Consider the following 144,179-nt stretch of genomic DNA (forward strand, 5'->3'; position numbering starts at 1 on the left):
CAGCGCCTGCCTGGGCCGCACTCCATCACGGCTCTGCCTCCCACCGGCGCATACCTGTCCGCCCGCTGCTTTGGGCTATCTCGTGCACGCCTTTGCCTTTGTCCGCCACAGCCGCTGGGTGTGCCGGCACACACAAACTCACACTTAAACTTCCTACTCCCATGAAGGGACTACCTAATAACGAGTTATTCCCACTATAAGGGAAAAACAGAAAAACATTTCCCACGAAGGGATCCTAAATATTGAATTATTCCCACTCTGAGGGAAAAAATAAAAAACATTTGAGCCAAAATTAAGCAAACAGATAGCAAAACTTTAAGCTCTGGGCTTGCCTGCTGTTCAGCCAGCAGCAATGAGGCCTACCTGCCGATTCTTTGTAATTCAGATGCTGCCGCTCTGCACTGGCAGAGAGAGCTCAGAGTTTCAGCTATCCTGAAAACTCTACAACTGGAAAAAGTCTTTACATTCTCCATTACCACTGGGAAGAGGCTTCTCTCTTTCCTTCATCCTTCCTCTACAAGGCCCCAATCTTTAGGCCTAGTTTCAAAAAATTTTCCCCTTTTTACCGGGAAATTCTTTCTTCTTGATTAAAATTTTTTCTCCCTTTTTTAACAGGAAACTTCCTTTCCTTCCCTCTTCTCTATTGGGAAGATTTCCTTTTTCATTTAAAATCTTTAGCTGTCTTGCCCTTACTTAACTTTGGTGCCTTCCTGCTTCAACAGTCCAATTAACTGACTGTGAGCTAATTGCACCCATTTCAATCCACTCTTACCTGTAAAATGCCGGCCGGCCTTCCAAGAGTGTCCGTCAGCTGGTCCTTCTTTCTCAGATCTCGGTGGGAACCTCCATTTGTAGCGGTAACGCCCGCATTACCGATAACCGTTCACCATGTCCGAGCAAAGGGCTGCGGATTAAAAAATAGAGACAAGAGACAGCGGGTCATTCGTACGATTGGATGTCGAATGCTGTTTATTGAAAGAGGGAAGAAACCTTAAATACATACAGGCTTACAGCACAAATGGAGGAACCCCCGGAGGGCAGAAGTTCGCTACCAGTGGTCTACATTCCAGACCCAATGTTCTACATTCTAGCATCTAAGTAGTTAACGCCCAAAATGCAGGATACACAACAAGGAACTTCCCTTAAGCATTCAGAAGGGTGGATACCGGCAGGGAATCTGAATAGGGAGGACACAAGGAACTTCCCTTAAGCATTCAGAAGGGTGGATACCGGCAGGGAATCTGAATAGGGAGGACACAAGGAACTTCCCTTAAGCATTCAGAAGGGTGGATACCGGCAGGGAATCTGAATAGGGAGGACATCTAATCAAGGTCAAGCAAGCAAGGCCGCAGCCACTCCCAGTCGGGGGCCAGGGCCCATGGCGCCCACACTCTTCCTTCTTAGCACTCCAGCTGCTCAAGCATTCACTGTACAGCAGCCATGCCTCTATAAGTCACAAGCACTGGATTACTAGGAAGCTGTGTCCAATTTTTGTGGTTTTTTTCTTTCAAGATTTCTTAGGCCCTATTTGGAAATAAGTGCCTGGAGGTTGGACTGGGCACCATATGTAAGGAGTCTTTTTCTGTCCCACCAGCCAGCTCCCAAATAATGACACAGAGACTTCTTATTATGAAAGCTCGGCCTTAGCTTAGGCTTGTCCCACTATCTCTTATAACTTAAATTAACCTGCTTCTATTAATCTATGTTTTGCCCTGTGGCTTTTTACCTTTCTTTCATTCTGTATGTCTGATTCTCACCCCATGTCTCATTGGCATCTCCTCTCTTCTTCCCCAAGTCCTCTCTGTCAGGAAGTCCTGCCTATATCTCCTGTCTAGCTATTGACCATTCGGCTTTTTATTACACCAATCACAGTAATATATTTTCACACAGTGTACAAATACAACAGAAGCAAGGTCCCAGGGGTGGGACAGCGTGCTTAGACTGTCCATCTACTAACCACCTGACCCTCAAGTGTCCTTACTTCTAAAACATCAAAGAGGCAAACACTCAAAGCACAGTGAGTAAATGAAGAACTGATTGGAGAATCACTGGGAGATCTTTCCTAATCTAGTACATTTCTATTATATGTAAAGCAAAATTAATGTTTAGGGTCTGAAAAAGAAGACTGAAAGTTATAGAAAGTAAGATCCACGATACAAAAACATTTGGCTGGTAATAGTTCTGTTCTCTTCTTATGGCCTTTACTCCACCCACATAGGTCAAGACAAAAAGTCACCTCCCTGCAAAGAATGTCTTCTCTGACTCTAAGTTACAAAAGCCTAGTCCCATGGATGATCAAGTTTGACCCCATTTACCAGAGCTACTTTTGAGCACTCACTAGACTCTAGAGATGCTCACCCAAGGAAGAAGACATATTTACCATTTATCAGAGTTCATCTGGGGCACCTACTAGATTCTAGAGACTCCAGTCCAGGGAAGAAGACACATGTGTGTATTCCTAGCCTCACCTGGATCCCTACACATCCTGCCTCTGCCCTTCATTAGCATTAGAAGCATGTGTTCAGCTAAACCCTGCTGCAAGCAATCTGTTTTCAATAAATTCTGGGGCAACTTTACAGCCTCCTGTTCTAGTCCCTTCCAAGTTTAGATATATACGGCTGGTAAAGAAGTAATTCACCTCCTTCCCCTGAACATTTCTTGACACTTTTGGACTGTCCATCTCTCAGGGGTTTACTCAGTAGATTCTCTTCTGCATATGGCAGGTGGGAGCTGGGGTCCTATTGTAAGACCAAGAAGGACTTACAAGGTCCTGCCAGGACTAGACTTTAGTCTGTCCTTTAAAGCTAAAGATAGAGTCCCAACAGCCTTCCCATCTAGCAACCTGATCAGTGCCATCCAAAAGTAGAAACATAAAAGAAGGCAGAAGTGGAGGAACGGAACAAAGTGGGGAGGGGCAGGAAATGCCCCCAGAGTCAATCAATCATCCTGGGAGAATATTTGCACATAGTGTCAAGAAGTGGAGTGGCCTAAGCAGGGCACTGTAGGTCCTTACCTTTCACAACAAACCAGTCACTGCTGAACTCTGCCAAGGGTGCCAGAGGGAAGGTACCAGAGAACACAGCGGAAACTTCCAGGTCAGCTTCTACACAGGAGCCAGGCACAGGGCTTGGTCTCCTGACAGCAGTTCTCTCCTTCATTCCCAGTGTGAGAGTGGAATCAGGATCCTCCCCAAATATTCCCAGCATTCCTATCAAGTAGAAGGTCTGATGTTGTCTTATTGCCACAGTAAAGGATTGGGGCAAGAAGAAGTGCGAGTTATGGAGAAGGTCCATTCTGGGAATGTTGCTATTCTTCTGTCGGCTTAAATCCTGTCTTCCAAGGACTGTAAGAAAACCCAGCCCACACACTGGATGCTTAGTAAGTACTTGCTGATGGAAGGAAAGCAGAAAGCCCCGGTCTTGGGTCATGTTTTACCCCTTATGTTGCAGCAGCTTGTGAACCATGTGGACTTCGCGTCTGTAACAACAGAACCACTTTTCAAAGGCGACCACTGCCCATCTGCTCCTTACAGCCTTTGTGTCTTAGATGAAAAGGCCTCAAAATATTCTTTGCAGGAACTGCAGCTAATAAACCCTTAAGACGTGCTACAATTGTCAGCCTGCTGAGGAATCGAATGTTCAAAGTGTCTAGCTTTTTAAATGGTTTATGTTTTGTTTCTGGATAGCATACCAAGTGATGAATTCCATTGTGGCATTTTTCAGACACATATCACTGCACCTTGTTTTCAGTTGCCTCCTTCTGCTCTCCACAGCCCCCACCCAGCACCCTTGCTGGTCACCTTCCTCCTATCAGATAACCCCTCATGCTTTTTATGATACGTACACCCCATTATTCTCTTGTCTCCCACCTTTAGATCTCTCCTTCCCTTCTCCCACTCCCCTTTCTACTTTTATACCCTCTCACAACACACACATGTGCACATGCATTTTTTTAAAAAATGTTTATTTGCCATATTTTATGTGTGTGTGCCTGAGTGTATGTATACGCACCACATGTATGCATAGGCCCATGGAGGTCAGAATAACAGGGCATCAGATCCCATGGGACTGGTGTTACAGATGACTGTGAGTCTCCATAAGGATGCTGAGAACCAAATCCAGATCCTCTACAAAAGGAGGCAATGCTCTTATCTGCTGAGCCATCTCTCCAGCATGTAAATTTTACTCTGGATTCTGTATATGGGAGAAAATATGTGATGTCTTTTTTAGTCTAGCTTATTCAGCTTAGCACAAGGCTCTCCAGTTCCATCTACTTTTCTACCAGTGTTACACTCCATTAGTCTTTACAGATGAATGAACCTCCACTGTATGTATGCACTACATTTTCTTTTTCCATTTGCCTGTTGATGGGCATCTAGGCTGGTTCCATATCTTAGCTACTGTGAACAGGGAAGCAATAAAACCTCATCCTCAAGTGTCTCTGTGGTATGCTGCCTTAGAGTCCTTCATGCACACACACAGGTGTGGTGTAGCTGGGCACTATGGTAATGCACAAGTGTGGTGATATATTGTGTATCAAATAAAGCTTGCCTGAAGATCAAAGGACAGAGCCAGCCACTAGATTAGACACAGAGGCCAGGCAGTGGTGGCACACACCTTTAATCCTAGCACTCGGGGGGCAGAGATCCATTTGGATCTCTATGAATTCAAAGCCACCCTGGACTACATGAGATTGACTCAGTCTAGGAGAGAAACAGAGCCAGACAGTGGTGGCACACACCTTTAATCCCAGCACTTGAGTTCTCATGCCTTTGCTTGGGAAGTCACATGTCTTTAATCCCAGCACTAAGAAGGAAGTGATATGGTGGGCAGAGAAAGGTACATAAGGAGTGAGTAAGACAGGAACTAAGGCTTTTCCACAGAAGCGTCCCTTTCAGCTGAGGCTCTTTCAGGCTGAAGAGCCGGTGAGGTCAGAGGTGGTGGCTGTGGCTTGCTCTGCTTCTTTGATCTTTCAGTTTTCACCCCGATATCAGGCTCTGGGTTTTATTATAACACCTGGTGAACAACACATAAGGAATCTCCATACTGGTTGATATTGTGCCTGGTCTAATCTGCATTCCCTCCGGCAGTGTACAAGCATTCCTTTCTCTCCACATACTCACCAGCATTTGCTATTGTTTGTTTTCTTTCTTTTTTGGTGGCTCCTTTTCTGTTTGATGTAGAATCTCATGCTATGGGATAATGTTTGTGTACACTGGTTTAACAAAATGCTGTTTGGCCAGTACCCGGGCAGGAAGTATAGGCGGGATAAGCAAAGAAGAAGAATTTTGGGAAGAGGAAGGCTGAGTGAAGAGACACCAGCCTGCCGTCCAGGGAGCAGCATGTAGTGACACACAGGTAAAGCCACAGAACACATGGCAACATATAGATTAACAGAAATGGGCTGAATTTAAGTGTAAGAGCTAGTCAGTGGTAGGCCTGAGCTAATGGCTGAGCAGTTTTAATTAATAAAAGCCTCTGTGTGTTTACTTGGATTAGAGCAGCTGCAGACCAGGTGGGACACAGGAAAACTTCAGCTACAATCTCATGTATCCCTAATTTGCCTTTTACTATTAGCTGAAGATGACCTTGAACTTAGGATCCTCATCACCTTTTTAGTGTTTGGATTACAGATGAACCTATGCTCAGTTAATGTGGTGCTGGGGGTGGAACTCAGGGCTACATGCACACTAGGCAAGTACTCTATTAACTGAGCTACACTCCCAGCCCTTTGTCCCACAGTGTATCACCTAGGCTGGCCTAGAAATCATTTTGTATTCTAGCCCTGCCTTAGAATCATGGTAACACCCCTACTTTAACATCCCCAGTGCTAGGATTATAAGTGAACATCTGTTTTATTCATGAAAGCCGTTCTGACCAGAGAAGATGGGATTGCAATGTAGTTTTAATGTTCATTTCCTTGTTAGCTAAAGATGTTGAGCAGTTTCAAGTAGTTATTGACTGTTGGTATTTCTTCCTTTGAGAGCGGTCCGTATTGTCCATCAGCCTGTGTTGGGATGCATTTTGGAGTCTTATAGATTCTAGAGATTAGCCCCCTGCTGGCTTTGTAGCCGGCAGAGATTTTCTTCTGTCCTGCGGAGAGTCTCCTGGCTCTGTTGGCTGTTCCTTTGCTGCACAGCAGCTTTTTAATTTCCTGCAGTCCTATGTGTCAGTTATTGGAACGGTGTCCTGTCCTGCCGGAGTCCTTCGGAAAGTCCTCACCTATGCCTAGTGTTCCCCTCTAGTGGAGAACCCATCTACGTAGAAGAAAGCCACAGGGGTAGCTCAATGGTACAGTGCTTCCCAGAATGAACCAGTTTTAAGCATGCCCAGGACCCACATGATAGGTGAAGAGAACTGTCTTCTGAACCCCCTGACTCCCCTGCCTCCACCTCCACCTTCACACTCACAGAGTGACAAGCATACACACATCCATGTACTAATGAAAAAAAAGTAAAAAAATATATTTTAAAAAACAACCCCCAAATTTGACATAGTGGGTCAGAGTCCCTCCTCCTCCATTTACCCCATCTAAACCTCAGTTTCCCGATCTGCCAAATGAAGTCAAGTATTGGAAATGAGGTGTTGGGGAAAGGAAGTGAGCTGATGAACCCAGGCATTCAAAGCCAGTGGCAGTTCTCAGTGGGTGAGCCTCAGAAAAGCCTAGCTCCATCTGAAGATGCATTTACGGCGGTAAAAATAGTCCCTGTTCACGAGAGCTTGCTGTGCATCTGCCACTTTGCATATAATTATCTCATTTAATGTCACCCTCATCATAATTCTGAGGGGTGGGAGCTGCCATCTCTGTTTTAATCATGAAGGAAATGGCGTTGAAAGGTAGTGGCACGCTTGCCCAGGGCCTCAGAGCCCAGCCAGGATTCTAACAAGACCTGGAAATGCCAGAGCCCCCAGAGGTCACGGGGAGATGGGCTCTGGGTGTGGCCGGGAAGCTCCAGTCGTGAGGATTCAAGCCTGGGGCATCCTCTTTCTAAGAAGTGAACAGGAAGCTGCCTGAGTGTGAGAAGGGAAGATGGCGCCTTTTCACTTATTTACTGTGCGTGTTTGAAGGGTTTTAAGCTACTGGGTGGAAGATGGATTAAAGTGGTCCCAATCTTGGGGCCAGGCAGCCAGGCCAGTTATAGACCAGCTGTGGGATGCTACATGGCCAAGGATGAAGCATGGCTCATGTGCTTGGTCCTGGAAGAGGCAGGCAACTGGAAGTTAGGTCTGCACCTCTGGTTTAGGTTTCAGAAGCTAAAGCTGAGAAATGGTTTGCCCAGTCACACAGCCCCAAACGACTGACGTCGGGTCTTGAACCCTAGCTCTGTGTTTCTGAAGCATGTGACTTCTCCAAGAAAAGCGTAAAGTACCAGGGGCTGGACCTTCCACTGAAGTTGTCGACTGTTAGCTTGTCACTGCAAGAAGCTGCTGCAGAAGGGACGATTCTGCACCCTCTGCCTCTCTTTTCTATTCTGGGCATGGGCTGTGCAATTAGCATATACCTGAATGCATTTCCCACTTTTTTTTTTCTGGTATTTCAGGACAGGGTTTCTCTGTGTATCCCTGGTTGTCCTGGAAGAAGCTCTGTAGACCAGGTTGGCCTCAGATTCACCTTCCTCTGCCTCCCGAGTGCCAGGAGTAACGTGTGCCACCACGCCTGGCTTAGTGTTTTTCACTTTTAGCAGGAGGTGCTACAGGACCAGAAGGGCTAGCCACCTTCCCCCTTCTCCAGGTGCTGCCCAGGCTGCCCTCTGCTTGAAGGCCGCCTTCTCTTTGCTCTCCAGGACATCGCAGGCTAAGAGCTCCCTGGTCTCTTCCCAGTGCGTGCTGCTTCTGACTGTGAGCCACTAAGTTCTGAGGCGATTTGTTCCTCAGTGGCAGCTAGCTAGAGCCTGGGATCTGTCAGACTAACCAGCCTTCATTTCCTGGGACAATGTGTGTCACCATCTGTGTCAACGAAACAGATGGAGAGATGGACAGGCCACTACAATGTTTATCATCTGCCAGAAGTTTATATCAGGAGTGTCCCCTCAAGCTGCATGCTACCTACCGCTCTGGTCAGCTGTCACAGTACTTCCAGGAGACCCGGAGATGCTCATGATCCTGGACTCGAGTCTTGTGTGTCGCCATGACTGCCCCTCACTGTGGGGAGCTGATTAAATCGTTCCTGGCCTTGAGAACTAACTGTGCCAAGCTGCCTCCAGGTTTCAAGACAGAAAGGAAAAAATAGCTCAGTCCTTGTCCCCCAGGAGCATTTGAACTCAAACATGTTCATAAATAACAGCCTGTCCCAGCAGGGGGTCGCCATTCAAGCCAGAGCACGGGGCAGATTCCCAGCCTACACCTGTGAGTTGGGAGGCAGCAGGAGGATCTTTGTGGTGACCCCCCCCCCAGAGCCCCAGTGAGGGGCCAGGCGGGGCAACGGGCGGCAGGCAGATGTAGGCAGACTGCCTTATGACTGGCCTCGCTGAGGTTTTCCCCAGCTCCCGCCTCCTTTCTGAGATCCCGCGTGACCCGAGGTTAATTAGCTCCCCTGTAGCCCTCACTCCATTCCAGACCATTCTTCACTCACCCCGTCCCTCATCAGGCACCAAGCAGCCAGCTCCACGCCATGCCATCCACCACACCCTACCGTGACAGTAGATTTCTCAGAGCAGTTCACACCATGTGAACCACCTTATTTTCACATCTTTTATTTATTTCCCAATGGGAATGCAAGCTGCATGAGAGCCTGGAATAGAGCTGTACACAAAACCAGACTCAGAGCACCAGTGGTACTTGTGGAATGGACACGACATTAATACAGACGGGTTGTGTTTGTGGGAGGCACAAAAGCAGACCTAGAGCTTGGGCCTCCGCATCTGTACTGGGAATTTCCCAGCCTCTCATTCCCTTCTCCCCATGATCCTGCAATGTGGCTGCCAATGCCCCATGGGACAGATGAGGAAGTGGAGGTCCAGGGAGCCCAGGGAATGGCTGGCCCATGCCTCTCAGCTGCCAGGAAAGACCAGTCAACTCAAAGTCCCTGCTGCTCTCTGCAAGGGGCCCTGGGACACAGGAAACAAGGGGAACCAGAATTGCAAGCCTCCGGAGTCCTGAAAAAAGTCCCCAGCCTGTTTGAATATTCAGAATAATCAGGTCTCTGCCCATACCATGCCAAAAGTCTCTGCCCCTGATAGATGGAGACAAGTTCTGGGAAAGGGTCCAACCCTGGGCCTGAAAGACCCCGGGCAGCAGTGGGAAGGGACAGGGAGACTCACTTGGCTTTTAGGAAGGTCCCCAAGAGCTGCATTAGCAAGCGACAGGATCAAGGGCTTGGGTTGGGGTGGGAGTTTGCCACCTGAAAGTGATGGGGAAGATTTGTCCAAGGGCAGACTCGGCCTTCCTTCTGGCCATACAGGATCCTCAGAGTACCTCTCTTAACTGGCACCCTCCTGCTGCCAGAGGATGCCACAAGGAGACCCATTGCCTGCTAACATGGGTCCTGGCACAATAATTTCCTGGGGACCAGAGGCCTTTGAAAGCTTCACCCTTTGCCAGAGCAACCTGTGCTCACCACCTCCCCTGCTAGCTTAGAGTCCTGACAGCATCTTCCCCGTGACCGCCAGAGCAGAAAGAGGCAGAAGGTGTCAGTGGCCATCACTGGACTGAGTCCTACCACAGCCCTGGGTGTGGGGAACAAAGGGTCACCACCCCTTGGGTGGCCTGTGGGTCTGACTCTGAGTTTTTCTGGACTTGGTCCTCAGCTATTCTATCCTGCTGCACTCTCTCCATCAGAGGAAAAGCTATGGGGACCACGGAGCCAGCAGGGCACATGGCGGCTCCTGCTGCCAGGAGAAAAGGTGTTTTGCTTTGAGATGGGATTTCATTGTGTTAAACAGGCTGGCTCGAACTCCTGAACTAAAGCCTGCTCCAGCCTCACAACTACCCAGCACACCAAAATGGAAAAAAGTTCTTTTGAATAGTAGCTGCCCATCATTTCAGTAGAGGGCCACAGAGGGGCACAGCAGTGACTGTCACCACAGTGTATCAGGGGGCAAAAGAATCCCAGGGGGCAACCTTGTCCTTTACTGCCTCAGTATTACCAGATATCCACTCTCTGCTGATGCTGCCTTCTGGGCTCACAGAAAAATGGTTCTAGTCATCATATGGTGGCTGTCACCAGCACATGGTCCATGTCATTGGGAACAAGAGAGAAGGAGTCTTTCTGCTGGGGACCTAACTGGAAAAGTCAACACAGCTATGTTCTAATAATTCAGGGTCCTGAAGGAACCAAATGTGAACAAAGAAACCCAGGGAATGATGGGGAGCACCGGTGGTGGGGAGCACTAGTGGTGGGGAGCACCGGTGGTGGGGAGCACTAGTGGTGGGGAGCACCCGTGGTGGGGAGCACTAGTGGTGGAAAGCACTGGTTGTGGGGAGCACCCGTGGTGGGGAGCACTAGTGGTGGAAAGCACTGGTTGTGGGGAGCACCAGCAGTGGGGAGCACCCATGGTAGAGAGCACTAGCAGTGGGGAGACTGATGGTGAAGAGAACTAATGTTTGAGCAACACAAGCTGGAACCAGAGCTGATCCTGCCCCAGAGAGTTAAACTGAGCAGGGAGAACAGAAGATCTGGCATTTAGGACCAGCAGAGGCCAGCTCAGGCTTGTGAGTACCCATGGCCTCACTCGAGTCCCCCAGGATCTGACCCAGACATTCAGCCGCCGTTTTCCTATTGCTGGACCCTCCTGTCCCCATGTCCACTCTCAAATTCTCCCGTATGCAGTACCAGAGCCTTTCAACTCTGCTCCTTTTATGGGTCGTCCAGATATCCCCTGAGATGTTCACTGGCACAGGCTCTGACCCACTGTTCCAGGAAGGTGGGGCCAAGTCACAACCTCTTGATTCCTTGCTCGTGGAAATTTTTTTAAAAAAATGTACTCATTTGGTTTTTCTCCCCTTTGGTTTTGAAAACTGCTGGCATTTACCCTCCCTGTAAGGATGGGTCAACATCCTGTATGCCTAACTGATTCATGTTTTCAGAAGGGGAAACTGAGTCTCCCAAGGGTGTCTCAGACAGACAGATAGGCAGGTGCACGCACTCGTACACACACACACACACACACACACACACACACACACACACACCACTGGGTGGGGAGGATCAACTCAAAGATACAATCTGGCTGTCACATCTCTTAATCCCATCAAAGTGAGGGCCAATCAAGGTCAAAGGTTGCTGTGAATTGGCCTTCAGTGACTGGGATGAAGGACCCACTGTCTACCCAAGAGTCACTGGGCTCTGACTGTGTGGCAGACATCATTTTTATTTCCTGGGGAATTTGGCAAAGAAAGACAAAGACTTGGAGTTTAAATTCCAATGAAAAGGGCTGAACAGCAAACAGGTAAACAAAAGAACCAACAAGAACACAAAGGCAATCTGCCAGATTGTGGGAAAGACTATGAGAACAGAGGGACTGCTCATTAGAGAGGACAGTCAGGGGCTGGGCTGCGTAAGAAGAGCCCCGCTATATAAAGGGGTCTTCAGGCCAAGGAGGAGCAGCAGCAGCACCCGAGACAGGGACAAGCAAAGAGAAGAGCGGAGAGGCTGCAGCAGGGAGAAGAAGCCAAATGTTGTGAAACAAAGTTAGAGAGGCAGTGGGGGTGGGGTGGGGTGGGCAGGGGAGAGGCGGGAGGTGGGGGGGGGGCCAGGGGAGAGGCAGGAGGCGCAGCTCTTAAACAACTTTGTCCACAGGAAAGAGATAAGAAGTGGGAACACGTCACACAGGACCTGGATGGTTCTCCCCCTCCGAGAACAGGAGAGGGCTGTAACGCCTGAAGCCCTGGCTCCATGCAGTCCACTTCTGGGGCTGTCCCTGCCACTTTCCTACTGTAATGCCTGGTCTTCCTCCTTCACCTTACACCCAGCTCACTTCTGTTTTTCCTCTAGATATGAATACCAGCTTGCCCCGAGTGGCTCAAAGACCCTGAGGTCAGAAAGGAAATGAAACCTTGATACTAAGCACCTGGGGAGAAAGCAATGGGAAGGTGTTATCACCCACATAAATCTTCACAGGCTCCCAGGCAGCCCAAGTACGGCTGCTTCTGTTATGGCCACAAGGGGTCGCTGTTGAACACCAGTCTTGCACAACCCTGTGGACATCTGGCTACTGTGTCAGGCATCCTGACTAGTCAGACCCCTAGCCCCACCCTATCACTGGGGCCTCGGTATTCCCAGCTAGTCACCAGCTGCTCATCAGGGGGCACACTTCTATATCCATCTCTTCTTTCTCAAGGTACCACTAAAAAGAGTGGCTGATTCCATGAGACTTTTAGCTACATGGATGCAACTCACCCCTGAATTTGGACTCTTTTTCTTACTGATAGATCCTTCTTGATGGTCAGTACCAATCCCAGCCCATGAGCATACTAATGAAACTAAGTTCAAACACCAAAAGGCATGAATCCGGAGTTCTAAAACCCCAATTCCTAGAAATCTCTATTATATTTAGGTTTTATATCAAAATACACATCAGAAATGCTTACTTTTATGTGAAATTTTCAGGGCTCAAAAATACCTGTCAATTAAGAGAAAACAGTACTACTAAATCATTTAATTGATGTCGTATATAATCATACTCATATATGTATGTGTGCATATATGTACTTGTTCGTGTATATCTTTCCCAAAATTTGAAATAAAATTCCATTCTCTATTAATGACAAGAAAGAAAAAGTGAGTCTCATCAGCAGGCAGGCCATGGTGTTCCCATCTGTGCACAGACACAGCTCGATGTGTGCAGCATATGAACTGAGCCCAGCATCACTGCATCTGGGTTTCGAACGGCTGCTTTTTTAGGGATCACGCTGATGCCCTCCACTGAACTTCCCAGCTCTTTGATAACACCCACTGCAGAGCCTGTTTCTTAGTCCCACCTTAGGATCCACCAAGGCTTTTAAGAAACTCCCCCAATTCATCCTCCCTTACTGGCCCATCCTGTGGTCTGCAGCAAATGACATGAGCCTCCGGTCTACTCCAGAGTGTCCTTCTGATCTTCTAATGGTGGTTCTCAACAGTAGCTGGTCACGAGCATCTTCCCAGGTGACCATCGGAGGTATCAGGCTCTCCTCAGTGGTTGCCTAGCAATGCATTGTTTGGATGACAGCATCTCCCTTATCCCCCCACACACACACCCAGCCTTTTTTCCCAGTATTTCCAGTCATACATTCCTTTAGTACAATATCTCAACATCATTCTGTTTTACTTTACTATGTTTATTGGAACTATTGTTTTATTTTAACTACCTTTATTTTGGTCTTCTCCAGTGATCATCATTCGGGGTTCCGTCCTCCTCAACACACACACACACACACACACACACACACACACACACACACACACACACACAAAGGCTATCCTGGGCTGCCTTTAATGAATGGTGAACCAAACCAGATGAGGACCAGAAAGAAACTCTTCAGGAACACAAGAGTAAAACTGTAGACTGGATCTTTTTTCTGGTGCTTGGAAAAGTCAATAACAGGGCTGGGACAGGAGGTCATGGGAGTGAGCAAGGCGAAGCTGGCAGGCTGCCAGCAAGCCAGGAATCAGGGATTATGAAGAGCTCCCATAAAGTGGAGGCCAGCAACGCTGGAGGTCAGCAATCCACCTGGCCGAGCACTAACTCAACCCTGGGGCCAAACACTCCCTCCACACATGCCAGCAGTTCCAAGATGGAGTAAGCTGGGCTCAGGAAGGGAGGGAGGAGAGACCTGTCCAGCTCAATTGTGCCACAATCCAGAAGCCACAGAAGCTCTCTGTCCCAGGGACCCTGCTGGGAAACAGAACTCCAGGCCACCATCCAGACCTTAGTGTGGACTAGTCCCTCTGGATTAAGCTGTTCCTCAAACTGGAAGATGTTTTGGCCATTTGGACCCGGGCCACTGTGGAACCAGCCAGGGGGAGACTGTGCTTTTGCCCTGGCCAGTCCTGAGTCAGAATCGGAGTTCAGGGCAAGAGTTTTAAGACACCAGTATTAGACTCTAAATTAACCTGTAAACCCCATCTGCCCAAGGACCAGGTAACCTCCTGGGATTCTGGGAGTTGTAGTTCTTGAAAATAACAAGGCCTCATGGCAAAGTATGGTGGCCTGTGGGTTTTGTCCATAGAAGCCCTGACAACACAGATGGTAGTAGACCTGACCAAATTTCATCTTGGTCAGTATTTAACATTTTAATAAAAAGTTTCCTTTAATTTGACCAAAATGGTAGTACTGGTTTTTCTCTGGGTCATATAAGAGTTAACAACAACCAGGTTCCAAGGTTCAGATTCTGAAAAAGTTGTTGCAAAAAATTTAATCAGAAGAATCAGCTTGGCATGAATTTGGAAGCCTATTATTTTTCTTACACTTAAGAAAGGAACCACCCTCCAAATTCCTGGGAAACAGGATCCAGTGAACTTGGATATAAATGAAAATAGATTCACTGAGGACTTTTGATACAGGAAGCAGGAGAGCCTAGAGCAGTGGGTCTCAACCTGTGGGTCACGACCCCTTTGGGGTCAAATGGCCCTTTCACTGGGGTTGCCTAAGGGAAAACACAGATATTTACATTAAGATTCATAACAGTGGCAAAATGCAGATATGAAGTTGTTACATGGAGATGGGGGTGGGGTGGGGGGGCAGATGCAGCAGCCGGCTGGCGTGTGACCCACTCGATGCAGGCATGGCGATGGGGCTGCAGTTTACACTCACAACCCAGACCCTGCATCCACACAGAAATGGTTTATTATAATAGAGAGATGAGGGAAAGAGAGAGGGGGGGTTGAGGGGTGCACACCTCATGGGAGTGGAGGGGGGCAGAGTTTTTCCTTAAGAAGAGGCTTCTACTTCAGGATGCTGTCAGCCCCAAGGGGTGGAAGGGGTGGCATCAGAATATTAACAGAAGTAGCAATGAAAATAATTTATGGTGGGGGGTCACCACAACCCGAGGAGCTGTATTAAAGGGTCGGGTCACAGCATCGGGAGGGTTGAGAACAGCTGCTCTGGAGTGTTCTCAGCAGCCTCCCCACCACCACGCCCGTCCCCTCTTGCCTCCACTGCCTTTCTATGGCCATTTACGGCTTGTGTTCTGGGGGTTGAGCTGGTTGGCTCCAGGGTACCAGTGTTCAAAGTCGTTGCTCATTATTGTTCTGATCTGCAACATCCAGGACACAGTAAGCATTGCATATGCAACAGAGGTATAACAGGAGGGATTTAATGTCTAAACTCTCAAGTCAGCAAGGTTATACGAATTGTGTCACCCTAAAGACACTGAAGTCAACGCTAGTACTTAAGTCATTTGGGAAGAAGCTTGCCTTAGTCCATTTCATGTTTCTGTAAGCAAAATACCCGAGCCTGAGTAATCTGTAAAGAGAAGCTGATTTGAACGTTGTACTGGCATCCCTAGCCAAGGCTCCTCTCACTTCATCATAACATGGCAAATAAGGAGAGGGAACAGACATGTGCAGAAGAGGTCAAGCGCGTGCTAACTGGCACTCGGGGAGAGCTCACTCCGCACTGACCACTTCTGAGGGCCATGCCCGGTGACCTGACCACCTTCCATGGAGGCCTCACCACCCCTCAGCATGTGACCTTTGAAGAGATGCATTCAAACTGTGTCTAAACCATAGCAGGGTCTTGGCAGACGGTGAAGATGAGATCATCTGGAAGAGGCCTGATCATAGAAAGTCCTGATAAGCAGGAAATAGTGGGCTCACAAAGACGTGGCTGGAGGGAAGACATTAGATACAGGAAAAGAACACCAGCCATGGGCCAAGGAACACAGGTAGCATCTGAGAGAGGGGCACAGAACAGAGGGTCTGATTCCCAGGTACCTCCATCTCAGACTTCCAGTGGATTTCTGTCGTGTTAACCATGATTTGTGTGCTATTTTGTTACATGGGAAAATGATACATATAGAATACACAGAAATTCCAAGTTATAAGTTCAGCCATTTAAAGGGCACTTGCCCATTAACTCACTCTCCTAAGCTAATATTTACGAAGGCATGCCATGTGCAGGCCCTATCTGAGGCTGCAGTCAGACAGGCTCCTGCCTCGGGATTCCTGTCCCTGGAATGTTTGTGGACTTCCTTTCTGACATGCAAAAACAGTCCTCTGACATTCCCCAATTCACTCCCCTTCCCTCAAAAAATGTGCCCTTGGTTTCAGCACTCACCTTCAAAGAAGTAACCAGCACTCTGGCTCCTCCTCCCTCTAGCCAAAGTTAAGATCCTGGAAGCTGAAATCACCTCTAACCACAGCTGGACTCCCACCCAACTCCTACAATATGAATGAGTTCTCTGCCGGGAGACGCAGGCTTAAGTGTGATCAGAAACATCTCCAGTGGCTTCTAATGTCCACCCCACCCCACCCCCATTACCCCCACCCCACCCCTGGAGGTAGTCCTGGCCTGGAGGTTTATATCTCCAGCTAATACAGAAACAGTAGTTTACAGTGTATCAAGAACAGTTCAAATTACACCTCTGAGCCACTTAAGGGTAGGGATGTGCCCTGCAACACACATCATGATGCTATTTTGTGTTATACTCCCAAAGCCTCAGTGGTCAGTTATTCCACAGCCTGTAGAGGTCATCAATAAAAATAAGCATAGGGCAAGCAAAACACAGCAGAATGCTTGACAGCAAATTAATCAGTAGAGGTGTGTGCTCAGTGATAATAAATTATAGCCCAGTAAATAAATGTTCAGATCACTAACACAGTTGTACTAGTAGGATTTTTAGTCAATTGAATACAAAGCCAGAGTCAAATAGGAAGAAGGAATTTCAATTGAGAAAAATGTCTCCGTCAGACTTGCCTGTATGCAAGTCTGTGGTGCATTTTCTTAATTAAAGATTGAATGAGAGGGCCCAGCTCACAGTGGGCAGCGCCTCCCCTAGGCAGGTGGCCAGAGGGCTATAAGGAAGCAAGCTGAGCAAGCCAAGGGGAGCAAGGCAGTAAACAATACCCTCCCGTGGCCTCTGCTTCAATTCCTGCCTTCAGGTTCCTGCCTGAGTTCCTGCCCTGACTTCCCTTGTGATACAAAAGAGTAAGATAAAATAAACTCTTTCCTCCCCAACTTGTTTTTGGACATAGTCTTTATCAGAGCAATAGAAAAGCCATTTAAGACAACAGTGGTAAACCAGGCATGGTGGCCCATGCTTTAACCCCAGCACTCGGGAGGCAGAGGCAGGCGGACCTCTGAGCTCAAGGCCAGCCTGGCCTACAGAGCAAGTTTCAAGACAGCCAGGGCTACACAGAGAAACCCTGTCTCGGGGGGGGGGGGGGGACAACCGTGGTGAATTCTCACGATCAATATCATGTCCTGCCTGTGACCTTAAAGTTATGCTTCTGTACCCTTGGCGGCACAGAGGACTGTTGGCATCAGCAGCACACAAACATGGAGTACAGGACGCTCTAAGACCTTATGAAGGCTGCAGTGCCCCTGGGCATACGACTTTTCCAGCCCCATTTTCTTCTAGGGCCATTGTGCCACATGGAATTGGAGCTGAAATGTCAAATCGGGGTGTGGTCAGATTTACCCTCAGGTTATGTAACATGTGCCCTTGTTCACAAGTAGGAACTATGAGATAACCATTTGAGGTCACACAAGGCAAAGTGATGGAGCTGAGGTTGACACTCATGGAGTCCATTGCTGGCTTCCCTCCCTCTAAGTCACAAGATCTAGGCAGGGACCCTGCTGTCACCAGTTAAGGTAGACTGCTTTCAATGCTCATAGTGGCCCCTTGTCCATTAGCTGACACAAGAGACCTGGCAGTTCCTTTGATGTGCTCTGGCTTGATCCTGTGCTTAGGTGCAATCCTGTCCTGCTAGGGGCCAGACTGACACCTTACAACATGCCAGCCTCAGCACATTTCACCGTGCAGAACTCCAGGTGGAGAGGAACAACCAGAAACACAGGAGCAGATGGTGTGCAGTACCTCTGCCCTGAAACTCTGTGAGAGGCAGTCTGGGGCCAGGTCTCAACAGCGCGGCACCCAAGACAATCAAGTATCTGACCTCTCTGGTGCCATAGGGATGCTACTGATGACATCATCTACCTCAGAGAGTTATGAGGAGGATCGAAAGTTAATGCAGGGTCCACACAACAGTCCTGGGTTCACGGTCAGGGCAATGTGCGCCATTACTCTTCTGGGCGCTGGGGTGTGGCTTCCCTGTGGTGACCAATGACCTCCAGACCCTCTCTGCACCCCAAGGCCCTCTATCCTGGAAGTCTCCTTTATCTCCTCCCTTCCCACTGTGCTCTGCCATGGGGAGCTCTGTCAAGACAGGGGAGCGGGAGGGTGGGTTGGTTCCACCTTGCCTTTTACACTGGAGTTACTGGAAAATAGCTGTCTCCTCTACAAAAAGGGGCAGCCGCTGTCCACCTCTCTCTGTCCGGAACTCGCTCTGTCCCCGCCCCTGTCAGTCCCAGAGACCAATGCTCAGCCGTGGCTAAGGCTACAGCATTGGCTCTCATAGCACCCCCAATCCCAACCGTCCTTTTGTGAAAAGCCCCCCACCTATACTCCTCCAGCCAGCTGATTGAAGTGTGTCAACTCTTTCCTGCAGGAACACTTTCTAATGGATGCCATGCCACTGGGCGGCTGGGTGCTGCCATGACAATACCCTCATGAGCAGCAGTGGGGGGGGGGGGAGTAAGAGCTCAAAACCAGCAACTGGCTCTGGTTCAGAAAGGTCACCCGGCCCTTCTGGCCTGAGGAAGCCCCCCTGTCATCAGGGAAAAACTAATGCTTCCAGAGAAGCCATCAGGGAGCAGGGGCAGGGCCGAAAGCCAAGATCTGGCCTCTTTCCACACTCCTTACGGCTGTTCTCAGCTCCCCGTGGAAGGTCCCCTGGAACCAGACCAGACATAACACTGAGGGAACAGTTTCCACCCTCACTGCCCCAAGAATGGTAGGCAGGGACATGGCTGCTCAGCAGGCTGTGGCCCCTGGGAGACCTGGCAATCTGGGACCCTGCTTGTACCAGAGAGAGAATAGGGTAGAGTCAGGGGTTTGGGAGGGGCGGGGATTCCCCTTCCAAATGTTCCTCACATTTGGGGACCTCTTCACTTCCACATCAGTACCTTTCTCTGCTTTCCTTCTAAAAACCCTTATTCCCTTTATCCATAATTCATCCCTTCCAAGATGCCCTGCTTTCTCACCCTGACTCCATCCAATCTTAGGCAGGACAGAATATATTATTCTTTCCCATATCTCCACCCTCAGTATCAACATCACCTTTAAGCAACGGTTGTTAACCTGGGGACACAGCAACAGGTGTACAGCAGACGCTACCGTCTCCTAACCACCAAAGAATGGCAGTGGAGGGTGGAGAGTCAGGGGTATCTTTGTAGTAGTGATGATAAAAGACCTAGCATGGTAGTGCACTGCTTACAGTTATAAAGTATTTATGTCTGTAATATCGGGAAATAACCCTAATGGAAAGCATTCCTGTCTGATTCTACCATACAGGCAGTCCCGGGCCGGGCGGGCAGTCCCGGAAAAGCATTACCTCTAACGTCACGGTTAGGAAGGCTGCACAGCACACAGACACCAGAGACAGAGACTCAGAGTGACAAGGCGATTTCTCAAGGTCACACCCAGATTAAGTGGATTCATGCCAGGGTCTGCTGGGTTCCAGAGCCAAGTGCTCCTAACTGCTGATACCAGAGAGAACCCGGCTGAGATCCTAAGAGTCTTGTCTTTGTGATGGAGATGAGGCTTGTTCCTAAAGAGCAAGAGAAACAGCAGACGCAGACTTAATGCAGCTTCCTCACAAAAGATGTACAGAGCAAATGATCGTATTCCTGGTGGCCAGTTCTCCTGAAATTGTCCCATTAATTTGTTGCAATGCCAATAAAGAACATTAGCACTTGGAAGAAGATCCTGACAAAGCGATTCAAATTAAGTTGGGTGAAAAAAAAATGTACAAAAGTAACCAGGAAAATGTCCAAGAAAGAAACACAGAAAGGGAGCTCACATTACCCATTCATTCTTTTGACGGCTTTTTAAGCTCCCTCTTCTGCAATGTACTACAGATGGGAAGGCTTAAATGGCTTAACTGGTGTGCTCCCAGGGCAGAGAGGACAGGGAAAAAGCTTCTCGGGGACAGCAGCAGCCCAAAGCATGGAGTGTTTGCACGTGTAACACCTTGCACTCCCCAGCACTCCAGACTCCAAACCCTGACAGCTCCCCTCTACAAAGTAGACATGAACCCACGAACATGATGTGGTCAGAAAGTGGAGGAGAAGGAGCCAAGTGTGTCCAGCTTCAGTGTCACCGCTGGTGACTACAAAGTGGTGGTAGACAACACAGAGACATGTAAGCTCCTCAGGTCAATGGAGAAAGCAGATGTCTTAGAGATGGTTAATTTGGTATTTCAATGTCACCGTAAAGGTAATAAGGGGAAATAAAAAGTTAAAGTTTTTTTAAGATTTTATTTATTTTATGTGCATATTTGTCTGCATGAATGTATGTGCTCCATGTGTGCAGTGCTTATAGAGGCCAGAAGAGGGCATCACATCTTCTGGAACTGGTGACTGAACCTGGGTCTTCCTCAAGAGTGGTGAATGCTACCAGCCACTGAGCCATCTCCAGTAAAAAGTTTTATAATTTCGATTGAGAACGACTTTTCTCAGCATATTCAGAGACTCAGTCATGATAAACAAAAAGTCCTTTCCTAACCAAGATTCTAAGGAGTATGAAAACGTGCTGTACTATTAAAACACTGCAGCAGTTCGGCACATGCTCATTACATGGATGCCACCATCATGGACACCGTTACTACCATCAGCTGAAGCGCTGTCCTCCTTGTCATCACTGTCTTCTTTCATCTCATCATCACGGCACGTAGGGAAAAGATTTTTAAAACCTTAGAAGATCCATATCAAAAGTTTAATTGTCAGTTATCTGAAAGAAGGGGCCGAGGGAAGAGATTGCATCATGACATTTGACTTTATACACACTGTTTTTGTGATAGATACGTTCTATATTAGAGTCCACACGGAAGTTCTGAGGATCCTTACTCTGAGTAAGAACAGTCAATAAGGAAAGGAAACAGAGCAGAAGAGCTGATAGGAAGAAGTGAGGTTTCCTGGGTCCCCGGAGTGTGGACAATGAATGGGGTGATTTCCAGATGCTGAGATAGACACAAGGAAAAGCAACTACTGGTTCAGGGAGTTGCTCCGTCTTCTCTGGAAAAGCAATGGTTTTTATTTTAATACTTAGGCTGGTTCAAATGGATTCCTGTGTTTGCATCCTAACACAGATAAGCAGCTGATAATGCAAAACAATGTATTCAACCTTACTGAAACACAGTTGCAGACTAAAACACAGAGACACCAGCTATCACCTACCACACTGAGAAAATATTGGTCAGATGATTAAACGCTCAGTATTAGTGTGTGGTGGGGAGTCCATATTCACAGTGCTGTTGAGCTCATACATCTGTTATACCTTTGATATAATGCTTGGTAGTGAATCAGTTTGCCTTAGAATAAGAAATTCAACTTTCAGGTATTTTCCCAAGAAAATCTTGAGCCCATTCCGGAAGGTACAGTTGCCAGGATGATGACATTTACACTGATGTGAAAACGATCAACAGCCTGGGTGTTCGTCTGCAAAAGAATGAACAAGTGGGACACCGTGACAGACACTGTGGCAGACGGTGGTCCCTTTGTTGCAGAATATTATTTTAAGATGGGTTACATTTGTTTATGCTGTGGAACATTTGTTTAATGATGCAAAGATGCATTGCATTCTTTTATGTTGCATTTGTTTAATTCTGTGAAGCTGTGTTGCTTGCCTGTCTAAAACACCTGATGGTCTAACAAAGAGCTCAACAGCTAATACTGAGGCAGGAAAGGATAGGCGGGCCTAGCAGGCAGAGAGAATAAATGGAAGGAGAAATCTGGGAGGAGAGATCAAAGATAGAGAAAAGAAGAGGTCAGACACTCAGCCAGACACGGAATAAGAAGGAAAGAAAAGAAATAGAGAAATAGAGAAAGGTAAAAGCCCAGAGGCAAAAGGTAGATGGGATAATTTAAGAAAGCTGGCTAGCAACAAGCCAAGCTAAGCCAGGCATTCCTAAGAAAGAATAAGCCTTCATGTGTGATTTATTTGGGAGCTGGGTGGTTAGCCCCACAAAGACCAAAGAGTAAAAGAATAAAGAGTTAAAAAAAAAAAAAAAGCAACAACACCCCATGGTGCCTAGTTCCTAGTGTTTAGACTTCCTGTCAAACCATTACTTTGAATGTGGGCAGGACCCATAACTTGCTTCTAACCAATAGGATGTCTCAACATAAGTGAATGTCACTTGTGTGATTTGACCACAAACAACTGTAACTTCTATCTTGCTAACAGATTCTCTGCTTTGCTGGCTTTGGTGAAGCAAGCTGCCATATTGAGAAAGGCTACATGGAAAAGATCTGAGGCCAGTTTCTTTGCCTGTCTGTGGTGATATTGTGTTCCCCAAAATCTTGTGCACCCTAATAAACTTATCTGGGGTCAGAGAACAGAACAGCCACTAGATACAGAGGCCAGAAAATGGTGGCACACACACACCTTTAATCCTAGCATTCCAGAGGCAGAGATCCGTCTGGATCTCTGTGAGTTCAAAGCCACACTGGAAACAGCCAGGCGTGGTAACAAGATCCTTTAATCCTAGGAAGTGATGGCAGGAAGCAGAAAGGTATTTAAGGTGTGAGGACAAGGAACTAGAGTCTGGTTAAGCTTTTAGGCTTTTAGCAGCAGTTCAGCTGAAACCCATTTAGATGAGGACCCAGAGGCTTCCAGTCTGAGGAAACAGGATCAGCTGAGGAGTTGCCAAGGTGAGGTGGCTATGGCTTGTTCTGCTTCTCTGATCTTCCAGCATTCACGCCAATACCTGGCCTTGAGTTTGTTTTTATTAATAAGAACTTTTAAGATTCGTGCTACACCCGTCTCAGCACAGTAATCCAAACCTAACTGAATTTTATCAACGGCTATGTAAGTAAGCCAGGAAGATCTGGCACTGTGAAGCTCTCAGAAGAGGATCCAATCCTGCCAGACACTTTCACTATAGCTGAATAAGAGGACCAGAAATGGAGACCCCCAACTAAGTCATGAGCAGATTCCTGACCCACAAAAATTGTGAGATAATAAAAGGCCACTTACTGTGGCAATTTGTTACACAGCAATAGTTAACTGATTAAAAAAAAAACATTCTATTACCTTAAAAAGCAGAGTTGTATCTATTTGTATAAAATACAGAAAACATCATTCTTACCTTAAAGCAGAATGTAGAATATATAATATGACTCCATTTTTATAAATAAACGACTAAAATGTTTAATGTATAAGATGAAATTCTGGAATTTGTTCAACAGTTCATAAGACCTCTGAAGAGTTCACGAGATTCATTTTGTAGTACCTATGTTTTAATTGTTTACAAGCTTATTGCCTTTAAAAAGTAAGTGCTCTACTTAAAAAGTAATACTATAGCTTTAAAAAATGAAACGTCAAAAGGTTTGGGGCGGGAAAGATGTCTCAGTGGTTAAAAAGGCTTCCTGGGCAGCCACGTGGACTAGTTCAGATCCCAGCACACATGTAAGAAGCCAGACATCCACGCACATCTCTGAGCCCAGCTCTGAGGAGAGCAGAGATAAGTGCATTGCTGGGCTCTCTGACTTCCAGTCTGAGAAGATAGGAGCCCCAGGTTCAGGGAGAGACCCTGCCTCAAAGGAGTATGAGTGACAGGAGAGAGCACTGACCCCCCTCTTCGGTCCCCCCAGCACAGGTACAGTGTGTACATCATGTGCACATGCTCACACTGACATATGTGCATTCACACAGACACACACTGGGAAAGTGAATAACTATGTTTTTTAATCTAAGAATTCAGGATCAGGAAATAAAGGCGTTTGTCACTAAGCCTATGACCTAGTTCAGTCCCTGGGACCCACATGGTAGAAGAAGAGAAATGATTTCTGAAAGTTGTCCTCTGACCTCCCCCTATGTGTACACACACACACACACACAGAGAGAGAGAGAGAGAGAGAGAGAGAGAGAGAGAGAGAGAGAGAGAGAGAGAGAGAGAGAACTTTTTAATCAAATAACTCAATAAAATATTCCAACCTTGCCAGGCGGTGGTGGCGCACGCCTTTAATCCCAGCACTCAGGAGGCAGAGCCAGGCGGATCTCTGTGAGTTCGAGGCCAGCCTGGGCTACCAAGTGAGTTCCAGGAAAGGCGCAAAGCTACACAGAGAAACCCTGTCTCGAAAAACCGAAAAAAAAAAAATTCCAACCTTTGTGTCAAAAGGAACAGTTCCATCCCTGGTTTTCTTCTTTCTATTCTTCTCACAGAGGCTGGCAAGGTGACTTGTCCCTTTGCGAGCCTTCCTTCAAGCTAGGCATAGCCTTGTGTTAGGCCTGGGCCCTGACACACAAGTGGAAGTATACTGAGAGAGACTGACTCCCTGCCTCCTCCTGTCTTCTTGACCGCTCAGAACATACATCGTGTGGGCAAGTTGCCCTGACAAAACCATGGGACATGTGCTTTAAAAGCAAATGTACACAGCTAGGGGAGCTCAGAGGAGGGCAGTGATCTGGCCTGCAACCCTGACCTTGACATTCAAGCAAGGCACTATTTAAGCCTGGTAGGAGATCAGGCAGAAGTTGGAACCGAAGAGAATCTTAACAGGAGAACCGAGTCACCATACTTCAGAATAGGCATTGGACTGAGGGTGGAGCCACACTTTCCACATAGTCATGTATTCTGGAGTTGGGATAGTTCACTTGTAAGTAATAGAAGCAGACTCACAATGCCTTAACCAGGAGTCATTTCATTAGCCCACATGCAAAATGTTGCAAAGTAGCTACTCCCAAGTGGTGCTGACTTTTCTTGGGAAGATAAAAAAAAATCCCAGATTGGGAAGCAGACCAATTAAAGAAATAAATAAAAAGAGTCAACGTTCAGGTCCAGGTTGGTGACCAGTGAGTTTACTGAGTTACTTACGGGAACGTGGCTGGTTAAGAAGCAGCTACTCCACCAGGAAGGTCCCGGCTTAGCTTACCTTGGTGTTGAACCACTGAAGAGTCCCGCTCTCCATCCCTCTATACACTAGACTTGCTCAGCTAAGGCTGAGGGGAATCGGAACTGCTGTGTCCTGGGGCAGTCTGTCCCCACTTCTGTGATGAAGGAAAGTTAACAGCAGCATTACCGACACATAGACCCACCCTACATTCTGCTTGCTTTATTGCTATGACCACTGACCAAGGTATCCTGCAGAGAACCACACAACCGCCTGATGGCAGAAGATTGTGTCGTCGCACAGGAGGAAAGACTCCAGTAGAACACCAGGGCTTGTTTTTGAGCCCTACAACATCTGGGTTCTGTGTCCATTTCTCCTCAGTTCTTAGGGTCTTTCCCTCTGAGTCAAACCCGGCTGCCTCCGTGGTGGTTTTGAAGATGATGGGACAGGCAGCCAAGGTGACAGAAGAAGGTATTCCTTCTGTCTGACTTTGCTATGCTGAGAAGGAGTTCCCCACCCTTTATCTCATTAACCAGAGTGGGTCACATGACAATTGATAGCTGCAGTGTAGGCTGGGGAAGCTATTACCAGATTTTTCAGGAATTAAGATGAATGGAGGACAAAGTAAGGAGGGTTGGAAGTCGGTGTGGTAGAGGCCTTTGCTCTCCACACCGACCTGGACCAGACACAAGCTCCAAGTGTCCTGGTGCTGGGCCTGGGACCCTTCTGTAGCAGGAATCTTAAAAGTTCTTATTAATAAAATCAAACCCGAGGCCAGTTATTGGGGTCAATGCTGGTAGATCAGAGAGACAGAACAAGCCACAGCTATCTCACCTTGCCAATTCCTCAGCTGGTCCTGTTTCCTCAGACTGGAAGCTTCTGTGTCCTCATCCTATGGCTCTCAGCTGAACTGCTGCTTAAAAGCCTGAATGCTTAACCAGCCAAATGCTGAACCAGCCAAATGCTTCTAGTTTCTGGTCCTCACGCCTTATATACCTTTCTGCTTTCTACCACCACTCTCTGGGATTAAAGGTGTGTCACCATGCTTGGCTGTTTCCAATGTAGCCTTGAACTCACAGGGATCCAGAGGGATTTCTATCTCTGGAATGCTAGGATTAAAGGTGTGTGTTATCACTGCCTAATTAGTGGCTTTTCTGTTTTCTGACCCCAGATAAGTTTATTAAGGTACACAATATTTTGGGGAACACAATACCACCACACCCTTCTCCTGACCTCATCCCAGAGTCTTTGCCTCACTGGATTTAATTAATAACCCAGTCAGGCTCCCAGAGGCTCAGCCCAGGATAATTGCCGCACGTGCTTTGCTGTATTCTGAGCTCAGGAGTCTGCAGGCCTGGGCAGACAGTGGGAGTCGCCCCTCCTCTGCCCTACACTAAACTGCCGTGCTCGGCTTAGGAGGTGGGGAATAGCTCCCTTCTGCTGTGAGTCTGTGTTCTCCAGAGAAATGGAGCCAAGAGGGGATGTAGGTGTGTGGGAGTGTCTCTGTAAGTGTGTCTCTGTGTGTGTCTATGTGTATGAATCTGTGTGTGTCTGTGTATCTGTGCAAATACATGTGTCTATGTGTGTATAGTAGGTAGAGACAGATTTCTCATCAATATCATTTTTTATTTGTATGTATGTGAGTATGTGCATGTGTGTGTCTCACTATGTGTGTCTATATGTGTGTGTGTCTGCGTTGTATGTCTCTGTGTGTGTATCTGTATTTGTATGTGTATATGTGTGTATAGTAGGTAGAGACAGAGATGTCTGATATCATCATCATCATTATCATTAAACATTTATTTATGTGTTTGTGTTTGTCTGTGTAGGTGTATGCCATGTGTACAGGGGTACCCACAGTGACCAGAAGAAGGCATCAGATCCCTGGGACTGGACTGGAATTACAGATAGTTGTGAGCAACCTGATGTGGTGTGCTGGGAATCAAACTCAAGTCCTCTGGAAGAGCAGCCAGTGCTCCTAACCACTGAGCCATCTCTTCAGCCTGCAGAGGTTGATTTGGGGAAATCAGTGCACAGAAGTCTGCAGGCTGACAACTCTGACACCCAGGGCCCTGGGCTGAGGCCCCAGGAAGGCTTACGCTGCAGTTTGACGCCATCTTTGGTTCGTAGAATTCCTCCTTCCTTAGAGATCAGCCCTTCTCAACTCACTCGGGGTTTCAACTGATTAGCTAGACACACCCACAATGGGAAGGCAACCTGCTTTCCTCAAATGATTTAATTCAGATCTCACCCCAAACCCTCGCAGAAACATCCAAAGGAATGTTCACACAAATACCTTGATCTGCGGCCCATCTGCACATTCTGCCAACTCCGTATTCTGAACCTGGGTTGGTCACGCCCTCCCCACGGCAGCCCTTGCTTCACATGGCTACGACATATTGCAGGTGCCTCCCTGGCAGCTGTCGGCAGTGCCACTTCCTGCCCTTGGTCTTGGGCTTCAAAGCCACTTTCCTCAGATAGTTTTGTCCTCGGGTTTGAATAGTTAAGAGACTAGAATTAACGTCATGTAGCGTCAAAGCCCAAGCAGAGACGCCATGAAAGTGAAAATTCTGGAGGACCAGGAACCAGAGGAACGTGTCTTCTGAAGGAGGGAAAGATGGCAGCTGGGAGATGCAGAAGTGAGGTTCAGAAGTTGCCCAAAGATCATGACTCTGTGGTTCCTGTGGTACCAGGCCCAGGCAATTTCTTCTCATCCCCTCACTTCTCACGCTCAGCCTGCATTCTTGAACCAGTTTGGAGCATTTTTGTTTCTTATGATCAGAAGATGCCTTAGTCTCTTCCTTCCCCCACTTGCCATCTCTCAGAGGTGTCTTCTCTTCGGCCACCAGGACAAAGCGCAAGCTCTTGGCATAATTTTCAAGCACTTTTTTGGTCTTAGACCAATGCACCTTCTCAGCCCCCTTTAGCAATCCCTCTGTCCCTGCATTCTACATCTGTGTTCTAGCCAAACTCTTCCCTCCCTTCCTCTCCCTCCCTCCCTCTCCCCTCCCTCTCTCTCCATCCCTTCCTCTCTCTCCTTCCCTCTCTCTCCTTCCCTCTCCCTGTAGTATATGTAGCATGTGTGCGCTCTCTCTCTCTCTCTCCCTCCCCCGCCTCTCTCTCACACACACACAAGCTTGCATGCTAGAGTTTGAACTCAGAGCTCTCTGCTCCACCATAGGGCTGTTAGAGACAAGGGACTTGGTTGCCAGTTCTCCCTGTGCCTGGCTTTGGGAAAGACCTCAAGGTAGACTAGGCAGGGGCATGGGCCAGAGATAGAGATTGCCACCATTACCAACAGGAAGTAGGATGAGACTCAGATCCCAGAATCCCTTCAGTGGGCCACTCCCAACTAGTCTAAGGACCTCTCACTAGGTCTTAGCTCTTAAAGGTCTCGCCACCTCCCACATCACACAATGGGGATCAAGTCTTAGAAGAAAAACAACACTGAAACCATAGCACTTGGAGCTATTTCTGGGACTAGCCCTCCCACCCAATCCATGAGCTGACCTGCTCTAAAAAGTCACCTCCTGGCTTCCCCTCCACTCTCTACCCTGACTTTTCACAGAACAGTCTGATTCGCCAAGAGAGACAGTGGGCTAGGACAGCCTCTGACCTAACAGTAGGGATTTGTCTGGATGCATCCCTAGTTACAGAAATGAGAAGTGGGGAGACCTTTGTAGCTTCCATTCTCTCATCTGCCGCCTGGAGGGAATGAGCATTCTTACCTTACAGGGCTCCGACGAGAATCAATCAAGATGATATGTGCAAAGAACCCAGCATAGTGTGCACACCCTTTACACACGACGCTCCTTCCAGTCTTGTGAGCCGGAACTGAGCACTGTGAAAATGTAGAGATGCTGGGAAATGGCCAGTCTGGACCCCACAGCAGCTTGCAGGCCTAGGAATTGACTCTACTCCTCCAGGACACCCAGAGCTGAGATCTCACCACATCTCAAGACTCTCAGGGCATAAGGACCAGCAAATCCTGCCCACTCCCAACCACACTCTTAGTCCTGCACAAACCCCAAGCTACCACAGAAAATAACCAGTGGCAAAACCCTGCTGGTTCTCAGTGGAATTTTCCACAGGCTACTCCATTAAGTGTTATCAACCATACTGTGTTATTCAATATTTTAATTGTTGTGTTTCTCTCTCTCTCTCTCTCTCTCTCTCTCTCTCTCTCTCTCTCAATTTCTAGCAGTCAGACTGAGCAGAGATTATGTATTCCAAAGAAAAAACCTTTTTTTCCCCTTTCTATTTTTGTCAACAGTGGTTTGGGTTTCCTTTGAATGAAAGGCTTCTTCCGGTGCCCTTTGCCGGAAGAAGATGGTGTTTACACACTCAGATCAAGGGGGACTTGGGGACAGCAGCCTCCACAGCCCCTGTAAAGTGGAAATGTGGTTCTTGTTAGCAAGGAGGCCTATACTGACAAGTTTGGCCACTTCCAAAGGTCTCCTCATACAGGATGGAGCTGAGGAGCTTCAGAACTGGAAGAAGACACAGTTGGGTGGCTAGTTGAAGATTGTAACCAGCTTCCCAGCGCAGGAAGTTTCACCATCCCACCACCTTCCAGTGACCATGCTCCCATGCAGGAGAACTCTACTCACCCAACTTATTAACCCCATTTCTGACCAGCACCCCTGTCCCGCACACGGTCAGCCATGCCAGTCTTCTTCCCATCCCCTCAACAAGGCCATGCTTCCTACCTCAAGGTACTTGCTGCTCTTCCCATGTAGATGCTGTTCTACCCTCTCTTACTGTGCTCAGCTAATTTCCAATGCTAAACACGCCAGGCATGGTAAACACAGTTGTCCCAGATATTCTCAATCCTGTTTCCTGTTTAAATTCCCTTTAGTGGAACTACCTGGTATGTCCGTCTGTGTGGTGTAGTAGACCCTTGTCTATCTCATGCAATGCTGTATCCTGGCACAGAATTAGTGCCCAGCAGGCACTAGTAGACATGTGTTGAGTAAATAAATGAATTGAATACTCCATTTACTTATTTATTTATTTTTGATACAGGGTTTCATGTCATTCAGGCTGGCCTTGAACTCTCTCTGGAGCCAAGGACAACCTTGGACTCCTGCTCTCCCGGCCTCCCAAGTGCTGGGATCACAGGTTTGTACACAACACCTGATTTTCTCTTCCCTTTCTTCTCTTAATCTGGACCTCACCCAAGTCTTTGCAGCAGACTATGGTGCCACTTTTACAGGCTCGAGAAGGGCCTCAGAGACAGGAACTGGACCCTCCGGCTGCCGGTCATTCCTTGCTGGTGACAAAGCACAGCGCTGCACACTTGCCCAAAACAAGGAACTGTTCGTTCCGTGGGTTGGTGTGGTTCTTATGACATTCTTGTGTGAGCTTGCTCTGCATTCACCTGACAGTTCTAGGCCAGCTGAGCACGGCTCTTCCCTACTCTGTCTCACACATCTGCACGGTGCCGTGGCTGGAGCACCTCTCTCCCTCACTCTGTCGTCCACATATCTGCACGGTGCCGTGGCTGGAGCACCGCTCTCCCTCACTCTGTCTCACACACATCTGCATGGTGCCATGGCTGGAACACCGCTCTCCCTCACTGTCTGGCACACATCTGCACGGTGCCATGGCTGGAGCACCTCTCTCCCTCACTCTGTCTCACACATCTGCACGGTGCCGTGGCTGGAGCACCACAGGGGTTGTGGAGGAAGAACTCAAGCTGCAAAGCTCCTTGATCCAGGTTCCTAGAGCAGGGCAGATGCTCCTCCACCCCCCATTGCACAGGAGCCTGGCCCAAACTCAGGGTCGTTTTGAAGCATTCATCCTTCCTAGCCACCAGGTGCCAGAGCCAGCCTGACTGCCTGTGACTCTGTAAGCACTGAAGGCACTATGCCCATCCAACAAGATCAGATGTCCTGGGTCTAAAGAACTGACTCAGTGGTTAAGAGCACCGGCTGTTCTTCCTGAAGACCTGAGTTTGAGTCCTACCACCCACATAGTGGCTCACAGCCATCTGTAACTCCGGTTCCAGGCTATCTAATACCCTCTTCTGGTCTCCATGGACATCAGGCACACACATGATATAAAGACATACATCCAGGCAGAACATTCATACATATAAAAATAAAAACTAACAACTTTAAAAAAAAAAAGAAGTCAGATGACCTCAGAAATGATAAGGGCTTTCCACAGGCTGAGCTCTTGTTAATAGTGCTTGTTCCCTGGGCACTCAGATAGGGAAGCAGCCTCTTTAGAACACTCCTCTAATGGCATCCTACAGAAGACAGAACGGAGACGGGGCGGGTTCTAGCCAAAGCCATTTCCACCAACACATTAGCGCCCATACAGTTACAGGCCGTCACGGTCTTGCTGAGAGGGGCTGGAAATGTGTGTGGACGGTGGCCTCACTCATCATGGGGAGGCGAGTCTGAAGATCACTGGGAACGAACGGGAGAAGCCTGGATTTGAACGTGGCTACAGAGGGAAGTGTGGGCAGGTTGGAAGCCCAGCAGTAGAGACACGTGATCCAACTTGCACTTTTTACAGATGAACTGGACAAGCCAACAAGAGAAGCATCCAGAACACCACTTTGGAGACAGATGGTTTGGCACAAGAGGACTTGGAAATATACCCCTAGTGAGCAGAAGATCTGCAAAACTTACCCTACTTCCCTTCCATTGCCCTGGCCAAGGCTTTCTCCTTTGCTGCCCAGGCCTCTCTGAGGTGAGGAGGACCCCTTAGGGTCACAGAGAAGGAAGTGGGCTTACAAACGGAGACACTTGCCCAATGCTTACCACGGGACCTCAGTGGAGGGATGCAGGCTGGCAGGATGGCTGTACTAGGCCCCGGGGCAGCAGCCTAGCAGAGGAGGGCAGGGGTCAGCTGAGCCGTCCCTGGATGTTTGGAGATCTAAGGTGTAAGGGAGTTTTCTGCAGAAGTTTTACAAAGGGAAGTAAGAGGTTCGGGTCTGCATGGATATCAGACACAGTCTACTGCCAGATGTCCACCTTAGGCTGCACTGGCTCCACATCTGGGAGATGGGACTTCCGGTCTGGACAGGCTTTATTTGCCCACCCCCAAAGCTCCACTCCCTCCCTACTCATTCCACCAGAACCCTGGGCTGACTGAGCTCTACCCATTTCAGTTCTCAGACCTCTGCCTTTCCAGGCCCCAGGATCCTCCAGGATTTTCTCCCGAAATTGCTTCTTCTCTCACACTTTGCAAGCTTGGAGTGCTCAGGTCCTGGGAACTCAGGTGAAGGATTAGTCTAATTTCTGCCTTAGAGTTCTCAAGCCAGAGTGGGCCATAGCTGGCTATTCCCTCTCACACCATCAGGGTGCACAGAGATGGGCTGGGTCCCAGACCAGGGAGCTGCCCAGGGTAACGGGCAGGAGGAAGCCACTGTGTGTGTGGGGGGGGGGGGGCGGGGGAACGACTGATAGGTGACCCTGTGAAAAGGACAGAGACAGGGGAGAAAGTGTCCAGAGACGGAAAGGGGGCAGAGAGAGAGAGAAGGGGAAGGAGGGAGAGAGAGGGGGAGAGGGAGAGAGAGGAAAAGAAGGAGGGAGGAGGGAGAGAGGAGGAAAAAGAGGGGAGAGGAGGGGGATGAATGTGGGAGAAAATGCTGAGGGAAGGAGCGGCTTTCAGAATAAGGAGGAGCGAGCTGGGGGCGGGGACGAGGAAGTGGGTGTTAGGCACACGCCACCAGCTCCATCCTGCCCTAGCCAGTGCAGGCGCGCGGACCTGAGCCAGGCGGTGCTGGCAGCGCACAGCAGCACCAGGTAAGGTAAGGTTTCCGCCGCCTCCCGGGAGACGTCTCTTCGGGATGGGGACGCGGGTGGGTGGTGCGATGACCAGGCTGTGGTGTGGCCGCTTTGGCGGCCTTCTCTAAAATTCTTGGGGTGCATTGTGACCCCGTGCCCAGTTCCACTTCAGGCTGCGCTGCAAACAGCACCTGACCTTGAGCTGACGCCTCTACCTCAGTTTTCTCCCGGTAACCCTCAAGGGTCATATCCACCACAAAGGGACATTAAGAGCTCCGTTTGCCGTCCTATCCTGCCGAGCAAAGGGTGTCGGGGCAGCCTCACACGCCCCCTACCCTCTAGGGTGGATTTGAAAGTCTGCTAGCACTTAAAGGCTTGCTTTGTCCCTCGGTCTGGGCGGGTTGCGCCCCTGATGTATGTGTGGGAGCTTGGAGAGACTTTCGGATCACCGAGCACCAGTGGAGAGTCTGGAGCCAACGGGAAGGAGGCTCTTTAGTTTCCCAAGAACAGGCCGCCTTACCTACATCCTCCTGGGTGCTGCCCTATAAAGGGTACCGAGGCGCCTCCCCTGCTCTAGACTGGGCGGGACTCCTCCATCCAGGACATCTGGTAGCTGTTGTCTGGTAGGGGAAGTGACCTCGACTCTGGCCTTGGCCTCCTGAGCAACACTTGTTCTGCTTACAGGGTGATGCTGCTGATACTATGCTGGCCCTGACTGTAAAATATGACCATGAAATGCATGGCACGGGGCCTGGCATCCAGCATGTGCCCGCCTGATCAGCTATGGTTCCCTGCTTGTTCCGTGTCTAGTGGGAAGAGTGGCTCCACACACACTTACTGGAGGTGACTGTGAGTGAGAGTCCCTCACCAAGCATTGCCTTTAGGGGTCAGGAAGGAAGAAAGGTCACTTCTCAGAGTCCCATAGGAAGCTGAAACCAGGCTGACTGGCCTGTGCAGCTGGCTCCTTTCCACGCTGTATCACCCTGTTCCAGTCAACCTCCTCCCCTTTAGTGTCAGCCCAGATGGCTCCCCTGGGTTCTGAAGCAGGCACAGTCCCTCTGTCCTGGACTAATTTGCACTAACTGAGTTAACTTAGATCTGTATTATCCAGCTGACATGAAATGAAGGATACATCAGAATTGGAGGGACAAGACAGCAGACAAAAATCTGGTGACAGATTCAATCTGGCAAACACTCCTTTTAGAGACACTATCTCCAGAAGATCCGGAGCCCCTCCCAGCTGTCATGTCCATGGGGAAAGCAAACCCAGCTGTGGTCCACCAACGCCCCAAGGAAGTAGAAGCAGGATTAAGCTGCAATTTGAAGGATTTAGCTCATCCTTTGCGGGAGGGGGAAATCTCTACTAATGGGGTAAGGGTCTGGGTAGGCCAAAAAGGTTACTTGCCGGAAATGTTTTAAAACAAGAGTACATCCACATGAAGTGATGGGGATGAGAACAAAGATTCTATCAATCCTCAAGATAATCATCAAAAATCAGAGTGTCTAAATGTCTGACAATAGGAGCTGACATGTTTTTACTAAAAACAGAGAGTTTTGAATGGATGAAAAGAGCCATTGCAGATACAGGTATGGCATGGCCCCAGATTTGGACAAAAGCTTAGGGGAAGGGGGCAAGGGGAATCAAAAAACAGTTACAATGTTTGCCGGGGTGGCAGGATTGGGGTGGGTTGTTCCTTGGGCTTTTCTGATTGTGTGCAAGGAGCACCCACTTCAGTAATCAGCACACAGACCTCTGTGGCTCCCCGGGCCTCTGTAGACGGTGTCCCTAAAGCAGAGTTTGCCAGATGGAGTTGCCGCCATCTCTTTGTTTCCTATCTTCTATCTGACCCCCCCATCCCCAGTTCTCATATACCCTCTGTCTCACTGTGAGTTAGATAATACAGATCTGAGAATGTCACCTCCCTGTTCAAAAATAGGTCCAAAGTCCTTAGACTGGCGTGCGTGGTTCTTCTGTGCTTCATACTTATGGGTGTGCACCTCCCCAGGGACCCCTGAAGATGGAGACTATGGAGCTACCTACCCTGCCTTTTCTCGCCAGTCTCTGCACAAAGCTAGTAGGAATGTTTCTTGTCAGTGACAGAAGAAACTGTAATTACTAATGCCAACAGCACTCGATACTCTGTGTGCTTTCCAATACCTAAGTAACCATCCCAGGGCCCTGTGAGAAGCGATGCCCTGGCCCACACAGGTTATAAAATGGCCCCTGAGTGACCACAAGTAATAAGCCCTGTGCTGGATTCCAGAGACCCAACATAAGTCACCTTCTCTACAGGGAATGCACAGACAGAATGGGAACAGTATCCTGGGGGCCTAGGCTGGGGAACTTGGGAAACTGGGGACCTCAGGGTGAGATACTCAAATGATTCTGCAAGAGTCACCAGCAAGGAGGGAAGTGCTTGACTGAGGACAGCTGTGCACTCCAGGGGACCTTTTCAGCAACTGCAAGTCTTTGACTATCACTATGTCAGGAGGGATGCTCTGGCATCTAGCTGTGGAGACCAGGGACACTGCTGAAGAATCCACAGTGTGCCCTCAGCCCTTTAGCAAAAAACGACCTGCCCCGAATGTGGATGGCGCTGGGCTTCACAATCCCCGGGGTGGAAGCCATCTCTCCTAAACAAGGATCAGCATGTGCAAGATGTCTGCAGATAGACACTAAGTGCCCCTTGAGTGCTGGCCTCTCCCATCCAGTGTCTGCCTGGCTCCCATGCTTCTACTCCATGCCTCCAAAAACCAGGGTGGTCTTTTTTTTTTTTTAACTCTAAAATTTTATACTATAAAATCTACCCATTTAAACAGTACAAGTCAAAGACTTAATATACCCACTGAGTTTCGAAAGCAAGTACTCTAAACCCTACCCATACCTATCATATAGATTACTAGTATTGGTATGTCCACAGTTACCAAATTTTAAAAACATCATCACTAAAATAAACCTGTACACCTCAGCAGCCACTATCCCCTCCACTCTTCACCCACTCCCCACCCAGACCCAGCCACTAATCTACTTTCTCTCTATATATAGACCTTTCTGTTCTGGACATCTCAGATAAATACTCTCACAACATGTGACCTTTTGTGACTGGCTTCTTCTGCCTTGTGAAATGTTCTCATGGTCCATCCTGTTGGAACGTGCATCAGTACTTCATGCCTTTTTAGAGCTGGCTAATATTCCATCGTATGAGTGCCACCTTCTATTTACCAGTTGATGGGAAGTTGGGTTGCTTCCACTTTAAGGCTGTTTTGAATAGTGTTGCTGTGAGCACTTGGGTACGGGCCTTTTGGAAAAATGCATACTTTCTGTGGGGTGTGTATGTGGGAGCAAAAGTGCGTTGATTTGAGTTTCCCTGAATCCGTTTGTGCCTGTCGTTCAGTATCGGTCCAAACATTCAGATAAACCTCACATCACTCTTTCTTAGACCACACTGCAGACTGCACAGATGTCTGTCCACCAGGCAGCCCGTGACCTTACCTGTGTCTCCCCTCTCTCTGCCAGCCTCAAAATAAGCTCACCCTCCAACCTGTTCATGTTTCTTCTTTCTGTGTTGCTCTTTGTCCATGTCCCTCTACCCATGTCGCTCCAGGGCTAGCCCCATAGAGGCCATCCCTGGCGCCTCACCCTCCAGGCTAGCCCAGACTCTCTAGCACATCTCAGACCTTCCTTTGATCATTTTTCCTACCTGATAAAATCTTGACGAACTGCTTCAGGTGTGAACACTCATTTCCTCCCTCTCCGTGATCCTGGGCAAGTAGATTTTCCTCTCTGGGTCTCACAGTGACTAATCTGAAAAAAAAAAAAAAAAAAAAAAAACCACAGGGGCCTGTCACTGCTGATCTCAGAGGGGTTTTCCAACTCAACCCTTATTTGACAGTGTAGTGAGGAAGGTGTGGGCCTGGCCACAAGGAGAGAAGGCCAGCTAGGCCCACGTTGGTCATGGATTGGAGCAAGCAGAATAGCACATTGCTACCACACTCATGGAAGCATTCTCCTGGAGCATATTTTGGGACCTGTGGCCTGGTTTCCAGGCTCAAAAAAAAAAGCGGCATGAGTGATCATATGTACTTCTGGCTCCAGAAAAAAATGAATGCCATGGTCACTGGCAACCCTAAAACTGCCCACTTCTGATAGAATGGCCTCCAAACATCCACCCCCCTCCGAGCATCAGAGCTAGCCATTCTTTCACTGAGGCATTCAGGAAACTCTCCAAGGTTGCCGTGTGTCCAACCCTGCACACTTCACAGAAGACAGAGACGGTGAGTGTGGCACCTGCCCAAGGATGCCTGTTTAGCAGGGAAGACGGTGACGGTGATGCCAGGGGACACTGCAGCCCTTCGGCCATGTGCAGCACTCACCCTTGGAGACTCAAACACCCACTCTTCAGAGGAAGTCATCTCCAAAGACTCCCAAAACTGCCTTGAGGTGATGGGAGTGCAAAGATTGCTGGGTATTCCAGGTGGAAACAGAGGAGGTCCAGGGGCACAGGGCTGCGAGCTTCTGGACATTCTCAGGGCAGTTAGAACAGCTAGGCTTCATTTGATGTCCACAGCGGGTGGAGTGGGAAGGGTCAGACAGAAGTCCACAGGGCTTAGACCCTTCACTGCCGAGTAGGCTGTGGGAGCCACGGGGGAGTCTAGGTTCCCACAGAAGTAATCAGGTTAGCATTTCCCAAAATGCCATTCCTCCAGGCAGCAAAGAGGAAGGTGGACTGGAGGAGGACACAGGCCTGGTACCCACTGAGGATGCCCTGGCCCTCGACCTTTACCTTGAGCAGCGATGAGGTCCAGACACCACAGCCAGAGAAGGGAATGGATTCAGAAGCTACTCAGGAGGTGAAATCACTATGGGGGGGGGGGCGGGGGGTAAAGGAAAGGAAGGAATGGGAATGGAGAGCAACAGCAGCAGCAGCAGCAGCGGGAACAGGCCAGGCTCCCGGGGTCTCTGCTGCTGCTGCGGAGGCCTAGACTGATGGGAATGGCATCTGAACACAACATTCCAGAGTTTTGGAGATGGAGCAGGAAGGAAGCCAGACAGGGTAGTTCAGACCCAGGCATCTGGACCACAGAGAAACAGGAAGGAGAATGCAGAGAACAAAGGATGAAAGCCTTCTGGGAACCTGACGAACAGACAGTGTGGTGGGAAGGTGCGGGGGAAACTGAGGCCTCATCACAGCCAAGAGCAGGAGGCTCAGCTGCAGAGCTACTATGGGTTGTTTCCAGAAGCAAAAATACTCATTACCCAGGAGAAAGCGCATGGCTGGAGTCAGGCATCTCTCGCCTCAGCTCCCACGCCCAGAGAGAAACATATGCTATCTTGCTACTCTAGTAGAGGAAAACGTCAGTCTCCCCCAAACTACTGCCAGTGAATCTGGTCCCAATCCAAAGCAAAACTCTCGAGCAATAATGACCTCTGAAAGGGCATTTAGAAAAGAGACATGTCAGCCAGGGAGCCTTCCAGACTCTGCAGGACACAGGAGGACGTGCAGAGATCACATGTCCAGGGGACTTTCACACAGCCCACAAGATGTTTGTTTGTTTGAATGAGCCAAATGTTTCATGTTTTACTAGCAGATATTAATTATGCATAACAATGGGTTTTATTATGACTTTTCCATGCATGTGCACACTGTATTTCAATTAGAGTCACACACCCATTCCCCCATCTCTGGTCCCTTTCCCACTCTCGCTAATCCCTTCCCTCTTTCTGACTAGGCCTTCTTCTGCTTTCACATTCGTGTATTGGTGTGCACACGCGCACACACACACACACACACACACACACGTGTCCCAGTGGTTTTCACTGGGGTTATTTATAGGAGTATGGGTAAGGGTTTGTTTACATGGGAAGCTTAGCAGTGGCTATACCACTGAAGAAACTGTTCTCTCCTACCGAGTGACATTAACTGTGTGTGGATTCTGGAGATGTGGAGCCCCGTGAGCCCTTCCCTGACAGACTGTCGATGGGCACAGTCTTGCATCTGTCTTGTATCGATATCTTGTATCACATCTGCTGTGAGTTCAAGAGGGCAATGACCATGCCTGGCTCAGTGCCCCACACCCCTCCCACTCTTCCCTCCCCCTTCCTTGGGTTCTTGCATCCTTTCGGCCCTTTCTTCCGAGAGGTACCCTGAGCCTTGGGGTGGTATAAACGTCTCCTTGATGGTTGGACATTTATCAGTTGTTTATCCTCAGTATTTTGATGTTATGAGTCCCTGCAGTCACTGTCAGTCACTGCAAAAAGAAACTTTTCTGACCAAAGCTGACAGCAGTACTTGTCATATGGGCATGAACACAGCCATGCAGAGGCATTTGGATGGGCACATCATGTCCATTTAGCAAGATAAAGCACTTGCTTCTTCATTGGGGCCTCTGCCTTCCCCAGCCACAGGGTTTATAGTAACAGAAGTGAATTGCCTCCAGCAGGGTAGGCATCTAATCTAATCAAGAGTCTGTTAGTTACCCTCATAACAGTCCTGCCTCAGCTGCACCAGCGAACACTCAGCTCGCCTGACTGGTTATGTTGTTGTACGAAGGGTCCACAGCTGAAAGGATGTTGATGACAACCCTCCCTCTGTGGCCTGCACAGTCCTTCCAACACTGAGGGCTCACACAGCGGGGAGGAAGTTTCCAGAGTAATTCCAGCTTGATTTCTCTGTGTCCTGCAGTCGAGATGTGTGAGCCAACATTTTAAAAGGAGAATTCACTGGAAATCAAGGCATCTTATTTTAAAGCCGAAAGATTTGAATTCACATCCAGCATTCTAGCTTCTTTTGAAAAATGTGATGAGGTGGCTCTGGGACCAGAGTGACCCACAGCTGTTTAGTGGCCACCCCGCTGGACATGGCGCTACCTGTTCCAGCACACACAGTGGATGTTAAGGTACACGGCCCACACACAGCCTCTGTGGACTCTACAAAAGGATTAGAATTGCTCCTGGGCAGGACTGATGAGGTTTCATCATAAAACTCAGAACATCATGTCATTTTTCTGTTGTTTGGTTTTGAGACAAGCTCACTAATCCAGCGTGGCCTCAAACTTGCAATTCTCCTGCCCAAGGCCTCCAGTCCCGGGATTATAGGTGTACAGTACCATCCCTAAAATGACAGCAACCAAAACCTAAGAGCGGTTTACTGCTTGGACTTCTCTTTAATATTTTCAGGATGTGGATGACCACAGAGGAGAAAACACTACAGATAAAAGGATTCACTGTATTTTATTTAAATTTTCATTATATTTTATATATAATTTATATTTTTATCCCAAAGGGGAACATGTATATGGTATCCTATATTACACGCATTTGTTTTTAGTTGCTAGCATTAACTCTCAATGGAGAAAGAAGGTAATAATTGGAATCAATAACCCCCCGCCAAAAAAAGTTATTACAATCTTATTTTTCTAAGCATTAGTATTTGGTGGTGTTCTCCTCTGCTTCACATTGATAGGATAGAAGTTCATAGAATCATTACCCATTATTTGAATCCTGATGAGTTTTTTAGAATCTAACTATAAGCATTTCCCCCTTATTATTTATAGTTTCCAATATGTGACAGTAGTAGGTATAGCATTTCTGATGCAGCATGATTGACTCAACTGCTCTTCAAGTTCTGAGCATCAAAAGTCACTTTCAACATCTGAACCATTGTCAAGTGCACAGAACATTCTAGGACTGCGTGGGCGTGTCCAGAAAGTCAGGCATCAAAGCCAGAAGCGTGCTTTCTGGCCCTCTGGGGTGGGAACTGGGGAGACCAGGAATGGGAGGGATAAGAGCTGCTAAGTGAGAAGACAAGATGAGGTCCCAGAGGAGAAGCAATAACAAAACATGCAGGCAGGAAGTTAGAGAAAGGCAGGCACTCATCTGGGCCAGCAGTTGGGCTTGTATGTCAGCAGCCCACAGCACTGGTGCACTGGTGTGAGCTCAGAGATAATGGGGCTTGAGATACAGTTGCCCCCCCACCCCCACCCCTCACAAGTCAGATGATGTGGTGGTTTGAATAAGAATGGCCCCCATAGGCTCATCTATTTGAATGCTTAGTCATCAGAGAATAGCACTTTTTGATAAGGATTAGGAGGTGTGGTCATGCTAGAGTAGGTGTGGCCTTGTTGGAGGAAGTGTGTCACTGCAGGCAGGTTTTGAGGTTTCTAAAGCCCAAGCCAGGCCCAGTAGTTCTCTCTTCCTGCTGCCTGCAGATCCAAATGTAGAATGTTCAGCTACTTCTCCAGCACCATGTCTGTCTACATACTGCCATGGTCTGGGCTGTGCTCCCCACCATGTTCCCACAGTGCTCCCCACCATGTTCCCACCGTGCTCCCTACCATGTTCCCACCGTGCTCTCCACCATGTTCCCACTGTGCTCCCCACTGTGCTCCCCACCGTGTTCCCACCGTGCTCCCCACCATGTTCCCACCGTGCTCCCCACCGTGTTCCCCACCGTGTTCCCCACCGTGTTCCCACCGTGCTCCCCACCATGTTCCCACCGTGTTCCCCACCGTGTTCCCACCGTGCTCCCCACTGTGTTCCCGCCGTGCTCCCCACCGTGTTCCCACAGTGCTCCCCACTGTGCTCCCCACCATCTTCCCACCGTGCTCCCCACTGTGTTCCCGCCGTGCTCCCCACCATGTTCCCACAGTGCTCCCCACCATGTTCCCACCGTGCTCCCCACCATGTTCCCACCGTGCTCCCCCACCGTGCTCCCCACCATGTTCCCACAGTGCTCCCCACCATGTTCCCACCATGTTCCCACCGTGCTCCCCACCATGTTCCCACCGTGCTCCCCACCGTGTTCCCACCATGTTCCCACAGTGCTCCCCACCATGTTCCCACCATGTTCCCACCATGTTCCCACCGTGCTCCCCACCATGTTCCCATAGTGCTCCCCACCGTGTTCCCACCGTGCTCCCCCACCGTGCTCCCCACCATGTTCCCACAGTGCTCCCCACCGTGTTCCCACCATGTTCCCACCGTGTTCCCACCATGTTCCCACCATGTTCCCACCGTGCTCCCCACCATGTTCCCACCGTGCTCCCCACCGTGTTCCCACCATGTTCCCACAGTGCTCCCCACCATGTTCCCACCATGTTCCCACCGTGCTCCCCACCATGTTCCCACAGTGCTCCCCACCATGTTCCCACCGTGCTCCCGCTGTGCTCCCCACCATGTTCCCACCATGCTCCCCACCATGTTCCCACCGTGCTCCCCACCATGCTCCCGCCGTGCTCCCCACCATGTTCCCACCATGCTCCCCACCATGTTCCCACCGTGCTCCCCACCATGTTCCCACCGTGCTCCCCACTGTGCTCCCCACCATGTTCCCACCGTGCTCCCCTACCATGTTCCCACAGTGCTCCCCACCATGATGATAATGAAGTAAACCTCTGAAACTGTAAGCAAGCCCCAGTTAAATCCTTTCTTATAAGAGCTGACGTAGTGATGATGTCTCCTCACAGCAATAGAACACTGACTAGGACAGATGATGTCGCACAGGGACAACTTCTATTCTTCTGGGTGACAGGTGTGAGGCAGGGAGAGCTGAGAGGCCAGAGAGAAGGTGCAGGTGCAGGGAAGTCTTGCTCTTAACCCTTAACCAAGAAACCTCCTAACACCTTCTGAGGTCAGGATGATCTCATCACTTTTCAGGAGGGGAAATGGAAGCAGAAACAAAGCCACTGCCCCCAAATTGCCCACACCTGGTCTACCCAGATCCCGCCCAAGAGGCCCAGAGAGCATGATTCTGTCCTAGACACCTGACTTCCTGGGCACTCCTAGCTCTGTGACTGGAGCCCCCAGCAACTGCCAGAAAGATATCATCTGCATCTGGGGCCTGAGGCTCACTGAGAATGAGATAGAGTGGGAAGAAGGTGTGGTCCAGCCCGTTAAAGCTGTGAGGCTACTGAAGCGGAGTACATATGCAGCGTGTCCGGGATGGGTTAGGAAGGAGACAACAAGGCCGTGGGCAGAGCTGTCTATAGGGGGATGGGGAAGCAGAGGAGACGAGCTTTCTCCAGTGAGGGAAACTGAGGCTGGACTGGCCCCTGGACTGTCTGAATAGCCTTCTCCAGGGAGGCTGCACCATGTCCGCCTTCTCATTGCACACACTTGAGAGACACACATGCAGGGAGGCACAGAGAGCTGTCACCCCTTCTCAGATGCCGCAGTGTTCACTTCATCAACGTCTGCCGTCCACGTGGCATCCAAGTCACGAGCCTCGTTTGCTCATGTGAGTATTTTAAAATAAAACAAATCAGGGGCCAGTGTAGAGAAGTTCAAAGAAGAGTTCTTGTCAAGTATTCCTGAGGGCTTAGGTTCCATCCCTGGCACCACTTTATCAGAATGATTGCCTACTAATGAATTCGGGCTTTATTTCTATTCCATGAGCACATGTTACCTTTCCATTGCTACAGCCAAAAGAATTATAGAAGGAACTTAATTTCTTGTTAGAATAACCAACCTACCTCCAAGTTTTCCAGACTGACTGACTCCCCTGCTTCAGGGCCACGACTGTGTTCAAACAAGACCCAAGCATCCCTAACAGAACCCTCTTAACATTTCCAAAAAGCATTAGCACTCCACCAGGGGAATCGGTCTCTTCTGCTCTTGGCCGGAGCCGCAGAACCCTGAAGATGTCATGATTATCTAATTAGGTGGAGACTTTCTAAGCAGCCTCATTTTCACAAACTAAGGGAGCTGTTACCTCAAAATAGCAAACTCCAGCCTCTCAGAGACCAGGCAGCTGACATCCCTGCCTGGTAGATCTGCTCCAAGTGACCACAGCGTGAGGACAGACCCAAAGCTGGCCAGTAGAGATGTGGCCCTGAAATGTTTTCCAGAGGCACCAGCCATCCTTCCTCTCTGACAACTGGAAATGCAGTTAGCACTTCTAACCCAGGGAATATCACAGAAGGGCCCAGCCTCCCGTGGACATGCTCAGGATGCTTCCCTCATCTTCCAGCTGGGCAGACATCATCCAGCACAAAGCCTATCTTAACAAGTGAGGCCCACTTCATGAGATTTCTTGAGGTCTGTTCTAAAAGTGTGTGGTTTTGGTCCTTGCAAAAAAATGTAAAAAAAAAAAAAAATACAAAGCCAAGCCACAGCAAGTCAGAAACTAACTCTAACTAGAAATCTAGATTTTCCAATACATCTCCTGATTATAAAAGTGGGCGTTTAAAAAATTATAATATTGTTTAAGTGCAATAATACTCTTGAGTAGACTAAAATCTGTGTAGCCACTCACTTACTTTTTACACACAAACATTAATAAACTGAGGGAAATCATGTCACTGAAGGGGCTGGGGGCAATAGCACTGTCTTTGGAGGTAATCAAGGAAAGGTAGTCTGTCTGTCCATATGGATTTCTGCACACTCAGTGATACTGGGCTATTTCCAGTCCTCCGTCTAGAATTAGATGATGCACAGATTCCATGAGCCTTGCCCTTACCTCTGGCATCCCTTCTTCTCCCTCACCCCATGACTTGTCTGAGACCACAGGGACTCTTTGAGAGTCTACACTGTTCACAAAGGAGGTCAGTTCCCAGTGTGCCACTGGCCAAAGACCTGCCACATGAGGGCTACAAAAGTCTTGTCCAGGCTTGCTTTGCCAAACCTTGTCCAGGCACAGGCCTGTCACAATGTTTCTGATCTCATCTGTGACTGAAAGTTGGTGTGACCGGGGGCCTCTGAGAACATGGAATCATTTTCAGAAGAACCACCAAGGGCTTATCAGGCTTATGAGCCCTGTGTGGGTTTGATCTCCCCAGTAGAGTGGAATCTTAAAAATCTCCCTTGGCCTGGTGTCTCGGAAACTTTCCCCATGTATTATGCATTCAGAGTTTGACTATACCTTGCCACCGGGATGGATTTCTTGCTCTGCAATGGTCTCCCCCTCCCACTTGACCTTACCCCTCTCCCTCACTGTTAATGCCACCATTAGGGGGCTGTCACTTAACGAACTGAGTACCAAAGTGACCCCTCCCAGCACGGGCTCCCCTTCCTCTCTGATCTCTCCCCTTCACAGCCATTCTCTACCACCCAACCCAAGCATGGGCCCATCCAGCCTGCCCTGGCCTGGTTCCCAGTCCACAGGCTGTTGTAGATGGATTTGTTTTAGTCGCGCTCTGCCTCTCTCCATCTGGTGACCTTGGCTGCCTTCACTCTCAGACAAGGTGGGACTTCAAATAAGCTTCTGTAAGAGAGAACCAGACAGTAACCATGAGGCATGCCATCTGTAGGGGAGCCTCAGTGTTCCTTACACAGCCCTGACTTCCAGATTCTTCCTCTCAGCAGTGTGCTGTGATATACTACTTACAGATGGAAACGCAGCCTCAGAGAGGTCAACAATTTCCCCAGCAACACAATGGAGACATTGCTAAGTCAATATCTGACACAGGTCAGGCCTTCCCACTGCATAGTGTTGGCTCTCTGGGGAGGGCGAGATAATTCCTCTGGTGCAGAGCCGGCAGCCCTGGGGGCTCACCCAAGATAGATTGGGGTCATCAGTGACATATGTACAACAAATGTCCAGATGTCCTGTAAACCTTCCTCGGAACATGGAGAGAACACCTGTCACGTCCTACCATCCCCACTCTCCACCGCCTTTCAAAGGTAGACCAGTTACCCTCTGGACTGGCCTCTGAGGCTTCAACAACATCTGAGGCTGTGCTTTGCATTTATTGTTAGGGTGACCTACGTGTGGGAGAGTGAGCCTATCCATGTAGATAATGATCGGAAAATTTCTTTTGCAAAAATTCAACCCATTCAAGGGGAAATGGCAGATTAAAAAATATAGACATGATATTTTGTAAATTTTGCAAGGATAATGATGGGGTGAGTGAGGCTTGGGAAATGGAGAGGAGACGGGTAAAATCTAAGGAGTTGAATTCCATGAGGGTGGGCTCTTGATAGCTATAACCAGCTGTATGGCCTCCATCAAGGTACCTGGTTTCTCTGTGTCACACTGCAAAGTGGGGGGACACTGGTATCCCTGTCCACAGTCCATGGTTCTCCTACAGGTTGAGGTAATGGGTGTGGAGAGGCTGGGGGAGGCTAAGATAACCAGCAGGGTGAATGTTCTTGGCAAGGGTTAGCTGTTTGCTTCTGATACCTCTAAAATGACCCAGCTGACTACACCACTAATCTGTACCCTGCTGGAAGGGCAAAACCTTCAAGGTATGAGCTTGGGGCAGAGAACAGAGCAGGAGAGACGTGGTCCCTGGGTCCACGGTGGTAGAGGCGATGGTGGTAATGGTTAGGGTGGTGGTGATGGCTGAGATGATGGAGGTGACGGCGGGGCTGAGAGTGATGCATCCGTGGGGCAGACCTGAAGGCTGTTTGGAAGAGAAATGTAGACCTGACAGACAGAGCTCTGTAGAGCTGCCTATAAAGGAGGGCTGGGAGCCTTTCACAGATCTACAAAAAACATTTACAAACCCACATTCACACACACAAAGTTCCAGATCAAAAACACAGGAGAGGAAACCACAAACTGCAAGTGACAGCTTATGACCAGACATCAGCCATCCAGGCACATCCACATGGTCCTTTGTGTGGGATGTAGCCATCCAGGCACATCCACGCGGTCCTTTCTGTGGGATGTAGCCATCCGGACACATCCACGTGGTCCTTTCTGTGGGATGTGCACGAAGTGTGGTGCCTCCTCCCCCTCCCTGGGAATATGGTTTTCAACAGGAAGTGTGTAAGGTCCTGACCATGTCACTAAATGACTTACTGGAAAAAGTTTTGTAAAAAAGCTCCCGTCAGTGGAAGTATGTAAGGAGACCAAGAATGCTGGCTCTTGCAGGTGTTGTAAAAGGGCCTTCCTGGATGCTAGGGAATGGCTGTGTTTGGATTCTACCCAGATCTCTCTTAGTTTGTTATTTGGAAGACACATAATTCCTTCCTTCCTTCCTTCCTTCTTTCCTTCCTTCCTTCTCTTGCATATAGAGTATGGAGAAACTCAAGTTGTGCTATGCCTGTCTACTCATTTTTCTGCCAAAAAAACTGAGGGTATGAAACTTGTTGGATACAACCCAGAAAATCAGAGTCACACCAGGACTTAGCCTGGGAATCCAAATTTGTACTAGGTTACCCTCCTCACCCCAGTCCCTGCCCTGAAGCTTTTGTCCCCAGGGTGGCAGGGATTTGGGCTTCTCTGCCAAAGCAGGGAGTCCTCAGCTTTACTTCCTTGAGAACCAAGGCAGAAGTGTGCCTGGGCTCCGTCTAGCCCCGTTGATACATTCTTTCATTGGGCCTTCCCCACACCTGCATGCCAACCTATGCTCATGGTACCTATGCTCATGGTATACTTTGACCAAGATGCTGCAATGCCTAGTTTATAAAATAGATATGAGCAGTAGCTACGGAGCTGCTGAGGAGATTAAACGAGACGGCGTGTGTAAAAGGAGCTAGAATGATGCCTAGCTCTTCCAAGTGCCCGATAATGGAGTATTACTGTGTGATGGTGGTCATTCAGATTATATTTGGCCACTCCAGCTAACAGTCCTTAATCTCCTATTGCCTGTCAGGAAGCAAGATAAAGGGGCTCTTAGATCTTACACTAGCCAGAGCTCACACTCCAACGGGGAGTGGCAAAAAGTAGGGGAATAAGCCAGGCAGGTATAGGCCGGAGGCTGAGGCAGGAGAATCAAGATTTCAAAGTCATTCTCCCCTACACAGTGAGTTCAAGGTCAACTTGGCTGTGAGATTGTGTCTCAAAAAAAAAAAAAATTAAGGAATGAAAAATGTGCTGTGCAAAAGGCTAGGTGGGGTGGTCGTGACAGGGGTGGAGGGTCGGGTGGCCCCTCTTCAGAACTGATGCTGTGCTGAGGTAAGGCATCTGCACCTGCAGAGTAATTCGGAGTTGGTGGCAGCGGTAGTGGCCGAGAGAGAAGAGGAGAAGGTTATGGATGTCGGAGGCAGGACACAAGGGCGGTGGTCGGGTGCTGGTGATGAAGGAAGGGTGGGGAACTAAGGGTACCATCAAAGCATTTCCCCGAGCAGTTCTCTGAACAGTGAGGTGTCTGAAGGCTGGGCAAGAGCAGAGTAGGACAAACGCTCGGGGACCCACTTAGCCATACACAGAGCAGACAAGACTATCGACAGAAACTAGACCAGTGGTCACCAGGGGCCCAGGAGGGGACCACCAAGGCTAGGGTCTCCTATCAGGAAGCCAGTCAAGGGGAAAGTTGTACAATATGATAAAGGTCCTGAAAGCTGCTGGGCTGGGCTCTGAAACAGTGACTTACACAAATTTCAGCCCAAGTGGGGAAAAAAAAAGCCAAGGAGAAATAGTAGCTTTCTCAGACAAACAAAAACTAAGGGACCTCGTCCCCAGGTATGGCTTGGCCACCTCCATGCACTACTGTCAGATGCCAAGCAGATGTCACTGAAAAGGAGACATGGCAGCTGAGCTGCCCACCGATGCACTTGGAAAGCCATGGAGGCTCAGACTCTGACCTAAACCTTGCTCAAAGCTCTGCCAGTAGCCTCTGCTGTGTGCCTTTAGACAAGTGACTTGCTCTCTCTGAGCCTCAGGCAGCACGAACATTCATCCCAGCGGTAGATGTGTTATCACCTGTATGTGTCTGGCCTGTGGTGGCCGACTGGCACATGGGAATGGTCACCATCTAGACTTCGAATCCAAATCACCTTCTCTTTCTATGATCCATCCATCATACTAGAGAGGCCTCTGTGACCCCAGCACCCTGCTCTGGGCTGATGGGAACCTGGCTGAGAGGCAGCAAGGCTCTCACCTACCTGGGCCAAGAGCAGAACTACAGGCCTTTGCCCCAGATTCCAGGTGACATTCAGATACGCTCACCTTTCAGCCGGTCTGGGGAGGGGGCACAATGTTTGGAGCGAGGTGGTGTGAGGACAAGCAAAAGCCAGCTCTGGTTTTAGGCTCTTGTGGCCAGAAGAAACAGAAGGGGAGAGAAAGCTCCCGTAAGGCGAGGCCTTCCCACTAAGCAACAGCCCCCTCCAGATGTCTTCCTGCAGCGAAGGCTATGACCAAATGTCCCACCCACTACTTATGAGGAAGCCGCTACCGATCTCACCACCAAAGACATGAAAGACTCATGTGGCCATGATTTTCAGGAAGGAGGAAGCCTGAGATGCAAACAGAGGCAGTCAGGCCAAGCGGCCTTTGTCTGCTGAAAAGCTAAATGCAGAGTAGCTAAGAATAGGGGCTGTGGAGGCAGACAGATCTGGGCTCAAATCCTGACTTTTCCTCTTCCCGGTTTTGAGACTCTGGGCAAGTGCCACAACTCCTGAGCTCTGATTTCTGCCTTTGTAAAGTGAGGAGAATAAAAATCTCTCCACCTGACAAAATTATGCAAAGATTAAATATAACAGTGCGTAGCCCCGGGCCAGTCATGAGGTAAACACTCTGGTCTAAAATAGTTCCCAGGGGACAAGCCTCACTGACTGCTCAGGGAGACCTGGCATTCTGTGTGTTATCTGCTCCCTGGATGACCTTGAACTTATTCAGTGAACTGTCAGAGGCACCATGTTGTCCTTAGAAGTCTAAACCTCTGAGCGCTCCATCCTCAGCTGCACTTTCCTCCTGACGATCAGCTGGGAAGACTGGCAGGAGCTGAATCTCGAAAGCAAGGCAGGCAGTGTTGTTTCTACTCGAACGAAAGAGGAACCTTTGGGGAGCCTGGCACAATCACACTCATGACCTCATGGCTGTGAACCTCATGGAGGGAATGATGGTGACCTCGGGGCTTAGGAGCTCGGAGGCGGTGGACTTCTTACAAAGTAGCCCTCTCCCTAACCTGGAGCCCTTTCCAACTCTGCCTCCCTTAATGCGACCTGGTCACCTACTTCCATTCTGACATGCCATCCCTTCTACCTGGCATGCCCCGCCCCGCCCCTTCCCTTTCCATCATGACAAATCATGTGTCTACTGGGTTTTGAGTAGACAACATGCAGGATGAGAAGCCTGGGAAGGTCCTCAAAAGAGGGTGGTGAAAGGGAATCTCCCACCCCTGGTGTGGCTACCCATCCCCTCCATGGAGGCATGGGTACCCTTCTCTGTGACCTGGAGGCTTCCCGCATTGGCCCAGTGGCTCTAAGCTAGTCTTATTGATTGGTGGCTCCTCCACAGTCTCTCTCTCTCTCTCTCTCTCTCTCTCTCTCTCTCTCTCTCTCTCTCTCTCTCTCTCTCTCTCGTGTGTGTGTGTGTGTGTGTGTGTGTGTGTGTGTGTGTGTGTGTGTGTGTGAGAGAGAGAGAGAGAGAGAGAGAGAGAGAGAGAGAGAGAGAGAGAGAGTTTGAGACAGGGTTTCTCCATGTAGCCCTGGCTTTCCTGGAACTCACTCTGTAGAACAGGCTGACCTTGAACCCACAGAGCTCCACCTGCCTCTGCCTCCTGAGTGCTGGGATCAAAGGCGTGCGCCACCACCGCACCCAGCTTCTTGTGTGCACTTTTATGTTCTTTCTAGACTCTGCTAGCACACGCGGTGTTGGGGAAACCCCAGAACCAACCTGCAGAAGCACAACCGCTGGGCCAGCAGTGGGAGGAGGGCTTCAATGTCCCTCTCACTGGTGATCCCAGCCACTAAGCCGCTCTAGCCAGAGGATAGCCTGCGCCATCAGTTCAGAGATAGCCTGGACAATGGAGGGAGAGTCCCGTCTCAAAATAGATGAGTAAATAATTAATAATTATGATGGTGATGATGATGGGTGCTTCTAGACCCAAGAAAATGCTGCCTTTCTCAAATTGTGTCTTCTACGTGCTTGCTTGAAAATCACACATTTATCTACATACTTACTCATACCTTCATACACACACTCTCATACACAGACACTCACACTAATTCACATACACCCTCAACACACACACATATACTTATACACGTGCACACTCTCACATATACAAAGTCTCACATACACATTCTCATTCTGACGCACACTTACACATACATACACTCTCACACACATACACATACTCTGACACGCACACTAACATACATGCTCACACACACTTTCACATATACACAAACACACTCGGAGCTGCCCCCACTCCGGGGCCAGTTCCTCTGAGTCTCCTTCGCTCTCTCAGCTTACTGCCCACCTCTGCCTGTGCCGAGTCCCTGGAGAACGGGGACCTGCCATGTCATTTCCATGTGTGTCCCCAGCCCTTGTCTCAGTCTTCTGCACATGAAGCTAAGCCCCAAGTTCCAGCCCCAAGAGGGCAGAGAGCACCCCTGAGAAGGTGGCATCATTTCAGCCACGACCCTCTAAGCCCCAAGTCATCTGCCAGTCGCCATATGAGGTGGCTGCTCTGAGGCCTGGGAGGCTCTGTTCTTCCAGATAAAATGAAAACCATGGTGTTTCAGTAGCCACCTGCCTGCTGAGTCCACTCCAGGCTGCTTCTGAGGAGTGAGTTTTGGGGTGCTCCTAACCCTCTCCACCCCAAGTACATGGAACACTGAAGTAAATGGGCTGCCCTCTGGAGATCCAGTGACATCAGTGTCTGACCACCTATGCTGATAGCTAGGGACATTCCTCAGTGCCTGTTCATCCAGACCCATCAGGGTCCCTAATGGGCAGCAGGAAATCAAGGCCCAGGAGTCCTGCTCCTGCCTTCCCAATTGTAGCATCCTCTGCTCACTGACCCTGTCCCCTGCTAGAAGTTTCCCATACATCCTGGACTAAAGAACACCATCTCCCACCTCAAGATCTTTGGGGGGTCTGCTCTCCATGTGAGATCTGCTTGCTCCCTGTTACCTAATTCCCATCTTCCGTGGCTCTCTCCACTTCCCCTGAAGGAGAACTTGGTACAACTGCAGTTAAATAAGCAAGTGTACCACAGCTTCTCTATTCCATCCCCAGCCCATGTCCTGGGCTCCGTGGACATGTCCCATGTCCCATGTGCTGTGTTTGTTGCCCTGTCCCAAGACCACAGCACAGGGGCTGCACCCGGGAGGCTCTCAGGAAATGTATGCAGCATGTGTGGCTGTCGGGCCCTAATCAAAATGCCATTTGGTGTGTGGGACTCAGAGGGCTTCAGTTCCTTTATGCTTATCATTTTCACAGCCACCAAGTGAAGAAGGAAGTACTGTCACTCTGGGACACCTTTGTCACTCTGCATGCCTCTGCTTCCCAGAGTGCTTTTCTAGAATGAGAGTCAGACCACTTACATCACAGGAAGGATGCCCAGTGAACCCCGTGTTCCTTCCCTCCTGAAAGTTGGTGCTGCAAACATGCACACTGAGGTCTGGCTGCCTGTGCACCAAGCCTGGCTCCCCACATGGTCATGGTGGTGAAAGCACATGTTTCACAGAAGGGAAACCTCACTTACCCCTGAAGACAAAGCGCTGAGCCAGCTTCATCCCATGGGACTGGTCCTGCCTGTCCCCAGCCCATCAGCTTTCCTCGTCATTGTCCCCGCTGGCATTTTTCCTGGGTTTGAAGCAGTGAGGTGGAAGTTGGGACATCAGGCCAACCTAGATTTGCCCCCCACCCTCCCAGTCTCCAGACGTAATGAAATGATGTTCCAGACATCACCTCAATTCAATTCCTGAGGAGACAGTTCAGACAGTGAATTACCCCAGACCACCCCAGGAAGAAAGTTCTCACAAGGTCCTGAAAACTCAGAACTCTGAACTCTGAACAGAGGGCATTAGTTAGAGGCAGATAAGTGACATGAGGTGTTTAGAGGATGGAAAAACTACCTCCAAGGACCAGGAGGTGACAGGAGGCCAGGGCTTGGAAGAAGACTAAGAACATATTGGACAAGAAAGGGCCCGGAGGGCATGCCAGGCAGTGGGAACAGCACATGCAGAGGCGTGGGGCCACAACGGCCCTGGCACTTTTCAGAAACAGGAAAAAGTGAATCCTGCCACGGCTGTGTTCGTCAGAATGCTGGGAGGCACAGCCAGCATTCAGCAGGCAAGAGCTGACATTGAAGGCAGGAGATGGATCAGACACAACCAAGGCTGGTCACGGGAGCCGACCAGAGCAGACCTCCTCACATGGAGCCCAGCAGGGCTGAGTGGGTGTGACAGCTACCCAAGAGATGCACTGAGGCCCCAGTCTATGGTGCTTCTGAGGGGGGGCCACCTGGGATGAGAGGCACACAATGAGTTTGTTAACGAGGTGGCAGTGGCTGAGGACACCTGTGCGTGTGTGGTGGGAGCGAGCTCTGCAAGGGTTAGTTCAGGAAGCCCCTTTTTCAAATGTGTTAAAGAAATTAGGAGGAGCTGTTGAAAGGAAATATGTAAAAACATAACTGAAATATTTGTGGGCAACCTGTGAGATGGTAAAGGAAATGGCCGAGTGAATAGCAAATCTTTCTCACATGTACAGATAGAGTCAAACTTCTTAAATCTGTATCAAAGACAAACAAGATGCCATGCATATTATTTTTTAACTTTACACAACTGCCTGGAAATAATATAAAATAAACACATTCTCACCTGTCCATTCAGACACAGTTAAGAGCCCAGTGAGCCCCAAAGATGAACATTAAGGTGGGAAACAACATGTAAACACTCCACTCTGTACACACTTCTCCCTTTATATGAGGATGGACGGGTGGACAGACGGACAGATGGATGGATGGATGGATGGATGCATGGATGGATGGATGGTGAGATTCATTTGGCAAGGCAAGTTAAAATCTAATCAAAGAATGAGCATTAAGGGGAAGCCCAAGGAGCTTGAACTGTGTCTGTTAGTCAGCTTCCCACACTCTGACAACATACTCAAGGTAAACAAGGAAATAAGGTTTATTGGGGCTCATCACTCCCGAGGTTTAAAGCCCTGGTCTCTTGACCCCATGGCGTAGGGCCTGTGGCAACATTGCACATCATGGCAGGGAGTACATGGCAGAGAGATCTGCCCACCTCATGGCAGCCAGGAAGCAAAAATGGAGACAGGAAGGGATCAAAGCCCCAATAATCCCATCAAGCCTTCATTAGCTTATCCTAATGACCTGACTTCCCACGTTCTAAAACTTCTACCACCTCTAATAACACCACAGGCTGGTGGCCAAGCCTTTGACATTTGGGCCTTTGGAGGCCACTTATCCAAACTGTAGCACTGAGTTTGAATCAAGGCCCTGCCAATTACCCGAAGAGTGACATCGCTTGGTTCTTTGTCCACACGCTCCTCAAAGGTAAATGGAGACAATCTCTCTCATTGCTAGGGCTGGTCTCAGGATTCGATGACGTTTTATCTGCTATGAGCAAATCGCACAGGTCAGGCCTGTTACACAGTGCAGGCTGACTGTAGCTCACTGACCTATCAGCCTCTTCATTGTGGCAGCTCATGTTGTCCCCATATTTTTGTCACTCACAAGACTGCCAACACAGATGCCATTGTCCATGCATCTGCAGTTACGTTGCCGTGTGTGTGTGTGTGTGTGTGTGTGTGTGTGTGTGTGTGTGTGTGTGTGTAGCTGTGTCCTGCCTCTATGCACACAGAGGGACAGGAGAACTGTGGAATGGTCCCCTCAAACCAAATGTCACAGCATTTACTTCCTGGGTGTGCGGGCTAAGCTGTATGGCAGCTCAGAGAGTTGATGCCTCCTGGATGCACTGGGATGCTGGCTTACTGCAGTTACAAGCACTTTGGCAGTTTGAAGGTTTGGGAGAGCGTCTTTTACATCAGCAGCAGGTGACAATGAGGATTCTATGGGCAAAGGACTCACTGGGAGTTGGCCCACAAGTAGAAGATATGGTCCTTTCCAGTGGGTCATTCCACTCACAGGACATAGGTGGGATGGAATTAACACCACACACTCCCCTGCCTTTAAAATGCTCACGGAAAACTCTAGGAAGCCTCACACTGACCAGGAAGACAGAAGTGAACCCTGGGAAAACTCACAAAGGAGGAATCGTAGCTGGTCACCTGTGCATCCCTGGCACCTGGAACATTCCAGCACACCCAAAGTCCCCAGAGAAGTGACTGTTGAAGAAAACAGGAGGAGAGGGAAGGAGGGAGAAAGGAAGGGAGAGGGAGGAAGGAGGGAGGGAAAGAGGGAGGGAGGGAAGGCGATTTCTAATTATATTGAGAGCTGATTCACTCGGATTTGAAGACTCTCCCAAACATTAACTTGAATACCAGCCCAATGCCAAAATGCCTACAGCCAGCTGTCAAGGAAATGCAAAGAAAATTATTATCAGAAATAGGGAGTCTCAAAAAAAAGTCTGTCCTTATTGCTCCCCCCCCCACAAAGTTAATTAAGTGTGGTGGTGAGACCCATGCTGTTTGGGCTCTTCATGTAATAAAAAGCTCCTCCAGAAATAATACCCAGAGGCTCAGCTCACGGGGCTGAGAGGTTGAGGCAGCTGGCGCAGCAGAGGTGCTGGGAACCCTGATCCCTGCTCCGGCACAGTCATCATAATCAGAGGGTGCATCTGTATTCAGATTGCAGAGCAACTCCAGGCAAGAGCACAGAAGAGGTAGAATTTACGTCCCTCAGCGATCTGCTTGCTTCTAAGAGGGTTCCGCTGTCATTTAGATTTCCACACTCTCCGTCCTCAGGAGAGCATGCTGGCTGCTCTCAGAAAAACCAGGAGGGGCTTGTGTAAAAGGGGCCAGCCATGAAACAAGGACTGACCTTGGTTCTCATCAACTGGAAACGTAGGCTGTCACCACCGGAAGGCACTTGTGAAGACTCACCTTGGAACAGGTCATGTTGTTGATCTAATTATGAAGTGCTAAACACTCAATCTTTGCATTTTCAGCTCCTGTGACTCCAGAAAGGGCAGCTAACAGTCCTCAATCTTATGCCATGGATGGAGGCAGGCACCAGCCATGGAGAAGGACATGACAGCCTATGTGTATGATCCCTGGCACATAAAACCAAAACCACCTCAAGACACAGCCACCAGTGCCTCAGTCTCCATGAGGAACCTAGAGGGTAGATACATACATACTACAGACCTGGAAGGAATGTGACTTGGAAGACCAGCTGAGGACTGGGGTTTGAGCCTTGAAGGCCCTGTCTTATGTTATTCTTATTTATGTCCTGCACTTCACAAGGAACAGCTCGATCTATCCTACAACAGCACTAGGCCAGTCACTAGACCCTCCCCAGCCCTCCTTTGGCCTGGTTGGGAACCTGAAGCCCAGTGGTGGAAGAGAAGTGGCCAAGGCCAAGGGTGAGTGTAGAAGCTACAGGGCCCCAGAATGGAGCCCAATGGCACCGTTCACTCCTGTTGCTTAGACTCTACTGTACTGAAAGTCACCATCAGTTTGATCCTCACCACCCTCATCCTCATCACCATTGCTGGCAATGTGGTCGTCTGCCTGGCTGTCAGCTTGAACCGTCAGCTCCGCAGTCTCACCAACTGCTTCATTGTGTCCTTGGCAGCTACTGACCTGCTTCTCGGCCTCCTGGTGCTGCCCTTCTCTGCCATTTACCAGCTCTCGTTCAAGTGGAGCTTTGGCCAGGTCTTCTGCAACATCTACACCAGCCTGGATGTGATGCTGTGCACAGCCTCCATCCTCAACCTCTTCATGATCAGCTTGGACCGCTACTGCGCTGTCACAGACCCACTGAGGTACCCTGTGCTGGTCACCCCAGTTCGCGTTGCCATTTCTTTGATCTTCATTTGGGTCATTTCCATCACCCTGTCCTTCCTGTCCATTCACCTGGGGTGGAACAGCAGAAACGAGACCAGAGGGGGCAACGACACCTTCAAGTGCAAAGTGCAGGTCAATGAGGTGTACGGGCTGGTGGATGGGCTGGTCACCTTCTACCTGCCTCTTCTCATCATGTGTGTCACCTACTACAGAATCTTTAAGATCGCCAGGGAGCAGGCCAAAAGGATCAATCACATCAGCTCCTGGAAGGCAGCCACCATCAGAGAGCACAAAGCCACGGTGACGCTGGCAGCGGTCATGGGGGCTTTCATCATCTGCTGGTTTCCCTACTTCACCACGTTCGTTTATCGTGGCCTGAGAGGGGATGATGCCATCAACGAGGTGGTTGAAGGCATCGTTCTGTGGCTAGGCTACGCCAATTCAGCCCTGAACCCTATCCTGTACGCTGCCTTCAACAGAGACTTCCGCGTGGCTTACCATCAGCTCTTCCGCTGCAAGCTGGGCAGCCACAACTCCCACATCACTTCCCTGAGGCTGAACAATTCTCTGCTGTCCAGGAGCCAAAGCCGAGAAGGCAGATGGCAGGAGGAGAAGCCCCTGAAGCTCCAAGTGTGGAGCGGGACAGAAATCACACACGCCCAAGGAACCCCAGACAGGTAACCATTCTCGTGGGTTGGAGGTGCCGGGAGACATCCCACTCTCTGTGTGGGTGGTGCCGAGACCATTCCATGAGCATTTCACAGAAATCATCTCTCATCTTCAAATGGCTCTCTTAGGTAGGACATTGACCTTCACTTTTTTTTTTTTTTTTTTTTTTTTTGATTTTCGAGACAGGGTTTCTCTGCGTAGCTTTGCGCCTTTCCTGGAGCTCACTTGGTAGCCCAGGCTGGCCTCGAACTCACAGAGATCCGCCTGGCTCTGCCTCCCGAGTGCTGGGATTAAAGGCGTGCGCCACCAACGCCCGGCCTGACCTTCACTTTTAAAAGGTCACATTAAAGGTAACAGAGATCTTATCCAGGAACACTGAGCTGGGACCCGGACAAAATGCTACTCACTCAAGAGTGCAGGTGCCCTTCTTTCTAACTAAATTGCCTTTCCACTCGGGTGGCCTAAGTATAAGGCCCAACTCTGCCACTGGGGAGTGGTGAGTGGTCAGTTATACCCTCAGAGGAGCACTCAAAAGCCACGTGCAAATCGGCTCTTTTTTAGGGGAGTGTTCGAGTTAGTAGGGGTGAAAACGGCAGAGGCCGGACGGTGGGGCCCCAGTGGAAACCAAAGTGGGGGCCTTGTGTATGGAGCTCGGGAAAGGCAGACACAGGGGCTGGGGCAGGCTTTGGAAAGAAGGGCATGGTTAGCAGATCCGGGCCTTGGACAGAAGGCTGCCACGGCCCCTTCGACGTGGGCCAGGAGAGTGAGTCTGTGGGTGTGTAAGAAGGAAGCTGCATTAACCCATGGGTGTGGGGAGAGAGGACAGCAAAATCTTGTAGGCTACTTAAGAAACAAAAAGCCTGCAGGACACTGGGTATGTGGAGTGCAAGTAACAGCGAGGACACAGACAAGATTCCCCCTTGGAGAGGTGTCCAAGCCGGGAAGAGAAACAGAATCAAAATGAGATTTCAATGAACTCACTGAGGACAAAGTCACTGCGGGTGTTGAGGGAGGCCATAGCACTGTCCTGGGACATACTGAGGATGCTCTCTGTGTGCAGAGCCCCATGGCACTGTCCCCTGGGATGCACTGAGGATGCTCACTGTGTGCAGAGCCCCATGGCACTGTCCTGGGATGCACTGAGGATGCTCACTGTGTGCAGAGCCCCATGGCACTGTCCTGGGATGCACTGAGGATGCTCACTGTGTGCAGAGCCCCATGGCACTGTCCTGGGATGCACTGAGGATGCTCACTGTGTGCAGAGCCCCATGGCACTGCCCTGGGATGCACTGAGGATGCTCACTGTGTGCAGAGCCCCATGGCACTGCCCTGGGATGCACTGAGGATGCTCTCTGTGTGCAGAGCCCCATGGCACTGTCCCCTGGGATGCACTGAGGATGCTCACTGTGTGCAGAGCCCCATGGCCCTGTCCCCTGGGATGCACTGAGGATGCTCACTGTGTGCAGAGCCCCATGGCCCTGTCCCCTGGGATGCACTGAGGATGCTCACTGTGTGCAGAGCCCCATGGCCCTGTCCCCTGGGATGCACTGAGGATGCTCTCTGTGTGCAGAGCCCCATGGCACTGTCCCCTGGGATGCACTGAGGATGCTCACTGTGTGCAGAGCCCCATGGCACTGTCCTGGGATGCACTGAGGATGCTCACTGTGTGCAGAGCCCCATGGCACTGTCCTGGGATGCACTGAGGATGCTCTCTGTGTGCAGAGCCCCATGGCACTGTCCTGGGATGCACTGAGGATGCTCACTGTGTGCAGAGCCCCATGGCCCTGTCCCCTGGGATGCACTGAGGATGCTCACTGTGTGCAGAGCCCCATGGTACTGTCCTGGGATGCACTGAGGATGCTCACTGTGTGCAGAGCCCCATGGCACTGTCCTGGGATGCACTGAGGATGCTCACTGTGTGCAGAGCCAGCTCCTGCTTGAGTCACGAGCAGAGGCTTCAAAAACACCTAACACACAAGTTGATCACTTAATGTGGCTTTTCTTTCTCTTCCCACAGACCATGCCTTTGCCTCTGCAGTGCTGGTCTGTGGGACGGACCCATTCATTCATTATTTGTTCATTCATTCATTCATTTGTTCATTCATTCATTTGCAAGCCCTTGTGATAGGCTCTGAGTTCTGAGGGGGCAGCTGTGAGGGCAGAACTGCCTTATTAGATGTCCTGGCCTTCATCCCTAGGTGTGGAGAGTCCTCCTGTAGATGTCACACCTGTCCCTTTCCCCTCCCCCCCCCCCACTGAAAACCTCATTGCTCCTGCTCCTGAACTCTTGCTACAGTGTCAACCCTACCATCTGAGCCTCTGGGCTCCCCCTCTCAAGTCCATCCTCCAAGCCAGCCCAGGGTATCCCTGCACCTGGAGACTTCCCTGTCCCAGCCTGATAGGCAAAATGCTCTGCTCAATCACATATTTCCACCTTTCACTCAGGAGGCCACAAAGCTGATTTAGTTCATAATTGAGGAAAAATAAAGACATTCAGTTATAGACTAGACAGAAGGAAGTAGGCACTGCTTGGTTAATGTATCACTGTGTCAATCATCCCTGCTCATAAGTGCCTATTGACCCCAGTCCTTAAACATTCACTCAGTACATGCTTGGCAGAAATGGCTAGGTTACACCAGGCTTCCTCCATTTGCCATCTGCAGAGGCCAAAAGAGGGCATCCGATCCCCTGAAACTAGTTATAGACAGTTGTGAGCCATCTGACTCGGATGCTGGGAATCAAACTAGGTTTTTGTACACTAAGTGGCTCTCTAGCTCCTAATCTCCACTCCATAGATAGGCAACCAAGGCTCGGAGTCCAGTAGATTCCCCCAGGTAACACAAGCTGGGGAGTTCCCAGCAGCTCCACTTCTGCGTACTCTCTGGGGGCTGGGCACCTGGCAGGGTCTGGAGGTCCACATTTTCTTCTGTCCCCAGAGTCACTCTGGAGACCAGCTGGGGCAAGCCAAGGCCAGCTAAGAGGCAGTGCTTGCCTGGCTCACTCATAGGCACATTAGGGCCAGGGCTCAGCTGTGGTCTGTCTTCAGCCTCTGGAAACAGTGGGCAGATGGGCTTGGTGGAGCAGGCGGAGGGTCAGAGGAATCCGCCCACTTCAGAACTGCAGAAGACTAAGAAGAGTCAGTGGTTAGTTTTCTCCGAGTGGCCTGGGCAGTTGTGACCTTCTGCATGTCTTTCCTGCTGACAGTTTGTCCTTCCTGCTCTGTATCTGAGGGCAAGAACAGAACCTACCCAGAGCCTTTAACTCTGCCAAGAATCCTGAAGGGGACTGACCCAGACTCTCCTGAGTGGAGAGGGTGGAGACCCCAGGAGAGAGGTCAGCCAATCCGGCTGTTCCTACCTTCTCTGTGCCCGGGCAGCCGGCTCCTAGCTTGAGGCTCTGCCTGCCCCTTCCTCAGTCCTATTGTGGGAGCACCTACGCCCGACTTACCAAAGCCTTTGGTGGATGCCTGGTCAGAATACAGCAGTGAGAAGAGCACCATTCCCCACCCCACCCCCACCCCCGCTCAGATGAGCTGTGCTTCTCACAGGGCAGCCCTGAATCGCCAGCAGCTGCCTAGAGACGAACCGGCTGGCATCTGGCCACCACTATTTCAGATGTGGTAGATTCCCATCCACGCCTGTCTGTCCTCCAAGCCTGTGCTCTGACCACCACCAAACACCTGGACTTGAATTTATTTGGCTCTGCTTTTGAGAAATGCCTCAGGTACAGTCCTGTAGATACCAGAAGGGGAAGCCGAGGCATCAGAAGGCTTTGACCCATCTCAGTGCAGAGCAGGCAGAGAGGCTAGATGCTTTGGGTCTTATTCTCTGACTCACTTGCTCCCACAATCTCTGGGGAGATAAGATTCACGGGCACGCGGCCTATCACACCTCTGAGCGCGCACTTCCTCATTCCAGCGGAGCCCTGTGTTTCTGTCCCTGGCTTGACAACGACCAGGCGCCTCAAGGGCTGGAGTTCCAGCCAGGTACCTTCTCCTTCTCCTTCCAACCCTCGTCTTGCCAAGGCCTCCAGTCCCTGGGTCTACCTTCCTTCCCTCTAGGGCCACACAGACCTTTCTAAAAGTGACTTGATTATGGTCCAACCCTTCTGTTGCTTTTGGAATGAAAGCCAAACCCAGCCACCAAGGCTCTGTACTACTTGGCGTCTACAGTCACACTCATCTTCTCTCGTGCACACAGTTGGCACTCCCAGACTACAAGACGCTGTCCCAGCCTGAACTGGTGTCACATTTGCTCCCCTACACCATAAGCTCCCGGAGGCCAGGCCCTGCCCATGTCGTTCACTACTGGATCCCTGACAGCCAGCCCTGTGCCTGGTTTGATGGCAAATGTCCAGATAAATTCTTGTCCTGGGTCTATGCAAACCCTGAGAAATAATTAACGTCACTCCACTGTAGACATCAGGATACCAAGCCTCAAAGAGGGAAGTTTGGGAGCCCAGAAAAGCTCAGAGAGAGCTTGTTCCCTTTTCTTTACATGAATCCACAGCAGGCCCTCCTCCAAGCCTTGATGCCAGGGGCGGATCTCACAGAAGCACACAGGGCTGTCTCTGAGTCACAAAGCCTCAGATGGGAAGCCTTTACGGCCCCACCCACCTCCACCAGTTACCATAGGTGGGCCTGGAAGAGTGAAGGCACATGGCAATGGCTGAGAAAGTGTCTCTAGGCAGGATAGCCATCCACAGACCCTTCACCACACAATGACCTTACTATGTAGGGGGACAGGGGTGGGAGCAGGGGGCAGAGGACATGCTTTGCTTCCTGTAAGTTCATTCTCTGGAGACAAGGCCGCAAAGTCCATGGACATGCCAGAGCTTCATGTCTGACAGACATACTTCCCCAGAGGAGCCATTACTAAGAAGGGAAGTTTTGTGCATGGCCCTAAACTTGGCTGGTTCAAGAGTGTTGAACCAGTTCAAGGTTCAATGTGTTTATTTTCATCATCTGATTCTCTGACAAGGGCTAGATTTCTGGTACACTGATTTCATCATTTTTTAATTAAATCTTTTAATTTATCATATATACCAACCACAATTTCCCCTCCCTCCTATCCTCCTGTTCCCTCCCCCCACCTCCCTTTTACCCCCTGCCCCCATCTACTCCTTCTCCAATTAGAAAGGTTAAGGCCTCCCATGAGAGTCAACAAAGCATGTCATATCAAGTTGAAGCACAATCAAGCTCTTCCTCCCTGTATCAAGACTAAGCAAGGCATCCCACCATAGGGAATGGGTTCCAAAAAGCTAACTCATGCGCTAGGGATAGTGTAGGTACACTGCACGTTTTGTAACTGTCAGTTTGGTGTCCTGGGTTTAGGCACCAAAAATGCAGGTAAATTGGTTGCAAAAGGTGAGTTTTGCAACTCTGGGGAAAGGTGTCCTGACTACCTGGGGAGTCAGGCAACACCTTGAGCTGCTTAGGACAGCTCTGATGGCTGAACTGGAGACAGTTCAACCCTGAAGGGCAAGGTATCCGGACACCTCGAGCTGCTCAGAACAACAGCTCTGCCCTGAAGGTATCCTGGACACCTAGAGCTGTTTAACACAGCCCTGATAGCTGGAACTGCAAAGAAGCAGCTCAACTCTGGAAGGGAAATTTTTCTGACTTCTCGGGAGAGTCAGGCCTGGAACTGTGTCAGCAGGGAAGGGTATCCTGACTCTTTGGGAAAGTCAGGGTACACCTGGTGTGATGGGGGATGGTCTCCCTGCAGGATATAGCAATCCTGCTCCTCTCCTGGAGAGCCTCTACAGCTGAGCTTTGCTCAGCCCCCACTTGAGGGGGCTTCCTAGCAGAGCTTTGCTTCTCTGGCCTAAGATGTTGCTTCTTTTGCTTCACTCTGCAAAAGGGGAAACCCCTGCAGAAATACAGCAATCTCCTCCAGCTCCAGAGAAAAGTGTTATTTATAATTCTCTCTGTCCACTGAGGGACGTCTTAGCAAAGATCTTCTGTTCAGCTCCTCCTTGCTCTACTCTTTCAGCTCTCTCTCTCTCTTGTTTTGTCCACTGGGGGACGTCTCAGCAAGGATCTTCTCTACGCCAGTGAATGAAGATCTTCTTCACACAAAAAAACTCTTTTGAGGAAGAGATTTATTTGGGAAGGAGGAGTCCAGGAGAGTAGCTGCCTCTACCAGGTTGGAGAAAACAGCCTTTTTTTTTTTTTTTTTTTTTTTTAACTGACTAGTCAGGGTGGTTTACACAGGAAGTCTTGGGGGTGGAATCAACCCCAGGCCCAGGGTTCTACTATCCTGCTCTGTGATTGGTTGGTTTCACATTCGGTTGGTCAGGGGCAGAGATAGCTCTGATCTGACTGAGCCAAACTGTGTTTCTTTCTTTCTGCCCTGATCTGAGCTATCTTTCCCTAGTTCTGGGCTTCAGGGTCAGGGTGGGTTTCTTTGGCCAGCCCCTTGTCCCTACAGAGAGGCCCTGGTCCCGCTGCTAGGAGCCCCACAAATAGACAAAGCTACACAACTGTCACCCACATGCAGAAGGCTTAGGTCCCTGGAGACTGCGAACTCACATTATCTCAGGTTAGCTATCTTTGTGAGTTTCCCCATCATGATCTTGACTACCCCTCTTGCTCATATAATCCCTCCTCCCTCTCTTCAGCTGGACTCCTGGAACTTGGCCCAGTGCTTGGCTGTGGATCTCTGCATCTGTTTCCATCAGTTGCTAGATGAAGGTTCTGTGATGACAATTAGGGTAGTCATCAATCTGATTACAGGAGAAGGCCAATTCAGGCATCCTCTCCACTATTGCTAGGAGTCTTAGCTGGGGTCATCCTTGCGGATTCCTGGGAATTTCTCTGGCACCAGGTTTGTCCCTAACCTCATAATGGCCCCCTATATCAAGACATCTCTTTCATTGCTCTCCCTCTCCATCCCTCCCCCAACTCAACCATCCTGATCTCTCATGTTCCCATCCCTCATCCCCTTCCCTCTACCTGCCCCCCCTGCCCCTAGTTTACCCAGGAGATCTCATCTATTTCCCCTTCCCAGGATGATCCATGTGTCCCTCTTAGGGTCCTCTTTGTTACCTAGCTTCTCTGGGGCTGTGGATTGTAGCCTGGTTATCCTTTGCTTTACATCTACTATCCACTTATAAGTGAATACATAACGTGTTTTACTTTCTGAGTCTGAGTTACCTCACTCAGGATGATTTTTTTTCTAGTTCCATCCATTTAACTGAAAATTTCATGATGTCATTGTTTTTTACTGCTGAATTATACTCCATTGTGTAAATGTACCACATTTTCTTTATCCATTCTTTGGTTGAGGGGCATCTATGTTGTTTCCAGGTTCTGGCTATTATGAATAATGCCGCTATGAACAGAACTGAGCAAGTGTCCTTGTGGTATGATTGAGCATCCTTTGGGTATATGCCCAGGAGTGGTATCACTGGGTCTTGAAGTAGATTGATTCCCAATTTTCTAAGAAACCACCATACTGATTTCCAAAGTGGCTGTACAAATTGCACTCCCACCAACAGTGAAGGAGTGTTCCCCTTATTCCACATCCTCTCCAACATAGGCTGTCATTAGTGTTTTTTATCTTGGCCATTCTGACAGGTATAAGATGGTATCTCAGAGTCATTTTGATTTGCACTTCCCTGATAGCTAAGAATGTTGAACAATTCTTTAAGTGTATCTTGGCCATTTGAGATTCTTCTGTTAGAATTATCTTATTAAATCTGTACCTCATTTTTTAATTGGATTATTTTGTATTTTGATGCGTAGCTCCTTGAGTTTGTTATATATTTTAGAAATCAGCCCTCTGTCAGATGTGGGGTTGGTAAAGATCTTTTCCCATCCTGTAGGCTGCCATTTTGACTTATTGACCATATCCTGTGCTTTACAGAAGCTTTTCAGTTTCAGAAGGTCCCCATTTATTAATTGTCAATCTCAGTGTCTGTGCTACTGGTGTTATATTCAAGAAGTTGTCTCCTGTGCCAATGCTTTCTAGGCTACTTCTCACTTTCTCTTCTATCAGGTTCAGTGTAACTGGATTTATGTTGAGGTTTTTGATCCACTTGGACTTGAGTTTTGTGCAGGGTGATAGATATGGATCTATTTGTATTCTTCTATGTGCTGCCCTCCAGTTATGCCAGCACCATTTGTTGAAGATTGTATATTTTTTTTCCATTGTATATTTTTGGCTTCTTTGTCAAAAATGAGGTGTTCATAGGTATGTGGATTTATGTCAGGGTCTTAAATTTGATTCCATTGGTTCACATGTCAGTTTTTATGTCAATACCAAACTGTTTTTATTATTATAGCTTTATAGTAGAGCTTGAAGTCAAGGATGATGATACCTCCATAAGTTCTTTTACTGTACAGGATTATTTTTGCTATCCTGGGTTTTTTGTTTTTCCATATGAAGTTGAGTATTATTTTTTTGAGGTCTCTGAAGAATTATGTTAGTATTTTGATAGGGATTGCATTGACTCTGTTGATTGCTTTTATTAAGATTGCCATTTTTACTATGTTAATCCTACCTATCCAAGAACATGGGAGATCTTTCCATCTTCTGATATCTTCTTTAATTTCTTTCTTTAAAGACTTAAAGTCTTTGCCATACAGGTCTTTCACTTGTTTAGTTAGAGTTACCCCAAGATATTTTATATTATTTGTGGCTATTGTAAAGTGTGTTGTTTCTCTGATGTCTTTCTCAGCCCATTTATTATTTGTATATAGGAGGGCTACTGATTTTTTTTAGTTAATCTTGTATCTCACCACATTATTAGAGGTGTTTATCATCTGTAGGAGTTCCCTGGTAGAATTTTTGGTGTCATTTATGTATACTATCATATCATCTGCAAATAGCAAAAGTTTGACTTCTTCCTTTCCAATTTGTATCCCCTTGACCTCCTTTTGTTGTCTTACTATTTTATCTAGAACTTCAAGTACTATATTGAATAGATATGGAGAGAGTGGATAGCCTTGTCTTGTTCCTGATTTTAGTGGAATCACTGAGTTTCTCCCCATTTAATTTGATATTGGCTGTTGGCTTACTGTATATTGATTTTATTATGTTTAGGTATGTTCCTTGTATCCCTGAGCTCTCCAAGACCTTTATCATGAAGGAGTGTTTGATTTTGTCAAAGGCTTTTTCAGCATCTAATGAGATGATCATGTGGGTTGTTTTTTTTTTTTTTTTCAGTTTGTTTATATGGTGAGTTACATCGACAGATTTTTGTGTGTTGAACCATTTCTGCATCTCTGGGATGAAGCCTAGTTGATGATGGTGGATGATTTTTTTTTTCTGTGTTCTTGGATTCGGTTTGCCAGTATTTTATTGAGTATTTTTGCATCAATGTTCATGAGGGAGATTAGTCTGTAATTCTCTTTCTTTGTTGCATCTTTGTGTGGTCTGGGTATCAGGGTAACTGTAGGCTCATAAAAAGAGTTTGGCAATGTTCCTTCTGTTTCTATTGTGTAGAACAATTTGAGGAGTATTGGTACTGGCTCTTCTTTGAAATTCTGGTAGAATTCTGCACTGAAACCATCTGGCCCTGTTTTGTTTTTGTTTTTTGTTTTTGTTTTTGTTTTTGTTTTTGTTTTGTTTTTTTTTTGTTTTTTTGTGTTTTTTTTTGTTTGTTTTTTGTTTTTTTTTGGTGTAGCTAGAGTTTTCCTGCCTTGCCCACAGTCAGGACAAATCTCTCTCACCCACCAGTCCCACAGCCGCTCAGACCCAACCAAGTAAACACAGAGACTTATATTGCTTACAAACTGTATGGCCCTGGCAGGCTTCTTGCTAACTGTTCTTATATCTTAAATTAACCCATTTCTATAAATCTATACATTGCCACGTGGCTCGTGGCTTACCGGCATCTTCACATGCAGCTTGTTATGGTGGTGGCTGGCAGTGACTCCTTCTGCCTTCCTGTTCTTTCTTTTCTCCTCTCTGTTAGTCCCACCTATACTTCCTGCCTAGCCACTGGCCAATCAGTGTTTTATTTATTGATCAATCAGAGCAACACATTTGCCATACAGAACATCCCACAGCATTTTGGTTTGGTTTGGTTTGGTTGAGAGACTTTTAATGACTGTTTCTATTTCCTTAGGGGTCATTGGTCTTGATTTAACTTTAGTACATGTTACCTATCCAGAAAAATATCCATTTCTTTTAGATTTTCCAATTTTCTAGAGTACAAGTTTTTGAAGTATGACCTAATGATTCTCTGGATTTCCTTAGTGTCTGTTGTTATGTCCCCTTTTTCATTTCTGATGTTGTTAATTTGGATATTCTCTCTCTGCCTTTTGGTTAGTTTGGATAAGGGTTTGTCTATCTCGTTGATTTTTCTCAAAGAACCAACTCTTTGCTTCATTGATTCTTTGTATTGTTCTCTTTGTTTCTATTTTATTGATTTCAGCCCTCAGTTAGATTATTTCCTGTCGATTGATGCAGGTAGTACTTGTGCCTCTAGGGCTGCTGATGTTGCGGGGCAGAGTGGGTCTTGTAGGTTACCAAGTCCAGTGGGTGGCGGTGGTGGTGGAGCGACCTGCCTGCAGGTCTCTTACCTGCTGGTCCGCTGCTGGGAGGGGGGCATGGGCTAGAGATTGGGGCAGTTTATCTGGGAGAACAGTTGCTCACCTCTCAGTTTCATCATTTCTTAACTACTCTTCTCCACATATTAAAGGACAGTGGCTGTCCCTGTCTCCGGAGTTCTATTGGCTGCCTTGTATAGGACATCTCTGCCCTGATGTCAGCTGTCTGGAGGTTGGGTAGACTCCGCATGAGCTCTGGTGCCTCTGACGTGCTGGTTGGTGACACTTGACAGTCGGGGTCCACTTTCCCATCTATAAAGTAACAACGGCACTGCCTTTGAGAGTAAAGAGGCAGGCCCTTAGCATCCCGGATACGGCAGACTTGAGAACTAAGGTGTTTCTTTGCCTTGTCATCCATCCCTTCCTCTTTTCTGTCTGTATTTCATCTTCTTTCCCGTTCTCTCCACATCAGTTCAGATACTATCAACCCACCCACTGAAAGTGCACACACCACTGGTTCCTTCTAGACTCTTCACTGAAGAGGATGGCCACTGTCCTAGCCAATTTTGGAGCACTTATCTTCCCCACAAGGGAACCCTGTTCCCTTCTGTTATCACCTCCCGATTCCCGCAGCTCATTTCTGAATCCTCTAACTCAAGGGAAGTCCCCTGTCTCTGTAGATTTTCTGATCCTGGACATTTTGTGCCTTGCTTCTTTCATTTACCATGATACCTTCAAAAGTCCATTTTTCCTGTGTCTGGTCTTCCTCTATCCATTCTTTTTGTCTTTGTTTTCCATCTTCCTTCCTTCCTTCCTTCCTTCCTTCCTTCCTTCCTTCCTTCCTTCCTTCCTTCTAAGCCCTGTTCCCTTTCACCAGGAAAGGTTGGAGTGTGGTGGGCTCAGAGAGGCTCTGTGGGCCTTTGGACACAGACAGTCCTCCATGAAGACCCAGTATAAGGCCGTGTCTGGGACCTAGCTGACCCAGACCCTACCCTCTTCTTCTCTCGCCCCAGGCAGCCTCAGATGCCTAGGTGCTGCAGAGCTGCTCCATGAGCAGACAGCCACAGCTTCATCTTCCTTCTCTGGAGAGAGTGTGGAAGCCCCGCCTAGCCTCAGAGGAAGTCAGGGGAGGAGAAAGGAAAGAGGAGTGGGGACCCCTGTCACAGCCTCAAAAGTCCAGAGGATCAACCATGGCCCCAGAAGGGTCACCCACCGGAAACAGTGCATCTGGGCATGGTGCCTTTGAAGCCAGATGGAGGTCGAACCCACTTCACCTTCTTCCTGAGACTAGGCCGCTCCTCTGGTTTCTCTCCAAGGCAGGTCAGCAGGCACTGCCTTTCTAGGAACTGGGAGGAGAGAAAAGGGCCACTACATTGTCACCTTTTCACATTTAAGACAAAAGACTTTTCTCAGCTGAGCAGGCAAGGAAAAAAACCCAAAGGCCCTTTCCCTGTGGGACCCAGCTCCAGGGCAGCATGAAGCTTGGGGGCACAGAGGAAGTCCCCCACGCCCTGGGACCTGATGATCTGGGCTAAACCAGCCAGTGTGTCCTGTCTAGAAGTCGCATGCCTTCCCAGCCCCACAGGAGACATCCCAGCAGGAAGCAGATGGGAAAAGCTTTTCTTCAGAGTGTCAGGCTCCATATCTAAAATTATAACAGAGAAGGAGAAGATCCTATTGCCTGTGCCTTTGGAGCACTGTGTCTATGTTAAGATGCACAAATACTTAGCACTATGCTGGAATTTCCTCCCCACTCAGCACAGTGTTGCCCTGCACAGCTTCTTAATCCAGGAATGACAGGCTATGTCATACAGAAGAGGCTATGCAAGGCCAGGACAGCTCAGAGTATGTAAGTACGCCATGTGATGCCTGCACAGTAGTCTATCTCCTAACAATGAGTTTCTCAGATTGTGTCAATTGCTAAATAGCACACGGCTGTGCTCGGTCTGCCGTCATAGCTCAAAGGCAGCCATGAACAACAAATAAATGCATGAAGGAGGCAGCGTCCCAGTAAAGTGTTGTTTATGAACACTAAAATGTCAGTTGCATAACATTTTCATGGGTCATGAAGTGCTACTTTACATTTTTATAGCCTTTTTTTTATTAGAACAAGCAGTAGGTAAGATTGGACCCATGGACTATAATTTACCAATGCTGGTATAGGGGTAAGACGTGAATACTAACTCCTAGCTACACACTCTGTGACTTTAGGCACATGCTTTGCCCTCTCTGAGCCCCAGTTTGCCCATCTGAAAAATGGGAATTAAAATCACCTTCCTAAAGCGGTTGGGATGAGAGTTGTCACCAGTTCACACACAGTGCCTGGCACACTGTGCTAGTACCTGCAGGCAGTAGATTTGATTCCCCTGTGGCCTTTCTGCACGTAAGAGAAGCTGAAAAGTTTGGGGCTTCGGTGGATTTGTCTCAGGCCACTGATGAGTTACTCAAGTGGGCTCCTGAGCCTTCATCTGAAAGCTGGGAACTTGGATTAGTCACAGGGGACTCTTCCAACAATAACTACATAAAAATGCTTCACAAGGGAGTGAAATTATGCCCACAACCCCAACTGTGATGTGTCAAGAATCTCTGGCAGCGACAATGAAGAATACGGTTTTCATACTAATGAATCACTTAGCGTGTAGAGGGAGTGCAGCAAAATTTGTTCTTGTCATGATTAGCTACAAGTGCCAGCGCAGGGCCAGGTGCGGGCATCGGCTGGGCACAAGGCGGCTCTGCAGCAAGATCTCCGGAAGAGGCTGCCTGGCTTCGGTGCCTCTGCCTTTTCTGTAGGAGGGTCTGCAACTGTGACCCTGAGAAGGTCACATCCTTCTCTGAGACTCAATTTCCTCACCTTTAAAAGAGCAGGTTCTGCCCCTGCAGAAACAGCAGGGAGCCCCAGGGGCCTTGGCCTTGGGGTGACACTGGTATTTATGTAACACAGAAGCTGTTTATAGCAGAACACTGGGAGCCAGGACAGGATAACATTGCAGGGTGTCTACATCTGAGAACCCCCTCACTGGCGGTGGGGGTGGGGGTGAGTGTGTCCTCCCTGCCTAGAGATAAGGAGTGAATGGGGCCTGTAATGAGCACTGGAGTAGCAAATATTGTCACATAACCTCCAGTAGGTCGTCTTGTCCTGATGTGACCCATGCCAAAGCCGCAGGGCACAGGGCAAACCGCATTACAGCCCACATAAGATGCAGTCCTGTGTTGGAAGACCACCCACTCACCATCATCACCCACTGGCTGGCATTCCAGATGGGTGGCAAGGAAGTCCCTGACTATATTAGTTCCAATTTGTCCCAGATGAAGGGCAAAAACAGGCCAGAGACAAGTCCACCCAGGTCCTGCCAGGCAGGCTGGTGAATTTCTTGGGGTCACAGGAGCATGTGCAATTCAGACAGCCGTATCCCTGAAAAGCATACCCCAGCTTGAGTGAGAGCACTCAGACTCTAATCCACTGCAGCTTTTGGTATAACTTGCAAGTGGCTGCAACCCAAGGGTCTCCTTCTCCAAAGTGACTGTTCACTGTTGCATAAGCTCAGGGGAAAAATTCCTTGCAAGTTTTATGACCTTCTGAGCCACCCTTCTCCTCTTGGAGGGAATGTTCATCTTTGTCCAAATAGAATCTACAGCTGAAAGTCAGAGAATCCTCATTCTTAGTGCCATGGACTCCGGAAGTGGCAACCCTGCACAGCCTTCCTCTCCATGTCCAGGTGTGGTCCCCAAATCTCAGTGGGAAGATGAGTCTTTTTGCACTGCCCTGTGAAGACTAGCCTCCAAGCGCTCTCTCTCTCTCTCTCTCTCTCTCTCTCTCTCTCTCTCTCTCTCTCTCTCTCCCCCCCCCTCACTCTCTCCCCCTACCCCCTCTCTCATGGCTGCTGATGTTTGCTCTGATTCTCACTTTGGCAAGCTCACTCCCAATCCCTATCTATGAAGCTGGCCATCCGAGGCCCAACACCTCCTAGGAGCTGCCTCTCAGGGGGCGGCCAGCTGACCTGGGCATCACTTACTTTCTCTACAACTGCCTCCCTCTGAAAAGTGGACTGACGGTGTCAGCACCTCCCGCTGGGTGTCAGCACATGCCTAGGTACCCCCTGGGATAAGAGTCTTCCTCTCCTTCTGCACAGGGAGCAGACAGACCACGATTTCACAGATGAAGGAAAACCTTAAGTGTCCAGTGTCAGACAACTCTGTCACGTCCATCTGTGACCCCAGTGACTCTGGACGATGAAGGCAGTCACTACAGGACTCACCCCACCTCCAGCCTCTGGGGTAAGTTCCCCAGGCTGTCTGGGCCCTTCTAGATCAGTCCTGTGACACCTCTAAGCAGGTACAAGTGGAATGTTGAGCCTGGGTAACAGCTGGCCAGCTGCTAAGCTCTTCTGGGCATGTCAAGAATCAGTCCTATTCACAGGCTCTGGTGTCTGTTTGATGTTGTGAGCAACTCCATGACGAATATCCTCAAACAGAGAACACCCAGTTTCCTTTCAGACTTTTCCTAGAAACTGAGTTTCTAGAAACAGAGTTCTGGGCCAGAGGAAAGGGATATTTTAGGCAGTTTGTTCCACTTTCTTTGTCTTCAGGACAAGCTATATGGGCCTCCCTGACACTAGCCACATCTGAGGGTATCACTTCCTCAAGGCCACATCTGCAATAGGATACTGGAAATGTCCTGTGACTGTGTGGTCAGCTGACCAGAGCAGAGCGTAAAGACCAAACAAGAAGAAAGACCACTGGCCTATAAAGATGGCTGTGGGAACAGGGGAAGGAGAAAGAATTCTCTGAGGGAGCTGAGGAGGAGCCATGTAAAGGAAAACCTCTGTCCTAACTTCAAGGCTGACACCATTGAGACACTGGAGAGCAAATTAGGGCCCAGTACAAAGCTGGGCCCAGGCTTCACAACCCCAGAGCTGAGTCACATGAGGGACTTCACCAAGCTTTAGTTCCCTGTTGATGGAGCAGGCATGCTGTAGCTGGAGTTTTCCTGGTCCTGCCTGGCCCACAGTCAAAACAAATCTCTCTCACCCACCAGTCCCACAGCTGCTCAGACCCAACCAAGTAAACACACAGAGACTTATATTGCTTACAAACTGTATGGCCGTGGCAGGCTTCTTGTTATCTAGTTCTTATATCTTAGATTAACCCATTTCTATTGACCTATAAGTTGCCACGTGGCTCGTGGCTTACCAGTACCTTATATCTCACTTTCCATGGTGGCGGCTGGCAGCGTCTCTCTCTGACTCAGCCTTCCATTTCCCAGAATTCTCCTCTCTCCTTGTCCTGCCTATACTTCCTGCCTGGCTACTGGTCAATCAGTGTTTTATTTATTGACCAATCAGAGCAACACATTTGACATACAGAACATCCCACAGCAGCTTGTCGCTTTCCTGCCTCCTTGGGGTAAGATGATCCAAGCACGTGAACTTCCAGAGCTGCATCAGATACTCCAGGGTCTTTTTCATAAGCGTGGGTGGGGGGCAGTTCCAGATCTCCTTTATCTTAGATAAGCAATCCTGGGGCTGGTGGCATGGCTCCATGAGTAAAGCCATGTCCCACCAAGGCAGATGACCTGATTTAATCCCCAGGATCCACATGGTACAGAGAGCTGACTCTTGCAAGTTGTCCTCTGGTTTCCACATGTGCACCATGGCATACACATGTGCATGCTCTCTCATACACACACACAGACACACACAGACACACAGACACACACACACACACACACACACTAATTTTTTAAGATCCAATTTCAGGAGAGGATTAGTTTGAACAACTAGACAAGGAGAACAAAAGGCTAGGACTAGGGAGGCCTGAGTGAGACCCACATTCCAGAGAATGGAACCGTGTAGCTCCTGGTCCCAGCTCTGCTTCATGCGTCCCAAGGAGAGCATGGCATGGAGTGAGGCGCAGCTGGGCTCCCGGGGCTGCATCCTTTATTTGCTTTGAGTCCTTGGGTTCCAGGCCCTCATCTTCCAGATAATGTGATCCACACGTCCTCTTCCCCACCTGGGAGTTGAAAAGTGAAGGGAGGTCTTGGAGATTCTCACAGGCTTTTGCTCAGCAGTCTAACACCAGGGCGACAAAGAGACAGGGAAGGGCTGAAGCGGAAGCGGGGCTCTCCATACCTTCGTCTGTCCTTCAAGCACCGTCTCGTGCTATAGCACACCCAGCACCACCTGCTGCCTGCGTCACCTTAGGCAAGTGTCCCGACTTGTCTGGACCTTTGTAGCGCCTCTGTAAGGAAACCACAGTAATCCATCTCCAGCATTAGTGTGAGAAATGACTGAGTACACAAAATGCCCAGAGCAAGGTCTGGTGTGTGTAACTGCTCAGTAAGTGGTTCCCGTCTGCCCAGTGCCCAGAGTTTGGATCTAGTGGTGTGTTGTGCCTCCATCTCTGTACTCAACAGCTCCACGTCCTCGGCTAGACCTCCATCTCTAGATACCCAAGCAGGTACTCACCCAACAGGCTGCTGAGAGAGCCCCGGCCCAAACACCCAGCACAGACTCAATGAGTGTGGGATCATATACTTCACCTTTAGAGAGGACAGTTGTGAAAGCTGCCTAGACCCTCTTCCCTGCACCCTCCCAGTGGTGGGGGACTGTTTCTTGACAGGGGGAATATTAGTCAGCCTTCTCTCAATGACATAGAATAGCTGAGATAGCAACTTCACAAGAGAGGTTCTTCTTGGGTTCACGTGTCTCAATGTGAGGTAAGCTGGCTGAGGCCGCCAGTCTATCAGAGAAGATTGGAGAGCAAACAGCTCACCTCATCATGGCTGGGAGGCAGAGAGAAAGAGGAGGCGGCTGGGCTAAATTTGCCCTTCAAGAGCTTGCTACCAATGGCCAAACTTCCCTCCACTAAGCCCCTCCTTTCAAAGGCTCACTCCCCACCCCACCCCACCCCACCCCGATACATATACCCCACTAGCATACCTGGCTGACCATCAAGCCATGGACATTTGGGGGACAGTCAAGATGCAGACAACAGAGAGGCAAGTTCCCTACCCCCCCTCCTCTGACACACTCACAGCCCCCACACAGAGTCCTGGGGAAGGGCCAGACTAGGCCACGGGGAACTATGCCAGTGAGCACCCCAGGAATGTTAAACAATTAACTAACCCCTCTGCTCCAATGCCTTAGCAGCTCCCAGTGCCTATAGATCATACCTCAGTCAGGACCATCCCACTGTGGCAAAGGATGCCATTGTATCCTCTGCATCTTCCTGGTTCTTTGTCTCCTCTGCATCTTCCCGCTTCTTCTCCAGCAGATTTTCCCCCTCTCCAGTCCTCAAAGCACAAGCCCCAGCTCATGCTGTTCCCTCAGCCCCATGTCCCCAAACCTTTGGAGGTGCTGCTGCATTCCCATCTATTGTACCAGGCAAAAACCAATGCCACTCTCTCCTCACACCTCAGAGAAAGAAATGGCTATGACAGACCTGCTTCTCACTCCCAGGCACACACTCCCAGGCTCTGGACATGCACGTGTGTGTGCATACCCAACCACACAGGAATGCACTCTTCTAAGCTCATGCCCTCTTGCTTTCTGCTCACTCCAAGGTCTGCACATTGTTCTCGCTCTGTCCCTCAGCTGTCAATCTGTGTGTGCTGTCACTCATGTACTGGAGGTTGGTTACCCAGCCCAAACCATCTTCTTGTCTCTGGGTACCATTCTATCTCATGCATGCAGTCCGCCTCCCAGGGAACAACACGTCCTCATAGGAAAGAGGTACGTTTGGAGTCAGACGGCATGGGTTCAAACTGACCTCTGATGAGAATACTTGGGCCATCTCCACCTACCCGGAGCCTCAGTTTCATGGTCTGTGAAAACTCGCCCCTTGCCTTGTAGTACCTGCCACTGTGGTAGTGATGCAGAAGAGGGTGCAGCAGCCAGCGACAGACTCAGACAGCACTGCTTCTTGTCAATCGTTTTCTGTGGGTTTTTAAAATCACATTAACTGTGTGTGTGTGTGTGTGTGTGTGTGTGTGTGTGTGTGTGTGTGTCTGTGTGTCTGTGTCTGTGTGTGTGTCTGTGTGTGTCTGTGTGTGTGTCTGTGTGTGTGTCTGTGTGTCTGTGTGTCTGTGTGTCTCTGTATGTGTCTGTGTGTGTGTCTGTGTGTGTGTCTGTGTGTGTGTCTGTGTGTGTGTCTGTGTATGTGTCTGTGTGTGTCTGTGTGTGTGTGTTTCTGTGTGTCTGTCTATGTGTGTGTGTCTGTGTGTCTGTGTGTGTGTGTACCATGGCACACATGTGGAAGTCAGAGGACAACCTGTGGGAATTAGTTCTCTCCTTCTACCATGTGAGTCCCAGGGATCAAACTCAAGCGCTGATCAAACAGAACACAGGAACCCTTCTTCCGGTTCTTCCATCTTTACCCAAGGACAGAGCTATTGCTCAAATATCTGCTGAAATGGCAGCAGCAGCAGCACCCCTCCACACCCCACAAACACATATACCCACCTGCACGCACACGCGCGCGCATGCACACACGCACACACGCACACACGCACACTCGTGCATACATACTCCTCACCTGCCACTGTCTGCTGGGGTTCCTGCTCACGAGGCTCTTGCAGACAAGCTGTGAGAGGTGACGTAGACAGCAAGCAGGTGAGGACTCCAGAGTCAACCAGATGGGGCGTTCCAACACCTACCTGTCTAAACTGAGCAAGTCAGAAGACAGGTGAGTCACTGTCTGAGATTGACTAAAACATTCATTTGTCGGTCCACGCACATGAGCACCCACTCTGACGACAGACAAGGAATAGAAGATGAAAGAACAGGCCAGGGGAGATGGCTCGGAGAAATAAGGTGCTTGCTGCCAAGCTGACAATCTGAGTTTGATCCCTGGGTCCCACATCATAGAAGGAGCAAACCAACTGATACAGCTGTCCCCTGACTTCCACATAGGCAGTATGGCACACGCAACACACACACACACACACACACACACACACACACACACACACACGCAGCACACACAAATAAATATATGTCATTTTTCAAATGTAAAAAGAAAGGAAAATCCAGCACATGCTATTATGCCATTCTTAGTTTAGTCTGGGAGACAGAGAAGCAATCCAGCGGCTAGCTCAAGGAAACAAATGCAGAAACATGAGGGAGTCGATAACTCCAGGAGAACTCAGAGACAGCAAGGAGGTGACAGCTGGACAGCCTTGAAACAGGAGTAGAAACTGTCATCAAAGAGGAAATGATGGGCCAGGAACAGTGCTCAGCGGCCTTGCTTCCAGCCCCATCACCATGGAGGTGGAAAAGAATGAAGGGCATGTCAAGAGTTAGGGAAAACATGCAGAGTTACAGGCACAGGAGGAGCGGTCAGTGGCTCTGCCTGGCCATCTGCCCTGCAGGCAGCAGAGGGCGATGGAAGAGGGCCCTATGCTGGTGTCCTGGGATGTTGCTATTACTATTATCACAGAGGGAAACCTGGGGCCTGCAGAGGAAGTGAGGGAGGCATCTCACGAGGGAGCCTTGATGCTGGGTTCTGACCACAGGTACTGAATATATTCTAACGCCTTCGGTTGAAAGACGCTGATTCAAATAACATTTATTTGGGAATATTCTTAGTCTGGACACTGGTAAGCACTAGTAGCAGAAATTCAGTGAAAAGGGGTGGATTTTGGGTGGTAACTGACTCACAGAACTGCGAGGTCAAGGGTAGCTTGAGCATGGCTAGAACCAATGTTGAAGGTCATCAAGAACTGGTCTTTCATCAGTTCTCAGCTCAGCTTCTCGCTGTCAACAGGCTTCGCTCTCACCCTCTCCCCACATGACCTGCAACATCCCCAAGCTCCTGTCTTACTGTCGTTTTGGAGGACCCAACAGAGAAGTGGCTCCCCACCTGACTGCTGCAGCGAAAATTTCAGGATTACGTTTCACTGACTGAACTGGGTCTTGGTTCTGCTGCCTTGAAACCAATTGTCATGAAGGCAGGGAAGAAGCCAAAGCAAAGGGAAGAGGTCAGCTCCACCTCTTCCACACGGGCAGGCAGGGCAGGGGGGGGGGGGGGGCTCCAGGAAGAGCTAAAGTTTCCGGAGGAGACAGCGAGAAGGTGGAAGGCAGGTGTCACGATGACACCCGCCCCTCTCTGTTCTGTCTTGGAGCCCACTAACATCCTTTTGCTCCAAGTGTTGGGGCTCAAAGCAGAATGGGCCATGGGGCTGTGAGAGGGCTTGAGAATGCAAAGCCCGCTAGTGTCTGCAAACAGAGGATCTAGTCTGCACAGTGTGGGAACCCCAGCATGGCTCCGTGTGGATGATGGCCTAGGCTGCTGGACTTCTCACAGTTACACATGTTTGTCAAAATGCTTGGAAAGCCTTATTTTAAAACAGAAGGTAGAAATCCACATGACACATGGTAAGAGAATGAAGAAAAAGGGCAATTTAAAACAAAGCAAGAAAAGATGGGGGACATATAAACAGGGCAGAACAAACGTAAAATGTGAAGCAAGATGAGAGAAACAAAAAATGTTTCTCGATGGCCAATAGGGTAAATTAACCATTAAAAAACATGAAGAGTCAGGCATGGCCTCACACACCCACAGTCCCAGCACTTGAGGCCGAGGAGTGGATCCAAGGCCTGCCTGGGCTATGTGGTAAGACACTGTCTCAACAGAAGTGTGTGTGAAGTGGCTCCACTGAGCCTGCTGTACGATCCCCAGAAGCCACATGTGGGGGTTTGAAGGAAAATGGCCCCCAAAGGGAGTGGCACTCTTAGAAGGTGTGGCTTTGTTGGAGTGGATGTGGCCGTGTTGGAGGAAGTGTGTCACTGTGGGAGTGGGCTATGCTCAAGCCACACCCAGTGAGACAGTCCATTTCTTGATGCCTTCTGATCAGGATGTAGCCAGCACCATGTCTGCCTGCACACACTGCCATACTCCCAACCGTGATGATAATGGACTGAACCTCTGAAACTGTAAGCCACCCAATTAAATGTTTTCCTTTATAAGAGTTGCCATGGTCATGGCGTCTCTTCACAGCAACAGAAACCCTAATAAGACACCATATAAAGGTGGAAGGAGAGAACTGACTCCATGAAGTTGTCCTCTGACTGCTACAAGCATGCCACGGCATTTGTACACCCCACACATCACACACACATACGATAATAATAATAAGCACTTTTTAAAAGAAGGAAGGAAGCTGAGCAGCGCGGTGATGGCACATACCTTTAATCCCAGCACTCAGGAGACAGAGCCAGGCAAATCTCTGTGAGTTCAAGACCAGCCTGGTCTACAAAGTGAGTTCCAGGACAGGCTCCAAAGCTACACAGAGAAACCCTGTCTTGAAAAACCAAAAAAAAAAAAAAAAAAAAAAAAAGGAAAAAAGATGGTCAAATTTGATTTTTTAAAACAAATATTTTTATAATAAACAGATTCAACATATATGAAACAAAAATATTGATAGTATAAGGAAGAACATATATATCAGATACCATATACTAATACTAACAAAAAGAAATCTAGCTAGCTTTATTAATATCATATAAATAAACTGAGTAGAAGATATTATTAAAGATAAATATGACCATCATATTTTGATGAGGGTTAATCTCCCAGAAAGATACTTTTAAACTTAGATGTACCAAAGGGCCTCTCTTTAAAAACATGTAATGTTGTGAGAAATTAACAAATAATTATAATAGAATATAAAATGTATAATGTATTATCCACATTTAAAACTCAGGGTGTAATGTTTTGTAAACACAATAGAAAGTGTAATAAACTGATAAGCACTTCTTCCCAACAAAGACAGAACACATTCCTCTCAAACATATGACTAGAGCTGGGTGTGGTGGCACACACCCTTAGTCCCAGAGGCAGAGGCAGGTGGATCTCTGTGAGTTCAAGGCCAGCCAGCGCTGTATAGCAAGATCCAGGCTAGCCAGGGCTACAGCTCATAGAGCATTCCTCTAACTATGACAAAATTAAATAACAGCAAAAGAAATCTTTACCAGCCTGCAAGCACATTCCTTAGTAGATTGTGGGATGAAGAGAAGAAAACCTTTAAGCTGTCCAACAGTGAAAAGATAATAAAGCATACAGTGTTCCTGAAGGTGGCCCTCAAAGAGAAATGCAGATGTAAACACTTAGAGCCTAAAACATGAGTTTGAGTTTAGGAACTAAATGTCCAATTTATAAAGTTAAGAAGATCAACACAATAAAGCAAATAACAACAGAGTAGACATGGGTAAAGCAAAAGACAAAGCCTTAATCAAAAGAAGAAGAGCAAACCCAAAAGTAGTTCTTTGGAGAATTCTGGTAAAACTTATCAAAACAAACAAGTCAATGGCTAAAGAATGGAGATGGACGTTTTCACAGATTTTTCTGAAATTAAGAACGATAATAACATTGGAATAATATGTCCACCAAATAATAACATGTCCACCAGAAGGGAAACAAGGACCAGGTGGAGAAACTCACACACAGATAGGTAGAAAAATCATTTGCTTAAAAAATGGGAATGAGAGGGGTCAGGAAGGAACATGGGAAATAATATTGGGTGTCATGTGACACACAAAAGTCAATTCCAGATATGGGATACTTTGATGACCTTGAGATGTCAAGGATTTCATAAACAAACCCAGAAGGGGAAATAGATAAATGTGGCTATTAAAATTAAGGAAAACAGGGGCTAAGAGATTTGCTCAGTGGGTAAGAACTCTTGCTGTACCTCAGTTCAAATCCTCAGAACCCTTATTAAAAAGCCAGGCATGGTCACATGTGCTTATAACCCCAGCCTGGAGGGGTGGAGACAAGTGGGTCTCCAGAGCTTGCGAGCCAGCCAGCCTACCCAAAAGGTTGTACTTCAAGTTCAGTGAGAGACCTGTCTCAGGGTAACAAGGCAAGAGCAAAAATGTCAGCCGCAGAGAAAAACAATCATAAAACATAGTACATCTACATAAAAAAAATGTAGGCAGAGAAAAAAAGAAATATTTGCTGAAGTGAATCAGGTGCTGGTGAGTTAGAGTTCTTAATTTAAACATTCTTTAAATCATGTATAGGCACTTTAAATAGAATCTGTTTGGATGATTGATGTATTTCATTCAAAAATATCTAATAACTGAACTGTGTAACAGAAAGACTTGCTGGAGGAGGGGTTTATTTGAGTTGTTTATTTGTGTCCTTTTTGTTCTCTATGTTTGGCATTTTACTGTGAACATGTAATGTTTTCCAAGCAGCATTTCTTGGGTAATTAATTACAAGGCTCCATAGAGGACAAAAGCTAGTTACCCTCGGCTTGAGGTTGCTTCTCTAGTAATTTCAGCAAGAAGTGCTCTCTCAGAACCCCTGGAATGTTCTTCCAAGGGCAGATACCTCCTTGCTAGCTTGGCCAAATATGTACATTGCTCACGTGGTAACAATAACCTCCAAAATGCCACAGGCATGACCTTGCTGTCCAGTTAGAGGTGCAGTGTGCTAGGAGAGAGAGACAGGGCCACCTGGGGGTTCCCAGCAGGATCTCGGCCAGAGTGCCACGCTTAGGAGGAGGCTGGGGACCAGCTGTGTCTTTGTTCATGGGGCCTTGCAAAGTCAGGCATCCACAGCCCCAGCCACCCTGTGACAGGCGGAAGCGCGCAGGAAATACAGCGTTCTTCCCTTCCCTCTGTTGGAAGGAGGAGCGGTGAGTCTGATTACCCCACTGGATGGCAGCAAAACTTTGGTGTTTTCCCAGACTTCCCCAGCTCATGCCAGACAGGCATGAAACGTCTCTGGGCTCCATCCCCACACTGCAAGACTTTTAAAAAGATACAAACATAGCACACATTACCTGGGCCCCTCCTGCATAAGGCATTTGTTCAGGTGTGTTTTCTAACAACGAGTTCTTACCAGAGTTGGAGAACGTAGCTATGAGTAGCTCCATAAGAGGTCCAGAGGATCAGAACAACCATGCCAATGCAGCATGCAGAAGCAGAGCTGGGATTTGAAGGCAAGGCTCCTGAATGATCCTCCTTGCTGCTGCCCACGAACTGCTCTAGGCAGGGAAGAGAATCCCTGCCATCCCACACCTCTTATTCCAGGTCCAGGCTTAGTGAAAGTGCAGCAGAGAGGCTCATCCTTGGCCCCATGGGCTTGTCTCATTGACTACCTGCTCTACTACCCTGCTTTCTGTTGCTGGGGGGCGGATATCTATAACCAAAAGCAACTTGGGGAGAAAATGGTTCATTTTAGCTTACAGATGACAGTCCATCATGGTGGAAAGCCAAGGCAGGAACTCAAGACAGGAGCTTGAATGGCTTGCTCACTCTGGCTTGCTCGGCTAGCTTTCTAACAAAGCCCATGCCCTCCTGCCTAGGGATGGTACCACCCACGGTGGGCTGCATCCTCTTACAGCAAACAACAATCAAGGAAAACCCCCACTGACATGCTCACAGGCCAATCTGATGGAGGCATTTCCTCAGCTGAGGGTTCCCTTCCCATGTGTATGTCAAGCTGACACCACCCCAACTCTAACCTGCGCTTGTATCTCTGCAGGAAACCAGCGCTGTCCTACACCACATGCTCCAATAACCTTCTAAGCTGCTGTAAGAGCCTATGGGGGCTTCATTTTCTCCAGCAACACCCAGAAGGCCCCTCGGAGGAGCAGTCAGGAGAGCCACTGTCGGAGAAGACAGAAAGGACACCATCACAGGAAGGAATGAGGGCATTGCCCTGTGAGGCTGTCTAGATCCTGCCCAGAACACCAAGATCCTGCCTATATTACCTGGATCTCCTTTCTGGAGCCCCTGTGGACCAAGCCCCCAGACCACTGAGGACAAAGTTCAGCCTGAGCCTGGGGGCTCACAGAATACACAACCAGCTTCCCTGTGAGCAGACTTCAGACAGGTGCTTTGGCTTATTTATGCTGAATTCCTTGGTTTCAAAGCTCACATTGGTGCTGGCCCTAGGAGTCATGAGCAGAGGCAGCGGACATAGATGTACACACATGCATGTATGGGTGTGCTTCTGTAGAAAACATGTACATCTGCTGAGCAGGGCAAAGGATGTTACTATAAAGCACTGGTCTCACTCCCTTATGGGATCTCATTATGAGCAGAAAAGAAGAGAAGGGAATAGGGGGGAAGGAAGAGGAAAGAAATTGCTCTCCATAAACACCTAACTGGGTGCTAAGTACTTTGCCTACATGGGCCCTCATAATTTATATATTATGTGCTTAGGATAAGCATTACTGTCCAGATGTTACAGAGATAGAAACTGAGAGTCAGAGAAGTGTGAAGTGTACCTAAGGCCACTCAGCTAGAAAACGTGCCTGGGATAGAGGTACTCAGAAAGTACTTGGTGAGTGGGTGGATGTGTGAAAAAATGGATGGATGGATGGACAGATGGATGGATGGATGGATGGATGGATGGATGGATGGATGGATGATGGATGATGGGTAGATGGATGGATGGATGGATGATGGGTAGATGGATGGATGGATGGATGGATGGATGGATGGATGGATGGATGGATGATGGATGATGGGTGGATGGATGGATGGATGGATGGATGGATGGATGGATGATGGATGATGGGTGGGTGGATGGATGGATGGATGAATGGATGATGGATGATGGGTGGATGGACAGATGGATGGATGGATGGATGATGGATGATGGGTGGATGGATGGATGGATGGATGGATGGATGGATGGATGGATGATGGATGATGGATTATGGGTGGGTGGATAGATGGATGAAAATCCAGGCTTATGTTCATGTTCTTAAAACTATACTACACTGCCACTCAGAAGAAAAGTCAAGATAGTTTCTCAACTCAGCTAACCCTCCTCTAGAAAATCACAGCCCTCCAGGAAGCCCTCCGTGCTGAGATACAGCCACTGATGGTGCTTGTTATAAACAAGAAGTGGTGTGCAGTGGACTTGGAGGACAAGTGTGTCTACGGGTCCCAGGGAAGGACAGGTGAAAGTTGGGGAAATGCAAAGGGTGCAAATGCGTGGGTCAACCCAGCGCTGCCTTCTGCTGGCTACATGACCTGGGCATTCCGAGCTGCTCTTTACTCCTCTGTGCAAATAGACAAGCTCCCTTTCTGTAGAGAACTACTGAAGAGACTCAAGGAGGTGGAGTTGGTGAGAGCTCAGTGGTGTTGCCCTTCCTTAACCTCAACCTCTCCTGATACCCATGCTTCCTTGGTTTCCAAGACCCTCTCCTATACCTCATCAAATCCACCCTTAACTTTTTATCCCTCTTTGTGACTCATTATCTTCCACACAACCATCAGATATGGCTGCTCTCTAGGGCTCAGTGCTGAGACTTATCACTCTGGCCCTCCCTTTGGGACCTCATCTACATTTAGACACAAGACATAAGGATTTACTGATTTACAGCTGTAGGTAAGGCATCAGGCCATGCTTCACCTCCACCTGGATACTTCAAAGGTACCTCACCTTTAACACGTCCACAACCACACTCTCCAACGTCTCCCTCACCTGCTTCTCTAAAGTCCCACTTCTCAGGCAAAGAACACATCCTGAGCTTCAAAAGCTAAGGTCAGCCTCGGCCCCTCCTTTCGCCTTGCTTCTCATGGTGGACACTCTAGAGTCTTCGCCCCAACACATATCCACCATTCAACTGGTAATCTTCATCTTCCCTGGTCCACCTGCCCCAGCTGCTGAAGTCTCCAACAAGACAGCTGGACAAGCTGCTTAGATCTCTTTCCTGCACTCTCTGCCACCACCCTACCCTTCCCCCAGTCAGCTCTCCACACAACAGCCTTGGCGGGCTGTGAAAATGCATGCCCTACTGTGTCACCTACAGGATAGAGCCTTCTTGAGGATGGCCCACTGGCCCGGCTTGGTCAGCTTCCATGTCCCTCCAGCTCTCCCTGCACCGTCCTCTCTTAATTCCTCCCCTATTTGCTTTACAGTTTTATTTAGATCTACTATTTCTAGCAACCAAGGCACACAGAGTGCTAGTTCCATGACCCGAAATGCTCTTTTGCCTTCTGGACACATCAACATCATGAGAAACTCATCTAGAATACCGTTTCCTTGAGGGATTCTTCCTTGCCACACACTGTGGTGCTTTCTTTAGAGGCTGTAGAGGTTATAATGCAGCAGTTGGCTGTGGTTTCTTAGATACCATCTTACTCCCTACACATGAGTTCCTTCTGTTGATGTTTTCCTGCCGGGCACCTGGAAGAGTGTTCATACTCAGAAGCTTAATGAAAAGCTTGTCAGATGAATGTACAAAGAATGGTTCACATACTCTTTTAAGAGCTAGCCTGACAATAAACTTCAAGCCATCATTTGGCCCGATGACCCCCAGAGATGACCACTGAATCTCTGTCAAATTCCCTCTGAAAGTCCAAGAGACCTATCTCGATGTCTCCTCAGGAGTCTATGGCAGGTGAGTCTCTTAAGTCACAGCCTGAGTAACTGGAGGCGTGAGACCTCGGGTGCAAAGGGACCTGCCCAATCACAGAGACAATCAGGGCTCAAGACCACAATGCCCAGGGACAGCCTGCCACTTCACAGGGTTCCTGTAGATGGGGGCTTTCTGCAGCCTCTCGGGAAGCAGAAATGGGGTACGTGATACCTAGAGAGGAACAGCTGCGGTGGGACTTCAAATCCATGCTCTGTGTTACCATGTTCCAATAAAGCTGTCAAAGCAAAGCTGCCTTGATATCTCCCTCCCTCCACCCTCTCTCCCTCTCCCTTCTCCCCCCTCTATTTGTTCCACCTATGGCCTTGGGATACCAGCCCCTAGGGCATGGGTGAACTGAATACCCACTGCACCCTCCCTCCCTCCCTGACAAGGAAATACTCCCAAACTTTATCATGTGGTATCTTGATTTAGAAGGGGGAAAGTCATGATAAAATACTGGGGGAAAAGATAAATTGGAAATTGCCTTAAAAGTTGAGTTGGGGCCAAGGAGATGGGAGAACACTTACCCTCCACATATGAGGGTCTGAGTTCAAGTCTTCGGCACCAATCTTAAAGGGATAGGCACAGTTGTATATGCCTATAATTCCGGCATTACGAGGAAGAGATAGAAAGATCCTGAAGGCTCACTGACCACCTGAGCCAAAAACCAGCTTCAGGTTCAGTGAAAAAGCCTGACTCAGGGCTGGAGAGATGACTCAGGAGTTAAGAGCGCTGACTGCTCTTCCAGAGGACCCAGGTTCAATTCCCAGCACCCACACAGCAGTCCATAACTGTCTGTAACTCCAAATTCCAAGGAATCTGACACCCTCACACAGACATACAAGCTGGCAAAATGCCAATGAACATAAAATAAATAAACCATTTCAAAAAAAGAAAGAAAGAAAAGAAAAACCCTGACTTAAGATAATAAGTCGAAAACAATAAAGGAAGATACGTGATAGCCTGCTCTGGTTGCATGAGCATGCACACATACACACTCACACACATGCACACACGCACACACACACACACACACACACACACACACACATACCTGTACACTCACACACATGCACACACACATACACATACCTGCACACTTACATTCACACACACACACACAAAGACACAGACCCGCACACATGCACAACACACACACACACACACACACACACACACACACAATGAGTAAAAACAAAACAAAAAGAAAGACATTTCTCCAAATAGCTGAACTTCCTCTACATGTCAGAAGCCATGGAAAGCCAAACCATGGATGAGGGAACTGCTTTAAGGCTACATGCTAAGATTCTGGTAAAAGCCTGGGGAGACGCCATCCAATCACTCCATGATCTGACATCTCTATTTGTTGCTGACTTGTGGCCAGCATTTCCTGCTCACCTGGTGGTCCAAGTGTGCAGCAGGCACTTGGCAAGTGTGCTTGTGAAGGAGATTTTCAAACTTGTCAGAGGCTGAGATTCATTATGCAGGAGAAGAAGACATCTTCAGAGTGGAAATGTGTGTGAATCAAGGGGAGAGGCCCACAGTGAGTGTAAGGGCAGGCAAGGGATAAGGGCAAGAGAAAATTTATAAATGTTGTGAAAAGCTCAATACCAGAGGACCCGATGGAAGGCTACAGAGAAGGGAAGAAGGAAGAGAGGGAGAGAGGGAGGGAGGGAGGGAGGGAGGGAGGGAGGGAGGGAGGGAGGGAGGAAGGGAGGGAGGGAGGGAGTTGGAGTGGAGGACATGATTGGGTAATTGAGCATCAGCTGGGGAAGGGGCCCTGGGATAGGAGGCAGGAAGCTGGAGGTCATAGAATTCTGAACTTTGCCCCCCCCAGAAGAAACCATGAAGATACACCTTGATGAACTTTCAAAAGAACCAGAGAAAAGCTGGTAACTCAACGCTTACAGAAACAGCCTTTGATATGTCAGGAGAGAAGGTCAAAGCCGTGCTAAAGGCTTGGAAAGGTGAATGCAGGAAGTGAGTCTGTAGCTGGCATTGGTCAGTTCTTGAGGGAATTGCTCTCTCCTCCATTAAAGCCATGAGTGTGGTAAATACCAGGGCACTGGATAGAAAACCAGCCACGGCCGGAGCCCGGAGCCCCTGTTTTGGGGTCATGGTCTGTAGGCTTGGGCTTGGATTCCACCAGCAGGAACTGGATGACAAGCAGACTGGTAAGTGAGCCAAGGTGGGGGACAGGAAGGCAGCAAGTCCCCCAGGCTGGCTGAAGCAATGTGGGGATCGGCTCTTGAGCTGCCCTCATGGGCAGCTGGGGCTGAGCCTCTGCCTGGCTGCCTCAGGCTCCTCCTCACCCTATACCTAAGGAGAGAGAGGCCTTTGAAAAGTATTAAGCAAGAAAGGGCCGAAATAGTTAAGGAATGGAGCATTGATATTTCAGTTGGGAAACCAGATCAGGGTTCTTGGAGCAGAGGCAGGGAACAGGGGGATCCCACAGTCCATCAAGATGAAGAGTAACATGTTTTTGCTTTAAATTGAAATGAGGTATCGCTATATAGCCCGGGCTGGTCCAGACCTCACTTTGTAGCCCAAGCTGACCCTCAACTCCAGCTCTCCCTGACTCAGCCTCCCCTGACTGTAATTATCCTCCCACTTTACGATGCCCACTCTCTTTTGACCTCCAGCTATGTGCTGGGACACAAAGATGAGGATGCATTTGAGCGTGCGCTCCCCACCCTCCAGGGAGACGGAGGAATCAGGGAAGGAATAAGGCATACAGGGACTAGCAGGCACATCAAGACCAGGAGGCAGGTGCTATACGTACACCAGGTGGGAGGATGCGGACCCAGCCACTGAGATTTTTTTTAAGGGTAATGCTCCTGGCCCAACAGAACCAGGTACTATCAAAGTCCAGTCTGGATTTCAAGTACATGTTGGATGTTAGGGAACTGCTGAGGAGCCCAGACCCAGGGAATCAGTTTAGAATCCTACCTCAACTGAGCTGGTAGGCAATTCAAACCTTTCAGAGTACCCAGAAGTCCATTTTCACTCACCTAGCTGGCTGTGGTCCTCAGGACCAGTATTGGAGACGGCTAATCAGCACATAGATAAAGAATGGGAGCTTAATGTGCTTGGGCGGTTTGCATAGGTCATTCAAGCAGGAAATGACCGCCATAGACATACATCTCCTACCAGCATTTTAAGGGTTACAGTAAGAATTCATCAGCCCTCACTAGTCGCTTGCTGGGTGGCTGGAAAGAGCTCCCTTCACCCCATTGCCAGCCCTAAGGGACTTATAATTCAATTTTAGAGGCCATTGCAGATGTCAATGTCATGTCCCCAATCTCCCTGTTCAAGGTCACGGGACACAGTGGGCTTCTCACATCCGGCCATGCTGCTGTCCTCAGAAGCTGGTCTGGCACACCAGGGCCTCGCTCCCTGGGGCTTTGTTAAAACTCTCATGTGCACCATACACCTGGCATGACTCCCAAAGAAAGTGTCCCCAAAGGACTTGCCTTTTGGGTTCTGTGGCTTCCGGATGAACCTATCCATCATTTTCAGCTGACATCCTCAAGCCCTTTCCCACACCCAGGCTTGTTCTTCCAGTGGCAATCTCTAGGAGACAGCAGTCAGTTAGCGCCCACAAAATGGGGCCAGAAGAGGGAAACATGACCGAGTGAACAACCCCAGTGAACAGTACAGCTGAGGTCACAGCTCAGGCCTGCTTGTCAACAGTCTATGTCTTTTCTGATTTATTATCTGAATTTATTTTTAAGTCATAAGTAATTACAGAGATAGTCTTTTGAAAACAGAAATGGCTATATAAACAAGATGGGGGAAATGGCAATGTCAGTGGACGTATCAACATGGGAAGGGAGAAATCTCAGAGTCTCACCATAGCAAACTTTCATAGTGTCCTACTCCTAAACAAAGAACTATAGGAAATTAATGGCTTCTGGGAAAAAAAAGAACTAGCCTCTTCCAAGGATGAACCCCCTCATTGGTTAAAACTATATACACACCACCAACAAAAACAGACTCAGCAGGTTGTATTTATGTCTTTATGTGCATACACACACATACATACATATATTTATATATTAGGTAATAGTAATCAAAGTAAAAGAAGCTGTTAACTGGAGAGTTGGGGGAGACTTGGGGCTGGAAGGAAGAAAGGGAGGGGAAAGTAAAGTTATTCTATTTCAATTACAAACAAAAATAAAAAGGACATGCAAACTAAAACATTATAGTATGATAAAGAAAAATGGAGTTCATTTGGCACACCCCACCCTCACCTTTTTCCCTGATATTTTTTGATGAAGCGACAGTCTCAGACGGCTGCACAGAGTTTAATTAAATTTGATTTTTTTCTTTTTTAGCACTAAAGTTGCAGCATCTGTAAGGACATGAATTCAACACTACATCTTCAAGTTTCAATCATAACAGTGTCACAAAGGTCTCCCTCATTATTTTTAGCCACAGGAGCTTGTCCCCTAGTTTATGAGTCTGTCTCCCTAGTCACCGACATTGAGTCACTGGTAATGCTTTTTATGTTTAAGCAATGGGATGCTGATAATCTGTCAGTGTTTCCTTGTTGGAGCTGCAATGCGCATTCACCAGAAGACACAGAGAGCCCCTGGCTTACTATGGCTCCACATAGGATTTCTTTGTGTTGATGTGAGGGTGACACATATGGCGTAGACGGAACTGCCATCTTTCCCCAGGTTAGACAGATGCAATGGGATCCCTTCTGGTGATACTGGGTGGAAGCAGTGGGCTGCAGTTCCTACTCAGCCACCGGATCACCAGGGTGGGCAGCCACTGGATCACCAGGGTGGGCAGCCAGCACTCTGCAGCCACTGGATCACCAGGGTGGGCAGCCACTGGATCACCAGGGTGGGCAGCCAGCACTCTGCAGTCATCAGATCACCAGGGTGGGCAGCCAGCACTCTGCAGTCATCGGATCACCAGGGTGGGCAGCCACTGGATCACCAGGGTGGGCAGCCACTGGATCACCAGGGTGGGCAGCCACTGGATCACCAGGGTGGGCAGCCACTGGATCACCAGGGTGGGCAGCCACTGGATCACCAGGGTGGGCAGCCACTGGATCACCAGGGTGGGCAGCCACTGGATCACCAGGGTGGGCAGCCACTGGATCACCAGGGTGGGCAGCCAGCACTCTGCAGCACACTGGCTGGTCAGGTGAGGAGGGTATTTCTGAGTTAGATGGACTCAGTGCATCAGGCCTCAGTTGTTTACAAACTCTGGAGTGTCTGTGCGTACACGTGGATTGTGGGTAGGCAGTCACATGTTGTCACGGTGCCTCCAAAGAAGTGTGGTTCATTCTTAGTTGTACCAGCACCAGCAGAGAGGTTCTGAGCTGCCCCAGCTGCCCAGAGCACCTGTGTTTAAGGGAAAGCCCTCTGGCTTCCTTATTCCTTAGAAGGTAGAACAAGTCAATTCCCAGAACAGTAGAGAAAATTTAGAGAAAAGAAATACTCACAGGCCCCCTTGGACTTTCCCTGGGCTTCTCATGACCTCTAAGTCCTGCCTTCCTCCCAGACCTCTTTAAAGGAAGCTGGCCCTACTAAAGACACACAGCCATGACAGGTTATAGCAGCTAGTGGTGGCCTAGCAATGCTGTGTAACAAGCATCCCCAAATTTGCAGCTATGACAGTAAACACCGAATTAGCCCCTGAGTCTGAAGGCCTGACCAACTGAGAAGGCATAGTCTAACTTCCCTCCAGGTGTCTCTCAGTCTCTTCTAGGACCTACGGGTCCATCCAAGTATATTGTCATGAAAATGGCGGGATGCAAAAAAACAACCCCAGAAGCAGGTGCACATCTCAAGGTTCTGAGCAAATATATTAATAACAAAAGCAAGTCCATGGGCAGTCCACAGACTGAGCAAACAAATCCATTCTTCATGTGGAACTGAGATGGAGTGATGAACAGTCAAACCAAAATAGCTCATCACTTCCCATCCTTCTGCATCGCTCCTTCACAAGGACATATCAGACACACCCCTGGCAGACTCAGACACCTAAGGGGACCACCCACGTTCACTGGCATAAGGCTGAGAAAAGGGATGACATCAACAATTTATGATCAATATCCCTGTTAGCCATCTGTGCCCCTGCCCTGCCCCCACGAATACATTAGCAATACTGTCACTGCTGCCGGAGATACTGCAGAAACTGCTGAACAGTGGAACAAGACAGCTATGTGGAATGGTGGATCTAGATTTTTTTTCAGGAAGATATACAAATTTGGGTTTTTATTAACAGAGCTAAAAGAGTTAATATTTGTAAAGCTACCATCATGATATCAGCCATAGAGTAAATGCTGTACAATTGGGTGGAGGAAGAAGGGAAGAGAGAATGAGTGGAGGAGGGGTATATGAAGGCTGGCTAAGAGAGACAGATGGCAAGTGAGAGAGAGAGATCTCAGAAATTGGCAATTTGGAAATAAAACTATACAACAACACTAAGCTCTTCCCCAAGCCACATCTGGCCAGATGTTTCCTGACTCTTGGCTTGATTCACTACTGTCCTGCTCTCCACTACTGGGAGCACCTCTGGGAGGAAATGGGGGTGGGTGTTCAAAGAGGAGCCCCCCATGCCTCTCCTCTGCACTGTGTGTGTGCCTGCTGCCTGGTACGCTCTCGGTGCCCTGGAGAAAGTGTGAGCACACAGAGAATGTGAATGCTTCCATCCTGAGAATGCTTTCTCGGGAGTTCAAGTGCAAGCCACAGAGCCTCCCGATCCTCCAACCTCTACGGCCAGGGCCTTAGGTTAGACTTGGTCATGTGTCTTAGCCACTTTTCTACTCCTGTGATAAAACACCATGACCAAGGCAACTTACAGAAGAAGCGTTTGTTTGGGCCCTCAGTTTCAGAGGGTGGGTCCATAAGGTGGAGACCACCTGGCTGCAGGTGCAGACCTGTGGCTAAGGCTGGAAGCCGAGAGCTGAGAGCTCACATCTGGAACTGCAAACATAAATCAGAGAGAACCAACTGGAAATGACACAAGACTTTGAAACTTCAAAGCCTACCCCAGTTGCATACTTCCTCCAACAAAGCCACACCTCTTAAACTTACCCAAAAAGTACCACCAACTGGGTCCAAGTATTCAAATGTCTGATTCTGGGGGGCGGAGTGGTAATCCCATTCAGACCACCTCACCAAGGTGTCCATAGACTCCTAACTAACTGGCTCCCAATCCCCATTTTCTCATCACTGTGTCTCCCAAAACATCTCAAAGTCTATGCCATAAGGGCCTGAATGGCCTTGAACTCCAGATCCTCAACCGTTTGGCACATCAACTTCCTCCAGTGTAAGATAAGGATAGTTAAAGTCTGTCAAAGAATCCTCAGAATTCAAATAAGACTGTGCCTGCTTAGAAAAACAACCCAACAGAAGGGCTTACCTGGTATTTGTTAGGGTTTGAATCTAAAAATGTCCCCTAAAGGGCTTGGTTGGCCACCAGCTGATGGGGGCTTTGAGAAGTTACTTGATCATGAGAATGCTAACTCCATTAGGGGATGAATATACCGTACAGTGAACATCTCTGCCACTACACCCTTCCCATTCAGATGCTCTGTCCCAACTCATGCCCAAAACAACAGAACCATGGTTATTGTGGACGAGAACCATGAGCCTAAATAAACATTTTCTCTCTTAAGCTCACTAAGTGTTTTTCTGTCTAAATACCTGTGAACTCAAGGCAGGCTCCTTAGATAGGCATTCACACCCTTTCCTGATGGCCCCATGCCATCCTCCAGGTTCCCACATGTGCTAAGAACCAGGCACAGGAGACACACCCCACACTGAGTGGGACATTCCTGCTTCCCCAGTCCCAAGTCTTACAAATACCACAATCCTGCATTTGGGACTAGCCCTCTCCACAACCGTCCCCAGAGCTCAGGCCAGGACGTGAGAACAGGACGCCATCTAAGCAGCTGAAGAGTGAAGACATCTGCTGCTGCACCAGGACACTCAAGGAACAGGAGCGCTCATCACAATGTGATACGAACTCTTCCTTTGGCTACATCCTGCAAGGACTCCCTGCCAACATGAGAAACAACCGACAGAAGTTACCAATGTGAAGAAATCGAGTCTCCTGTAACATAAAGTACGCCAGTCCCAGGTGGGTCATGGCAAGCATGTAGGATGAATCTTTAGATTCACATTATGTATGAGAAGGAGAGTGAAACAGATTCCCTCCATTCTTAAAGCCTGCCACTTCTGAAACATGACGCTGAAGACAGGCTGAGCATAAGCTGAATAGTGGCTGAAGCCAGCCAGGCAGAGGAGGGAACCTGGAAGAGCATGGACAGAAGCCGTGAATATGCCAACTTAGTCTCCATCCCTGTACTCCCCTCAGAGCTGGAGAAGGGCTTGGCTCCCCACCTTGACACAAAGCACAGAGCGCCCTACTGAGGGATTAAAAAAAATCTCTTGGCCAATCCTTCACTGGAGAACTTTTAAAGTAGTTATATAATTCATATACAATGAAATTCAGTCTTTAAGAAATACAGTTCAGTGTATACTACATATTCACAAAATCATGTACCCATCACCAATTCAAAGATATTTTCATCACCCTCCAAAGAACCACCATACATATTTGTGGCCACATGTCCCAGCCCCTGATAACTCCCAGTGTCTATATCTTTACTCATTATGGACAATTGGAGAGAGAGAGAGAGACAGAGACAGAGACAGAGACAGAGACAGAGACAGAGAGTATAATTTGTACCACCATGCTTAACAACAACAACAAAATACAGTGTTCTCTAAAATTAAAACTCTCTTCCGTGCATCCCACCAAGTCATTTGATTTGAATACTTCCCAAAGGAAACCTTAAGAGGTGAATGATAGCACCCAAAAGGGAAAACCTTTTTCTCAGTATTTTAGACTGCCAACTCCGCTGTGACCATGGAAACAAATGAGTAAAGTGACTTTGTCTCTGTGTGCAGTTGTCCTCTGTATCCAGGTGACTGGTTCTGGGTCCACCACCACACCTATCCCTTGAAGATGCTCAAGTCCCTTTCAGAGATGGCATTGTATTTTATTCAACTTGTCTGTACATCTTCCATATACTAATCAAACTCTTAAGTGTAAATATTGAGAAAACAATTACCACACTGTATTGTTTAGGCAATGATGATGAGGAAAAAATTCTATATGCTCAACACAACACAATTTTAAACATATTTTGGAATACACAGACACAGAATCTGATAATACTAAGAATTAACTGTATAGTTTTTATTAAGAAAAATATCAAGTTTTCCATGACCCTGCAATTTAAATGAATTTATACAAAGATTGAATGGCATGGATGTGCTGAGTATCAAACCATTCACCTGCCCAGAGCGCCAATGCTTTTGGATTCAGATATGACCCAGCCAGAGACTGAGCCTGGAAATCCCCTTTCTCCCTGCTTCTCTGTTGCTAAGATCTATTCAAAGAAGGCAACATGTCCTTTGAGTATGGGACCATGGCTGGCAGGTGTGAGGACAATTAACTAATTCTCAAGGGCGCTGTCCCTTTGCTGTGCACAAAGTCCCAGACTTGGGAGTTAAGTGTTAATGTGTAAAACACTGATAAGTTACAATGTTTCCATCTTAGGGTTTCTGTTGCTATGAAGAGACATCATGACCACAGCAACTCTTATAAAGGAAAACATTTCATTGAGGTAGTGGCTTACATTTTCAGAGGTTCAGTCCATTATTATGGTAGGACATGGCAGCATGCAGGCAGACATGGTGCTGGACAGGTAGCTGAGAGTCCTACATCTTTCAGGCAACAGGAAGTGGTCTGTCTCACTGGAAGTAGCTTGAGCATAGGAAACCTCAAAGCCCACCCCCACAGTGACACACTTCCTCCAACAAGGCCACACCTCCTAATAGCACCACTCCCTTTGGGGGCCATTTTCCTTCAAACCACGGCATTCCACTCCCTGGCCCCCAAAGGCTTGTAACCATATCATAATGCAAAAATGCACTCAGTTCAACTTCAAAAGTCCCCAGTCTGTAACAGTCTCAAATTTATTTAAGTCTAAAGTTCAGAGTCTCTTCTGAAATTCATGCAATCTCTTAACTGTAATCTCCTGTAAAATTAAAATCAAAAAACAGATCACATACTTTCAACATATAATGGCACAGGATATACATTGCCATTCTAAAATATAGGGAAGGGAGCATAGTGAGGAAATACTGGGCCAAAGCAAGACCAAACACCAGGTGGGCAAACTCCAAACTCTGCATCTCCATGTCTAATGTCAAAATTCTCTTCAGATCTCCAACTCCATTCAGCTTTGTTGACTGAAACACACTTCTCTCTTGGGCTGGTTCCACTCTCTGTTAACAGCTTTCCTCGGCAGGTATCCCATGACTCTGGCATCTCTAACATCTTTGGTTCTCCAAGGCAATCCAGGCTTCACCTTCACAGCTTCACACAATGGCCTCTCTAGAGGTGTCCTATGTGTAAGCCACACCCAGTGAGACAGATCATTTCTTGTTGCCTGCAAGATGTAGGACTCTCAGCCACCTCTCCAGCACCATATCTGCCTGCATGCCCCATTTCCCACTATGATGATAATGGGCTGAACCTCTGAAACTATAAGCTGCTATCTCAGTTAAACGTTTTCCTTTATAAGAGTTGCCATTGCCAGGTAGTGGTGATGCACGCCTTTAATCCCAGCACTTGGGAGGCAGATCTCTGTGAGTTTGAGGCCAGCTGGTCTACAGAGCGAGATCCAGGACAGGCACCAAAACTCCACAGAGAAACCCTGTCTTGAAGAAAAAAAAAAAGTTGCCGTGGTCACTGTGTCTCTTCACAGCAATAGAAATCCTAACTAAGCAGTTTCCCTCTGGTGCAAGAAAGATGATGATCAGTTATCATTCAGGGAGAAGGAATACACACAAGGTGATAGTTTGTTGTCTATGCCACACTGGTAAATTTGTATCTAACTTAGCAAACAGGATCTCTAAATAACGTTTCATGAGAGTCTGTGCCTGCCAGCCTACTGTGAACCAGCCTGCTCCCTGCTGTCCCCAGCGGAACAAGTTAAAAGTGTCACGTGTGGACTTTACATTTGTATGAGTCACAGGTTAGATCTTGGACAGCAATCTTGGATTCTAGGAACAGCTGGTGGATGGGGTGCCCCCTGGTGGCCAGTCCATTTATTCATTAGATACCATAAGTCTGCAAAACTTTGGGGCCAAGGGGAATAATTCAGAGCTTCCAAAGTATGAAAAAAATCCTAAAAACCAAAAGATGCTTCTTTAAAACTCTCCAAAGCACAGGATTTTAATACCTACAAAACATAACTTGTCAAACATGGCTCAGCTCAGTTACATAAAAATCACTTTTACCTTTTAAAATGTATAGGGGAAAATTCCATGGAGCTCATGTGGAGGTCTGCTGTGGGACGGTCTGTATGTCAAATGTGTTGCTCTGATTGGTCATTAAATAAAACACTGATTGGCCAGTAGCCAGGCAGGAAGTATAGGTGGGACTAACAGAGAGGAGAACTGAGAGAACAGGAAGGTGGAGGGAGACACTGCCAGCCACCGCCATGACAAGCAGCATGTGAAGATGCCGATAAGCCATGAGCCACATGGCAAGGTATAGATTTATAGAAATGGATTAATTTAAGATGTAAGAACTAGATAGCTAGAAGCCTGAGCCATTAGGCCAAATAGTTTAAATAATATAAGCATCTGTGTGTTTATTTTTTAAGTGGGCTGTTGGACTGCTGGGGCTTGGCGGGACCCAGAGAGAAAACTCTCCAGCTACAGAGGTGCAGAGACAATTTGTGGCCGTTGGTTTTCTCCTACCATGTGGATCCCAGAAGCTGAATTCATGTTGCCAGGCTGGGTGGCAGGTGCCTTTACCTGCTGAGCCACCTCACCAGCCCCTAGAACTCTTTCTAATATGAGATATTTTCAGTAGTCACCGTTTCTCTTTCTCGCAGTGCTGTGGATGGAACCCAGCACTTCACATATACTAGACATGGTTTAATACTGAACCTTACCCCACTGCCACAACTTCTGACATAAGGAATCTCTCAGGACAGCGGGGGAGGCATGTTCTGTGAGCCATTTTATGGGATATAAAATGGACATAAAGGTAGTCATGCACTTAAGGCCATTTTCTAGCCCTGTTCCTAAGATGCAGTCAAACCCTGGTCCCCAGCAACCCCATCTTGATATCCTAAAATCTTAAGGATGGGAATGAGAGCACTCTCTGCCCTCCCCCAAGTCCCTTTGTCACCACAATCTGTGGCATCCCCCGCGACCCCTTTCCTATGCCCGTGGGCCGCAGCATCTGACAGACACCCAGACCACAGTCCCCTTCTACTATTGTAGTGGCAACAGGCTCTGAGGAAATGCTTAGGAGTTGAAGGTCCTCACCTGTGCTGGGTTTTGGCTGTGCCCTGAGAAATTCCTTCACCAGTCAGTCATTCCAAGGAGCAAGAAACAGGTTCTGAGAGAAATTTCCTGTCTCCACATCCACAAGGCCATGATTTCTCAAAATTCCTACTTTTCTTTACATCCTAACTTTTATTTTGATCATTTAGAACTGCCAGTTTGGTCAGTTATGGAAAGCAGATGTAATACAAGAAAGTGTGACCAGTTTTTTGTCCTTGACCAGAACCACCTCAAAAGCACTTTCAGAACTACAGGGTAGGAGTTGAGAATACCCTCCCGACTGGTCCAGGTTCTATCAGGCTCAGTATGGTCTACAAAGTCAATTTCCATGTTGACCCAAAACAAAATACACAAGCCCCAGGGTTGGAGCCATGGCCAAAGAGAATCACACACCTCTCTATACCTCAAAACCCTAAGACATGTGTTCTGACTCCAGTCTAGGTTCTAAGAGAGCCTTGGAGATTTGTTACTTATTTCTATACAACTCAGTTTCCCCATCTGGAAAACAGGAGTGATCATTATTACCAAGATCAAAGAAAGAATAAAATAGGCAATGCACCCAGAGTCTACCTGCTAAAGCTTTGCTAGGAAATATTTACTTTCAAAATCACATCATGTTAAAGTCAACAACAGTTTCATATGTCGTCCAACATAGTGTGTTTCCAGGTTTAAAGAATCCTGGGGCTGGACATTTGGCAGGAATCCTTTCTTCAGGCACTCCCTCGCTTGAGAGAGCTTGCTTTATCTTATCAATGCAGGATAATGTTTCCTAACTCATCTGAAATGACCTTCTCAGTTTTGAATTCAGTTGAACATTACCAGCTGGTAAAATATTGGTGCTTGCAGAACACGTCTGAATACAAACATCGATTGAGTTTGATTTTTGCAATTTTGTGGCCTTTTTTTTTTAAAAAAAAAAAAAAAATCTGTATCAACTTTTTGTGTTCTTTCTTGAAAAACTGAAATTAAAACCCAGAGGGGAAGGCGAAAACCCTGCGAGTAGCAGGAGGAAGTGCTGAGCTGGAGATTAGAAACTGCAAAGTCAAAGCAATCACTCTCAAGGTTGTCTAAATGTTGACCCCAATTTAAATAAAATGTGAACCCCTCCCCCCATGGGAGAAATTGAAAATCCTGGATCTCTCAAGATTCAACCCATCCATCCTTCTTCCTCCAGGCCAGCATTGTCAGAAAACAGAACTGGCATGTTGTCAGTGGGGAAAGGCCAGTGTTCATGTTGGGTTGAGACTGCAGGGTGTATTATTTATTGTTCTGTTCTTTTACTGCCCTGGCAGCCAGTTTTCAGTTAGGACTGCCCAACTGGTGAGCTCTGCCTCACATTTTAACCCTATCCTCTCCTGTGAAGCCCTCTTGCCCAAATCAGATACAAATATCAAATACCTACATGGGCCTCTGGGTCTCCTGTACACCTGAGCTGCAGACATGTGACTTAGCATTGCTCCACCTGCAACTTAGAATGACTGAGCCTCCTCTATGCAGGAGGTAGAGGCTTAAGTAGCAGTATGGCTCTTTCTGGTGCAAGGTATGGACCTCCAAGGGCAGCCACAGCTCTGCCCACCATTCTGTGAACTTTCAGTAATCCCTGTATTAATTGCTCCCTCTCTGCTGAAATCCCACACCTAACCAATAAAATATTAGATGGCGTCTAATGGAAGAAACATGCTGGAGGGAAGGATGGGCTCTCCTTTGAGGTGTGTCCTTCTTCAGACCTCCACAGCCAATTGTTCTCTGTACTTTGACCAGTTGGGAGTCTCTGTGCTAACACTGTACAGAGAAGCCTCTCTGATGAGGTCTGAGAGCTGCATTAATCTATGAGTGCAGAGATAAGTATTTAGAAGGCAGTTTGATACTATGTCCATTTGTAATAATAACAAATAGTAATAATAGGTTTGCTCCTAGGGCTTATCAGCTCCCTGATGAGGGTTCTGGGCCAGATTTACAGCAGGCATGAGCTTCATCCATGGAGATGTCCTTAAATACCATCAGAAGACAATTTGTTACCCCATAACATTCATGCCACTATTACATCCATGGGAGCATCTTGACAGGCCACATCTGGATAAGACATTGGACTTTCCTCTTCTGGCAGTCTGCACAGCACATTCAGTACTATGAAAGCTACCCATCAGGGAGGAAGCTTCCAGGTCATGTCCAGCTTGATTTCTCCAAGTCTTGTGACCAAAGGGTGTAGTGTCTTCAGCAGTAGGCTCTTACCACCAAGTTCTGGTGGGCAACATAGAGAACATGGCAATCGTCTGTATTATCTGGGGTGTGGGAGCCCATTCTTGGGTTCCTCGTGGCTTTACCCAGCAGGTCCGAATAGAGAATGATCAGGACCACGGGCCTGAGTGCAGGTGTCTGAGACGGTCTGCACTTGGCTGTACTGGGGGAGGAGGTCTTTTGCTCCACCCCTTGGCGTCTCTATAAAAACCCTGGGCCAGAGACAGTCGGGGCCCGTTGGAATAGGTTCCAGGCCCTCTCGAGGCTATCCTTTATTTTCTATCTGTTTATCTCCGCGATATTCTCCGCAATAAATCCTTCTATCTAATATTTCCTGCTGATTGCACTCAAGAAAACTCTGGGGAACTGTGGGGGTGGTGGGTAAATGCCCCACACTGGGGAGTCTGTGGGACCTCCTCCATCAACCAAAAACTGGAGGGGAGGTATCCCACACCCGACACTGAACTTTTTATTTGGCAACCCTCCATGTAAAATATATGCATATATGTATGTATGGAAATATATAAAATAGTATGCTTTCATATCACTTTTCTAAATACCTTTAGTGTTGGTTATCCCTCCCCACACTTCTTCCTCTTCTCTACCCTCCATTTCCCTTTATACTTAATCCCCCCCTACTGTTCCTCTTTTTCCTTCAGTCTTCTGGACATGACAAGACTGTTGCACTCACTAACTTAACAGCAGTTAGGGTTGCCAGACAATTCAAACCTGTCACCATTTCAGAACAGACGGTGGAGGAGCACAAGAGCCCCTTGAGGAGCTGTCAACAGTTTATGGCCACTAGAAGAAGGAGGGCCACTTGTCTTTAGTGACAAGTGAATCCTAGTAGATAGCTCTAGTGGTGGCCCCACACCCAGGACTGTAGGGACACTAATGGGACTCACAAGAAGTTGGGAGAAGAGATATGAGGGTGATCAAGAAGGAGCTGGAGGGGGTGATAGGTAGATATGACTGAAATACATTGCAAGCCTGTATGAAATTATCAAAGAATAAATAATAAGTCATATTACATAAGGTAACTGCTCACAGCTCCTCAGACTCTGCCCTTCTTCCCAGCATTACCTCTGCCCTGAAAATCCTGCCTAGCTATCAGCCAATTAGCTTTTATTAACAATTAGAGCAACATTATTTTCACAATGTATGAAAAGATTATTCTACACCAACTCTGGAAGTTCAGAAAGCTCAAAGGTTCATGGACTTCTCTGGAAAGTTTATATAAGCAGCAAACAACTGCTAGGAAGGTGGTGATTCTTTGGTGGTGGCCACCTGCAAGATGAGCTTAGTAATAATGTAATTTTAATGAGCTGCCACCCATGCCTAGGTGGGCTTCCCAGTGATGCCTTTGAGCTACCCATGCTCTTGTGAGTAACTCCTCATTAATGCCTCTATAAGTAACCCCAACAGATTCACTGGTCCACAAGCTAGACTTGGATAGAATCATTGCTTTTGTCTGTCATTTGTGCTCAACTTTGGGTAAATAGATGTCTGTTCATCTCACTCCAGGAGAAGTCACAAAGCATATGGTTCAGATATTAGGGTGTCCTCCCCAAATGTTTATGTGTTGGTCTCCAGTAGGTGGATCCAACCATTGAGAGATGACTGTGTCAAGAGGATGCTGAACTAACCAATGGACTAACCCTTTGGGTATCATAATATGGTAGCTTTTTTGGGAGGTGGGGCCTATTGCAGGACATGTGTCCTTAGAACTCATACAAGGAAGGCACTTTCATCACAGACCCCTCCTTGTGGCTCTGATCCCTGGATGCTATGAGGTCAGCAGCATCTTCCTACTCATTCCACTGCCATGATACTTCCCTGACTCTTGGCCCAAAGCCATGGACGTAGCTGACTTTAGCCTAAAAACCATGAGTCAAAATTAACCCTTTATCCTTAAGATTGTGTCTCTTAGGTATCTGTTGCAATAACAACAGTCTCTCTGAGATTTTTGTTCTGGTATGTCACTGGGGGTACCTCATCTCTGCCTTAGATGGTTAGAACAAGGGGCCCTCCATGACCATCCTCAGACCCAGGTAAGAAGGACCCTGCTTTTCAAGCTGGCCTCCAACTGCTCCTCACAGGTCAAGTGTCCTTGGGCTTCAGAGGATATATCCACTCTACCCCTTTCTAAACCACACTTGCAGGAAATGGGGCACAAGATTCGCTAAATCAAATGGTATTTATTAGTTATCATTCTATCCAATAACAAAATATCTGAAACAATCAACTTAGTAAGAAAAAGGTCTGTTTAGGCTCACAATTTTGGACATTCCAGTTCACAGTTGAGTGGTCCCAGTGCGAAGCTCATGACTAAGCAAAACCAACCATCTCATGGCCAGGAAGCAAAAGGGAACAGTCAATGCCCCAATTTCTCCTTCACCAGTTGCTAATGACTTGACTTCCTCTAACTAAACTCTACCTGTCTAAGTTGTCATCACTTCCCAGTGACATTACCTGGGAACCAAGCTTCCAAAACCAGAGCCCTTGAATTCAAGATTCAAACTAGAGCAGTACTAAAACCCAACTCTAGGGCTGTCCAGAACTTTCCCTCTGATCCAGCTCCCAAGAGTGAGCCATACTGATGGTGTGCACATGATTAGACCCAAGGGGCAGGTGGAAGGAGTTTAGCCCTTAGACGTGTAAAAGACTTAGACATGTAATGAGGTCTATTGGATGAATCCAAGTTAGGAAGAGACAGGAGACAGCCTCATGCTATAGTCCAGCTCCCTCATCTTCTATGTTCTGCTGCAGAACCTCAAGAAGCCCAATGATATTAAATATAAACCTGAATTTCCAGGTTAGTTTTGACCATACAATGGGGACTCCATATCCTCAGATTCTACATCTATGGATTCAACCAACTAATGATCAAAGCCATTTGAAAAACATATCTGAAAGAAAGTATGATTTGTACTGAAAACATACAGACATTTTTATCGTCACTGCTCCCTAAGCAAGACAGTGTAACAGCTATTTGCATACACCTACATTGTATAACAGATTATAAATTACATAAAGACTACCTAATAAAGTCTATGGAAGGATTAAAGAGATAATATGCAAACAGGACACCAATTTATATAAGTAATTTGCATTTTTGTCTAGGGAGATTATAAAACTAAACTTCCATGATGTTGAAGGACAACTGTATGTTTGTGAGGTCAGAGAATAGAGCATATTCAATAATTTGCGTATCAGTTATACAGTGCTGTTTAATCAACAGATTAGTCACTAAAACACAGTAGCTTAAAACAACACAGTGTCCAGGAGTCTTGCAACTGCTCGGGTGGCTTTTGTGTGCCTGATCCTTTAGCGGGGCTGTAGCCAACCTCAGCTCGGGCTATCGTCCCATCTCACGGCTTGGTGAGAACAGGGCTAGTTGGCTGTCAGCTCAGTCAGTGGTTGTTGGTCACCATCTCAAAGGCTAGGACTGAGGCCTCTGCATCTCAGTATCTCTCACTCAGAGGCCATCCTCATTTCCTTGCAAAAGATCCTTCCACACGGCAGCTTGCTTTATCAGAGGGGGAAGCAAAGAGGTCATGAAGGGATTGATAGAAAAATGAAAGCTACAGACTTTGTGACTGTGATGGTTACTATTGACTGTCAACTTGACACGGTCTAGAGTTACCCATGACTCAATCCTCTAAGCACACCTGTGAGGGAGACTTGACTAGGTCTGTTGAAATTACTGAAGTGGGAAGAACCACTTTTTTTTTTTTTTAGTTAAAAAAAAAAAAATGTTGTTCTTTGCCTGCCTGTCTTGGTGTCTTGCTGGTTGAGTTCATCTGTTCTGCTGCTGCCGCTGCTGCTGCTGCTGCTGCTGCTGCTGCTGCTGCTATCTTTGATGACATCAGAACTGAACTTCTTTGGGCTTCCAACACAAACTGAAAGACCAGTAGCTCTCCAGGATTCTCCAGGCCTTTGGTACTGGATTGGAAATGCTGAGGTATCCAACCTTGTGGAGTGAGCTCCTCTCATGTTCTCAGCTTCTTCGGTATACAGACAGCCTTTGTTGACCTGCCCAGATTATATTGTGTGAGCCAATCAACTAAGCCCCCTTTGTACTGCATTTTCATTCTACAGGTCCTGCTCCACTAGAGAACCCTGACTGTAAGCTACCACGAGGTATACCAGGACATGGTGAAGTATGCATTCGACTTTCACCTGTGTCCTGACACAGAGCACCTAATGTATTCTAATAAATTACTGGTCTCTAGAGGCCATGACATGGCTTCAGGATGGGTACTAGTCACTAAAAAAAGACCAGGGCATGACTTTCAGTCCCTTCCCCCAACCTCTGGAGAAGACTTGAAGGTTGTTTTTTCACTGATGATTCATGATGTATGCAATTATGTCTGAGCAATGAACTCTCCAAAAACAAAAAAGGCATGTTTGTGGAGTTTCCAGATCCCTGAGTCTGTGCAGATGCCCTGGAGGGAACACCCGAAGCTCCAAGTCCCTCTCCTCAGGCCTTGCCCTGCCCATCTCTCCATCTGCTGCTCATCAGCAGGTAATAAGCTAGTAAACATGTTTTCCTGAATTATGTAAGCCCCATTAACAAAGTCATCAAACGCAGGGAGGTGACCATGAAAACCCAATCTGCAGCCAGTCTGTCAGGAGCTCAGGCTACAGCCTGTGCCCGAGGCTAGCGTCTGAAGTGGGGGTCGGTATTGGGGCTGAGAGCTCAGTCTGCAGTACTACTGCTCCCTCCAAAAACATGGTGTCAATACTGAATGAAAGGCACTTGTGCCTGCTGCAGAATCTCTAGGACTGTGTAGTTGGATGTTTTTTGATTCTTAGCTCTTTAGGGGCCCGCCACCCAGTTCCCAAATAAATCACACGGAGGCTTATTCTTTCTTGTAAATGCCCAGCCTTCACTTGGCTTGTTTCTAGCCAGCTTTTCTTAACTTAAATGAACCCATATACCTTTTGCCTCTGGACTTTATCTTTCTCTATTTCTGTACACCTTTCTTTACTTCTTACTCCATGGCTGGCTGTGTTGCTGGGTGGCTGGCCCCTTCTTTTCTTAATCCTTCATATCTCTTCCCAAATTTCTCCTTCTATTTATTCTCTCTGCCTGCCAGCTCTGCCTATCTTTTCTCCTGCCTCGCTATTGGCCATTCAGCTCTTTATTAGACCAATCAGGTGTTTTAAACAGAAACAGTAACACAGCTTCACAGAGTTAAACAAATGCAACATAAAAGAATGCAGCACATCTTTGCATCATTATACAAATGTTCCATAGCATAAGCAAATGTAACACATCTTAAAATAATATTCCACAACAGGACTGCTTGCCCAGAAAAGGGAAATCCCCACATTTCTATTGACTAGAGTCACAGAAGTTTTCAGTGTTTCTAAAAGTGGGATAAAGTGGCAGGGAGCTCATTTCTCCTCTATGACCTTTAACTTAGTCATTACTGCTGCACAAATAGGCAATTCATGAAGAAAAGAAGTATGTTTGGTCATGTACAAAAGACTGGGAAGTCTAAGAAGCAAGACACTAGTCAACAGTGAGGACCTTGGCCACATCCTAACATGATATCACAGGGTATCACATGGCAAGACCAAGGGAGCCTCCTAGCTCAGCCCTCCTCTCCTTACAAAGCCATAATAAGAACATGGAGGCCCACCCTCCCGCCCAGGCTCCTACTTCACTCAATCTTTACTGCCTCCCAAATGTTCTGCCTCCAAATACCATTGACACATGAACTTGAACATTAAGCTTCTAACACATAAGCCCTAGAGACAAGTATCATAGTGACCTTTGTCATGTTCTAATGATTCAAAGCAAGCCACTGCACCACCCTACACTCAGAGAAGATGATACCAGGACACAAATACTGGAAGTATAGCCTATTGTAGAGGCTGCCTACCTGCATTGGCTTGGTTCATGACTTTCGGTTATTGAGGTGGTTGGGATGTTGCCTTTCCAAAGCTCAAGAACAGACTTACCCTTTGCTGAGAAGCCCATAAAGTGCCTGCTCACCATGACCTAGGCCCTAGCTTTGGGGACTCAGGAGAATCCTTGTGCTTTCTACTGTGCCAAGCCCAAGGCTGTGCTCTCAGAGCTGCTCCCAAGAATTGAGTGCTCCCTAGAGCACTACCCAACATCCTGGACAGAAAAGTAAAGCCCAATTCAAAGGGAGCTTCCGTGAAGGACAGAAATTACCACCTCCAGTTCCAATTACCAGCTGGGCTAATTGCAAAAGTAATTGCAATTGAAGGGTCTAATTACAAGGCTGGGCCAGAGAAGCGTTTCCTCCCTCCCACCTCTGAGTACCCGGCCTGCTGCCTCCTGGGGGCTGAGACGGGTGGAAACCCCTTCCTGAGAGAATGGAAGCCTGGCCTGTATCCCAAGGGCCAGACTGATAGGGTGAAGCCAGATTCCTTCCTACCCCCATAAGGCCACCCCAGCCATGAGGTGGGGGCCTCCCTTTGGCTTTCTGTCCAAACCTTCTACCAACTAGACCACTCCTGGGCCACTGAGACCCAAGGGATTGTGAGCAGCAGGTTCTTCAGGCTCAACACCCACACTTGGCCAATTCTTGCCCTGCCCCTCCCCTCTGAACACTGAGTGCTGTCACTGCTGGGGCCCTGTCTCAGAATGCCCCTCCATGCTGTATGGACTCCCCATCTGTCCTGAGGACTGGTACCTCATGGCCCACCTGGTACAAGATACCCACCTTGCCTAGCCCTGAGTGCGGTCAGCTCACGGGAAGCCCAGAGACCGTGCTGATAAATAACTGGGAACATGAGAGTTAGCTAAGGGTGGCCTAGAGTCAGTCTACTTCCTGCCTGACGGCATCTCCACCTGCTAACTCCTCTCAGGAGGTCCTGCCCCTCTAAAGTAGCCCTCCTGGGGCTGCCAGCCTGGTCACCTTATAGACACCAGGGCCAAGGAAAGGCCTGGGCATGCCTAGTGTCAGAAGAAGTACTGATTGGCCAATAGTGCCATGGACTTGGGACTTGATCTTTAGAGGACATTCTACATCCCAATGATAGCACTGCTCCCCTCTTATCTGGGGCTCCCATCATGCCCCAGCTAAGGGCATGGATTGGCTAAAGGTGTACAATCTCTTTACATAGTGGCCATCTGTCTGTGGGTCTAATTCTCCTGTGAGGCTAGAGCAAGGTCTGTGTCCATTCTTCATTATTTCAGCCAGGAAAATGCAGGTGTCTCTGTAGACAACAGTAAATGAATTAATAATGAGTATATGCCCCACGAGTAAGCAAGAACTGTGACAGCTATAGTGTGTCTCACGAGGCTGAAACAGTCCTTTCTTCCAAACCCAGAGGCTATGCCACCAGGGTAGTCTCCAACACACCTACATCTAACCATCCTGAAAGTACCCGCTTAACTGCTAGCAGTCTATGTGTCAGGGCATGAGCGTCCACCAGGGGGCAGTGCTGGACCATGGTGTCCATCTGGCAAGCGCCTGCATCGCCTACCCCAGGCAGAAGAAACCCATCTCCTGTGAGGCTTACAGAATCTTAGCTACTAGGTGAAATGGAAGGAAACCAAGGCAGAGGAGCCGGGTAGATGCAGCATCTACCACCATGGCATCTCTGCCATTTCCATTCACGCTGTGAGAATTTAGGTAAATCCTTTCCCCTTCAAGTCCTGGCTTCTCGATGGAAGATTGGTTTTATGCCCTTCAGAGTTTTCAGCAGCCATTCATCTGCCAAACACAAGTTTGTAACTGGTTAATTTGCTGTTCTATTTCTAAAAGATGCCACATTAACCCAACTTAAGCTGGGGGGGGGAGCTGAAAATGCCAATCCCCAAATTCTGTTAAGAACAGTTCTGGTTTATTGCCTCTTAACAGTGGCTTGAACTTCAATCAGAAAAGGCAGCCTGGGCCGTTTCTCAATTTTATAGCAAAGGAAAATGAGAGGATACTAGAGCAAAGCCTTCTGGGTGCCAAGTGAATTTACAGTTAGGAGTTTCTCACATAAGAACAGCATAGCACAGACCGGCTGAGGGCAGGTCTCTCCACTGCCTCCCAGCAGCCCCAGGACCCCCCATGGGGGCCCTCGCAGTCAGTGATCAGAAAGTGTGTCCCCGCACTGTGGTGCTTAGAGGAAGGCTTTGTGAAACACTGTCCTACCATCTGCCTGAGCTTCCCTCTGCCTCACCAGGAAACAGGCTGCAAGCCCTACACGCTGACTTGAGTGAAGTTCATCTATCAGAAAGATGTCCAGAAGCTGAGAAAAATGAGCAGAGGCTGGAGGGTTGAATTCAGTACATGCTGAGGCAGCCTGGGGCTGAGGCTTCTTCTCTCAGCCAGGGCAACCACTTCTGTGATGAATGGTCTGTGATAGGCTGTGAGTCAGAATCCCTGGCAACAGGACACACCCAAGCCCAGCTGGCTAGCCTGAAGAACACAAGGCATCCAATGAGCAACCCCAGGACAATGCCACATGTAATGGAGAAAGGGTAAGTTCCCCCAGGGAGTGGAGGAAGGGATCTGAGTAGCTCAAGGCCAGGCAAGCTTCATGTCACAAACCAATACAGCCAGTCTGGGTTGAGAATCAAGCCTCCCATCACCCCCACACACACACACACACACACACACTGATCACTGGGTCAGACTCTGTATCAGAAAGTATGGAATGGTGGGCATGGGGAAGAAACAGGCAATGTTCTTCCTTGGGAGTATGCAGAGCTGGCTGAGAGGCAGGGCTTATGGAAAACCAAGTAGAGTGAGCAAATGCCCGAGTGGAAGAGAGAGCCCTTTGTGCGGAAACATGAGTCGCAGCGGCTGCTATTCCCATGGCTTGGCAGTTGTTTTCTGTGTGGACACTGGCAGGTCCTTGGCTACTCTGAGTCCAGCTGTATCACCAGTAAAGATTGCTGGACAAGCTCACATGCCCTTGGTTGGCCCCCTGTCCAGCAGTGCTTCCCTTACAAAGAACAGGGATATAGACTCGGTCATCATAACACCACCACACAGCAATCGTGAGCACAGTCACACATGTGCACACTCTTTCTCAATCACCAGGCCCCAGTGAAACAGGGGTCCACTGCACCACTGGCCATTAAATGACAAGTTCCTAGAACCAGGAGGGCTGGCTTCCCAGGAGCTGATTGCCCCCATTCAATAGCTGTGTGGTCCTGGCAAATCGTAAAGGTTAAAGCTCATAGGCATCTGCTTCCCTCAGACCCTGCTCTCCACCTGCAGACCCAGGCCGTAGATTCAGGATGAGACATTTAGAGAGAATGTGACTCAGTGCTGCCCACTGGAGATTCAGCCAACGTGTGGGTCCAGAATCCTATTTATATCCAAAGGTGATATTTACCAAAATCATACGTTAGTACAGAGAGCGCTGTTGTGAAATTAGACCCGGGGACTTATGGGTATTCAAACCCTATAGAAATCTCTGATCTGCAAACATAAGCATCCAAATAAAAAAAAAAAAGGCCCAGAGAGGACTCATTTTTAATGCTGTTCTTCCGTTCCTGCTCACATCCTGGACAGTTCTCCCCGGGGTTCAGGGTGATTTTAGAATAGTACACTATGGACAGCACAGCACAGGTGGACAGGTACACAGGAGATTTTAGGCTTCTCACCTCCCCAGGGCCGGAGCCCTTGATCTTCCACATTACTTGAAGAGACAGACCGTTAAGTATTCTGCAACCACACAGTGAGTCCCTGCTTCCCTACCTGAGGTCTCTATGCCCTCTCCTCCCACTGCCCATCCCCTGGGCCAGTCCCACGTGATTTAGGTTTGTTGTTATGGCAACATTCTCACTCCCAGAAGCTGTTTGCATTAATTATAGTAATGCAAGATGCTGAGATAAGTGGACCCAAAGTGCTCAGAACATCAGAACTTGGTTCCTTCTTCACACAGAAGTCCCTGGGCCCTGTAGTCCTGATAAATGGAGGTTCTCCATGATGATCCTGGTCAGGCTTCCATCATCACAGCACCCAGCTCCCCTTGAAGAAAAGGGCCCTTTTTCTGGCTGTGGGGAAGAGAAAATGAGGAGAGATTTGCTTCAATGTCTCAAGGTCTACCACTTCCATCCACCAGGGCAGAGCTCAGAACACAGCTGTGGCCACATTAATGCCAAGGAAGGCGGGAACTCGGAGAAAAGCAATCTGCGGAGAAGCCGGCCGTCAAGAGAAATTCCCGATGGTTATCTTTAGGAGTTTCTGCCTGACCCCCACATTTCTAGTGGTCCATCTGTTGTCATCCGCACGTTCATCTGCAAGCGTTTGCTTACTGTGTGCTTTGTGCTGGTCTCACACCGAATTGACACAATCCTTGTGCATTTGGCTTCCAGTCACCACAGACACCAAAGGAGCACCAACTTACACCCCAGTGTGATTCACGCCAGTAGGAAAATGGGGGAAAAAAAAGAGCTGATAAAAGTATCAAAGGGGTGTGTGTCAGACTTCTCAGAGGAGATGACCCTGATGCCGAGGCCTATAAGATGTGAGGGAATGTCTTGACAGAGGAGATGGTCAAAGGCAAATCTCAGGTAGTCACAGGTGTCAGCTCCTAGCTAACCTGCCCAGTGGGGTGGGGCTGATGGTGAGGAAGGAGACCATTAGTGGAGAGCCCTTGGGAGATGGTTCTATCTTTGGCTGATGAAGGGGAGGCATCCACAAAGTGATATGTCTTCCATTTCTTCTGCTGCTTTAACAAATGACCACAGACTTAAGGGCTTAAAACAACACAGATGGCAGTTCAGCCAGGAGGCCTGGTGGGGACCCAAAGAGTTAAATTATGGCACAGGCATATGCCTTCTCCTCTCCTCCTCAAGTGGTGTGCCCCTTGAGAGGCTCCTGGCCTTTTCCAGCATCCGGAGGCTATCCACATCCTTGCTTCCGGCCATAATAACAGCATCCCTCCACCCTCTTCTGTCCCCACATCTTTTTCCCCCGATTTACACCTACATGTCACCTTTGCAGTGAGGATATCCTCTCAGAATGGTGTCAGGATGGCATGGCACTACAGTGTGAATACTGTAGAGTGGAAAATTCTATCTTCTCAGAAGTACGCAGAGTATACACTAAAATAATAACCAGTGTTACAGTATAGGAAATATACAAACTGGGTCCCCTGGGTATTGATTGTTACTATCAAGTTCTCGGTCCTGTCCATCATCCCATATGCTGTACTTGGCAATGACTAAGCAGTGCAATGGTTTATCTGTCTCAGCCTCACCCTATGAGTGAAGCATTATGCCATGATGTTAGGACAGCTAAAGAGGTACAAAGTGATGGGCTTTTCAGCTTGCTTTTATCCTGTGATTAGTCATTGACCAAAACACAGCCATTGTGCAGCACATGCCTGGCTTACACAGATAAGCCAGGGTAGCCTCCCTTCTTCAAACTCCTAACTTACCTTTGCCGTTCCCCTTCGCAGTGGAAGGCAGCATGTTCATTGACCCAGGGGTAAGGAGATGAACATCTCCGGGGGTCGTTATTCAGCCTCCAGAAACTCTTCAGCTCTGTCAACAGGCACCAAGGGCGCTCAGACAGGAACAGGGGCATCTGTGCAGATGGCCGCACTCAAGGACAGGAGCTGAGGCCTCAGTTCTCAGTCAGGAGGAAAAACATCAGCATGGAGTCTGGCAGCCGGTCCTGGCCCCTGCTGAGGACAGCTGTGCATCTAGTCCTGAATCCTTGTCACTTTTTCTGGTGACAATTGCATCCCAATTGTCCTAAGGGACCCAGACCTCCTAAGACAGCCACATCCTCTATGGTACTACCTTCAGTGCCCTCGACTCATGGACGCTTTCACCTCTGTCACCCCGGTCTTCTCTCTGATCGCTCATCTCCAGCGAGAACACAGCCTTCCATGAGTCTGTCAGAACCAGATCTGAAACTGCAGGAAGGCCAGCAGCTGCTGTCTGAGCAGGAGAAAAGAAGTGCCATTGGCCCCTTGCCAGAGGTTACCACGACCTAGACTTCACAGGGCACAAAAAGCCAGGCGGGGTTCCTCATTCTGAAATCTCTGCAAGGTCATGGCCATCTCCCAGAGAAGGAGCTGGGTCCCTGAGATTTATCCCAGACACAGGCAATCAGGAAGCATCCTTGAGGGGCCCAGCACCTGAGCCCTTACCATCTCTGCCTCATACTCATGTCAAGAGACAAGGTACGCAACTCCCATCTGGCCGATCCCTCTCCTAATGATGGTGGGACCCAGTCTGCCACATAAACTTGCCTTTTCTCCATCCTCCCAGAAATCTTGGCTGGGTACTGCTCCTCCCAGACATTCATGGGTCCCCAACCTACTGCCCCCACCTACATTTCTATGGAGCCCTTAACCCTGAGTACACCAGCTGTTTTCTGAGGAGTCCTCAACAGGTGCACTATGTTCTGAAGGCAAAGTCAAGATTCCAGGGCCTCCAGAGCTCTCACTGAGTACCATGACCCCCAGTCAAGTCCAAAGAGGGAAGAAACAGAGAGCCTCTTCAGACCTGCTGGGGGTGGGTGGGACTGGCAGGAGGTAAGGTGCACATGGGCACAGTGGTCAGGCCAGGTGTCCGTCTCTCTCCCATTGGGTCACCTATGCTGGGACCTCTGGCTGTCGGAGGCTATGTCCTCACCATAGGGATGGGTAGGTATAGCTGGCCCAGAACACTGACCCTGGGGTAAGCAGGCTATTGAAACCGGTGTCAGTCCTTGTTCCAGCTTTGAGTTCTCCAGTTCTTCGGGGCCGCAGGGGACCTTTGAGGGCCTGCAGTCTCCGGGGGGTTCTAATGAGTGGCTGCAAGGAGAGTGGTCCTCCGTAAATGTCTGAGGTTAAAAGGGGTGACAGAAAGAAGGAGATGAACTCTTGAATACCTACTGGGTACCAGGCCCTTTCCCAAGGAAGATGCCTTGGACAGGGTCTAACCACCAGTGGTACCAGAGCAGGGATGGCAGCCCAGGCCACCGAGCTTTGCATCTCTCAGGCCTTTCTTCTAAGCACTGTCATGTTTCTGAAGAGGGCAGATCTGGTCACCACAGCCTCTTCCACAGAAAGATGAGGCACTGCAAAGAGGGGGCTGAGAGGGAAACTCGGGGTGAAAGGCAAAGTGCATTCCTTTCTCCAGACTCTATAAGCCTGATGCTTGGAACCAGTGGATCAAGGCTCCTACCCTGCTCTGCTCCAAAAGCCATGCCTAGCCTGGGTGTCCAGAGTCCTTCATGGACACTCAGGTCTCAGGAACCTACAGGGCCACAGCTCTTCTGAGTTTGCCAAACAAGAGCGGGGGCTGTACTGGCAGCCAGGGCTGTGCTGAGGCCAGGCGGCCCTTCCGCGTAGCTTTGATGCTGTGATCACTGCTTACAGGTTCCCACTGTGCATGGTGTAGGTCCCAGCAGTATAGCTTCCGGCAACCAGGAGTCTCAGTTCCATATGCATCAACTGATGATTCTAGTGTTGGCCTTAAGGGACAGTTGCAGATGAGTAAACCCTCATTTGTCAAATAACACTCCACTGCTGTTATTAACCGACTACAATCCCGCCAGCAACACATGGGAGAAGGTACTGCTAGTCTCATTTCACAGAATTCAGAACTGAGGCGAAGGAGCTTCAGGACCCTGCCCAAGGTCCAAGGTGAAAACTTGATAAAAGCAAACGCCTCCTCGTCGCTCCAGGACACAGCATCAGGGAGAGCCATCTTCACTCCCAGTACATCAGGACCAAGGACAAGGAGCCACATCAGCCTGAGTCCCAGGCCAGTGAGGGAAGGCAGGCACAGACACAGAATTGTGGGTCCACGTGCTGAGAGCCGTCTGGAGAACTGGGGATGGACAGATGGGGCTTTGCTGTGGCTTGCATGTGTACCCCAAAAAAATTCAGTGTTGGAACCTGATCCCCAAATTCAAATGTCAATGTTTGAAGATGGAGCATTTGGGAAATAATTAGGGTAAAATAAGATCATGAGGTAGGGCCCCCAAGATAGCATTATCAGCTTTTTTTGTTTTTGTTTTGTTTTTTTGTTTGGTTTGGTTTTGGGTTTTATTGATGTTGATGATGATGATGATGTTGTTGTTTTGATGATGTTGTTGTTGTTGTTTTAGTTTGGTTTTTTTTGTTTTTTTTTTTTTTTTTTTGAGACAGAGTTTCTCTGCATAGCCTTGGCTGTCCTGGAACTCGCTCTGTAGACCAGGCTGGCCTCAAACTCAGAGATCTGCCTGCCTCTGCCTCCCGAGTGGTGGGATTAAAGGCGTGCATCACCACCACCCGGCTGCACTGGCCTCTCTTTAAGCAGAGGGAGCAGACCTGAGCTACCTAGCACCCTTCACTGTCTCATCATGCCCAAACCTCCACCATGCCATGTGGCAGCACAAGGCCCTCACCAGATCCTAACTACAAGCTCAGGGACACCCTGGTACCCAGGACACTGTGCCAAATAAACTTCTGTCTTCTACAGATCACTCAGCCTTAGATATTTTGTGCCAGTAACATAAAACAGACTAAGACAACTTAAAGGACAGAGTGAGCAGCAAGCAGCTGGCTGGTACCTGGAGGCAACTGGCACTGGGAGCTGGTGAGCTCAGAGCCAGTCTCTGCCCTTAGCTGTGTGGTCGTGGAGGAGCGAGTTTGTCTCTCAGGGAGCCTGATTTTTCTCAACAGCTCTGCACTTGGTAAAAGTGAGAAGGGAAGAGGCCCTGGTGAAGCAAGAATGCCTGCCTTCTTTAACTCCACTTACTGAGTGTCCCTGAATGTCCCACTGCGGGTGCCCGTTGCATGCCTCGCCATGGGTACAGAGTCGGTATCTCATTGCATACCAAGATACCTGGATCCAAAGAGCAGACGAGACTTTGTCAAGACCACACAGGGATCTGCTAAGCGCTTTCTTCATGGTCATCATCCACCAAACTTTCCAAACATGTCCATGGAGTTACCTACCTCACCTTGCAGGTGAAGAACCGAAAGTCCCACCATTCTGGCCCAAGTGCTAATGCCAATCTTCATGAGCATCTAGACAGGTCTAGAAGTCAACACAAGATACCTTGTTCCAGAGGGCTTCTTGGCCAATGTGATACCGAGGCTCCATTGTCCAAAGGAAGCACTTGTGAGAAAGGGTCGCGTTACCTGCTGACTGAAAGGCAGTGGACACGGGTTGTTTTGTCACCTGTACAACAAACATCTCACATCCTTCTTCTGGTCCTCTTCCTTGGATAGCACAGCTTCCTGCTGATTCACTATGGGATCTTCCTCACTCCCCAGCTCCAGGCACACAGCTCAGCGGGATGGTGAGGATGTCACACCCTGCCTCTGTGGGATTTGGGGCCAAACCCCAAACTCTTGGCGTCTCCTTTAGTGGGACTATGGAGAGGATGAGGCTGAAGCAAAAGTCAGCTGTGACCCCGAGTGAGGACAGCGCAGAGAGAGGTGGGGGTGGGCATCGGAAGCCCTGTGCCATCCTTTGTTTCCCTGGAGCAACCTCAACTTTGGCCAAGGCAACATTTTGGCCCTGCAGAACACTTAGAGAAAAAAGTAAGTGTCCCCTTTGCCTTGGGCCAGCTTGAATTGGAACTCTGATACTTGCTACAGCCTTGACAAATTCAGGAACCCAAAATGGAGCCAAACTATCACGTGCCACAAAAGACTGGGAGACAGTTATTAGCATTTTAATGGTAGTAATTAAACAAACAGGAAAACAATCAAATTAAATAAGAACATTTTCCTTATCTAGAAGGCAGTATTTAAGGAGAAAATTATTTCTTCAAGTTAAAACAGCCAAACTCAGATGCAAAGAGGAGACTGGTGGCCACCAGGGGCTGGGGGAGAGGAGACGCTGAGCTACCGATCAACAGCTATGAAAGCGAGAGGAACGAAACTGGGGTACCTCGATGACAGTACTTGTCTACTGCGCTTGAGGTCCGGCCTTTCATATCCAGAACCATGACTTTTTAAACAGGTGAACAGGTTCTAGTGATCTGTTGTGCCCCGTGGAGAGCACAGGTAACCACATGGTAGTCCACACTTAAAAGTCTGTTCATGCAGTAAGCTTCATATTGTGCTCTTACCACAAAAAAGGTTATAAATCTTTAAAGAAACTGAAAATAATGGATAGACTGTTCCAAAGGATAAGGAAGGAGATGGTGGAGGCTTCTGAAGTGCCTGGGTCCCAAAAGGTAGCACCCACTCTGGGCTGAGGGCTGACTGTGTGCAGGGAGCAACCATTGGGGGCTGAGGGTTGACTGTGTGCAGGGAGCAACCACTGGGGGCTGAGGGCTGACTACGTGCAAGATGCCTCCTAGGATGTTTATGTTTAACCCTCAAACACTTCACCCATGCAGGGGTGTGACACCCAGTTACACTAGGGAGGAAATTGTTGTTCAGAGGGAATAGATCCTTAGCCAAGCACACACACAGTTCATACCACTCATGCCAAATGTGAGGTCATCTTCTCATCATATCATTAATTCCACAATTGTTTGTTAAGCATCTTGACCACAAGGCCCCATAATCAGCATAGAGCATCATGGGGGGGCATATCAAATGAGAAATCATTCTGCACCTAAAGGTGGAAACACCAAAGGCCATACCATCCTCAACCATTCCAGGGTGTCCAAGCCAAAGGTGAAAACACAAGGCTGTAGAATCTGTAAATAGCCTATAAGGTCAGGGAAACCTCTGTCTCCAGGGCCCAAATACTCTCTGCCCATAGAACCACCCATTCTTTCTCTGATTCAAAAGTCAGCATACCATCTGTACCAGTAACATATCCTCTGTGTACAGCACAAGTGCATCTTCTCTCTGTCCCTGAGTGATGACAGCCTCTGCCCCAACCCTGGACAAACACATGTTGTACCCATAGAACCAGCACTCCCAACATCCCCAGGACCAGCACACCCGATATCCCAGGACCAACACACCTGACATCCCCAGGACCAGCACACCCGACATCCCAGGACCAGCACACCTGACATCCCCAGGACCAACACACCTGACATCCCCAGGACCAGCACACCTGACATCCCCAGGACCAGCACACCTGACATCCCCAGGACCAGCACACCTGACATCCCCAGGACCAGCACACCTGACATCCCAGGACCAGCACTCCCGACATCCCCAGGACCAGCACACCTGACATCCCCAGGACCAGCACACCTGACATCCCCGGGACCAGCACTCCCAACATCCCCAGGACCAGCACACCCGACATCCCCAGGACTAGCACACCTGACATCCCCAGGACCAGCACTCCCGACATCCCCAGGACCAGCACACCTGACATCCCCAGAACCAGCACACCTGACATCCCCAGGACCAGCACACCTCTCACCTAATATGAGCACAGCTCCTGCACTTAGGATTGACACCATCTCTGCTGTGTGACAAGCCCAAGTGCTGCCTGAAAACCCTCTCACTCTTCCTTACTAAACAAAGGAGGAAACCCTTGCAGATAATTATTCAGCCTCTACCCACTGGTTCAAGTGAAAACAAACAAACCCTTTGTAAGGCACGACAGTGCCATCCAGAAACCTGGCTCTTGATTGGAAGTGCAAAGAACTCAGAATCACATAGAGCCAACTGCACCCAGCTTAGCTAGAGCAGAGTGTAGGGCAGCCACTGCGTATACATCAGGGTTGAGTCCTACCCTCTTGGATGTCCCCTGGTCCCTAGGAGGGCAGTGATGCTGGGATCCATCAAACAGAGGGGCAATGGTACTCAGAGAAGACACAGAGAGAGCAAAGGAGAACTTTAACCCAGACTCCTGAACCTCCAGAGGCCTGGAGACTTCACCCCTACCCTTGCCAACACACTGGCATTCACAGGCAGGAGCAGAGCTGAGCGCCAAACCGTTTTTTCTGCTTGTTTTTGTTTTTTTGTTTGTGTTGTTGTTGTTGTTTTATTGCTGCAAAAAGAGAAACAACCCCCCCCTTCCCAGATGCACAGAAAGGGTCAACAGGGACTCTAAGGAACCAAGCTGCTCACACTCTTCCCTGGCACCCTCAGAATATATCACCACGCTGTAGGAGCAGGCTCCTCGGTGCCATAAATAATGGAGAACCCGTGCGTTCTGTGGCATTTCTGCTGAAGTCATCACTCACCCACACACCCTGTGCTGCCTGCACAGCCAAAGAAATTTCTTGACGAATTTTTTTTTTAGTAATGCAGCCTTTTATTGAAGCTAGTGTTTGAATTTAGCATCCACTGAGCGTGTACTTGGTGACACAAACTGTTTTAGGCTGTGGAGACCCAGGGACGACCTGGTAGTTCCTTACTCAGGAGAGAAGGGGGTAGGGAAAGGAGACAAGGAGCGGGAGAGGGAGAGGGGGAGGAGATGAAAGGAGAGAGGGGGACGGAGAGTTAGGGAGAGGGAGAGAGAGAATGAATTAGAGTTGCTATCCTGTAAATTATTCACCCACCACAGTTACCCACGGATGGGAGGGGGGAGAACTAGGGGAAAGGCGGTAGGTAAGTATAGACAGGCCAGGCAGTTCTGGGCTTTGCAAAGAGAGCGGGCCAAAGGAGGGAGAGAGATGAGCATTCCCCCAAGACTGGGTCCAATGGGAAGACCAGGATGGTGTCCAGATGGGGGAAGGACAGTGGGGGTGACCCTAATGGTGAAAAAGCCCACTGTGAGCCCCGCGGTTCCACGGTGAGCACACCCACAGTCAGGAGACCACCCCAGGCAACAAGCAAGATACAGGAACTGAGCCTCCAGAGGAGGCAGCTCTAGGCCCTGTGGAACTTGGAGAAAGCCCCGAGAGCTGAGTGCATAAGCTGTAGACCTGGGGAGGTTAGTCAAGTTCATCAACATCTTCCAAAGGCAAGTGCCCCAACAGGCAACTTCAGCGGAGTTTGGTGTGATGGGTAGAGCCACAGAGAAAGGAGGAACTTACTGTGGGGTGTCATGTGGGGTCAGTAAAATGGGGTGATGCTAGAGGTGGGACCAAGAGATGGAGTGGGGCATTTCATATAGAGAAAGCGGCATTTCAGACACAGGAACCCTCGAGAGCGGGGCAGGGAGGGGGGGGGATCTGCTGTCTTACTTCCCAGCTGCTGTTCCTCAACATATTTGATAGCCAAGCCCTGATTTTCTTTGGGGAATCACTAACCATGGTCCTTATGAATTAAGTGGTGCAAATGCCTTCCTAAATGCAAGTGTTAATTCCACTTAATCAATCAACACATTTCATCTCCCACAGACATAGGTTTACTAGTGGACACATGACCCAAATCAGCCAACGAGTTGCTGCCCTAGAACTTTTGCTGGAATATCTAGGAAATAGACATTCTCATTTCCTTTTTCCTGGAGTTGCTAGTTGTTACATGAAAGAGTGCCTATCTAAGAAGGGAGCCAGAGTGGAAAGACATTCTTTAAGCACCTTGCATGCCCAGCGCTCCCTCTGCCTTTGGATATTCCATTATGTAAGTTGGTAATTTCCCCTTTCTGCTTAGCAATGCTTGAGATGACTTATCACATGCATGACCTCTAGGACCATGACTGAGTGAAAATACCTATGTGTAGAAGATGGTGTGTGCATGGAAGAAAGGATGGGATGTTCACAGTGAGCAGGGCGTGGCAGGAAATGAAAATGCATAGGCAGAATGCAACTAGGACCACAAGGTAGGAACAGGTGCATTGCGCCTGCATCACTGTGACCAAAATGCCCCACAGGAGCAATGGGCAGAAGGAAAGGCTTATGGTTTTGAGACGGTTTCAGCCCATCACTGTCAGGGAGCCACAGAGGGGTTCATGGTGGAGAAAGTGAGTGCTGGGGACTCCTCATGTGCTGGAAGATTAGAAAACAGAGAAAGCAAACAGCCTCAAAGATGGCTATAACCTTTGAAAGGTCGCCCTTAGTGACCTACTTCCTCCAGCTGGACCACATCCCACAACCTCCAAAACATTGCAAGCTGGGCCCTCACCAATGGAGACGTTCTGATTCAAACCAGCCAGGCATAGGCTGCCGGAGCCTGGCAAGGACTGCAAAGCAGAGGAATGGCACCTTGTATTATATGTATGTGCAATCACTCTGTTTATTCAAATGTGTTTAAAACCTAGAAAGAATTCCCAAGCGTGAGCCAGACATTTTTCTTCTCAGGCGGTGTGGAACGAAGGTGCTATCCAAGGTACTGAGAGCCCCAAGGGGCTGTTCCAAGAAAGGGAGCAGGCTGAGCTTAGTGGGTGGAGATTGGCATGCTGGCTGGCACATTGAAATGCCACCAAGCTCTACCCCCTTCGCCTCTGCACAAGTATGATCCATCCTGTGCCATGTCCCTACTCCCACAGAAGGTGAGGAAAGTCTGTTTCTGCCCCATCTTCTTGGAAACCAAGCCCAGGACACCCCAAAACCTTTTCATAGCAATGAGTAATGCAGTCTTTTAGGGTGAGTGATAGATATCATTACTGAGCCCAGTTTTTACTTCTTCCTATATTCTTTGCTGTGTGATTTCGAGTTCTCCTCATTAGATGACTAGGGTAAACCCCCCTTCCTTTGACCTCAGTCACATGACTTGCTTTGGCCAACACAACATAGTCAGAAAGGATAGTGAACCTGTTCCTGGCTTAGACCTTCAGAGGACAGACACTTAGTCTTGCCTCCTCATCACTGTGAAGACAGCAGGCATGAGGGGAAACTACTCCTGGGAGGCTACTCCCCTGCCTCTACCCATCTTGTGAGCAGAGGCCGAGGATGGTTATGTAACTTGAAGGTTATGTAACTGCTGCCAATGATACTGCAGGGTCAAGACACCTATAGCAGGTCACTGAACCCAGCCAGGCCCCAGAAAGCCTACCCTGGTGGAGGCAGTGACAGCTGTTGTTTTGGTCAGATTGGCAGCAAACACAGGTCCTGAAAAGGCCAGTTCACCACCTGGCTTTGGACAAATCACCTAGAGCTACCAATGATTTCTATTTTCAAATAGTTATAAGATATCAAAAGAATGCCATCATTTGGTGACATTTTTAATGACATAAAACTTGAATTTCAGTGTTGAAAAATAGTTTTATTGAAACCTAGTCATGTTTGGTCATTGACATCTTCTCTTTCTGCAGCTGCAACAACTACAAGACTACACCATAGTAGACCAGCTGAACAGAGCTGTCATGGCAAAGCCTGTATAGTTTACATCTGAACTATTTACTTCTGGATCTTTTATAGAAACAGTTGACTACATGGGAGTCCCCAGTGAATCGCAGCTCAGGTCAGCACCAAGATGTGGTAGGGAGCATGCCTATTCGAGTGCTACGCTCCTGAGACCACATGAGGTACAAAACACACCAGGACCAACCTCATCCAGAGCAGCCTACGTTAATATTTCACAAAGATCCATATATGGAGGGCCTCCAATGAGGGTGGTGGAACTGCAAAGGACACTGAGTCATCGCAAGGAGCCAGTGTACACATTGTCTCCATTTCCTCTCTTCTTTCACCATGGGGAAGCTTCCTTCGTGCTGGCAAGCTTTTGACACTTTTCTCCTTATTGGTGATTTTTAAAAGCAGCCGTTGAACTCCGCAGGTGATGGTATCTCTGTCTCATAGGACAAGTGCTTGCTTGCGTTATACTTGCTATGATTTACTTCCTATTTGTGTAAAATACTGCTGGCCTACTGTTTATGTCTGTGTCTTAATGTCATTTTAAAAATGCAATTATGTATGTAAAGTATGAGTTTCTCTTTACAAGAGCTCAAATTTTATTATGTATTTATTTATTTATTTATTTAGCATATATGCACGCATGCAAGTGTGGAGGTCGGAGGACGATGTTCAGGAGCCTGTTCTCTCCTTCCATCATGAGAATCCCAGAGATCAAACACACGTTATCAGGCTTGGTGGCAGGACCCTTTCCCTGCTAAGCCATCTTGACAGCCCTGAGATAAATTATTAAATTAATTTTAATAATAATATTGAGCTGATCATTGTGCAGATACAAGACAGTTGTGAGGAAAAAAAATCACAGTGATGGTGGGCAAGAGGCTGACCTTTGGCAAACACTGAAAGGTGACGTCCAAGCCTTCCCTTCTGTGACTGCAGCAACAGCACTAAGCACATTTACTGTGAGACAATGTGATTCCAGCTCTTCCTCTGCCAGCTATAACCCCGGACAAGTCACTCATCCTCTCTGAGCCTCGATCTCTTCGCTGTAAAATGGAGATAACATTTGTCCCACAGCGATGATGTACAGTGAAGTCAGGCTGCCACACTCTCTTTGCCCCATACTCACAGTCCTGGTTTGCTTTGTGTCTGCCTCTCCACATGTAGCCACGAGCTTCTCGGGGAAACTGAGCCAGAAGGTATTTAAGTGCCCTGGGCTTTTGCCGGTGTCCTGTTCAGGAGTGGGGCTCTGATCTAATACTACCCACAGGCGTGAGAGACTTGGAGAAAATCGTTTAGCACCTGAGAGACAGTCACTGGAAATAGTGTTCTCTCCTCTGCTGGGTGTCACTGGTCTTTATGTGGATCCTGAGACCAATCTACCCATTACTCCAGTGACGATGACACCCTCACTGAGTTTGGGAGAGCAGTGGTTGGGTAGCCTGGGCTGGGCGAGGCTGTGGAGCAGTTCGCTCAGCCTGCCTGACTCACCTTCCTCGAGACACCAAGTCTGAGGGCTGCAGCTACAGACAATGTTCATGTTTTGTGTTCAGCATCCCTTATCCAGAATGCTTCAGACAACGAGCATTTGGAGTTGGATCTTTTTTCGGATTTGTGAATATGTTAATTTACATAATGAGAAACCCTGGGGTAGGAACCATGTCTAGACATGAAATTCATTCCTATTTCATATGTCCCTTTCACCCAACCTATAATATCATAGAGAGTTTTTAACAATTTGTCTATAAAATTTCATGCTGTGGAATTTTCCTCTTGTTGGAGCCTCTAGAGTTCTGAATTTTGAAACATTTTGTATTTGGGATTTCCAGAGTAGGGGCACTTGGCCAACATTTGCAGCTAAAAGAATCCTGACACAGATTCGTGCAGGGCGCCCCTCCCCCTCCGTGTGTTACTGCCCCCTGCCATTCTCCATGTGATGATACAAAGTCCCTCACCAAATGTGGATCCACCGGCTTTGAAAGTCCCGGCCTCCAGAACTGTGAGAAATAAACCTCCACTCTGTATAAGCTACCCACTCTCAAGCATTCTGGTACAGCAGCACCAAACAGTCTAGGACTGTGTTTATGACCCACTTCCTTCTCTCTTCGGGTTCTCTACTTCTCCCTTCCAATTTCCCTACCTCCTCTAGGGGAAGTGGGAGCCGTGTGACACTGGTGACTGACATAGCCCTGGAAGGGCATTTTAAGATGTGTCCTCCCAAGAGCCTAAACGGGTGGCCAATTGGAAGTCTCTGGGTGTCCAGTGTTCTTCCCACTGGGGAAGGGCGCTACACACAGAACTTCGTCAGTTTCTGGTACTGGCATGAAGCCAGCCAGCTTGCCTGCAGCTGATGAATTTTAAAAGAAGCATAAAATAATTTTTAATAACCTTGAAGCTGAAAGAGTAATAAATGTTTCAAAGCTTGGCTCGTCTGAAGCCTCTCTGCAGCGGATTAGCTCATTCACCGATGACAGATTTGGCAAGGGGGAAAGGGGGATAAAAAGATTAACAGATTCCAAAAGCTGGGTTGGACATGAAAGTGTCTCTGACCATTTAATTCTTAGAGACCCCCATGTAGCAGGAACTGTTATCACACTCCCCCAAATCCAGCCATAACTAGGGACCCAGCCTCAAGCCTGGCTCATCCTCTGGGTCTGTCATGACTTAGCCTTCCTACTCCAGCCCTGAGACTCCAATCCAACCTATCCAGGCTTAACCTCCCACATGTGCTTGTCCTCTGGCAGCCCCCCTCCCAGCCTAGACAAAGAGTAAAGGCTGTGAGGCAGGGGCGTGGATCTCCCACCCATGCCGGTTCTCGGTGGGTTAGAAGAAGAGCAAAGCAGCCACACCCCTAAAACATACAAGAGAATGTGGCTCTGGGGACCCCAAGACAGAACAAGAGACCCCAGAGAAGCCGCAGGGAGACAAGCTTGAAATCCATAGACAACCAGTGTCTTACACAGCTGCCCGACTAGGCAGGAGTAAACTTTCTTTTCCTAGGGGTATGTAAATAGAGACTAAACTGTCACCTCCTGGAATAGGGTGTGGGTGGTTGACAATGGGATTGAAATGACCGCAGTTCTTGGAGAGTTTCTCTGAGCCAGCAGGCAATGTATTATGCCCTAAGTACCTGCTTTGACCAGCCCTGCCTTCCCCACAACTCTGAAACATGGAGTCACTACTCTGATTGCATGGGTGCTCTAAGAGAGTAAACAGCTTCCCCGAGGTTCCAAAGCTTGCCCCTCGTCCACATGTCTCCTGTGCCAGCACGCTGGTCCTTCTGCGTGCTCCTTCCGGTCAGCCCCACTTGTGGGAAACAAGATAGTGCTGCCTTGTTTATGATGGCGGTAGTCATTTCTAGGTATTGAGTTTGCGCTTGGTTCCTTCCAGCATGTCACAGTGTTGCCTTCTCTAATCCGTTCAAGTCGGCTCTCTCACTGATGAAGAACTGAATCTCAAAGCCAGGGTGGCTTGTATAACACCACAGCCAGCCTGGCAGAGCTAGCCTGGTACAGAAAGCCAGCTATGAGATCGCCCCTGTTTCTGCAAGGGCCAACTTGATCACAAGGCACATGAGACCACATACAGAGACAATGAGAAACAGTGGAAGAGAGGTGTTGGGACAGTGAAAGGGGGGGACTCATATGGACGATGAGAGGCTGAGGAAGACCTTCAGGCCAGCAACATGACTACAGAAAGGACGAGGTCAGTCCACGACCCAGTGGTTGGTGTAGGTGTCTGTGTGTTTGGATGAAGGCCCTACCCCTCTCTGAGCTTGGGATAAGCCATGGCTTAAAGCAAAACTCAAGCCTACTAGGACAAGAGGACAATTTGGGAAACTGAGACAGGCAAGTCACTAAAAGCTCACAACTGCATAAAGCCGGAGGCCCCTGGGCTGCTCACTAGTCCCAGCGAGAAACACGGTCACTTACCCGCTCTGTCCCAGGGAGGCTTGCAGCGGGGCACTCCCAACATTTGCCAAGAATGAGTCTCACCTCCTCAGAGAAAAACCTGAGGTGGCAGGAAATGAGGGGCTCCTTCCCTTCCTGTGTCCCCATAGCTTTTGTCCTGTCTCTATTCTACTTCAAGGCCCCCGTCAGGCAGGTGATGTTCCAGGTCCTACTTGCTCACCCCACATGTAGTACTCTAGAGCACCGTGTGTCTACCCCTCTCAGATCCCATTTACGTGTTTTGCCTTTTTCCAGAGAGATGCTTCATGGAGCCAAGTTTCCATACATGAGCAGTGGCAGAAAGAGACGGCGCTGCCCTGCCACCTGCCCTAGCCTGGCCCCCTCCCCCTTAGCTTTTAAGTGCCTCCACTTAGGTAAAGCCAGATGCTTCTCCATGGGAAAGAACTTAAGGCAAGCCAACATGAATCCGAGGTGGAGTTTATTGTTTTATTTTAATTTGACATAGATATTGAGCACTGGGAGATGCTCAGGGGTAACAGATATACCCACCTGTGGATATGAGCTTCCTAAGGGAGAGCCACATTGAAGAGGGTTTGTCTCTTCCTCCCTGAGCATCTCCCAGTGCTTAAGATCTATGTCAAATGATTGTATATAGGATTTGGGAAGCTCTTGAAACCTCATTGTTGAATGGGTTTCTAAGGGACTCTTACCCTGGCTCTGTCTATGTTCCTCTCTTCAATGACTCGAAGTGTAGGGAGGCTCTGGAGGTTCCTTAGATAGGATTACAACCAGCCAGCATAGAAGCAGGAGCCACTAAGGCTGTACAGGGTCAGAGCATGTCCTGTCACTGCAAAGGGATTTCTGATGAGACTCCCAGGAAACTTCAGGCTTACAGCTGGGATGGGAAAAAAATGTCTCAAGCAAAAGTAATCATGTTGGAATTCTTGATTGGCAAGAGGCTTCAACCAGACTCCAAGATGGGGGCTCTCTTTCCTTCCCCCATCCCCATAACTTTTTCACTGTCCGTCTTGCCTCACAGCCCTTTCCAAGCACTTGATACTCCAGTCCCCCTTGATCATGTGGTCACTCGCTCCGCCTGTAGTCTTGTGGGACACCATGGGCCCATCCCCACATCAGGCACTTTCAAGACCACAACCCTTGCTGCTCTGGATCAGAGTCCATAGGTGCCTCAAACCCAGAGCAAGGAATAATTCAATCATGTTCGCACAGCTAGGAAGAGGTGGAGGCAGTCCTCAAGTCCTGTGTCCTCGATGTCACACTGTGCTTGAGCCGCGTGTGCCTGTATGTCTGCAGGTCCTGGTTTCCAACCGCCCTGGCACCTGTCACAGTTTAGCAGGTTACCATGGTATCGCTCCCCAGCACCAGGGCAGCAGGGACCACCATCTGTTTACACTGCTGTCAGAGGAATTGATGTCATGTGAAACTGTCAGCTCAGCAGGGAGGGAGGAGGAAGAGTGGGCGGCTACAAAAGCTTCCACGCCATCTAAACTCATCTCCATCAAGAGCCACTGCTCCCTGGGGAAAATGGAGAAGCGGGGGAGCTGTGAGAGCACTTCCCAGGCGGGGAGAAGTGAGTGGCTATTGTATTATTCTTTCCATTTGCTGCAGCCACAATTCACAAGTTCATGTCGCTCTTCTAGCCCCAGGGTGGCCATCATTAGCCGTTCCTCTTTACAGATGTTCTAGGGATAAAGCAAAGGCTGGAACAAGAAGAGCTCTTTCAAGGTCAGAGGAAGTTGGGTCCACTAGGAATAGCTCCCCAGTTCTCAGACAGCAAGTCCGGGAACTTGCTCTGAGTCAAGAAAACTCACAGGCTGGCTCTTGGGCAGCAGGTCCAGGGAAGCACCAGGACACTTGCTGTTGGCCACACATGTAAAAAGAGAGAGAGGAAGGCCACGAGGAAGACTGGCTATTGGCCATGATGCTGGACTCCACGGTTCAGCCATGACCAATGCTTCAGTAAGGAGAGAGCAACTGCCCAGGACACCATTTCCAAGGAACGTCTAACTGGTCTAGAAGTATGACCAGAGGCATAGTGTGATTTGTCACTTTCCTGCTCAGAATCCAACCACTCCTCCTCAGTTACAGGCCCTTATGCTCCCGTGGGAAACTGCTGGTCTCATCCATTGGGCCTTGACGAGGCTGATAACCCAGATCTAACCCAACTGACATATCTCAATCTCCGTCCGTAATGGCTGGCCCAGGCAGAGTTCCATGATCTGAAACACAGCAATGAAAATCAGGAATCAGGAAAGGGACCCTCTCTTCTGCTGGATGGCTAGAAGTGTGCAGCCATCTTGGTTCTGTACAGGAAACGCTAGCCTGAGAAGACAGCCAGCAGCATCAGGAAAGTAAGCTCAGGAAGTGGAGAACAGCAGGTTTTTCTCTCTGGACCCAATCAATCCCGAAGCTCAGTCTTATCCTGAAGCAATCGCTGGGTTTTCAGGTACTTCTTCCTGGGATAGTCTCAGTAGGTTGACTCCATTCACCTCAGGGACAGAGCCCTGTGGAATTGGGAAGAACGGATAAAAAATCTGAGTGAGGCCAGGCTGAGATCCCCAGTAGCAAGGTCAATAACAAGAGCGACTGCTTCCTTCAAGGAGAGCGGAGAATAAGTGGTGGATTTTAACAAGGGGAGACTAGAAACGGGCTGCTAGAGAAGGAGGGCGCAGGCTGCCCCAGGACCCCCTCTTCACCTCACCTCTGCAGCACCAGCCACACCTCCAGGCTGCCCCAGGACCCCCTCTTCACCTCACCTCTGCAGCACCAGCCACACCTCCAGGCTGCCCCAGGACCCCCTCTTCACCTCACCTCTGCAGCATCAGCCACTTTTCTACAAACAAGTTGACCAGGTATTTAGAAAATATTGCTCAGGAGAGACTCTGGCCTGCCTTAGGGACCCTCTAGTCCCCAGTTAGCCTAAGTACTTTGGGGAAATCCTTTCCCTTCCTTGGGCCTGAGTTGTCTCCTCTCTAAAGTGGAAATGCTTTCTTGCACAGTGTGGGAGAGGAAGAACTCAGGGAGCACACAAGACACACACAGTCTCAGGGGCAGGAGGAGCTCGACCTCCCACAGCCTCCCTGCACACCAGACTGCTACAAAACAAGCGAAGATTTCAACTAGAAAGTGCTTCCTCTGCCATTGGTTTTTAAAGACACAGATTGAAATATGAACAGGTCAGACCATCTGACGTCTCAGATTTCCTTCAGAGTGATGTGGGAAGGGAACGTGGGGAGGGGTAGAAGCAGACACTGAGGGAGCTGTAGTGAGAGGCCAGGGAGGCTCACTGCTGTGTTTTTCTAATGGTGTATCATTTGCAATTTTTAAAATAAAATGTTGGAAAACAAATAAGTAAAAGCCTGCCTGATACCAGGGTGGACTACTCCAGTGCATGTCAGTGTAACACCCAGCACTGAGTCGGGCCAAGGGATGAAAAGAGGTGATCGGAATAACCGTTGGAGAGACTGCACTTCCTGTGATTCCTCTCTTCCTCTGTCTCAAGCAAGATTCCTAATTTATGCTTTCTGATTTCCAGGGAGGCTAAGGCAGAGCAGAAACAGTTACTTGAGTCTTCATTGGGAAGAATGCTATAGAAGTTGTTGGGAGACAAGTGGAGAAGTTTCCCCACAGGTAGAAGGGATCCCATCTTGACAAAATTCCTCAGGTTCCAAGAGCAGCAGAGAAGCCACAGAACCACCAGCCCTGTGGCATCCCAGAGCTGTTGGAGTGAGATGGGGAACATCTCTATGGTAACCAATGGATACCAATGTCCAGAGACAAGGTGATCCTCAGGGAAGATTCGACAAGGTCTAAAAATGCAAAACCCCGTGCCTTAAACCAGGGGTGAAATGTTCCCACAAGGTCTGACACTGACCTTCTGGTCTGTCAGAGATGATTGAGTTTTAGATTCAAGAAAATAAGAACTATGGGCTAAGTGAGCACATGGCAGGGTGACATGGCAAAGCTGGTCATTGTGAGGTCCAAGGAGGAGGATCTGACCTTGTGAGTGAGACCCTGGATACATCCTTTGTCTCCTCAAGACATAGTTGCTTCATCTCTAAAAATAAGAATAACAGGACCTGGGAGGGAGGGGCCTGCTGGAAAGATGCCAGCAGCAGGGGGCCCTGCCTGGTATGCACAGGGCAATCCTGGCCCCTTCGCCCTCCTCCACACAGGGCAATCCTGGCCCCTTCTCCCTCCTCCACACAGGGCAATCCTGGCCCCTTTGCCCTCCTCCACACAGGGCAATCCTGGCCCCTTTGCCCTCCTCCACACAGGGCAATCCTGGCTTCTACTTCCTCCTCCACACAGGGCAATCCTGGCCCCTTTGCCCTCCTCCACACGGGGCAATCCTGGCCCCTTTGCCCTCCTCCACACGGGGCAATCCTGGCCCCTTCTCCCTCCTCCACACAGGGCAATCCTGGCTTCTACTTCCTCCTCCTTTCTACTCCCTGCATCTAGGAAGAAGCCGTGTAAATGGAACTATAATTAATATGCACTCAGCAAAGGCTAATTAAGAATTTATTTTTGCTCCTTGACTAATGACAGTTTGAAGTCTGTTTTCTCTTTTTCTTGGTTGGCGACACAGAATCCCCAAAGTCCTCTGCAGCGAGTCAGGAGGCCCTGGTTAGATCAGCAAACAGGAATTAGTCATCACAAGAGCCAACTGCACATCTCCAGGTCATTTGTGTCCACCTGCAGCGAAGACAAACTCACACAGGCAACTCTCAGCTTCCTCTCAGCTCGCTCCTATCCTGGTCTACTCCACCTCAAGCACTAAAACACCATCTTCCAGAACTATCTTAGATTACCTCCTTTGCCCACACCTCCCCATCCCACCCTGAGCCAAGGCTGCAGGCTGCATCCCACTCCCGCCATCTGCCCACTTGCAGGCGCATCCCCATCTTCTCCCAGTCTCAAGCTGCCGTCTCCTCCTAGCCAGAGCTCCACACTGATCTCCATGCTCCATCCTCCCTACACATGACAGTGAGTTTTTCCCAAGTATAAAGCAGAACACTTGAAATATCAATCAAAACTCTCTCCTGGCCTCACAGGGGGCGAACAGCAGAGGCACACTCCACCCAGCGGCAGCTACCCAGTCCTCCCACCCCTTCTCATTAAGCAGGATTCCATCTTTGCTTATATGGTGTCAAAACCTCTGGGCCTTTCTGTTTCTCTGCCAGCCTTTTTCTTACTATTAACGTCTTTAAATCTTGCCACAGCTGCCTCCTCCTTTCTCCGGTACCAGCTCTGGTGTCTCTTTCCTCGGGAGACACGCTCCCTGACTATACCCTGTAAAGCAAGCTTCTCTGTCTCATAGCTCTTTGATGTACAAATGTGCCAAAGATAGCCCTGTGTATTGGTCCCAAGGTTATTTCTTCACAGCAGGCTGAGTCTAGTTAACTCAAAAGCCCACAGTGGAAAAATCAAATTGTTACACATCTACTTGTTTTTAGAATAGCTCAATAAAGCAAAGTTTTTATTTACTCTGGACCTGAAGCTTTGCATATTTCATAAAACTACACCTTCCTCTGCTGGATATTAACAAAAATAACTTATAAATCTCCGGGCTCTACTGCCTTTGGGGAAAACTGACACGGAGTCCCTGATGTCATCCTGAGCAACATCACCTAGATATGTTAACATAGCCTCCAGCACCTTAGCTTTTAGGTGCTCTTGTCCTCCACCACTTTTGGATGGTGGCTCCTTGAACAGAACTTCTTTTAAAAGCCCCTAGGCTCTCCCATTCCCCACACCCTTCATTAGCCATGCTGTATCATTTCCTTCATACTGTTACTTTCCGAGACTGTGTGGTTAGTTTATTTTTTGTCTCTCTCCCTCGTTAAGATATAACGTCCATCTAAACAGCCAAGAAGGCTATGAAGAATACATTTGCACGCTGCCCTCGCTACTCTCCCACGGCTGTGAAGAGACCATGGTAAAGGCAACTTACACAAGAGTTTATTTGGGCTTGCAGTTCTGGAGGGAGAATCCATCGTGGTGGGCATATGCAGATGCCTAAGGTCAAGCACTTGTACTTTTCAGTCTCTACCCCAGAGAAGCATCCCCACATCCTTCCAAGGAAGAATGTCTAAAAATGTCCTGGGTATGGTGGCATACACCTTTAATCCCAACACTCAGGGAGCAGAGCAAGGTGCATTTCTGTGAGTTCAAGGCCAGTCTGTTCTACAAAGTGAGTTCCAGGACTTCCAGAGCTATGTAGAGAGATCTTTGTAGATGTAACCAACCATCTTATTAAATAAGAAACACAGAACCAATGCAAAGAAGAAAGCCAAGAGATCAGAGCTAAGAGCCTTACCCATCTGCTGCAGCTAGCCTCTTCAGCAAGAGACCTACTTCCTATGTGTTTGTCTTTATATAGACTTTCTGTTCTGCCTTCTCATTGGTTGTAAACCCAACCACATGACTGCCTCATCACTGCCTGTCTGTACAGACCTCCAGGTCTTCTATGGTTGGTGTTGAGATTAAAGGCATGTGTCTCCAATGCTGGCTGTATCCTTAAACACACAGAGATCTACCTAGCTCTGCCTACCAAGTGCTGGGATTAAAGGCGTGCACCACCACTGCCCACCTTTCACTATGGCTCTAATAGCTCTGACCCCTGGGCAACTTTATTTATTAACATACAAATAAAATCACATTTCAGTACAAATAAAATATCATCATAGATCTTATCTCAAATAAAAGGATGCTTAAAAACTGTAAAATAAGGCTTTGAACCACCAGGAAGATCGAGTAGACATAGTTTTCCATATTCTTCATGTAGGTATATACAACTGAAACCCCTGGGAATTATGTATATAGCAAACAACAAAGGACTCGAAGGTAGAAGAAAGAAGGCAGATTGAACAGGGGCCTTAGGACATAAGGAACACACCTGTGATGTCACAAATTAAAGCTAAGGAAGACAGCTGCTGAGAAATGTCTATGTATGTTGGCCAAAATGATAAAGCCCAAAAAAGGGCTTCCTCTGGGCTAGTTAAGGCTGTTTGCTGCTATGACAAATATCTGAGAGAAACAATTTGAGTTTATTTTGGTGTATTTGGTGTATTTGAGTGGTTTTGGTGTATGGTCAGCTAGCTCCTGTTGCTGGGCCATGGTGAGCAGAGCACCGTGAGAGAGGACAGGAAAGAACAAAGTTGCTCACTGTGTAGCAGCCGGAGACAAAGAGATGGGCTGAGAGAAAGGGCCCCAGGGAAAGGATGTCTAGCAAAGGCATGGTAACCCTACCTCCTAAGTCTCTATTCCAATTAACGCTGTCAAATTATGACTCTATCAAAAGATTAGTCCATTCAAAAAGTCAGAGCCCTCTTATTCCAATCACTTCCAAAAGCCTTCAGGGGGGTGTTTTACATGCAAAAGACCAGTAAATGTGCAGCCCAGAAAGACAGAAAGCCATTTGTCAACAACTGACAAATTGAGAGGAAGCCCCACCTCTTGTCACCAAGCTATGGCCAAGCTGGGAGACTTGGCCTCCACCCCACCTGGCTATAAGCTTCCCATACCCAACCTTAGATACTATCAGCAATGGTCAGATGGGGAGCAGTAGTAAGCCCCTCTCACCTGAGGTAGCAAGGAAGTCTACCCGAGGAAAGATTATCCTTTCCAACCAGGAAATATAAATGGAGATGTTGTAAGGAGCTAGATAAAATGGGTCAATTCCCTGAAAAATACAACGACTTTTATCTTCCCAAATAAGAAGTAGATCATTTGGGTAGCCCCATTAAGGACATCCAATTCATAATTTTAAACCTTCCAAAAACAATCTCCAGACCCAGATGGCCTCACTGAAGAATTCTACCAAATGTTTAAAGTAACACCAGTTCTGTGCAATTTCTCCCAGAAAACAGCAAAAGGAGAAACACATCTAAGTTCATTCTATGAAGCTAGTACTACCACGATACTAAAATCAAAGATAAACACAGAATCCAAAAGAGGGGAGAACCACAGCCAGAGAACAGTATCCTTCATGAATATAGACACAATTTCCTCAACAAAATATTAGCGAACAGATTTGTAATATTTCACCATGAAATGCATCAATATCTAAAAACCAGTCAATGCAACCCTCTATAGTAACAAACCAAAGAAGAAAAATAATATGATACGTAACTGATGTCAAAAAATTCAACAACCGGGGCTGGAGAGATGGCTCAGAGGTTAAGAGCACTGACTGCTCTTCCAGAGGTCCTGAGTTCAATTCCCAGCAACCACATGGTGGCTCACAACCATCTGTAATGAGATCTGGTGCCCTCTTCTGGCCTGCAGTCATACATGCTGTATACATAATAAATAAATAAATAAATCTTTAAAAAAAATTCAACAACCCATTCATGATCAAAACTTTGAGGAAAACAGGGCTAGAGCAGACTTCTTCAACTCAATTAAAATGACTACACAAGATCTACAACAACACTGTGCGCAGTCACGTTTTCTCCATGAAATCAGAAAGGAATAGCACGTCCAGTCTCTGCAGCTTACTCCTCATAGGCACGAGAAGCTATAGCCAGTGTCATAGTGCAAAAAATATTTTCAAAGGTAAAAGAATTGGGCTTGCAGAGATGGCTCAGCAGTTAAGAGCTCAGCGTGCTCCTCCAGAGGACCAGGGTTTCATTCCCAGCACCCACGTGGCAGTTCACAGCCATGTGTAACTCCAGTTCCAGGTAATCCAATGCCCTTTTTTGGCTTCCACAGGTACCAGACACATATATGGTACACAGACATACGCACAGGTAAAGACTCATCCACATAGAATAATAAATTCTTAAAAAGTTAAATACAACAAAGGAAATTAAAAGTATGCAGACTAAGGCTGGGGAGACCACTCAATGAGCCAAGTACTTCTAGTACCAGAGTGAGGACAGAAGTTCAGATCCCTAGACACCTTGTAAAAGTTGGGGATGTGTGTCCTACCTCTACCTCAGCACTCAGGGGTGGAAACAGGATGTCTCTAGAGCAAGATGGCTAGCCAATCAATCCAGAACTGAGCTCTGGGGTCAGCAAGAGACCCTGCCTCAGTATGTCATGTGGAGAACTTAGTGCCAACCTCGGGCCTTCATATTACACACACACACACACACACACACACACACACACACACACACACACACATGCATATATGCACATGCACACACGGGCACCCACACACATATGAACATACATATATGTTTGCATGCACACTGTATTCACATCATACATGCATACAGATGCCCCCTAGAAGTATGCAGACCATACAGGAATAAATGAAAGTATCAACTGCCGTGGATGTCTTTCTGTATGCTGTGAATATGTGTTGCTCTGATTGGTTGATAAATAAAGCTGTTTGGCCTATGGCAAGGCAGCTTAGAGGCAGGCAGGAAATACAAACAGATAGACAGGAAGAGAAAGGAGAGGCAAGGCAGACCCTGCTAGCCGCCACCAGGAGAAGCAAGATGTAAAGGTATCGGTAAACCACAAGCCACATGGCAAAGTATAGATTTATAGAAATGGGTTAATTTAAGATATAAGAGCTAGCTAGCAAGAAGCCTGCCATGGCCATAGTTTAAAAATAATATAAGCCTGTGTGTGTTTATTTGGGACCAAGTGGCTGTGGGATGTGGGTGGGAGAGATTCCACATTTCCAGAGAAAACTTCTGGCTACAATTAATATTTTCAGATGCCTTAGTTATATATGTATAACAATATAAGGAACGTAAATATAAAACCAAAATCTGGAACTATGAGTGAATTTGGTAATATTGGGAAGTAAATAAGTGTGCAAAACTCAAGCATGTTTCTGTATGCTAGTGCCAAGACGCTGCAAGCTCCCATTCAATGTCACTTGTAATCACTCAGAAAAGAGGACGTGCCATACCTAACAAGACATGTGCAGGACTTACGTGCTGAAAATATACAATGCTAATAAAAGAAATCAAAGGCCTAAATAAAATTATATAAAGACTGCCATGCTCATGGGGCAGAATGCTTGACATAGCAAAAATATCAATTTCCCCAAAAATTAATGTACAAATGCAACACATTATCCAAACCCAGGAAATGTGTCTATAGCTATAGGAAAGACTATTCTAAAATTCACATAAAATAGAAAAGCAGCTAGAATAGCTAATGTAATTTTAAAAATCAAGGATAGTGTGAGAGAAGAAATTGGTCTACTTGATTTCAAAACCTAGGCTATCCTCACTGTCTAGAAGTTCACTGAGGTGTATGGACTTGGGGTCAGGTTAATACTGGTGTACAATGTTGGTTTTATTTGCAACTTTTCATAATAACATGTATAAAATTATTATTTTAAGATTATATAGTTACAGGAATCAAGGCTGTGGTGTTGGTCAAGGACAGATGCACAGATCAATGGGACAGATTAGAGAATCCAGGAAGAGACCCATGTGAATACACCCAAGAGATCTGACAGAGGAGCAAAGGCTGGACAGATCCAGACAATTGGTGCTGAAAGCACTTGGATGTTCACAGCCAAAAAAAAAAAAAACCTTCAAACTAAAGCTCACATCTTATACAAAATTTAAAACGGATCATAGACTTACACAGAAAATGTTAAGCTATAAAACCTTTTTTAAAAATAGAAGATCTTCTGGGTCTAGAGCTAGGCAAAGAATCTCTAGGCTCAACATCAAGACTCTAATTTGCAAAAGGAAAAATTGAAAATGGATCTCATTAAAATTTTAGTTTCTCCTCTGTGAACGATATTGTTACTGGGATGGATGAAAAGGTGAATGGCTGACAAGAAAAAACACGAAACGCTCACCCAACAAAGGACGGGGGGGGGGGGGGGGGGGGGAACAGCCACCGGTGGCAAGTCTAGATCCGAGCTTCACTGTTTCATTATACCGAATAGTGAGTGACATGCAGAACTGTTCAAATTCATCATATCAAGCCTGGCCTGGTAGCACCTTCCTGTAATCCCAGCTACTCAGGAGCGGAGGCAGGAGGATGACAAGTTTAAGGCCTGCCTGAGCTACAAAGGGAGTTCAAAGAGAGACTCTGTCTCAAAATATACAAAGAAAACAAAAGGTTCTGGGGATCTAGTTCTGTGGTAGGGTACTATGAGTTCAATTCCTAGAAACCCCAAAAGCTGTAAATTGTATAATTCCAGTTATATTGCATTATGTTCTGGTTAATTTTATGTCAACTTGACACACACTAGTCATCTGGGAAGAGGGAACCTCAACTGAGAAGATGCCTCCATCAGAGCGGCCTGTAGGCAAGCCTGTGGTACATTTTCTTGATTAGTGATAGATGTGGGAGGGCCCAGCTCACTGTGGATGATACCATTCCTGGGCAGGTGGTCCTGAACTGTATAAGAAGGCAGGCTGACCAAGCCATAGGGAACAACCTAGTAAGCAGCATTCCTCCACGATCTCTGCTTCAGTTCCTGCCCCAACTTCTCTCAGTGATGGACTGTGACCATGGAATGTGACCTCAGAGTTGCAGGATGAAGTAAACTCTTTCCTGCCCAAGCTGCCGTTGGTCATGGTGTTTTACTGCTGCAGTAGAAATCCTAACAAAGACATACTACTTTCCAGAAAATGCAAAACTATCAACTCTTAAGCAAGGGTGAAAAACACATCTGTGCTGCTTGGCATGGGGTTGACTAAAAAGAGGAATGAGGGAGTGTGGGAGAAAGTGATAGAAATATTTTATATATTGTTTGAGGTAGTAGTTGCATGATTGAACACATTTACCAAAATTAATAGAACTAGGTACCTAAAATATACCCAATCATACATAAATGTCACAATAATAGATCTAATTTAAAATGACTCTAAGAATTTAGCAGCAAAGCAATAAACAGTCCAACTGGAAAATAAGCAAGAGCTGTGAAGAGATGCTTCAGCCGAGAAGGGGCACAATGGACAGCGGTCAGCAGCACTGGCCATCAAGAGGCGGAAAGCAAGGCCCCGGGCCATGTTGCTACAACTGCTGGGAGGGCTCCAGGGGGAAATGATGACAGCATTGAACACTGATGAAGACGCAGAGACATCACACCACCCCTCTGTTGCTGGGATCAGTGTGAAGTGGTAGTCACTGTTGTAATCAGTTTGGCGGGTTCTTAATAGAACAAACTGCACACCTACCACACAACCAATCATCAACCCCACTCTTGGAACTTCTCACGGAGGAGTCAAACCTAAGCTCATACAAACAACCCATGCAGGGATGTTTAGGATGGTCACAGTAGGATCTAACAAACCAACCGATGGCTGAGGAAAACATCACCAAGGCACAGCAGCCTCGATGCTCTCCAGAGAGTCCTGCTGGGTGAAAAAGTCAGCGTGAAAGAGACATAAGACAGAAGTATTGTGCAAGTATCTCAAATTAAAAGGTTTAATTAAAACTAATGATACTTGGGGCTAGAGAGACAATTCAGTGGCTAAGGGTGCTCACTGCCCTTGAAGTGGACCTGAGTTCAGTTCCCAGCACCCATGCCAAGCAGCTCACAACTGTCTCTAATTCCTGTTACAGGGACTCCTATGTCTGTCTCTTCTGGCCTCTTAGGGCACCTGCACTCATGGGCACATACCCCGCATAGACACACACTCACATACACAAAATTAAAAATAATAAAAAATGAATCTTTTTAAAGTCATAACACTGCAATTGTTAGCAGCATTGCTTGTATTCAAAAGAGAAAAATCTGGAAACCACCTAACTGTTCATCGGTAGAGAAATGGTAGACCATAATGGAATGTTGAACAAAGTGTCTAAAGTTATAACACTTCTGTATGCACAAATGTGGTGTGTGTGTGTGTGTGTGTGTGTGTGTGTGTGTGTGTGTGTGTAAACCTAAGTTTTAATTCCTTGGTGGCAAATGCCCAGAAGTGTAATTACTGGCTTGCAAGACAGACAGACAGACAGACAGACAGACAGACAGACAGACAGACAGACAGATAGATAGATAGATAGATAGATAGATAACAGAACTCTTTATACAGCATGGTATCATTTATAAGAAAATATGTACACACAAGTACACACACACACACACACACACACACACACACACACACACGTGAACAAACACAGTGTGGCTTCTGTGTAAATACTTTTGCCTTGAATTCTAGGCAATTTATTGTCCCCTAAGGGTCAATAACTGATTATTGGGAACCTAAAAGACTCGTGCAGTTCTTATGTCTAATGCAGATCTAAGTGGGCTTATCCCCACGTTAAAATCCTTCATGGGAGGAGGGGGGAAACAACTGGGGGGAAATGTCTAAAAGGCCTCTTCAGAGAACAAGAGCACAAAGAAAGGTTCACTGCCGGGCGGGGATCAAAGCCCCCGGCTGCAGCACTGCTGCCATTTGGAGTTGGAAAACAACACAAAACAAAAGCACAACAAAACCACAGGCTGCTGCGACCCCTTCAGCTGCTCTCCAGATGCCAGGAACACTGGTCACCTGAGGTGACGGCCAAAAACGTCCTCCTGACAGTGTCTCAGCTCCCCGGTTGGGATGGGAAGGGGGATGGCAGTGAGGAGCTGCTGGAAGTGTCAGCCCAGCTGTGGGGCGGGGCTTACGTGGGGGAGGGGCACCAAGCGTGATGGGCACCCTGCTTCAGTTTTGACAGGGAGACTACATGCAGGTCTGACTAAGGTCATTAAAATTTCATTTTCCAAGAGCAGCTCTCACTGGGAAATAGCGCCGAGGAGTGGGGAAGAGGCCTGGCAGCCCTGAGGTTCCCAGCTTTGCCAGCCCTTCCTCCACTGCGGTAGGAAGGGGGCGCCTGACTCACTGAGGAGGCCACCCTCTGGCAACCGCGCCTGCTCCCCAACTCTTGCACACAGCCCCACACTGACCGTCTCCACCTTCTCCCTCAGTCTCCACACTCAGGCCAGTCTGTGAGGAGTGCTGTCTGTCCCTCCTGGCCGCTAACCCATCCTTGGACATCCATGGCCTTCGCCTTAGAAAGTTCCCCATCACCTCCCAAGCATTAAACAGCGTGGGGCTGTGATGCCCCAGGATCTCAGTACCCACCTCCACACCGCCACCACCCCATGCCTTCCATCTGTGTCTAGGCCCAGCTCCTCTGTTTCCAGATTCATCTTGGCTCAGAAAATACTGACACCAGGAAAAGATGGCAGAGAGGTACGCAATTAGTTTCCACATGCTTCCTGCCAGATCACACCACAGAGAACTTGGTAGCCCCAAGTTCTCTAAGTTCTCTCTGTGGGCTTTCTCCCCTAGGCCGCTGAGCTTCCGGGGTTCCAGTAACCATTCTTCCTTCTTGCCCCTTGAAACTAGCTTCACTGTGGACATTACCTTCAGAGTCCCTAAACCTGGTCCACAGTGCAGAAATCACTGCTTCCTTCACTGAACTGCTTGTTTCTCTCCCCTGGTCAGTTGCACACATCCCCACTCACCAGCCACTGGAGCAACACAGCAAGTGTGCCCTCCGGATCTGTGCTCTGGCATGTTCTCAGAAATCCCAAGGGTGGCAGCTGGTTTGGTTCCCAGCACCCACATGGGGCAGTTCACAGCCACCGGTAACTGCAGTTCCAGAGCATCAAATGCCTTCTTTTGTCCTCACAGACACCTCACAGAACACATGGGGTGCACGTACATACATACATACAGGCAAAACATTCATATACATAAAATTAAATATTTGAATAAACAAACAAAAAGTCTGGGATGGTGCTCACCTTTAATCCCGGCATTCAAGAGGTAGAGGCAGGAAAATGTCTATGAGGCCAGCCTGGTCTACATAGAATAGTACAATACCAGTCAGAGCTACATAGTGAGACCCTGTCTAGAAAGAAAATAAAGAATGAAAGGAATGAAGGAAGCAAGCAAGCAAGATCCCACAGGCCGACTCTGACAGGACTAGGTAATGGGCAGGGTCCAGTAACAGCTCCCTGGATACATAAGTGAATAGATGACATATGATGGCCAGACATATGGATGGGCAAAATGGCGGGGGGACGCAGGCCTGGATAGACAAATGGGTGGGTGGGTATCCAGATCTCACTTTCACAAACGTTAGTCTCAGCTGAGATGTCTAGAGACCTCACCACTCACCGGGGACAGTGTGGACTCTGTAAATGAAAAGACAATCTTTTCTTCCACCCACTCACACCCAGGGCAGTAACACCCTACCCCACCTGTGGTTTTACTTTCCCTTTGGAAAATAATCAACTGGAGTCTTTAATATTAAATGGAAAATTCCAGAAACACATAGTCTGCGAGTTTTCAATTGTGTACCATCCTGACTTGTACAATCCCTTGATCTTCCGGGGATGTGACTCATCCTTTGACCAGCATATCCAGGCTGCATATGCTCCCAGCTGTGCGGTCACTTCGTCACAGTGGGGTTGTCAGATCTACCATCCAGCAATCCGCTGTTTGTGTTCAAGTAATCCCCATTTTACTTATTTATAGCCCAAAGTGCAAAAGCGGAGATGTTAGTCACTCGGATATGCCCAAGGGAAGCCAAGAAATGTTTGAAGTGAAAAATGTGTATCATAGACGCATACTGTACATATAGGAATCTTCCAGTTCGCTTCAGCTGTCAACTTAACAAGCCCAGAGTTATCTAAGGGAATCCCAGTTGGGGGAATGCCTCCATCAGATTGGCCCACGGGCATGTCTGTGGGCATTCTCTTGTTCTTGATTACTGACTGGTATGGGAGGGCCCAGCCTACTGTGGGCAGTGCCATCTGGGCAGGTGGTCCTGGGTTATATAACGAAGCTAGCTGAGCAAGAGCCAGGTGAGCAAGCCACTAAGCAGCATTTCTCTGTGAGTCCCTGCCTTGGCCTCCCTCGATGGTGAGCTAAGCTGTAAGCTAAATAAGCCCTTTCCTTCCCGATGTTGCCTTTTGGTTAGGGTGTCCATCGTAGCAACAGGAAAGCAGCTAGGGCAAGGAAGGGCACAGCGTGCATAAGTCTCAACTCTCTGAGCTTTCCAGCATCCTCAGGGTATTGGGTCACGTTCCCTGACCACCTGATAAAGTGGATACCTCATCATAGGCACTGCAGCACAGAGCATGCTCTCTCTGGTCACTGAAATGCCGGGGAGTCTCCACACTAACAGGCAGCTCTCCAGCCAACACCAGCTGGGTGTTGTATGATTTAACTCCATCCTGGCATGATCTACCTGGAGTTACAGATCCAAGGCCAAAGTCACAGCTTGTGACCTATGCTTTTGACTTACTATGAATCACGGTCCCCATGGCCCCTCCTTCAGGTACATTTGTCTGCTAGAGCAACTCACAGGACTTACAGCCACCCACCTATTATTATTAGAGAAATGATGAAGATTTCAGACAAACTGATGCAGGGAAAGCTGCCTGGAAGAAGAGTGGAGGCCTCTAGGCTCTACAGCCACTTGTTCAGGAAGGAGCGGCTCCCTGAAGCCTGCCTTTTGGGGGGCTTTTACAGAAGCTTCCGTACACAGGCAAACTGATTAAAAAAGAAATCACTGGCCAGTGGTGACCCAACCCTCAGTGCCCTGCCCCCACTGGAGACCAGGCAGTTATGTGAAAGTTTATCCTCAATCAATTGGCTGGTCTCCCTGGCAACTGCTTCCCACCCAGAGACTCGGCAGGAACCCCCTACATATGAGAACAAAAGGTATTTCCATCACTTAGGAAATTGGGGAGGTCTTGGGTACTCTGTGTCAGGAACTAGGGCCAAGGGTCAAATATCAGAAACCACAATTCTAGTGCCTTCCCCACCCCATCTCCAGTGGTCTCAGGAGCACTGGGAAATGGAGGGACACAGAGACCAATGTCTCCATTTTTCACTATATAACAAGATCATAATCATCCAATGTCCATGACAGACTGTAAGATAGGAACACTGTAAAAAAAAAAAAAAAAAAAAAAAAGGGTGGGGGGACACCCAGGAAAGCAGTAACTCAGAAGGTGGGAGTCGTTTGCTCAAGGTCACAGGTATGATCACAAGGTCAATGCACACACTTTCAGTCTCCTGGACTTGGGATCCTGATGTCATGGAAATGACTCCAGGACACCACAGTCTGAGACAGGGACTCACCTGGGCCCTCTCCTGCCTCCCAGAAACCCCCAGTCTCAGCCCCTGCCTGACTCCTGTTCTTTCAGCTCCTGCTTGGCTTCCACACACTTACATTCAGGTTTCCGGGAATGTCTGTTCTGTGTGAGAGGCCCAGGGCAGCAGGGAGCCCACCCACGCCTGGCTGAGAACCCTGTTTACCTCTCCAGCCTGCAGGAGCTTTGTAAATCTGAAGATTTCTGTTCAAAGAAAAACTGCCCGGCTTGTGAGGAACAGCCTCAGGCAACAGCTCTCCTTGGCTTGCCTCCCCTGGCTTTGGGGACAGGGAACATGGCCATCCCAGCTCCACAAATGGCACTGGACAGTATTCCTTGAGACTTAGGGAGCCTTAGGGCTTCCCTACCACGTGACAGTGACAAGTTAACAGACTCTACACAGCTTACCTGGGCCCCCTCCCCCGTGACCTTCCATGGCTTCTGCTCTGCCACCTTTCTGCACTGTCTGGTTTGGCCTTGGCTGTGAAGACTGATGACCAGCTTTTCCTTCTGTTTGGCTACTGGGAAGCTAAAGCGTGCAAATTTATAGGGCCTGTGAGAAGCCACGCCCCACCGCAGGACATGCAAAGCCAGGTTCCACTGCAAGGTGCAATGTTTGGGGCAGCTCAGCTCAGCCAGGCAGCATCCTCATGGAAGCTACAGGCGGCATTTATTTCCTTCATTATTTATGCACAACACGTTGGAACAGGGCCCTTGGTGATTAAAGCGCCTCGGGACAGAAATGCCTGCTGAAACATTAGTGACAATACAAAACAACAGCATCAACAGGGACAGCTCAAGACCAACGCTGAGGAGTGCAGCTGAGGACATGACCTCATCACTTTGCACTTGGAAGATGACCCTTCACCAGGGGCTCTGCCATCTTCTAGATTCCTGCCACCCCAGGCCCCGGCTGATCACTATTATCATTCTTAACTAGGAGCATCATCCCTGACTCGTATCCAGCTCTGACAGTTCTGGCTATGTGACCTGGGATAGGTAATTAACCTCTCTGAACCACAGTGTAGTAGGCCATTACTGCTTGGGGAGTATGTGGGATAATGCACATGAAACCGTGAGCTGAAGGTCTGGCATGCTACAGACTTCTGTTCTTTGCATGTTAAAAAGCCTTTCACACACAGCTGTGGGCCGGAGCTCAAGCAGAAGCAGGCTTCTAAAGAAGTCTTGTTGGCAGTGCAGCCTGGCTTCAGCTCTGACTCTGCTTGGAGAGAAATGTCTGTGACTTTTAAAGCCCTGTCCTATATACTTCTTGATGAGTCAACAATAGTGCACCCTACCCTGCTATATAGCAATCCCCTCATTCCGTCCTGGAGGAAACTCCTTAAGACTCAGAAAACTCTAAAGAAAGGCTTATAAAGACTCCAGAAGCAAACAACTCACAAGTCTCAGAAATCCCTGAAGTCAACCAGATTCGCACGGCCCCTCCTTCCGATGATTATATAAGCAGTGATGACTGTTGAGGAGACTCAATCCAGCCAACCTGCTTAGAGAAGCCTCTCTCACCTGTTGGTCTGACTAAAAGTCATTCAGAGAGCTCCAGGGCTCCAACTTTTGAGAGTCCTCACCCACACTGGGTTGGGCTTTCAGTTGTCCTTTGAGTTGTCCCTACTCCTGTAAGAGACCACTCACCCAAACTCCTGAAAGAAACCACAATAAACTCATTGATCAGCCACATTGAACTTAAGTGTTACGATTATTTTGGACTGTGATCAGCCCCTATCTGGGGTCAGTAGATGTGTGTGTGTGTGTGTGTGTGTGTGTGTGTGTGTGTGTGTGTGTGTGTGTGTGTATTTCCAGGGAAAGCACCATACAGTATCCTGCCTCAGATAGCTGTGTAGGGCTTACATGGAATAATGTAAGTAAGGGTTTCATCCATGTGTCTGTCCCCAAACAAAGGCTCCATCAGATGGATTGGATGTATCTCTCCTAATGTTCAGGACTTGCCAATGGATCAGAGGTGGGCATGTAAGGAACAGGACCAAAACATCATCAAAAACAGGACCAGCTGCCCTGGAAGGGCCCACAGAGGGAGAGCAGGCCTGATCTACTCTTCTGCATTCTGCCACACGAGGACACGGCATTCTTGCCCTCTCAGGAGCACACAATTGAGGCACCAGAATAAAAGCAGAGCACAGCCTCACCAAACAACCCAACCTGCCAACATTTTAAGCCTCAACTTACCAGATTGTGAAAGCATAAGAAATGCAAACCATTTCTGTTCTTTGTGTCATCTAGTCCTGGATATTATGTTACAGCAGTGCAGGAAGTCTCTGAACCCTCTGGAGCCGCAAGCCAGTACTCTTATTAGGGGACTCCTAAGGTGTCCGTTCAACACTGTTTGTAGTCTTCCCAACAGAACAGACTGGAGGAAAGGTCAAGCCACAGCTTCAGGCTGAGCAGGTTCAAGTCTCCTCTTAGCTCTGTGGCATCGGTTGGAACACTCAACCTCTCCAGGCTTTGATTTCTCATCTCTGATTCATTGGTAGTAACTAGCCTTGTCCCTCCAGGTCAATGTGAGTAAAAATTGGGACATGCATTAAAGTGCCTAGCACCCTGCCCCAAACAGCATTGCCTCTATTCCCATCCGTACATCTGTCACCACTTTCCCTGAGGCTTCTGGAACCAGTTAAGTTACCACCCAAGGACTTG

General features: G+C 48.3%; 1 protein-coding gene across 3 annotated transcripts; it reads left to right on the forward strand.

Moving 5' to 3' along the window:
• The first annotated feature begins 32,714 nt into the window (after window positions 1-32,714).
• Window positions 32,715-85,122, forward strand: Hrh2 (histamine receptor H2). 3 transcript variants are annotated; one of them, XR_013051660.1, is made up of 4 exons: window positions 32,729-32,795; window positions 55,484-57,001; window positions 71,622-71,766; window positions 81,982-82,105. XR_013051660.1 is itself a non-coding variant. In XM_006976833.4 (3 exons), exons 2-3 carry the CDS (start codon window positions 55,929-55,931, stop codon window positions 82,172-82,174), a joined length of 1,266 nt encoding a protein of 421 aa, XP_006976895.2. In that variant the 5' UTR covers window positions 32,715-32,790; window positions 55,484-55,928; the 3' UTR covers window positions 82,175-85,122. The 3 variants fall into 3 exon arrangements, 2 of the variants coding, with proteins under 2 accessions (XP_006976895.2, XP_015851236.1); XM_006976833.4 differs by lacking the exon at window positions 71,622-71,766 and having other exon boundaries at window positions 32,715-32,790; window positions 81,982-85,122; XM_015995750.3 differs by lacking the exon at window positions 71,622-71,766 and having other exon boundaries at window positions 81,982-85,122.
• The last annotated feature ends 59,057 nt before the right edge of the window (window positions 85,123-144,179 follow it).

This window comes from Peromyscus maniculatus, chromosome 5 (assembly GCF_049852395.1).
Source record: "Peromyscus maniculatus bairdii isolate BWxNUB_F1_BW_parent chromosome 5, HU_Pman_BW_mat_3.1, whole genome shotgun sequence".
Classification (NCBI taxonomy): domain Eukaryota; kingdom Metazoa; phylum Chordata; class Mammalia; order Rodentia; family Cricetidae; genus Peromyscus; species Peromyscus maniculatus.

Coding starts and splice junctions, on each gene's coding strand:
- Hrh2 (XM_006976833.4), top strand. CDS start 55,929: ATGGAGCCCAATGGCACCGTTCACTCCTGTTGCTTAGACTCTACTGTA. Junction 57,002..81,981: donor GCCCAAGGAACCCCAGACAG/GTAACCATTCTC, acceptor GTATCTCTGCAG/GAAACCAGCGCTGTCCTACA.